Source organism: Amphiura filiformis, chromosome 2 (assembly GCF_039555335.1).
Source record: "Amphiura filiformis chromosome 2, Afil_fr2py, whole genome shotgun sequence".
Classification (NCBI taxonomy): domain Eukaryota; kingdom Metazoa; phylum Echinodermata; class Ophiuroidea; order Amphilepidida; family Amphiuridae; genus Amphiura; species Amphiura filiformis.
This window is the reverse complement of record NC_092629.1, coordinates 18,755,445-18,899,623: the sequence shown is the minus strand read 5'-3', so window position 1 is coordinate 18,899,623 and position 144,179 is coordinate 18,755,445. Positions and strand designations below refer to the sequence as shown.

Sequence of the window (144,179 nt, the reverse complement as noted above, 5' to 3'; positions counted from 1 at the left end):
AGCCGGTGTTCATGGACGTACTGATCATTATGTATGATTTAAACTCATAGGTGTTGTGCGTTAAGTTTGGCAATTTGGGAGGGGGTGGGTTCAAAATGACCCTATAGGATTATACGGGGGTAAAAATTTCAAATTGCTCAAATACCCCTTTCAAATAATATCAAATTATTTAAATAAATAAATAAATAATTTAAATAAATAAATAAATAAATAAATAAATAAATAAATAAATAAATAAATAAATAAATAAATAAATAAATAAACGAAAAAAAATTGAACAAATTGTAGCGTAGCATTAAAATCATAATAACCATTGCGTTCGAACCAACGATATTGACATTACCAGTCTGATGCTCTAACACTGAGCTATGCCATCATCTAGTAATGAGGGTTGAGTTTTTAGTGTATGTCTGTTAGTGTTTGTCTGTGATAATGCCGCCTCGTGAAATAAATAAATATAAAATCTCAATTTTTAATTTAAATTTATTTGATAATTTTCTAACCTATATTTTCTTTAGAGCAGGGACAAATATTTCCCCTTTTATCCAAGTTGGCCGCTAAATAAGAATCTACTTCTTTTATTACTGATTTAATTCCGCGATTTGTTCCATTAACAGTCCAAGAGAACGCCAAATATGGATCAGGAGTATTACATAATAATACCCTGCTATGACAATAGCTGCACTAGGTTAATCGTATAATCTCCTTATGTGGTTAGCATGGCTGGGCCGGGAAATCCACAAGGTCAGCCAATGTATGTACATGTATTCGGTACATGTGCCATATCTTTTACAATGGGTGATAAATTTCTGGTTTGTTTTATTTCAAAACGCAACATTCGATATTCTAAAGCTTGGTCCAAATCCAAGAGAAGAACCAACTCTAGTAATTTATGTGGTTTCAAATTATATCAGACGTTGCCTTTTTGATAGAAATGGTGTTTGTTGATGTGCACAGTTTCCCATTAGATCATAACATGCTGTTGTACATCCAAGGTCAAAGGTCTTTTAATCCATATTTGGCGATTAAGCAATATCAAAGATTAATGTCAAGCATCTCACAACAGATATTTAGTTGGCTTAGTGGTTTTGCACAGTGCTTTTTAACCGGGAGGTACCGAGATCGATTCCCACCTCTGCCTGCAATTTTTTTTCAAGACTGGGAAATAATAACCTGACATTCGCCGCTGACATTCGTACTGCAGAAGCGGAGTTATAACTTGTTGAAAAAGGGTACATTATGTCGGCACTACATTATTTCTTTTTTTCCACATTGCTGGTATTAAATATCAAATGGTCATAATTGGCGGTCACTTCAAATCATCCCCAACTGAACGAGGTTCAGGAATGTCCTCTCATTGTTAATTGTTGGTTAACCCACCACTTGAACAGGATTTAGCCAAACAAAGACTTAAGCTTTTTACTAATGCTATACATAAGTATAAGCTTATTATCCTCTTCAATAATAGGATTAAAGATTGGTGCTTGACTGGAATTACGTGCTAGTGTCATTGGTTATTGTTAAAAGGCAATAAGGTGTGTAATTGCAATATTTCATCTGAATAGGAAAGACTCTCTACATCGAACCATGGATGCTAGTGGTTCGAATTAAGCCCGATCCTGACTCCACTTCGTAGCGCGATGCGATGCTGCGATGCTTTTCAAACATCTCAGCATCGCGCGATGAAATTTAAATGTACAGGTGGAGTCAGTATCGGGCTTTAGGAGAAGGTATCTTCCAAACCCAATTCGAAATGCGGCGCGGTCCGGTAACTAAGTCTTTATTGGGCGTTTTATCGTAGGTCACCGAGTAATGATGCTCATAACAAAACATGTAGTGTAGTCAAAAACCTCAATTCCGTGCCATTCTCTGGCGAGTAAGGTTTGATGATTGATTTGACTTCTATGGACTATTTAGAAAATAAATTAGCCCCCATGTCCCTTGCGAAAATCCCGGCATTTTTCGCTAGAAGCCAAAATCCAAAATGGCCGCCGCCACCATTTTTGAAAAATTAAGTTTTGAACTAGAGCACCTATAATCATGTAGAAAGACACTTTTTCGGGTATGTCGAGCACAAGGATTCCGATTCTGACATTAGTTTGACACACGGCATCATTTTCGCCCAGAAATCCAAGATGGTGGCCGGCACCATCTTGAAAAATTTAGTTTTGATCCAGAGGACTTAAAATCGTGTACAAAGACACTTTTTTGGATAAATCGACCACAAAGATTTCAAATCTGACATTACTTTGACATTACGACCTCATTTTTACCCAGAAATCCAAGATAGCGGCCGCCAGTACCATCTTGAAAAAATAAGTTTTGAACCAGAGTACCTAAAATCGTGTACAAAGACACTTTTTCGGGTATGTCGACCCCAAGAAGTCCGAATCTGACACTAATGGGGTCTTTGCAGCAGGGGCAGCGATGGTGAAAAGTGGGTTTTAACGGCCCTACATACGCGTCACCTCCAAAATGGGAGTGCTACCCGGGTCCCTGCAATGTTAATAGCTGTTTGCAAAACTATGCAATAGTTATATAAAGAAACAAAGGAGTTTAGCCTAATAATTGTAGGTTAATGGGAGAGAAATTGGTCGAGAAAGGTCTTAGACAAAATAATGCACGTGCGCTGATATTGATGCGTCCAATGCACGAGCCCCGAAGGCAAGTTCATTATTTTGTGTTATTTCTAGAGCAATAAGTAATACAAGTTTATTAATCTATTTCATACGGGGGAAGAAGTTTTTACTTTTTTTATATAACAAATTATCACTAAAAATGTTGGAAAACAGAACCAAATGCATCAACCCGCTCGAAAAATGAATCAATCCTACGCGACGCAAACGCGTACGAAACACTACGCGTATCACTCTTAAATTGTTTTACACAATAAATACAAATCAGCACGGTTCACAGGGACCAACAAAATTGTGTGGGTAAACTTTACACAATTTTGAAAAGGTAAAACTTTACCCCATTATTGAGTACAATTTTACACAATTAGTATTTTTGGGTAAACTGTAAACATTTCAAGAGTGGTAACCATTTTACTCAAGAATTGTGTAAAATTTTAACACAGAAATGGGGTCAAATATTTTACACAATTATGGCATTGGACGTATTTTACCACTAAGTTGTGTAATGCACTTGACACATGACATTGTGTGTAAAATGTGTGTCATGCTGAAATGCAGAACATCAACCTGCACACAATTCAGTGATACAGGGTGAAACAATTACATTTCGACGCACATTGCGAGAGTTGCGGTAAAATGGGGCGTGAACGCACCTTGGATCGTCCCCTACCCCCAGTTCGATATTATCTAGAAATACAATATGCATGTTTTCACTCCAATGAATGTGACGGCTCCGACCATGAAATCCGTCACATGATCATAATGATATGAGATTTGGTTAAGCTTAAGGGAAGTTGTATGAACGTTTGGACAGTATTTTATTGTGGGACATTTGAGCACATCTGGTATATCGAATTGCATTCTGAATACGAAGAATGTTCTTCTGATATCAAATGAAATGATATTCGCAATGTAATACACATTTTTTGGCAAATCATTAAAAATTGATATGTTTGATATTTAACAGTACTTGAAGTAAACTTTATAAATCTGATGATTTATACTTAAAGTGTATGTAGGTGGGATGAAAAGCCGACGATCAATTGAAAATGTTGACCTTTCGTATTGAAGATATGGATTTTTTTCCAAAACACCAAAAAAAAAGGTCTTTTTGGAAAAAAAATCCATATCTTCAATATAAAAGGTCAAAATTTTCAATCGATTGTCGGCTTTTCCTCCCAGCTACATACACTTTAAGAATATATCATTAGATTTATAAAATTTATTTCAAAGACTGTTATCAAAATTTGAAAAATATTAAATTTTAATAATTTGTCATAAAATTTGTATTATATCGTGAATTTCAAAAAATGAAAATTATTTGATATCAGAAAGACATACTTCGTATTCAGAATGCAATTCCATACGTCTGAGGTGCTCTCGTGTCCCACAAAAAATACTGTCGAAACGCCATAAACGCTCATTCTAGATCCCTTAACCATGTTAATGCTATGGCTATAATTCATGGCTATAGGTCCCGGGCTATATGTTTAAACTTCGCTCTTAAATAATAAATACAACAAAAAATGGCACAACACAATACACAGGCTTCTTTCTTTTCTTACCTTTAAATGTTTCAAACAAGTGGCATAAGCCACTTGCTTGCAACAAGTTTCGGACCTGATCATATTTGCGAGTGTCCTCCATCATGGCGGAAGTTTTATGCATGCATCGGGATGATGTTTTTACACCGCACATTGGTAAACTTTTCTGTGCTTAACACACCGATGTGGTAACTTTTTCTGGGCTTACACATTTGATGTGGTATTTTTTTAACACATCACACATTGCTTACCTTAACCGATGTGTCATGTGTAAAGATTATTTTTATTTTACACACTTTACCGCTCAAAAAATTGCAAAAGTTCTGTAAAAAAAATTAAGAGTATAGCGGGGTGCACAATATACACAATCAATGCATGTTTCGTACTTTTCTAACAGCTTTTCTGATTGGCTGCTTTGATATAGGAGCGTATGAACAGGCTATCTAATTTGATTCACACATAATATTCACAAGTACAAATGGATCTACAATCAAGGAAAAAATAGTTGGCACACTTGCACTAAACAATTGAACATGTTGAAATGCGTGCCCTATCGAAGTTGGAGAGGCGAGTGAAACAGACATGCAGTATGTGAAGCACAGACTACCCCCTATATCTCACCCTTCCCCACTCCCCATCTTTCAATGCTGGAGGGTCTCACGGACCTGTTGACAACATTGCTTAGTCCAACATAGACTACTCGATAGTACACTTGCCCATTGTGCATACTCTGGATATTGTATTTAAGCTTGAAACTCTGATTTAATTAATGTGTGCACAATTGATAGATTTTCACAACTGATCTTTTCAGTCACCGTACTCCCTCTGTTTGTTAGCTTCCATTTTTAACTCGGACTTTCGCGATTAATAAACTGGTAGATTCTAAAACCAGAATTGTTCACAATTGAAATGCTAATATAATTATGACATTATGATATGTTGCATTCAATAAGCCTACGTATACTTTACTTTTACTGTCACTAATATAATTATATAAACTTTCTCATAACAATTTTATACTAGTATTCTGATGCAATAAATATCATATCAGTATAATTTCGAGTTCAACTGAATGCTTCATCATGATTAATAACATATTTTATTTATCAAAAATCGACTATGGCATAGTCTAAGTCCAACATTGAATTGGGGGAGCGGGGGCAGAGATATACCAAAAGACAGGCAAAGTATGCCAACAATTTTTCCTGGATTGTCCGAGCCAAATCCTAAATATCGCATCTGTTTTCCGTTTTTACTCAATAACTCTGGAACGGAATGTTGTCTTAACTTCATATTTCACACAAAAACATGATGAGTAAAAAATAGCCAAAATTATTTATTTAGGGAGTGGTCATTAAAACATCCCTAATGCGTGATTTTGCTGAGAATTTTGGCACAAAAAAAAAAAGAATAATTTTTAAATGCAGTATCACATCGAATTGCTTCTAATGTAAACGATAAATAAAAAGAACTGAATGGGCAAATTTCAACCAGCTATTATTATTTCAAGTTCGGGTAATTGCACCCGTATATTTAGGCCTATGTTGCGTATGTCTACATCAAAAACAAAAACAACATAAAACAATCACCGTCAGTTCGGCAATTATGGGGATATTTGTAGAGTGCCGTAAAACAAATATAAAAATACAGAAAAAAAAGTACGGAGATTTGCAAAAATCAATAGATTGACAAAAAATAATATGATGAAGGATATTGTAAAATACGAATAAAAAAGAAAATAAAAAGAAATGTAAATATATTTAGGGGCTCGAACCCGTGTTTTACTGCGCCTGTCAGACGCCGTATCCGCTCGTCACAGAACCGTGTAACTTCAACAGGCTTAAACTATAATATAATGCTATTCAAGATGCATGTGAATATAAATATACGCTCTACAGTGCAACAGAGCATCAATGCCCAAAATTTAAAAGCTATATAATTTATGAACAATATACACTACACATAAAAAAATAATACTACAAGGGGTTTTCAACATATAAGAATCCTAACAATCAAGTACCAGCATGCACAGCTTGATCGGAAGATCGCTGTGTAGGGAAAGATGTTATCAAACCTCTATTGTGATTGGCAGCTGCAAAAGGCATCTCTTTGATAGCTGATAATGCCCAGCCATTCAGCAAGTTGCTACTAACTGACCTTTATAGGCTTGAGTGAGCACTGTAATCTGCTACAAAACCATCACACTCAAGGACCTGGTCACTCAATAATGCTGCAGGGAACACAGTACTTTGACAATAGAATGAAAGACTCATTATTGATTAGGCGCGGATTTTAAAAGAACAGCTCCTGTGCGTGTATAGCAAAAAATTGGAATAGAATGTTTGGAATTTTGTAACTAAAATACCAAATGCATTTTGCAAAATGTGCTCTGACAAATCTATAAAGCATTTCATTAGCTTTAATTTGACATATTGCTTGACATGTTTGGAATTATGGCAAATCATAAAAATCATTTATTATCGCAAATTAATTAATCAATATTATGTCCATTAATTAAAAAAATCAATACAAATATGCAAATTTTCTCTGACAGAATTGTAGGATTTGACAAGAGTCAATCTTTCTTGTAAGTTTTATTTTTTATAACATATTTTACTTTTGACGAAAAAAAATAAATTCATTTTTTTCATACATTTCTTTTTATTATGTTAATTATATGAAAATGAACGAAAACGTGTCAAATTTTGAAACATTATTAAAGATCAGAGGTTGATCAAAAAATGTTGTAAGTGACATCTTTCAATTCAATCTAGATTTTAAAGTATGTGTCAATCTGTACAAAAGTCACTTTTGGGCATTTATGCTCTGTTGCACTGTACAGACGATATACAGTTAAAGAAAAACAAATTTAAAGGCACCTGTTTCATTAACTGTGTATTTATCATTATACCAGGGTTTTGCTAACATTTTGCTCCACAATCAGTTTTTGGCAGGGATAAAAGACTTTGGGGCAAATTCGAACGATATACACGTCTTTGAAGTAAATAATTTTAACTTTCTTTACTTTTATACACGTGTATATCGTTCGATATCGTTTGTCCCGAAGGCATTTATCCCGGCCAAAAACTGTACTAAATGTCGAGCACAATGTCGGCCAACACCTGCTATATAATAAATATACAGTCAATGATACAAATGCTGTAAAAAAATCCATATTTTTGACTGTATAACGTCTGTAGAGCGTATATTTACATTTACATTCATCTTGAATAGCATTATAATTTTATTTTTAAGCCTGTTGAATTTTAAAAAAAATATTTGGCCGAGCGGTTAAAGCATCTGGTACAGGCGTAGTAAATCACGGGTTCGAGCCCCTGTATATATTTACATTTCGTTTTCTTTGTTACTATTATTTTAAAATACCCTTCATCGTATTATTTTTGTCATTCTACTAATGTTTGCCAATGCCCGTCTTTTTTTTTTTGTATTTCTACATGTACCTTTATTTAAAGGCAATGTACAGAGATAATCATATTTTCAAATTACTGCAGAAATCCAGTTTTAAGCGACGATCAGAACAGTAACGAAACAATCACAACGCCTTAGACCGCTCGGCCACAGAAGCACACGGCCTACTCGATGCCAAAGAAATATATTAACCTCTAATATTACGCATTCATACACTCTTATATCAAAGCAGCCAATCAGAAAAGCTGTTAGAAAAGTACGAAACATGCACTGATTGTGTATATTGTGCACTCCGCGTACTACGCACAGTGTTTCGCGCGCGTTCGCGTCGCGTAGGATTGATTCATTTTTCGGGCGGGTTGATGCATTTAGATTTGGTTCTGTTTTCCAACATTTTTAGTGATAATTTGTTATATAAAAAAGTAAAAATCACGTGTTTTTTTCTTCTCGTGTATGAAATAGATTTAAACTTGTATTACTTATTGCTCGAGAATTAGACAAAATAATGCACTTGTGCTGATGTTGATGCGTCTAATGCACTCCGCCCTTCGGGGCTCGTGCATTAGACGCATCAACATCAGCACGCGTGCATTATTTTGTCTAATTTCTCGAGCAATAAGTAATACGCGTTCATTAACCTATAAATATTGGCACATGGCATAGGCACATGTCTGTGGGTAAAGATCCTACATAGTAGAAAAGCTCGAGAGGCGCACACAGGGTGTATCCCTTAACTCATACTGACCAAATAATATAATTATAAAGGTTATTAAAGCAGTCAAGTTAGCTCAATCGATAAGGCGTTCGACTATGGTGCGAGAGGTTGCGGGTTCGAACCCTGACGGTGCCTAGTTTGCTCTCGTGGAAAAATTGAGTTTATTTCTAGCTTGAAATTCCCCTGGACAAGGAACTCACTGCTTATTGTCTCGTTGTAACCCGTACGAAACTCGGGGAGCTGATCCTGGTTGCGAAGGTTTTTTGTGGAATGTCTAGGGTGTGCGCTCTTGAAGCTGCAAAGTCTCCGAGTTGTTGTTAAATGGTTTATGGAATGATGTGGGGCCGTAGTGGTCAGCGACAACCTGTAAAGTGTGCTGAGGCTTGTGGATCAACGTCTAGGCGTTGTGTCTATGCGTAGCGTACTATAAATCACTACGCTTTTTTTTGTGTCAAATTTCGGAAAAAAACGCCCCAAAATTTAAAACAAACTTGAACCTTCCAAAATAAATGTACATTTGCACTCGGTGACCCGGTCATTACCTGGCGCTGTGATTTGTGATTCCTCGTCGCCTTCTCTCTCCAGTTACCAGTACTTTTAGTTTGCCCTTACCCCAGCCCTTAATACATCCTGATGTGCAATCGATCAGCAAGAGCATTCATCTTATTTAAATGAAGCGGCTAAAGTCAGGTGGGTGATAAAGATGATAACATCGGCAGCTAAAGCCTCCTTTATAGACTTCAGACCCACACAAGCACACATTTAGGATACGTGAGAACAATTGTACCACTTTACACATGACTGTATTGTGGTCACTTATTGATACTCTCCTGTTGTGTAGAGCGTCAATATGATGCCGGATCAGTGACCAATTTAATGGCGGAACCCCTTTGTTCGAAACAATGGTATCACTTTTATGAATAGCCTGTCGCAAAATCTAATCGGCATCAAACGAACAAAGCATTAGGTAATCTATTGCCACTCTATGTTTATTAAAAGCTCTTTGCGTATAAATTTATTAGGTTTTTAATGCAATCTCCTCGATCCATAAGCAGCGATTAGTGCATAATATGAAAGTACTTGCAATAGCAGTCCGGTAAACTCAATGAACGACGCCCTGAAACATGGAATTTTGGCTCTCCATACACAGATGAACAAACACATTAGAAGAAGATCAACACATTTGACCTGCAATAGATTATCATGAGCCGCACTGTTATTTAAATAGCGTATTGTTATTCAAATTTGCTCTTATAGCGGGCGGTAGTCATAACATGCAGAGTGAGCATGGCTAGTGTGCAGGTATGGCAAAGTTGTTGGGTGAATGGAATGCGTATATCACCTTTCTGTACAGTATTGAAGCTGGTATATTTCGTGTACCATTTCGTTATTTAAAAAAATAGTCTCATATTTAATGTTTTAAAGTCCCGACTTTGAAGTGCAGAGCTCTGAAATCTAGCTAAGTAGGATGGTGTGAAATTCTGCTGTGTGACCCCCTCTGCGTATTAGAATTATATTCAAACACTGAAAGCCAAACTGAAGTCACTGTGACTCTAAAAGCAGAGTCCAACCACTCTGCGACTCTATATCTTAGATCACTCCATATTAGGAGTCATCTAACTCCCTTGAAGAGTCATAAATTTCTTGACTCCGCTACTTGAAGAGTTATAAATTTCTTGACTCCGCGGAAGAGTCACCGTTGCTGACTCTACACAGGAGTTATTTGACTCCGATTATGTAGTCATTTTAGACATAGAGTCGCGTAGTGGCTGGACAATATAAGAAAATAAAATCTCTTTACCACAGAAATGTTATATCAATTACAAAATATAATAAATGTCTGATTTACACAACACAATTTTAACTTGGCATTTCTTCAAACCCGATTTTCTCAAAGTTGTTTATTCGCGGTGCCCCACTATACGCCACTATGGAATACAGCCGACGAACACATTTTACAACATTGTTTTAAAGTATTTATTGCCTGTTCTTATTTCCACGGACTCCAGTTGCTGTAGCTTCCTACTTGTGCAAAACGTCCAGTAGGCTTATCGCGACATGAATGGAAATACTTTGATTCTGATACTTTTTGTTTAGTTTTTGGAGTTTCAGAGCTTAGAAGTGGTATCATCTTGCAAAATACGTCTGGATTTAATGGTGGATAGTTGGTTTGTACGTGACCCTTTAACCTCCATTGAAAGAACTCGTTGTATTTATGATCATCTCTATCTAAAGCCAAAAGATATCGAGCAAGCTCTTCCGCAGTTGCAAAGTCCCCGACGTGAATGAAAGAATTAGGCGGCGCCAATTTTTCATACGCAGCCCTTCGACCTCCGTATACAACAGGTACAACATTATGCTTCATGCAATTCTCCCAAAATTTCTCAGTAATGTATTCGTCACACTCTGTATTTTCAAGAGCCAAATAAAACTTATATTTACTTAGCATATTGTTACATTCAGGAGACATTGGTGGTAAACAGGACAGGTTGCCACATTTTCCGTACATATCAATAGGTATGTAATTCAGTAAATCATGGACGAATTCGCTACGTGGCCAAAAAGTGTTCTCGCAATTACTCGCCATCCACGCTATCAGGTGAGTTTTGTCTTTTGTCCAGTCTTTTCCAGGAACAATGTCCATCGGCTTGGATGCGACAAAATGTCCGTAAGGAATTGACAAAGATGAGTGGGAATGATACGCTATTTCATTATGATACTGTATGTTAGCTATTTGAGCATCCCAGTAGGTGAACATTTGAGGGCTTTCCATCCCCCAAAAGAACCAGGTGACGTCATCACGAAGAATATTACTCAATTTCTTCATGGTATTATCTAACTTGTTTTTCAATAAATTTGGAGCTATGTTGATGACAACACCATTACTGTTACCCAAAAGGCGTTTGTCACTTAAGCTAGCACCTATTGTTAAATTACAACGTTGTACTGGACAGGATAACTCAAAGCTTGGAACATCATTTTGGATATTTAACGTGAACATATGTTGCAGCAGTTTATACTCTCTCCATGCCTTAAACGGTCCCATAGATGGTGTCAAAAGAGTAACTTGTTTTGTGCAGTTCCAGGTCGGCGGTTCATTGATGTCGTTGTCTCTTCTTAATTTCTTTACTTCATTAACATCCACTTGCGCTCTGTTATAATTGTGGTTATGTAAGAAGGTTAACAATAAACCAAAAACCAAGATGGCCGCTAGGAAAGCTGGAAGACTAAACCACCCACTACGTCGAAGCTTGGTTAATACGAGCACCATCTGTTGATTAAAAGTGTCAATTAAATATTGTTAATTCTCTTGGAAAGAAAGGCAGATAGATGTTATGAAATCTTAGTACCATTCCTGGTACTCATTTTATTTAACCATTTAACAATTACCCCGACATAAGAGTGTATAGTCTATGATATTGAGGCCAAACTTTATATTTAATGTTGATATTTAGATAAGATTTCCTTTCATTTTATCTGAATCAATACAAATCGCTCTGTAAATTCAGTGCTTATCATTTAAACACGTGGCAATGAATTAAGCATGTTTAATATCTACCCAAATTGTTACACGTTTCATGTTTAGATAAAATATAATCAACACGTAGATTGGTGATTTTTTGAAAACATATCCAGTAACATTTTGCTCACTTCCTGAGCTTTATATGACCGGTTATGCCATCTTGATCACATATTTCCAGGCTCACTGCACTTCCTGCCATGGGACTTGGTAGTCTCGACCATTCCCACAGGATCTTATTGTTTTAGCACCGAGCCATAGACGTGATCCAGAGAATACACCCCTATGTCTCGATTCATAGTTTTTGTCGCCCCTCCTCCTGATCCACATGGCTTAGCGAACTGATTTGAGTCTTTGTCTATTATCTTTGCCCCCTCCCAGTTGATGACGTGGTTTTCTTTTGCGATATGGTCTGTTATGGCGGATTTGTTTTGTTCTGTTTAAGATTCTTTTCCTTTGGCTATCTGGTGTAACTTTTGCTCTTTACTCTCTCTCTGGTGTTCCTTTAATATGGTTCCGAATGTTCTTTCCGTTTTACCGATATAAGTTTTGTCACATCCCTTGCACTCGTACTCCACGCTATATACAACTTCACATGTTTGGATGGACAAGTAGGTTTTTTAGAGTGTTATGAGGTCTCATAGCGGTGGCAATAATACACGGTGGTCCAGAAAATTCGTTGCAACTTTTCCGAAAGTTGTAAGGCGGTAATACCATACCATTCGACAGGTCATTGTCAGTTTTCTTGTCTTTGGTTTCCTTATTCGATTGCTTTGACATTTGATTCTTGAACAAATTCATCAGGACTGTTCCATAAAACTGTATATATTTTTTCATATACTTGTCCAGGTAAAACACACTTACGTGCAGACGTTTCGATAGCTACCCGCTATCTTTCTCAATGCTACTGTTGATGTGATGATCGTTGAACAGCTGTTGTTGATTGCTGCTTGGCAACGGAGTTGCCAGACGATTTTTCCATCAACAGGTCGTCAAAGATGTGACTTAGGTTGTACTGGCCCTCGTCTCGGTTCATTGTGGTGCCTTATTTTCTGATGGTGATGGCCTCCTTTATCCATCTTGTGTATTTATCACTCTCTTTACCAACGATCTTTGCCTCATCCCAATTGATGACATGATTATTGTCCACAACATGGTCAGTTATCGCTGATTTGTGGATGGTTGACTGCGATGCTTTCCTGTTGGCTCTAGTGCGGATGTTGGTAGCAACTTTCTCTGCCTCATTTCTGTGTTCGTCTAAGCGTTTACCGAATTTTCTGCCGGTTTCACCTATGTAAGTAAGATCACAGAATTTGCACGGAATTGAGTAAATGACGTCGGTAGAGTTGTGTGGTTCGCGCTTATCTTTAGGATGGACAAGAAGATTGCGTAATGTACTGTGGGGTTTCATTGCGGCATGAATGTTGTACGATTTCATGATTCTAGCGACACGCTCGGACATCCCTTCTACATACGGTAGCGGCACCAAACCTCTGGATTTTTCACTGTCGTCTGTACTAGATTTCTTTGCTTTTTGCTTGGGGTGGCCATTTTACTCTTGACTTTTTCCACACACCAGTCCGGGTACCCACACTGTTTTAGAGCACCTTTAATTATCTTCTCCTCCTTTTCCTTATCCTGATATTCCCTATGGTAGGGAACACAGTGCATCATGTTAAGAACTCAAGTCATCTTGCAGAAGAGCTTGTGGATATTCTCATAGATGAAGGGGACATACTTAATTTCCACGACGGGCAAAAATTATTTTGTAACGTCAAATTAATGTCAGCTTCGGATTTCTTGAGGACACGATTTTAGGTAATCTGGTTTGAAACTTATTTTTTTCAAGATGGCGCTGGCAGCCACCATCTTGGATTTCTGGGTAAATATGAGTTTGTAATGTCAAAGTAATGTCAAATTTGAAATCCTTGTGGTCGACTTATCCAAAAAAGTGTCTTTGTACACGATTTTAGGTCCTCTTGTTTAAAACTAGATTTTTCAAGATGGTGCCGGTCACCATCTTGGATTTCTGGGTGAAACTGATGCCGTAATGTCAAACTAATGTCAGAATCGGAATCTTTGTACTCGACATATCCGAAAAAGTGTCTTTGTGCATGATTATAGGTGCTCTGGTTCAAAACTTAAATTTTCAAAATGGTGGCGGCGGCCATTTTGGATTTTGGCCTCTAGCGAAAAATGCCGGGATTTTCGCGAGGGACATGGTGGCTATTTTTTTTCTAAATGGTCCATAGAAGTCGAATCAATCGTCAAACCTTACTAGCCAGAGAGTGGTCACCAAATTGAACTTTTTCGCCTAACTAGTGCGGCAGTTTCTACGAAAATTTGGCTTTGATCCCAGTGCAGGAGATATGATCTTTGGATCTTTGAATGAATATCAGATAAGATCCTGGGGAGGAAGTACATGTCCTTATTATTCGACGAGGGGCTAAATAGACCTATCCATGATATGGGGCCAACACCATCCCAATGTTGAGTCAAATGCAGTGTGTACGATAATTATAATGATATTATAACCAGTTCTGTTGTGATATGATGCGCGCGAATTGTAATTAATGATTATTATGTACAAAAGCAGTGTCCAGTCATCCTGTACTTGTGTTTTTAATTATATCATTGATTTTCCCAGTGTGTTAATTATGTATCTTTGAGTAAAACTAATTGGGTAAAAAAAATCGGCCTTATAGGTCTTCTTAGATCGTACATGTAACCCTACCAAGATCTACATGTATTCTTAATACCCATACTTTCCAATAAGCATACATGCTACACTGCAAAAACACATTCCTACCTTTACTTTGTAAATGTTTAGAGTTTTGATGGATACTGTTTAGCCATTGAACATTGATTTTTTAGGAATTTGATATTAATCATGTTAATTACAAAGTGAATAGTGTGTCCAATAGCTAAACACAGATTTCTTTAGTGCAATTGTCCATGGCGTCCTTAAGGTTACAAAAGTGTGGGGTTGGTAGGGGGTAGGGCATGAGTCTCTATTCTATTCCCATGACTGTTCTAAACATTTTTGGCTCGCCATGATAACTAATTCGCAAATTTATATATCTCACTCGACTGACTAACATGTCCTCGGCCACGTTTACGCACGTCATTAGCAATGGGTTATTCTACTTGAAATCCACACCTCCCCTTGTAGAAGATTTAGCTCAAGTCTACCACAGAGGGAGGATGAGTTTCAAATAAAATAGACAATTGTCTATATTTGAAATACTCACTCCACCTGTGGAAAATATCTATAAATGAAGCCGTAATACAGGGGGTATGGGTTTCAAAATGATAATCTTACCAATTACATTTGAAAAACATACTCCCTCTGTGGAAGATATTTCCAAATTCTTCCACAGAGGTAGTGTGGATTTCAACTGGACTGGCCAAATGTAATTGATTTTACTTACCTTTACCCTTTACATGAAGCCGATCAAGCGCCAAAATTTGCCCGCATCAGTTCGGAATAGAGCTTGTGATATCACACACTGTGTACTAAATGAGAAATATAGGTTAAATAGGTGTGGTTAGTAAGTTCTTTTCCATTTGAATGACAAGGATAAACTAAAAACTTAATTTGATATTTGTATATTCATGTTAATTTTCTTGTTCTATGTATGAACGCACCATCTCACATAATAATACTAGAATTGGTTCCAATTTTCTATAATACCCCTAGGCTCCTCACGAGGGGTCGAAGGGCATAATGGAACCGAAACCCAAAAATGTATCTCAAATCATATGACACCCCCCCACACACACCCCCCCACCCACACGCCAATCGACAAGTTCGGCACCCGGGAATTTTGAATATCGCGTGCTGAGAGACGGGTGTTTTTATTCGTTTTTATGGTCACTATGAGTTTGTTTTAAATAAAACCACGTGATTCGTGCTTGATAGTTATTGTTAAGTTAATGTATAATGTTGTGATTGCCGGAGACTTCCTTTAATACCCAAAATGTCCAATAAGCATATAATGCTACACTGCATGTAGACCCATTCCATGTCAACTCCAGGGATGTGCACCACAGCACCTCTTCAATTTTTTTCTTTTTCTGTATGGTGGTAGATATTGTTGAGAAAGTACAATCCCGAAAATTTGAGCTTCATACTCCATTTCGTTTTCCCGTGGCATCAATTTGAAATTTAGGGGGGTCGGTGTAAAAAATGTGTCGCAACGCGAAAGACGACGTTTGGAGGTCTATAAATGTATAAAGGGAACCCTTTACAACTTTAAAAAGTATGTATCCTGGGGTACTTATTTGTGTAGAATTCAAATCTGGCATCAGAAAACTTGTAACGCCTTTACTTTAAAAGATATAGGGCCCTCAAAATGCAACTTCGTCCATCCAGGACCAACTTTGGGGGGTCAGAACTCCAAATGTAAAAATAATTTTTTTGTCCATTTTTTTGCCAGTCAGAGCCCTTTGGTAGGACATTACTCTTATCCAATATTGAGCCTATTCGAATAATTTTAGCTGAGATATTACCCATGCAAAACCCCATTTTTGACATTTTGACCCCCCTGAAAACCAATGTCAGACATTTTGCCCCACCATCAACTTCAGGTATGTTGAAGATATGTCCTTGGACATCATTTCTGAGAGATATTGGCTTTGGGACTCGATGGCTTCAACACATCACTTAGGTTTGCCTACTCCATAGAGTTGTACACATTTTTGATTTCACATGTATAATGACCTATGTACAACTCTATGGAGAATGTAAACCTCACTGATGTGTTTAGCCAAATGTAATTGATTTTACTTACATTTACATGAAGCCGATCAAGCGCCACCATTTGCCCGCATCAGTTCAGAATAGAGCTTGTGATATCACACACTGTGTACTAATTGAGAAATATAGGTCAAACAGGTGTGGTTAGTTATTTGCCCTTTCAATTGCAGGGATAAACTAAAAACATATTATTTTATTATAATTAATTCAGAAGTTATAACATCGAATATGTCACAGATTATGTCAAAAATGCCATACACAGAGGTTAAATTTTAAATATGGTCCGATTTCATCAAAACTTCTTTAAGTTACTCCCCTTAACATAATAAATCTCAAACATATCGTACTTAGTTCACAATTGTGGTGCAATTTGTATAGGCATGTCAACGGAGACGAAGTCAAATAGGTAAATGTATAAGTTTGACTCATGATTCACCCGATTCCGAGGTTATACATTTCTCAAATTATTTTCCTACTTGGTTTGCCCAGGAGTAATTTCAGACAAGTTACGATTAAATCGGCGCTTATTTGAAAATTTGGCATCTGTGCATGTGATATTCGACATTCGACCTAATTTTCACTCTAACTCCCAAACTAAGCCCCCAAGTGCAATATGAGAATTATTTTTTATTTCATACTAATACAAGGACAATTTGAGGAATCACAACATGCTAGAACAAAATATCAAATTTGGGCCCTGTTGTAACATTCGAACCCTCGTAAGAAGCATAGGGTCATTATAAAAATGGACCCAATTCTAATTTTACTATTTGAGGGTAAGGGTGCCAACAATGGTTCTACCAAGATAGCAAGACTAATGCTAACTCAAATATCATTACTATTGTTACGAGAAGAAGGACTACTCCTACATGAATGTGTCTGACCCCGCACAGTCAACATAATTAAAAGTAGGTACGGTGCTCGACAACTATCATTTCCACAAAAAAAAATTGCACAGGATATAATTTATCCCAAAACAGGATTTAATTTCCCCAAAACAGGTTTTAATATTTCAGTCCTGATTTGTTTGCATATTAGGTTGACACATGTCCCAACTTTTACTTAATTAGATGATTCAGCTAAATTCGCCGTGCTTGCAGAAAAATAAAGCAAATTTGAATTATTGTTTTAATTATGATAATAATATCCTCAGAGATCCACGTTTCAACGTCAATTATTAAAGTGGTTTTCTTCAAGGGCTCGGATAGCAACGTTTGCATAGCATTTTTGAGAGCACATCAGAAGTAATTATCGAATTGCATTCTGGATACGAGGAATATCATTCCGAATTTTGAGTTTTTGAAATTTGCGATAATATAAAAACGTTATGGCAATTTATTCAAATTTGATATTTTTAATATTTTTAAAACATTCCTCGAAGTAAATTTCTAATGATATGCTTAAAGTGTATGTAGCAGGGATGAAAATTTTTCCCCCAAATACCTAAATTTTGTTGGTGTTTGCACAGAATTATAGAAGAAGAACCGGGACTCCCTATACCTCCACGTACAATCGCGCCGTCAGCTATGGCGAGAAAATTTGAGGTATTCGGCCCGGGGTATTCGGGTACTTGCTGACGGTGCGCGAGGACGAAGGAAAACAATTTTGCATCTCATCTGAAGCGTCTTGGTAATCGCGTGCAGGTCGCATCAAGTGTGTCTCTCAATTGCGCCTATCATCCATGTCGCGCTTGCGAGAAAATATATGAAAACGTCGCTATCCGAGCCCTTAATTTTGCCTCAATATTCCCGCTCCAAATGGACAGAAAACTTTCCTGACAGTAATTTTTATTACTATTATTATTTTATGAATATTTTTGGTAAAGAGTAACAAAATTAATATTTTGAATTTAAGCTGCTAGCTGTTCACGAGTGAGGTCGATCTACATAATTAATCAAACTTAGAATGTGTGCAGAACTGCAGAATCAGGTCGTCGTAGTAAGCCGTGCATAAAACAAAACAAAAAACTGGGTGGAACGAGGTCCAAACGTACCCTGCATCACGAATGACCCTCACTTCCTTTTCTTTGATTGCTTGCTCAATTTCATTTGATTGTTTGCTCAATTTGCTTTCATTGTTTGATAAATTTCATGGTATCCTAATTTGAATTATCATACAATTTTGCTGAAATTTGGTAAAGAATAAAATTTGCAATTACGTTTGAACGCTCACATACCAATTGTTTTTTACCTTTGTGTACAATTTTATTTTGACCTTTGTTTTTATGAATTCACATCGTAAATAAATTTCTGTGCACTACTTAAGCGTCCAAGGTCTGCACTCTAATGAACGCGTGTACCGCTATTAAATTTACAAGTCAAATGTATGTTCAAATAAATAAACATAATATTCAAACCTATGACAACCAAGAAGTGTAGAAACTTAGACTTAGAAACTGACAAAATATGCAGGCTCATTTATCCACTATAACTTTTGATAATTGTAAGTTTATTTGTAAAATTACTACACATCAAGATTTGTTTACTTCGTTGTGTTGAGTTTCATCATAATAATCCATATTAACTGTCTCGCATTTGTCTTAATTACACAATGATCATGGCAATAACAAAATAAATGTCAAACATGAATACAATAGGCTCGTCAACATGTTCAACTTGCCCCTTCCGAAAATCTGTCGATCTTGTATTTCATACACGATCAACCGTGATTTTTAATATTATTGCAACAAAATTTTAACTAAAATTTTAATACAAACAAATATAAATGCATTAACCCGCAAGAAAAATGAACATGAGCCGTGAAGGGGGAGTGCATTAGACGCATCAACATCGGCGCAATTACATTATTTTGTCTAATTGCTCGAGCAAGAAGTAATGCGCGTTCATTGACCTATTTCACACACGAGAAGAAAAAACACGTGATTTTTGTTGTTTTTATAACAAAATTATCACTAAAAATGTTGGAAAATAGAACCAAATATAAATGCATCAACCCGCCCGAAAAATTAATCTTACGCGACTGAACGCGGACGCGGAGTGCACATTATACACATTCAATGCACTACGCGTACTTTTCTAACCGCTTTTCTGATTGGCTGCTTCGATATAGGAGTGTATGAAACACAGTCAATTCATACATGTTCGTATTTTTCTGACGTTGTTCTGATTGGTTCTTGCTATCTAAGAGTGTATGAAAATGTTTTAATAAGTTTTCAACAGTGTACGACTGAGTTTTGGTGTCAAGTGTCCAAAATTTGGGTTGCCAGTCTAGCTGTTAAGTATCACAAAGTAAATTTTATTTGCCAAAGCTTTTCGCCATCAAGGCTTCTTCAGGGAAAAACTGAAACATGAAAAAAAGATACAGGCAAAAAATCAAGCAATGAAATGCTACGTATTATGCAGCATTTTCATTTTCCTGGAAAATTTAAGTTTGTATGCTTTTCTATGGGGTTGACCCATAATTTTCATGTCAAAAAGGGGGTCCTGAAAATGTTGAGGCCTGTAAAGGGGGGTTTGTGAACAATCCCTTAAAACGGTGATACTGTTGGGTGTTAAATCCCAACGCTGAGCAAAAAGGCGGATAGCATAACGGTGTTTTTCAAATTATCAGCATCCAAGGAAGGTTTCTTGAGCAGAGGGGAAACAAGGGCATTTTCAAAATGATTTGGAAATGTCCCACTTTCCAGAGAGAGATTCACAATATTAGTGATAACTGGTGCCAAGATGTCAATGTGATCTTTAAGCATCCATGTTGGAATCGGATCCAATGGGCACGATTTTGATGGTGAAGAAGTGACAAGTTTGTAAATCTCATCTACGGTGGCAGGCATGAAAGATGTTAGAGGTGTAAAATATGAGTTTCATAAGTCACAATTTGTGATGTAGATGAAAATGGTAGGTTAAAATCAAGATCCTGACGTATGTTATCAATCTTGGAGCCAAAATAGTCATTAAATCTTTGAGCCAATTCTTTCTGACATGTATGAGAGGGCAGCTTGGCATTGCCTTTCTGATGCAGAAGACTCTCAACAACTTTGAAAACTTCCTTTTGATCTTTACATTGCAGTATTTGGTTAATAAAATATCCGTCAAGTGGTTTAGTTTTAATGCCCTTCGGAAGAGAGCAGTCGACAAAATGAGTGATAGTCACTGAAAGTTGCATTCGATTTACACAGGGAATTTTGCAGGCCATGCCGTGCCCTTCCTTACTAAAACACAAAAGTACGATTATTTCCAAACATCTAAATGAGCTAATAATTTAGGATATGTTACAAAACTATATATTCTAGAATTTCAGAGAGTACACAAAATATTGGCTGGTTAACATGGCTCTAACATACACTGTTTGAAGAGGTCACATGTCAATGGTGAGAGCACTGTGTATTGTGTATATGAAAATGGACAATAACTGAAGTATGACAGGTCTTCTGATCAGTCAAGAAGATGGTGATGTCACAAACAAAGAACTACTCCACAACTGGAGGTCAGAGTAACATCAGTCCGCATTGTTTCAGTTCAACTATAACCCAATGTTTGTATAATGTATATTCATTAAATGACATATTTTTTTATGAATGCATGTGGTGTTACTATGCTATAGAACATTTGGCTCATATGAGGTCACAGCTAGGATATCAATTTAAGGTTAGCAACTATTTTAAACTGTTTCGATTTGGTAGTTCACAGCATCTTGCGAATGGTAGTGAGATTTGGCAAAAAATGCATTGAAAAAAGGCCCTGTGGTTCTTGAATTATGTCATAAAGAGGGCTGAAACATCAACACTTTTGTAAAATGTACATAACTCATTAACAACAATAAATCAGGCTAAAGTTTTATGAGTATATGATTTGTAGAGTGAACTTTTGCAAAACATCAAAGTGTTATTTTTCAATAATATATTGATTGTGATAAGAAAAAACATTTTTTTTAGCTGCTTTGATCAACAATACATCGTGTACCCTTAAAGTATATGATTTGGTACATGTAGATCAGTCAAAAATGTTATTTGAACTTGAGACGGCCAGGTTTAGCGACCTTCTCTGTCAAAAGATTATATTTTTGTGAGTGATATTGTTTCACTGGCAAATGCCTAATCAATGTTTAATGTGCAATTTTTGATTAAGTCTAAGTGGAATAACTTGCATGATGGGAGCAAAAGCATTTTAAAATTAATTAAGTTCACCAATTAGTAGCCATGGTAACTATTACCGATAATAATAGTGATCGCTTTTAAACTTCCAGACATTCACCTTTCATATTGCAACATCATCCCTAGGTCAACAAATAACTTTTCCATAGGCTACTGAACAGCTTAATGAATAACTGTCATGGGAAATGAGGTTACTATTTCATCAATTCTCTGGGTAAGGGAACAACCCAAAAGTTCGATGAAGCCCTATAAACGAAAGTCCTTTCGTTAGAAGGCTAACCCCCTCCCCCGCCCCTCTAACGTAAGTGTCAAATATCGAAAATTCCAACCCGTATTCATTGAGCACAGGGCACGGTCGATGGGGTTGTGGAGGGGTGCGACATTGCTAGGATAGTTGATCACGTTTAAGAAACAATAATTCTTTTATATATATTGAAATATTTTTCTTCATAAAAAATTAGGACTTGCTGGATTTTCAAATTAAAAAGAATCAAAGTGCGGTACATCTGCTGGTTGCGAGTACTGCACTCTATATATTTATTTGAAATCATTTTGAAGCAACCACTGTAAAATGTCAATATCGTACTTCAGAAAATACTAAAATTTTACAATTATATATTAAATCCTTAAAAAAGAACAACTTTGACCGATGTTTTAACTACTTCTTAACAAACGTAATCGGACTTTTTGACCCCCTCCCTCCCTAACGAAAGGACTTTCGTTTATAGGGCTTCATCGAACTTTTGGGTTGTTCCCTAAAGTCAAACACTACTGAAAAATTAATAGATGTAAAATAATTTTAATGACAACGAAGCCAATATATTTGCTTACTTCGTTTCAAAGTAGCCAATTTCGGTTCAAAGGGCAAGGACTTGGCTGAATGTAATATCACCCAGACGAGAGCACCATGGCTTCGTCACACTCAGTATTTTCAAGAGTCAAATAAAACATGTATTTACTTAGCATGTTGTTACATTCAGGAGACATTGGCGGTACACAGGACAAGTTTTTGTATTAGCAATGCAAACCTATGACGAATTTTGTTGGCTTGCTCTTAACAAAGTGAGGCAAGTTATCGATCGGTTATGATAATTCACATCAACTCTTACTCGGCCCATGTGGTTGAGTTCACCACATAATGTTGTCTTACGTTTAGTGAATCGAACCTGCTAAAGAGAGTAAAAACGCCCTCTATCAAGGTTAGACCGGGAAGAGGGTCAACTACTATGATCCCATCAAACAGCAGTGATTTGTTTGCCCAAGACAGTCTTCTATATTCCGCATACCTTTCATTTTCTGAAAATGTATACTTCTACATACTGATTCGAGGAAGATATATACAGTAAGCCAAAAAATTAAGGTACCAGTTATGTTCACCTCCTGTATATCCTAAACCAAGACAGATATGCCATAATTGGAACCAGCAGGCAATAGGTGCATCTTTTAGCTCGAATTTAAGACCTTATTCGTTGAAATTGTTCAAGAAATAAAGACACGGGGATCCCAAAACCTAAGGAGGATACCAATGTTGCAGTTTGCTGCATTAAATGCCCTATTGATTTGTACACAAAGCGTTCGCTAACAAGAGAACTAGCGCCGCGCTTCCATTGATTAGCATGGTAAAACCAGGGCCGTGCTTTCATTGATTAGAACACAAAAGTGCAACTTATGATTTTGTCTCTTCAGTAGGTTTTAGACCACCGTTTCTTTAATTCTCAACCAATTTTAACAAATAAGGTCTTGAATCAGAGCTAAAATGTTCAGGTGTTAGCTGCTTGTTTTAATTTTGACACATTTGTCTTATTTAGGATATACAGGGGTGAACACAACTGGTACCTTAATTTTTTGGCTTAATGTAGACTATAATTTGATACGGGAATGTCTTTTTGGTAAAGTAATATCGAAAGTAGGACTTACTGTCAACTATAACGCAATAACAATAATACATAATAATAAATCCTATTCAAAAAGGTAAATAAAGATATGATAGACATATACATACAATAAATGCTATATTTTTGCTTGTCCTTTTTAAAGAGAGACAACGACCTCTAAATTATCTACCTGTGTACCGTATAGAGGTTGTGAATATGACGTACCATACCATAAATATGGCGGACTACTCAAATGCATTCAACAAAAGCATGATTGCAATCTAAGGCGACAGTTCGTCTCACACACATAACGAATGCACTACGATCAAATAGGTTGATGACAACATTTATTTGAATGGATTGCACTGCACCATGGTTACGGTGAAGGACACCGGTTCAAATCCTTTGTTTGGAGCCAATCAGTAATTTCATGCACCACCTCTATTGATCGAAAATGGCTTTCCTTATTTAGCTATCATATCCATTGAACTTCTACCTTCGAAATATAATAATCGAACCGTCCAAATACGTTTTTGGTAAATGACACCCAACGTTTCACGCATCATTTTCAAATTTGCCGTGGGGTTGCTCAAATTTCAATATATAATAGATTTGTTGTTATAATGTTACCAAATATCTTTAGAACAATAATTTAATTTAGGAGGTCTGAAAGTCACTAACAACTTTTCTTTCATGACTTTTTTCGAAAGCATGTATATTTAAATAAATAATAAAACCGGGTCCCTAAGATAATTGGACAGACAGTAATCATAAATAATGGTATTTTGCTCCCAGCATGAATTATTGCTTTTATAAGTAGGTAAAGAAAATTACACAATAGTGACTACGGTGTTGGGTAAAGCACAAATGAACCCAAAATGTTTGAATGAGGTCACACTGAGTTTATAGTGACGTGCCTGGGATTGAAAAGCACGTGGGCCAGTAATTGCCATGTGTATACATGTATTCAATTGTTTATCTTGTTCAGTTAACATCTCTTTAAACTGCCGATAAATCGTGGTTTACTGGAGTTCATCCGTTAGAATTAAATATTTATTAATAGAATTCTATCATTCACCCGAGCTCTTCACGTCAGATGCTTAAAATTCACATACAAACTTGACGTTTACACACAATAAATTTAAAAAAAAACCATTTATTTTTTAACACAATGGTATACTATGGGTCGTTTTATCTTTTCAGTTTTGGGAGCCCTATTGTTCAGAAACGAAAACGCTACAGGTATCGCGTCGACTGCTTTAGAGGGTAGACCGAAATTTAAGCAAAAAGTATAGGGTGACATGGAAAAAAACCCTCAACACAGCGGGAAAAATCTGCTAAATCTGACAATCTCCAGGGGAAGAAAACCCGCAGAGGGAATCTTTCCCCTGTTACCCTACTGTTTTCGTATATGCACCAATGAAATTATATTGCGTCACTTAAAATAGATTTTATCTGAGAATATTATCAGGATTCTTAAGATGGAGATAGCATTTGTTTACAATGAATTCATACTATAAGTAAATGAGTAGGTCCTAAGGTAAGAATGAAATTGTAAATAGCGGATTTGGTTAAGGGCTGGGGTATGAACGTTTGGACAGTATTTATTGTGGGACATTAGAGCACATCAGACATATCGAATTGCATTCTGAATACGAAGAATGTCATTCTGATATCAAATAATTTTGATTTTTGAAATTCGCAATTTAATACACATTTTATGGCAAATCATTAAAAATTGATATTTTGATATTTAACAGTACTTGAAGTAAACTTTATAAATCTAATGATTTATACTTAAAGTGTATGCAGGTGGGATGAAAAGCCAACGATCAATTGAAAATTTTGACCTTTCGTATTGAAGATATGGATTTTTTTTCCCAAAACACCAAAAAAAAAATTAGGTCTTTTTGGGGAAAAAATCCATATCTTCAATATGAAAGGTCAAAATTTTCAATTGACCGTCGGCTTTTCCTCCCTGCTACATACACTTTAAAAATATGTCATTAGATTTATATAATTTACTTCGAGGACTGTTATATATCAAAAATTTGAAAAATATCAAATTTTTATAATTTGTCATAAAATTTGCATTATATTGTGATTTTCATAAAATGGAAATTATTTGATATCAGAAAGACATGCTTCGTATTCAGAATGCAATTCGATAGGTCTGAGGTGCTCTCATGTCCCACAAAAAAAAATACTGTCGAAACGCAATAAACGCTCATTTTAGATCCCTTAAAGGACCTGCCCAACCTCAAAATGTCCATCTTTTACTCTGTTTGCGAAATAAATCTGGTGGCATAGACTTGTGAGGCTGTTAGAAGACAGATGACTGCAGTTGAAGTAGCCAGAGTTGTTCAAATGGTTCAGCTTGGTCTGATTCAGAGGTAAGTGGCCAAAAGAATGGGAGTGACTCAAAGTGTGTCATTAACAGTGTTATACAAGAGGAATACTATAGCACAGTTGAACAAGGTCACCAAGAAGGGCCAAAATCCCTGCCAGGACCGTAACCAAAGAATTCTTACCCAGGGAGCTGGTACTATCGGTCCAACTGCGTGCTGCCTTCCACAATGTACATACAATGTCACAAGAGTGCACGTTGTGATAAGACCATTTGCACCTCTTCACAGTACTGGTCTAATGCCAGAAGACCAGAAATGGTACTTGCTCTGTCTGTAACACATCATTGAGCCGGACTTAACTTTTTCAATGCTTATGGGGACTGGCAGCTCAGACACAGGACACAGGTTTATTGTCTCGATTAATGATAGACATGTTCGGGTCTGGAGACAGAAAGGACAGCTTTTGGCGTTCCCAGCTCCCCCGATCGTACCCGGTGGACTGGAGAAAAGGTGCATTCTTGCCGCCTCCCCCCCCCTTCAACATCCTTTGGCGGTGACTCAGTAATGATGGGGAGGACGTATCTGCATGTCTTAGGTATATTTTCTCTCATTATATGACATTTTTGTTGTAATAGTACCAAAATTCATACGCACGGCTTCGGTTTTTAGTAAATATTCGCCCTACCATATTGTAACTTCCAGCTTCGAGGGCGCACTGCCATTTTAAGGTGTTTACGGTTCATTGCGTTAAAACAAGAAAAGTCTCAGGTCAACCTATGTTGAGTTTTTGATCATTTGGCATCTAAATCATATAGTTTCACCTGATATTAGTGGCATTTAACTGTGAGAGTTGTGAATATGAGAAAATTCCACATGAAATTAGCCATTTTTACATTGAAACCCGTGTAATACATAATTAGTGGTATTTAACCTATTAAACATCAGTGAGCCAAAAACTGAAGAGTATTTTAGTAGTCAAAGAATCTTAAAAAAAGAAAAAAAACACACACAAATATGAAATGTACGGTAATGGTCCACAGCTCAGACCGCGACACTATCGAGTTCTAGTTCTATCCCAGCCAACAATTTTACGTTGTTGACATCCTATAAAAGTAATCTACGTTATACTTGTTGTCATCTACGTCATCTACGTTGTAAATACGTGAATTTGTGTACTCGTATTCGTGTTGTGACAACGTTATTTTCGATGCTGATTTTTGGACGTTGAAATAACAACATTATGAGGTTGTTTCGACGTTTGAATAATACGTTCACAACTTAACGTCGAAACAACGTCATTACAACGTCATAATGACGAAAACCAACGTCAAATATAACGTGGTTACAACACGAATTATGAATTTACGTATATACAACGTAGATGACAACCTAAGTACAACGTCAGCGAACGTCATAAAAACGTAGTGTGTTGGCTGGGATAAACCAGCCCATACGAGTATAGTTACTATTGTATGGCATGATACAGCAAGAATAGTGCACTTTTACTAATAAAATATATTATTAAATGTTATCATGGTTATACATGATAGATATTATTAAATATAACGTATTTAAAATTGGACTCACCTGACATGCCTATGTGTACCATGTCTACATGGCTGACAATACATGCGTGATAGGAAGTATCTGCAATCAATGAAATAATGTTCAATAATCTCTAATAATGAATACCAAAATATGTGATTATTGTATTCTCCAGAATCAGTATTGCATATTTGGAGCACACTATATAAATACTGCCAAGATTTTCACATTAATTGCGGTGATTTTACTTTAATTTTTAACTAGTTTATAAACTCCCTACTGCATCGTTTAATAGACCACCTGCAAGAATTGTAACACTAGTGTTGCCAGAATTTACACCATCAAAGTCTCGACTAAAATGCCATACTATGTGCTGACACAGACACGGCGGCAAAAGATAATAATAAATACAATTAATCCACAATTCGTCTAAAAAGTTTTAGAGTAACTGTTGATAAAAACAGCCTAGAATAAACAAATAAAATGTTTTAGCGCGATTTTAATGTAATTTAGATATGTTACTTAACTCAACGCAGCTTAGATTCACTGCGGCCAGGTTGCAGGTTGTACATGTTTTCAACGGTGGCACTGTTGGGCGTTAAATCCAAACATCAGAAAAAGCGAAGTGGAAAGTGTTTTTTGGTGTGTTTTTTTCAAGTTCACTGCTTTACTATATATTGACATTTGTATAGTTATTGATCGCTTCGGGTCATGCACAATAAAGAAAGCTAGTTCAACTCGTCAGTCACAATACATAATAATAGGCCTAGTGGCGTAGAGTGATTTTTCCATATTTTCTGTTTCACATAGTGGGGTAAAGGTGTAGATTTAGCTATATCCTTTAGTAGTTATTCTCTTTTAACTGTTAAAGATACAGTTTAAAAGTTTGAACTATAAACATTAATTTCAAATGGAACGGGCAGTCTGCATCGCGTAGGAATGATTCATTTTCCTTGCGGGTTGATACATTATATTTGCTCGTATTTTCCAACATTTTTAGTGACAATTTTGTTATAAAATGATCTAAAAATACGGCTTTTTATCTCGTATATGAAATGGAGTCAGCATAAACCGCACGGGCTAGATATTAATTGGGGTATGTCAAAAGATTGTGTAAAAAAATTGTTTAATAGAAAATGTGTTTACATTATGTTGCTCATAATGTAGCGAATTTCCTTAAAATGGCGGATTTAGAGAGGCTGAATGTGAGGTTTGCAGGGGACACAATTTCGGACTTAATGCAACATGTTTCTGTTATTATCAAATTTATAGGGGTTTGAGGTGATATTTCTTGAACTTCGCCAGCAATTGGCATTCATCACAGCTGAAATACACTTGCAATGTATCAATTTTTTGAACATGTGAGGAGCCTAAAAATAGGGCTCTAAAAATTGGTACGTGCTCAGAAAGTTTGAATGGCCCCCTTGGGGTCAAATGTTATAAATGTTACGATACAAAAACAACTGCGCGGATTCCTGGTTGTCCAATGAACTCACTCTGATTCATTGTGTACAGTATAAAAACCATATTTTCTCCTCCCACTCTCAAAACTGGTAGATTACAAGTACATTTCCGTTCTGACGAACACTAATTGGTATTAAGGTTCAGTAAATATCGCCTCAAACCTCAATAAATTTAAACATATCAGAATAATGTTCCTCAAATTCATAAATTCTACCCCCCCCCCCGCCAGAAAAATCCAATTCAGTCTCCTTAAACCGCCATTTTAGGCTAATTCACTATATTTAATATGAGCGCCATAATGTAAACTAATGGAAAGCACATATTCAGTCAAACAATTATTTTACACCATCTCCCGACACACCCCAATTAATATTTAGCCCGTGCGGTTTATGCAGACCCCTTCCAGACCAGTCTTGGAATTTTGCGAAGAAATATTCCATATTAAATGTCAAGTCTGTATAATACAATGGAATCTATACTTTAATACATTCAACTAATATTGACACGTCTGAAATTTTTAAAAGTTCTGAAAAGTAACATCTTAGGTAAGACATAGTTATATTTCATGAATAAGAACATTATCAAAAGGCATGGTTGGCCCACATGTGTGGTGCTGTTTACAAAGAAAGTTTGTTTTTCAGCCACTTGTGAACTTGACCTACGAGTCCGAGCCCCGGGTCCGAGCAGCTCAGGTTGTGTGATATTAGGAAAAAGAACGGTGAACTGTGAAAGCAACGCCCTAAATACGTGATTCGTACAAAGCAATAGAAATTCTGTTTTATTTGCTTACCAATACTAAAATGATTATTGCAAGTATATAAAATCAAATTGCAAGTACAACAAGGTCAATTAATTTGCCGATGAACCTCAGTCGTGAACTCATGCAAGGTTATGCATGCTCCAGTAAACATGTTCTTAATACGTTTATTCTTTAATAATATTTGAAGATCATGAATTCGTTTTTAAAACGTTATTGTAAAATATGTTAAGCAAATATTTTTAAAATAACATTATGTTAGAATGTTTTGCATCATGTTTTCAAAAAATGTTTTATAAATGTTATTAAAACGTTTTTATATCCTTTATATATCCCGACATTTAAACCAACCGTTCTGTGTTTGCTAGGACACCATGCGTAATAAGAGAAAACACATTATTCTAATGCGTGATTTTTTGTGAATACCACATTCGTGTATAAATAAATTTTATAAACCTAAACATATTCGACTTTACATACCTTTGCAGAGTATTTTTTGTGGAGCCTGAGAGCACATCAGACATATCAAATTGCATTCTGAATACGAAGAAAAATGAAAAATAACAATGCTATACAGTGTGTTTTATTATATCACCAATTTCACAAAATCAAAATTACTTGATAGCAAAAGGTCATTCCTCGTATGCTCGTATTCTGAATGCAATTCGATTTGTCTGTTTGTCATGTTTGAACAATGTTGTTTAAATTAAATTTAACTGTGTTCTTCACGTTTTGAACAGCACTTGTTTAACAACATTAATCTCTTTTCAAACAACTGATGTTCCAGAAAGTGTACCAATTTTATGCAGCATTTTTTTTAAAATAATAATATTAACCAAACCTAGTCAGAACAATCGAACATGTCCAGTAACCTAATTACACCACACACACAACATTAATCACCCCTTTACACATAGGTCCCACCTCTCTAAATACTACTAGTACTACCCAAGTTTCCTGGACTATAGGCTATACCACACCTCCTTACTCCTCTCGACCTCATAAAACTCACCTCATGTCTACACCTTCTACATTCCTCTAAATCAATCACAAAATTACTGCCCAATTATTACTATTCCAACCAGATATCACTTCCGATAATACTAAACGTTTACTTTACTGGTTAAAGTTGTAGCTTGTTCATCCATGCTTACCAATGTTACACGCAACCCCGGGCACACATCCGGGCACTTTTTTTACTTCAGCAGTGTGTTTAGCAACACTTTCTACTTCAGTAGTGTGTTTAGCAACAGAATTTCGTCTACTTGTGGTAAGACGACTGATCAGGAAAACAATATCGCAAGAGAGGACGGTTCTTGCTCACATTGTAAATAAACTTGGTCTCGCTCGAAAGACAAGAACGTTATCTGAGAGTCCTGAACTTGATCACTACGCCCGCAGAAACTTTCTCATGCTCTGGTGTTAATATGAAATATTACCAACCATGGAGGAAGTGCATGTACATAAGGCTATCAACATTATTAAGGTGGTACTACACCCCTTGATAAATTTGTGACTATTTTTGCATTTTTATTTTTAAAAAAATAACACCCTGGTAACAAAGTTATGTATAATTTATTATAGGGACAAGGAATCCAGTTACAACACTGGAATTTCAGTGACTCAAGACAAGCGGTACGTTATTTATGATAAGCAAGAGGTACCTCTAGAATGTTTCTTAACATACATAATGAACTACTTAATCAATGAAATGTCAGTGAAGTAATTGGATTCCTTGCCCTTATAATGTACATAGCTTTTGTTACCAGTATGTAATTATTTTTTGAGTAAAATGCAAAATTAGTCACAAAATTTATCAGTGGGTGTAGTACCACCTTAAGGCTAGCAACTAATTAAAAATGTTGCGATTTGGTAGTTCAGAGCATCTTACGAATGGCAGTGAGCTTTGGCAAAAATTGCATTGATCATTTCATAGCGAGTGTGTAGAAGAATTCAGATATACTTGTGAAGTTACTTTGTGACGAAGGTTCAACAACACTTTTGTAAAACTCACAGTTTTCAAGTTTTCACAGTATATGATTTGTAGAATGATGTTTTTTCAATAATATATTGATTTAGATAATGAAAATCGATGCTGCTTCGACCAACAATACATCTTGTACCCTTAAGTTGAAATAGAGTGTGATATATAGATGATATCTTCGGCTTAAAATTGTTATTGATCTCGATTCCCAACAAACACAAACAATATTTTCAGATTTCTTCGTAACATTTCAAGGGATGGGGTATGACCGTTTGGACAGTATTTATTTAGCCTCCCTATATCCACAATTTTACGTAAATTTACTACACTAGGCGGTTACCCGTATTTGGCGGTTCTCGGCTGTCGCGATTACCTGGCTGATGGTGACTGTACTCACCAAGTTTTATGCCAATATGACAGTTTTTACTAATTTGACCTCAGATGACCCCTTGTGACCTCGAAATGACCTTCCAAAATTTGGCTCTAAATGTTGACTGTACCCACCACGTTTCATGCCCATATGACAGTTTTTAGTAATTTGACCTTGGATGACCCCAAAATGACCTTCCAAAATTTGACTCTAAAAGGTGACTGTACCCACCAAGTTTCATGTGCATACAACATTTTTTACTAATTTGACCTCAGATGACCCCTGGGTGACCCCGGATGGCCCCAGAATGACCTTCCAAAAATTTGACTCACCAAGTTTCATGCCCATACGATAGTTTTTACTAATTTGACCTCAGATGACCCCTGGATGACCTCGGGTGATCTTGGCCCACTAATTAATACAAACTTGTTCTGTCTTATGTCAAGATGCACCTACCCACCAAGTTTCATGCCCATATGACAGTTTTTTTACTAATTTGACAACTAGATGACCTTTGGTGACCTTGACCCACTAACCAATACAAACTTGTTCTGTCCCGGGTCAAGACGCACCCACCTGTCAAGTGCGACCCCCAGTCTCCGAGAAAAGACAGATGTACAGATTCTGGTGAATTATAGTAAGATTATGAACAAAGGGAGCACGAATCTTCGGCGACGGGCTTATGAGGCCGGTCGAGTGCAGATCCGTCGGAACACGCTTTTCAATACGGAATAAATGACATCATCCGAACAGTTCATTTCCCATTGAAAATGTCATTATTCGACGGCTCTGCAGTCGACCATTCTGCATAGCCTCTGCTTTCCCCATGTCAATATCTTACTAAAAATATTTAACAAAGATATACCTTTGTAATTTCCTGGATCAGATGTAGAACCTTTTTTGTGCAATGGAATAATCATACCAGTGGACCATGCTTTTGGGAAATAGCCAAAAGGTAGGATTGAATTGAATACTCTGGTTATGACAACTAACAACCATTATACTTAAGGGATCTGGAATGAGCGTTTTGAGCGTTTCGACCGTATTTTTTGTGCAACATGAGAGCACATCAGACATATTGAATTGCATTCTGAATACGAAGAATGTCTTTCTGATATCAAATAATTTTCATTTTTTGAAATTTACGATATAATACAAATTATATGACAAATTATTAAAATGTGATATTTTTCACATTTTTGATATATAACAGTCCTCGAAGTAAATTTTATAAATCTAATGATATATTCTTAAAGTGTATGTAGCTGGGAGGAAAAGCCGACGATCAATTGAAAATTTTGACCTTTCATATTGAAGATATGGTTTTTTTCTCAAAAAGACCTAATTTATTTTGATGTTTTGGGAAAAAAATCCATATCTTCAATACGAAAGGTCAAAATTTTCAATTGATCGTCGGCTTTAATCTCACCTACATACACTGTAAGTATAAATCATCTGATTTATAAATTTTACTTCGAGTACTGTTAAATATCAAAAATATCAATTTTAATGATTTGCCATAAAATGTGTATTACATTGCGAATTTCAAAAAATCAAAATTATTTGATATCAGAAGGACATTCTTCGTATTCAGAATGCAATTCGATATGTCTGATGTACTCTAATGTCCCACAATAAATACTGTCCAAACGTTCATACCCCACCCCTTAACCCTATCCTCTGTTATATCGTTGTTTAGTATATCACAACTAAGACCTTGTTCAGAAACATCAATATCTTTAAATAATTCAGTTACATTATCAGGCTGAGAACATGTTCATATCAACATTACCTTGAAATGCACTTTTAAAATAATCATACCATCTTTGCATAGAAATCATTAGGAAACGGATTTGGAGAAAACCTTCTGTTAATAAAATACTATGCTGAGCCACCAGCCTGGGTGGCTCACGCTCCAGTAATTTCAAATGATTGAGCTCAGTAATACATCAAAGAATGTCTTCCAATTCATGAAAACAAATAGATAATCAGCTTATCGGATTAAAAGCTTAGAAGGAATGTCTTGCTGCTCAACGAGTGTTTGCAATATTATCAGAAGGTTTTCTCCAAATTCATTCTCTAATGTACACGGCTCAGAACGGTCGTCCTTTCTCAGATATTTCACAACAGCCCAAAATAATTTTTGATCTTTGCAATCATTAATAAGTTTAATTCTAAGAGCCTTTTGGTACTGATTTCATATTTTACACATCTGTTTAAATGATTTCTTGCAATTAATGTACAAATTTAATGTACGAATTTCGGAATTGAAGCAGAGCCATAATCTTTTTGACTTTAGAAGTTTTACAATCGCTGAAACCAAGGTTGTTGCACTTTTGTATTTAGGCGCTTGTTATTGTTGACAGTCATAGCATTAGGCCTACCAGCATTTTGTAGTATTTCAACCACTTGATCACTGGTATAGATGAATTGACTTCTGACGTCAATGCCTGGCAGTATGCGCACGCATCATCATAATTTCCATTGCTTTTTGCCAGGCAGTATGCGCGCGCATCATATTTTGTTCAGGGCTCGTGATTTTAAAACTCCCGCCACATTGCAATAAGGCTATTGAACAGTGTAATGATTACACGGGGTTCACTCAAGCATGTTGATTAGACTATGCCATAGTCGATTTTTGGTAAATAAAAATACGTTATTAATCATGATGAACGCATTCAGTTAAACTCGAAATTATACTGATATTTTTTTCATCAAAATACTAGTATAAAATGGTTATGAAAAAATGTATATAATTATATTTGTGACAGTAAAAGTAAAATATACGTAGGCTTATATTATTGAATGCAACATATCATAATGGCATAACTATAATGGCACTTTAATACTGAACAATACTGACTATGGACTTTCACTTTTAAGCAGAACTTTACCCAGGAACTTCGTTCTCTAAAACACACTGTCAATCATACTTGTTTATCAATCAAATCTAACCACAAGACTAAGCATGGTGGTACAATACGCGCTAGATGCATACGTTCATCCACCAACTTTCGCGCCAGCACAAAAGCGCCTCATTCCAAATAGATAGATGTGTACAATGTATAGTTAATGGTATTAATGGTACGTGTCGGGAGGATTTAGACAATAACGAGATCTGGGCGACCAATCACAAGCCAGATTCATTTAAGGGTACATGCCCATGAGTTTCAATCAGGGGCGTGTTTGTAAAACGGCACAGCGCATTAGTAAAAAGAATAAAAAATACTAAAATTTTCACCGGGGTTCGAACCACTGCCAATTTCACTGAATGCTAAAGATGCCTATGCTGTGCCACGGTGACTGTGGTTAACATTCGGCGATTTTCAAAGATATACATATCAATACGTTTCTAGCGTATTGAAAATCATTTTGATTTTGATTTTGGTAGGAATACGGTCATAGAAAGACATATGACTCTACTTGTCTGTTTGTTTTTCATTTAATACAAATTAATTTTGATGAATTGAACTGGTACAACTCTTAGCACTCGTGATAAACGACGATTAATTTAGTAATAATAAAATGAAAACGCTGGGTCATTCACAACGTCATTTGTAATTTATGTCAAAACCTGGGAGGACCACACACATCCGTGCTGCATGTATACGTGCTCAATCGATACTCAATGATCCAGACAATAGCGTTTGAATATACCGCCCTGCTTGACACATCTTGTCACTTGCGGGAAGATATACTATAGGCCTACCCTAATAGCTTACAATAGATACCCCACCGTAAATAGCTCTGTTCGTTATCTCGCTGTGCTAGTTTATACACGCCGCGTTCGGACTTTTGAACCATATTTTGTTCAAAAATGATAGGAAGGACTGTTTTCAGCTAAAATGTTGGTTATCAGCAGATGCTTAATGATACCGGGAAGTGTTGCAGAAAGGTAAGCGTACTCTTTATTTATTCAAAATATGTATATCAATAAATTTAAATTTGAAATCCAAAAAGTAAATGTCAGGTCAAAATTCTCACCTTAGAATTATTGTGAAATAAAATCAAACCAAATTTAGGCTCCGCAAACAACGTCCAATTATTCCCATTGGTGTTTGCTACACGTGCATATAATAAATTATGATTTGGGGCTAATTTGAGAAGAGTTAATGCCTCGAGTTTCAAAATACACCGAGTGATGTTTTTTGATCAAAAACATCGACAATTCAAGACTCTGTAAAAACAAATCCAGAATTTTCTGGGATAATTGCAACTAAGTGCAATGAAAGTTATGATCTAAGCTACCAGATGCATCATTAATTTCCTGACTATGATATTTAGTTGTGGGAAAAGATTACTTTAATGTTTTGGCCAAAAAGAGCATGTAGCCTTAAAGATGCATTACATCATGACCAATTTTAGTTAGGCCCGAAATTGGCCTAACTCTCCATTGAGTCCCATGTTAAAAATGTTAACCGCAATCCAAAGTCAGTAGTCAACTTGGGAAGCTAACATACAGAGGGAGTATGGTGACTGAAAAGATGATCAGTTGTGAAAATCTATCAATTGTGCACATATTAATTAAATTGGAGTTTTAAGCTTAAATGCAATATCCAGAGTATGCACAATCATGACAATGGGCAAGTGGACTACGGAGCAGTCTAGCATGTTGATATACCAGCCCCTTGCCTTTGTTGATAAACATTGAGGTCAACTCATCTATTGTTAATTTAGGGATTCAATCATGTTTCACCGTTGTTCATCACCGTTTAACAACGATGCGGCCGCGTCGTCTGCGTGGTTTACTCCTTCAGATCTCACAAATTTCAGGCCCCCCCCCCCCTTTTTTTGACATGAAAAATATGGGTCAACCCCATAGAAAAGCATATTAACTCGATTTTCCCGGTTAAATTTGTGGTCAATATTATCAGCCCCCCTCCCTTAGGAGGGTCAAAACTTTAAGGGCCCCCCTTTTTGCATCAGGCCATCCTAACAAGTGTTTGTGAAAGGTCCCTTACGTTCTGTGATGTATAGTCTAAATGAAAGTGTAAGCATGCTCATTGATCCATTTGAATCGCTTCACTGACTGAAGGCCGGTTCAAAGTGTATTCGAAGGCGAATATTCGGCTTCGAATACTTTTTGGTCGTCAAAATATATGCGGCTTCGATTTTAAAACTATGAACCGGAGAAAGATATATTTCTACAATTCACTGTGTTACCCACTGTTAACAAGTATTGCCCGTTGACCAAGGTAAGCAAAATTTAGAGAATTTCTTTAACGAAGTTAATAAAATCATAATACTAAAACTCAATTGAGCTATTGCCTTGATTTAATTTCTGTAATGGGTAGTAAATAGGAGTCAAACAGATTTGCTTTTCGGGGCATTTACGACGACCTGCCTGTAACCGGCGCGGAGGTTGACCCATACCTTCGTGCAGGTTTCAACTACAAAGCAAAGCAAGAAATGAATGCGTCAATAGATAATAAGTAAATAAAAAATAAATAAATAAGTCAATAAATAAGTCAATAAAATAATACATAAGTAATAACTTTATTAAATAAATAAATAAATAAATAAATAAATAAATAAATAAATAAATAAATAAATAAATAAATAAATAAATAAATAAATAAATAAATAAATAAATAAATAAATAAATAAATAACATAAGACATGATTGAAGCGACGACAAATATGACAGCCCTCAGAAGTGTTATATATGAGACCACCCACGTTGATCCACCAAATATCTATCTATTTGGGCTCCTTTTCTACTCAAAGGTCTCAAAGATGGTAATTTCATTGATGTTTGTGATAAATTAATTTCTGAAGCGGACCTTCACATTAAAATGTGTAAGCTCATTTTAGGAGTACATCGTAAGGCTACAAATAATGCTGTAAGAGCCGAACTTGGTAGTTATCCACTATTGATATTTATGCTTTCTTTGCCTTTAAAATATTGGTGGAAGTTAAATAATGACTGTATTCTTGGTTCTACATCTCTTGCTGTACAATCATTAATCGATAACAGAATGTTACTTACTAATACATTTAGTTGGAGTAATGGCATCAAAAATGTTTGTAATTTAATTGGTAATGATGAAATTTGGCACAAGCCTAATATCCTTCATAAAGCATCTATTATTACAGAGGCTAGTTCATGCTTACAATAACGATTGGAATTCACGTGTAACCAATGTTCAATTAAAGTTAAGAACCTATTGTTTATTTAAAACATCCTTTGAATGTGAAAACTATGTTCCCTTACTCAGTCGTAGTAAAAGATCTATATAACTTCTGTAAACTTCGTATAAGTGCCCACAATCTTATGATTGAAACGGGTCGCCATTCTACACCTCGTATTCCACCTGAAAATAGGATTTGTACTAAATGTGATCTTGATGAACCCGAGGATGAATATCATTTTATTATGAAATGTAAAGCTTATGATACTGTCTGATATTAAGTCTATTTTGAATACCACAAACCTAAATAACTATATGATATTTTTATTGCTATTATGGGTGCTAAAGATAATGATATTTTACAAATTGTGTGTGCTTATATTAATGCAGCTTTTACTGTTCGTTCAGGTATATTACATGTTAATGTTTATACATTCATACTGTTTTGACTATACCTATCCTCGTTTCATCTTTTCTGTTTCGGGAGCTCTATTGTTCAGAAACGAAAACGCAAGGGATTAAGTAGGATGGTGTGTAAGTTGACTTCATTGTTACGTTTGGGGCATCATGCTTCTCATTTGAAGAGGTAATAATAGGTGCTGTCAATCACACTTATGTCTGTCAATAAAGGTTGGATAAGTCGATTAGGGGGCTTATATGCAACACTGGCGTCTCAAGTGGGCAATCTTACTCATGTCATAGGCCTACATCAGGTCCGAACGCAAATTTGGTGTCATTATGGTCCATATTACTATGACATTTAAAAAAAGGACCCCTGCCTCTTTTCCTCTCTTTTTCTTCTCTTTCTATTCTGTCTGTCTCTCCCCCCCCCCCCTCCCCAACTCTCACCTGTGCCATCTTTTGAATTATGTGGATATGTGAATTATATTGGATGTTGTATTTCATTTACCCTTCTCCCCCTCCCCTCCCCTCCCCTCTCCTCTCCTCTCCTCTCCTCTCCTCTCCTCTCCTCTCCTCTCCTCTCCTCTCCTCTCCTCTCCTCTCCTCTCCTTTAATCGCTACGTAATCATAATATGACCGATTTTTGCGCGATTGCACGAACAAGTATACGTATTCTTGGCAACAATGATTACTATTGATGAATTTATATTATTCATGTTAATGTATATTTCTACGCTGGGCTATTTTCACGAGCCTACTCCCGCTTACACTTCTTTTGTCTAGATTAGCATCAACCCTCTCATATCACGTTTTTCATGTCAGAAATTAACATAACTCCCGAAACCGAAACAGAAGTTATCTTCGTTCAACTTTTCTGTAGTCAACAAAAGACTAGAATAAAAGGATTGTTCACACGTACCATGCTGACACTTCAAAATAACAATGAGATCCGAAACCGAAACCGAAACAGAAACAGAAAAGATAAAACGACCCTACCGTCGTTTTATCTTTTCAGTTCTGTTTCATAACTCATATCCGTTTTGTAAGTCATTGTTATTCTGAAGTGGTAGTCTCCAGGTGTGACCAATATTTTATTCTAGCCTTTTGTTAGTTACTGAAAATTTGAAGCTCGTGAATTTCAGTTTTCGTTTTGGTAAGTTATATTGATTTTTTACATAAAACCTTGAGATGTGCGGTTGAGTGCTAATCTAAACAAAAGAAGAGTCTAAATTTTACGGTCCTAAATTCGCGATAAATTGTACGGCTTCAATTGACTTGTGTTTGGTGTATATGCACTTACGCCTAGACGTAAGTGGCTCGTAAAAATTGTCTTGCATTGAAATATATACTAACCATGTTGCCAAGTTATAAGTAAAGGTCTTTCTTATTGGCGATGAAACGAGCGTCTGAAATAGTCAAATATCTCCCAATGAGGCGCGTACAAGTGGTGATTTGGTAATCATGTTTTATATTGAAATGCAATACAAAAGAATTGCATTGGAGCAAAGATAATATATTCTATTCATTCGTACCAATGGCAAGCTAATCTGATAATTGGTTGGGCCTATACGCTGGCGAAGTTACGTAATTAATCGTATTAACTACCATAGCAATAGGTGAAAACAATTTTGAACATATCGCGCTGCACTACAAGCAGGTTGAACTAATCACCTGTGTATGTCTGCAATCATAGATTGAATACAATACCGGTCTTTTCAAAGACACTAATCTTACAGGTGCAATTGATCACCACGATGCGGTTCAATGCAGAGGTACCGAGTGAACGTATCAGTGCAGCGCGGTATATTCAAAAATTGTTTTCACCTATTGCTATGGTAGTTAATCCGATTATTACGTAACTTCGCCAGCGTATATGCATGACTCGGGTTTATTTTAAATGTTTATTTTTGCAGAGCTTATTTTTAGTCATGGATCATACCAGAGAAGATGTAATAAAGAGGAGGGTCAACAGAATTATATCCTTGAGATAATCCCGTAGGTAATCCTGTCGCATCTATTCATAGTCCTTTATTCTCAAGTAGTTAAACATCCACTTGAAATATCCTATGATGTTATGTGTGTGACCGCCCATGGTTGACCGATTTTCACTTCAGAATTGGAAATATTTCCAATGTTTCTATAGAGAATTTGTTGAAAAGTATGAAACGCGTGTGTTAAGGACCTGCTGCTTGGATGGAATACCACATGTGGATAATACAAGAAAGAAATCGAGTGCTGTAAAATTTCCCCAAATCCGCCCTTTTTTTGTAAATATATACATTTCTAAAGAAGAAATTTTTAGGAGTTTTTAGAGAGGTGACGATTGTTGATCATTTCTATTTTATTATTTTATGTATTTTCCTGTCATTTCCTGCAAACCTAATAAAGATATTCTGATAATTGAAAACGTTCTTTATCATAAATAATAGAGGCTGAAAGTGGCAACAAGCAGCAAAAATTATAATTTGCCATGGAACTTCAGTCATATTTTATCCGAAATCTGACAAGATGACAGGGTCTGCATGCATGGTGTGCATGGCATGATGACATGCACACACTGACCTATCCCTAAAAGCAGTTAGCTGCAACTTGTGTATCACACCCATCCCGGTTCAAACCCCATTGTGGTATTCTATTGTAAAGCAGCTAAATAGGGTGATTCATCATTTACTTTGAATGAGCGGTCTCACACATATTTTGTTTGAGGATAGCTTGTTCAACCTCCTCTTTATTACATCTTCTCTGATCATACTGATAAATTTCGCAAGGGAGGGGGAGGGAGGGAGGGAGGGAGATACTTGAGACTGAACAAGTGAGAGTGGGAGGGCGTGAGAAAGAAAGAGAGGAGAGGGAGAGACGGAAAGGCTAGAAAGAGAAAGCTCGAGAGGAGAGAGTAGGGACCGGGGAGGGAGTGGGGAGCCTGATCATGGGGGCGGGGGGCAGGAGGAAGCAAAATAGGGAGATAGACATTGATACGAGGGAAGGGCGACACTGTGGCCCTGCACAAGTGCAATGGGGCGCGACAGGCTCATAAGCGGACCTTTTGTGATTGAAGGGCTTATTTGCAACGTTTTTACAGAAGAAAATTGCACATTATCATTCGGATTGGCATGCATTTTGTCAAATTAATATAGATCAATTTAGCAATGCAAAGACGAGAGGGCGCTAGACCATTAAAAACATCGGTCTTGTCTCTCCCGCTTTTATTGACATAGGCATCTGACTCATCTGCCTCTATTGAAATAAGCTGATTGGTACTTCAAAGTTAACAATGAAGTCAGATTACAGTAAACTTACTGAATCACTTGCGTTTTCGTATCTGAACAATAGACTTACGGAAACTGAAAAGATAAAAAGACCCAATGTGTAAGGACCAACGCCTGACGGCGTTGATTATGGTGCTAAATATTCCGTTGGTCCTGTATGGACTAACCTGGGTCCACCAAAGGGTTTGCGACCTTTTCACAAATTGAGTAGGACGGTCCATTCTCAACTTGGGGCATGTACCCTATCGAATTTAGCAAAATAATCTGCGATTATGTTTTATGAATTTAATGTATTCTTTATTACTTTTTCCTAAACAATGACATTACAATTGTGAATTTCGTTCTAATCATTATGACATTATGACATTCGTCCCCATTGTACTAAATGGATTGATTCAAAAAGGTTTATCACGGGAAAAAGGTCCAAATTTAAGTGAAATGGGGTTTCAACTAAACTTTGGAATTTGAGAAGTGTAAATCAAGTTGGGTCTAAGGCTGTGCGGGGGTAACGCACCGCCTTAACTCCCCCTTGTCGGCGGTACTGAAACTAGTTTCTCAATGCTTCATACCTAATTGTTTTCACCGTATTTTTCATTGCTTCGTGCATGTAACTACTCCCCATTCCAGAAAAATACAGATCTATTTTTTTTGGATTAAAAATATAAGGCCTATCCTGTTTAGCCAAATGAAATAGCTAAATCCTAATCCTTTAGTTATAAGTTAGTCCTGACTGGCAATAAAAGTAAAATTTTAATATATTTGCAATTTGAGGGCAAATGGTTCAAAAACATGCAATTTTGCATGTTTTCTAACAATAGTCACAAAATTGTAAGACTTGGCATTCAAAATCTTGAGCATAGGGTAAGAGTTAGCTCATTATTTTAATATTATATGTTATTTTTGCTAAAGATTGGGAAATGTGTTTTCCAAAAATAAGAATGCATAACTTGAAATGAGACGCTGTTCAATTCTTTGGGCTTGATTCTCACAGAACACGAAAAAGGTCGAAAAACGCCATAAAAATGCATGTTTTTGGCCCTTATTTCCAAAAGTTGACCAAATATTAAAATTTTACTTTCACTGCCAGTTGGGAATAACTAAAGGATTAGGATTTAGCTATGTTTCATGTGGCAAAACAAGGTAATATTTTTTAAATCCAAATTAGTTCTGTATTTTTCCGGAATGGGGAGTAGGCCTATTATATAGGCCTAATTGTATTATCAATTTATCTACAGTTGTGCGATCTTTAAAAAAATATTAAAGATGCTGATAGATTCAAATAGATCAGACGCACGTGCATGTGCAGATGCGCTATTTAGATAATTATATCATATGGTTTTGATATGGTGAATGAACAAAGTATTTTCTGTTCTTACATCCTTCAGGCAATCACTAGTCTTAGGCCTATGCAATGGCTCAAAATTAGCTGGAGCCAGGAGCCGACTTCAGTCTGTGATATTAAGCTTATCAACCAAAATACAAAATATTTTTAATAAACGTGATGATCGGAACTAATATTATTGCAAACTACAAATGCTGAAGCTGGGGCTGAAAAGTTGGCCGAGGTGAAAAAAAAATCTCATCAATGGGTATGAAATTTTGTTTTTATTATTGAGGGGTATTTAAAAAATCGCTCATCGATATGTAGGCCTATAACAATGTCGTGACCAAAGTGACTACACACTCGTAAAACATAGACCTGGACATTTTTTTTTCATGGTCTATGCTTAAAACGATATCATTTTTGAATAGAAAGTTAAACTTGTCAAATTTGATCAGGGAAACTTATTCAGATGGGGACATACCATATTTCTCTTTAAAATGAACATTAATATTTCTCTTCAAAATGAATCGGATAATCAAAATGACAAGAAACTCAAAATTCATATCAAATTTGATAAGGTTGCTTTGTCATTTAAAACAATGAACAGGTTCTTGTCAAAAATGAATAGATTCATAATTATCAAAAATTACACAAAAAGGAAAGAAATTTGAATCGTGAGACTTTGTCCAAAAATGAGTTATATATTTTGTCAATTTGAATAGTTATTAAAATGAAACGGAAACTAGGCTATTCATTTTGATACGATTGTCGTTTCGCTTTACATTTAAACAAATTGAACAGTATTATTGCATCAATTCGAATAGTTACGGGAAAAAATAAATAAGTAGGGATTCTATTAAAAAATAAATAGTACGAAATTAGTAGTACCTACCTACCTCTTATAAGGGACCGTTCACACCAATAGAGTTTTAAGGGGGTAAATCCGAATTTCTAAATGGAGAAATAAGAGAAACTGGCAAAGGGAATCCGAAAAAAAATGAGCGGACGCGGGGGCGATTTTGTGTCGATTTTTTTTGTAACTCCCACCCTCCCCCTTGTCTAACGTTCCCTACTCGGGCGTCCCTTATACCCAATATAGTTTCCAGTGATTAGGCTATATGTCATATTTAGTTGGACTCAACACCGTCACAAGGCATAGGCCATAAATCCAAATAAGTAAAATTAGGTACTCACTAGAAATATTTTGATTCCTATCAGGAATCTTGTTCACTCTGGTTCATAAATTCTGTTCATTTGTATGATTGTAAATTGGAGGAAGCAGGCTTTGAAATCACTATCACATGCCAGCCTACATAAATTCAGCAAGAACCTGCAGAGTTACCCGGCAGAATGTCATGAATGTGCATGTTACAGGATTCGATCGTTTTTTAAATAATCATGATAATATGATAGATTGCGTAAAAAGAAATCCTTACCTTTCTTTGTTGCCATTTCCATAATTGATATCCACGCAAAATAGACTCTACAGTGCTAGCGAAATTTGATCGTTTGTCGTTGACGAATTTTTGGGTTTCGCGCGAAATGATTTTCACCATTTAGGCCTAGTATTTCTAAAATTCCACAGTTTTATACGCATAGATTAAATAATGACAGACAATATTTATGATCATTGTCATTTAGTTATAGTATTGCATGTGTCATGTTTTCTCTCTATGGCCTAAATATATATTAAGTTTGCAAGTTACACCAATTAAAACATACTATATTTAGGAATAATTTTTGTAAGTAAAAACTAGCTATGATATGTATGCACTGACAATAATACTCTTTTGGTGTTCAGTTCATGCATTTTAAGAAGAATTAAGATGGTTGACTGATCTTGCTGGATGTACCAAAGTTTGTTTTTCATATTATTGCTATTGTATTATTTGGTGTTCCCTCAATAGGATGAATAGCACGCATCATTAGCATTATAGTAGACTCTTAGCTGAACACTAAACAAAGCTCTAGTAAAAACCTACAGGTTTTACCAATATCTATTATTAGAGAGCTTGCGAAACCACCTTGGTTTTGAATACATAATCCTCTATAATCCTCTAGACGTTAAAGTTAAAGTTAACGTAACGTCATTTCGCAAGCTCTCTATTGTCATCAGACATGTAAAGAAGTGTGTATAGGCCTACCATACGCCCAGTAATTGATATTAATGTACATTGTAATAACAACTTCACCGTGACGATGTGTTTGATTTTGTTTGGTAGGTACCTATAGGCCTTATGAACAAAGATCCTATATTTTTAGGATCTTTGTATGAACTAAATTTACAAGATAATGATCTTACTTAGCATGCTTAGTCTGGGATGATTCATTAGCTAAAATGTTGGAAGTCGGTGAACAGGCCCATAAACCAGGATTTGTTTTGTTTTTTGGAGGGGGTGCTGATTTTGGGGACGGATTTTGAAAAAGTGGATTTTTTTTCAAAATATAGGCCTAGACCTTTTTTGACCAAAAAAACAACAAACCCAAACACCCCTTTATATTTCTGATCGCTACGTTCGTAAATGGGACTTTTTGGGTGAAGCACGCCATAGCCCCCGGAGTTCGACCAGCGCGGGGGCTACTGGGTTAGTGTACCGGAATCACCGGGCCATGGGACAAGCCGCCCCCCGCGGGGGGACAAGCAAGGTAAATCGTCCACCTGATCAGGTACCACTATGACTTGACAAAATGTGCGCGAAGCACGTAATAACAGGAAAGTTGAGACATTATTTTTCTGGTAATAATTAGCAATTTTAATGCCAAAATCATGGACCAAAACGAGAAAGTTTCGGGCCTACCTTGAAAATATGCCGTATGAGGGGAGGGGTGGCGATGTGTCCATCCGTGACTATCTACGGCCATGATTTTACCGGCATAACTGGGGAAGCATAACCCTTACCATTATCATATTCATATCAAGTGGGAAGATATAGCCTGACAATAAAGGTTAAATACGGAAATTCTTACAAGATTACCCTGTAGTATATTACAGGCTCATTAACTGAAAAGTTTTTTAGATGAAAACGGACAGTTGGCATGGGAATAGGCCTATATCCCATAGTTGTTTTCGCAGCCTTGCATTTCGTCGAGTTTGGAAGTCTGTTTGGCAGGCAATCATTCAAGTATATTAAATGATTTTTTTAGATATCGTGTAATAATTAGGCTGAGTTCACATAGAAGTATACGGTATACGGTATTCGCTATACGAAATACGCTCATTCGTTCAGGCTGAGTTCATATAGGAGTATACTATGTGAACTCAGCCTGATCGAATGAGCGTATTTCGTATAGCGAATAGCGAGTATGTCAGTTTACCCATTTTCTTCGTCTTATCAAATGCTTGTAACTTAAACTTCTTGAGGTCACATTGCATTCAATGAGGTGTCATAATGTGCAGAATTAGATAGTGCATCTATTAAAAAAATGAATTTGCCCACATATGGTTTAGGTTTTTAAAATTTGGACGGTATACGCTGCACTAAAATCGAACACGCGCGATTCCCACTATACTATACTATACGCAGGTATACGGCCTTTTCGAATAGCTCTTATGTGACCCGGTACTATGAAATTACCTTGCTCGATTTAATCTATACGCGTGCACCTGCAAAACGTGCATCGTATACCCGAATAGTATACTTCTATGCGATCGTAGCCTTATGTGACCCGGTACTATAAATTGCCTTGCTCGATTTAACTATATACGCGTGTAGCCTACCTGCAAAACGTGCACCGTATACCCGAATAGTATACTTCTATGTGAACGCAGCCTAAGGCACAATTTTTCCCTGGACATTATTTATTTCCGAAACTCTCTATAAATGATGACATCATGCCGGTCGAAACCATGCTCCATTAGATTTGACCAGGGATATGATTTGACCAAATATCCCCTGTATAAAGGTATACGTGTTGGCAGTCAAAAGAGGGCGATAATCACGATAACATGAATATGAGGTTAACGCTTGGTCGATTCCGCTATTGTGTCAGGTTGTCCTGGCCTCAACTCTTTTGTGCAAAGGTGGGTGAACAACGGAGTTTCTTTGTGTCAGGTTGTCGGTATTCAAACCTACCTTGACAGGGCATTGTAAAATGCCAATCTGACCACCTTTGTAATTAGCATATTTCGCTGTTGTACTTAACACGGATTTGGAGATTTGTTTGTTTATTTGATCACATAGAGTTTAAGTGACTTTCGACACATTATGATAAAATGCATGTATGTGTATTTCAAATGAAACTTTTGAGTCGGTTTTGGACTGCATTATTTCTTTTGGCTGTGTGTATATGCATAATATTTTACTACGTGAATTATACGTGGATAGGGATGCGTCAACACATAACCCATGTACATGGCACTGTGGACCAATCTACTACTAGAGGCGGCGAAATTCGGGACAGTAATGTTCCAAATGCAGGTAAACTATAGTAAACTAAATCATTGTTTAAATGTCAAGCCGCGTTTACTTTGTATGTGGGGCAGTAAGTACTAGAAATATTTCGGGGGGGGGGGCAAGGGGTTAGACCTACATTTCAGACCTGCTTTGATAGTTTTATGTGTGTTTGTGAAGAAAATCTTGTTAGCATTTGTTGTTGTTTTTATATTTCATTTGTTGAATATCCAGTAAAAAGTTATTTTCCTGCACATTTTTGAAGCAAAATAAATTCAATACAAATCAATTATCGAAACTTCAAAGCAACGATCATGCGTTAATATTTACAAAATGGCGAATGATGTAGCCTAGGTCGAACAATTGCGTGCCGTAGTTACCGACATTGTTCCTATGCACTTTCACCCTCCTGATACAAGGCTGACAGCCCCATTCAAAATAGACGGTTACAGTCACCTACCTGGACAACCGATTCTTTAGAAATGCTTAGTCGCGCTAAAAGTCGATCGATACATGTTAAAATCAGCACAATTCAGAGATACACCTTTTTGCTATAAAATTAATTTTCTCGGTCAAATATAAAGCAATATTTTTTTTTTTCTTCTGTAATGTCAGTTAAAAACTTGGTGCTTGGATATACATTTTTTTTAAATCCTGGTGTTAAAATTAAGCATCAAATTGTATCTTTTAGTGTGATATTTTTGATTTTTATAGGCCTTGAGTTCGCCTGCGAGCTTTTTACGGAATTGATTTTTTAGCGTCTCAAACTAATATAGTTTGCTAAACAGTACGACAGCAACTTCGTGACCTCTTTTGTTCGACAGAAAATTTATACGGGTTGGTGAACACGGGTTACGTAACACAATGTTGAAATTTTAGCCGGCAAACGCTTTTTATCAAAATAGCTCCAGAAATGGAAGACACGGGTCGTATATTGCTCCATTCATGTACCCTGACCACAGATAAGACATCAAACATTTGTGTAAAGCAACAAATAACGTGTAAAAGTTGAATTAAATGGAAAAAAAAAGAAGCTTGAACATGTCCAAAGTAGCTCGGAAAATGAGAAAAATTGCATGTCACGAACACAAAAATGTTCATATCATCAAGCAAGAAAATGCGCCGGAATCAAAAATGGGTGTCATGTTATAGAATAACTTAAGTTAGCTTGCCTGAAAATTTCGTGAATTTTGGTTGGGGTATATTGTCAGTCGTATATTGAACATGTTGAAATGTTTATCTTTGTGCGTGACTACTGTCACGCCATATATTGTACGGCCGATGTTTTTCCTGCAAAGAACTTCCATTGTCAATTGTCCATTGTTGGTTATTTAACTTGAAAATAATACTCCCAACGTTCAAACAATTTTAAAAGTCAGCATAAAGGTTTCTGTTACATTATTTGGACGGTGTTAATTCATTCCAGAAATAGAATGCACGAGTGAGCCACTGATTGGGAATAACATTGCTATTATTGTCACCGAATTAATCATATCTCTGGTATGGCTTAGTGGTAAATACATGTATTTGGAAGTTCGATCTTGGTTCGAACCCCGCAAGCACCTCTCTTTGATTTTTGATTTGATTTTAACTCATATTTTTAAATCCTAGTTTTCATATTTTATTAAAGCCATAATATACGATTTCGGGCAAATTTGAAGTTTTGTTATTCCAAAAATTATAACAATATTTATAATATTAGTAAATAACTGTCAGGAAGGTTTTCACGTTACATTTGAAGCAGAAGTAGCGAGATAAAAATGAAAGAAAACACTTAATATCTTGACCGCTTAACTGTGGTGTTCTATGGGGATTAGTCTTAATAAGACATCAAAGTTATAGTTGCTCTATCTAGACAACGAACTTGGCTGATTCAATTAGGTGTAATCCGAGGTGTAAGTTGGACATTGTGTAAAAATTACAAATATGCCAAAATATTAGGTTTGAAATTCGTGCATCTCATGATTTGATATGTATGCATAAAAGCTCATAAAATATGTTGCCGATAGGGGAGGGGTCTAGTCCAATTCAAAAATCGTGAAAATCTGTGTTGACGTTCCTTTATTTGATAGGCCTAGGCCTATATATATATTCTTGAACTTTTAAAAATTACTTAAGTTTGACATGCTTTATTTGATTATTTCATATTGAAAGCTACTGAACTTAAATGCATTTTTTTAAAAAGATATGAACTCGAATGTATGATTAGGCTTAAACATGAACAAGAACTAAATCCTGAAAAAAGTGGGCCTTCAAGCTGACATTCATTAGGCCTAATTATTAAAGACAAAAGGGAGAGGAAAAAAGAAAAGAAAAACGAACTGAAAAATTCCACATAATCGATTAGATAACATGGGAATCGAACTCTCAACCTTCCGCACTGCATACCTTCGCTCTGTCCACTAAGCCATCGCAACTTGTTCGAGCGAAGGGTATTCTTTTGCTATGTTATTTTTCGTTCAACATGTTCAAGGATCTCACTCAACAACAATCTTTTCAAAACTGCTTGTACTTCAGTTAAATGAGATGATACTACCTTCTTTGACGACTACAATATTTTGTTACATTGCATTTATAAAATATATAACAATAGACGTTTTTAATTGCTATATTAATCAACATAACATGTATAATAGGCAGCGCCGGCTGGCATCCATTTCGTGAAGCATCGTGACACTTGCAACGTGCGCTCACGACACGAGGAATCAAAGAACGCAACTTTTCAACCTACGACTACAATCAAGTGCAAATTTCCCTGGGACACTTGTTCATATTTCGCGCCCTCTGTTCAATAAAACCGGTCATATGAAGTTCACCATGTGATATTTTATTTGTATAGTTTCCAACATATTTCGAATCCCCTCCCTACCCCACCAACCAATGTTGGAGCAAAAATATAGGCGATGTAAGAAATGAGGCGTTTGGTATACAACATTGAATAAGGGGTGCGGGGAGGGTCATTGAACTATGAAAGTGTCCCAGCAAATTTGCACTTGATTGTACATGTATAGGGGATGCGAAAAAATAATCTATTAATATCAATAAAATCGCCATAACTCTCGAACGCGTTGCTCGATTTTCATAATTTTTCAGTGATGTCAAGATAATTTCATTATGCATTACATGATTAGCCAATTTTTAAAAACATTTATTGAAATAAACATTTTTTTGAATATCTAACCCTGCAATGCATGCATTTTTCAAGGAATATTTGACACATTGATTGCTTATATTAGAGTGGACATATAAATTCTCCTTTGGTAGAATTTACAAACATAATAAAAGCAAAGCAAATAAGAAATTAAGAAAATATAGAAATAAATAGAACAGAATCATGATGTTTGTCTCATCATTGATCTTTCAAACTCATTACCCTATTTCAAATGCTATTATCGGAATGCACGTTAAACTCTTTAATATAGACCTTCAACTACCCATCACAGACACGCTAATTCAACGTAACAATGCCATGCCAAAAAGTGTATATACAATTATATACAATTACACATTTTAAATGTGCTTATTATTGGTATTCAAAAATTTAAAAAAGAGATAAAGAGCAGGATTTAAAAGTAAACATATCGGCGACAATGAGCTTCGAACCGTAGCCCTCATGATCAAAAGGCAGTAAGCAAACCACTACACTATGGTTGAGCTGTTGTTATTCATGCGAAGTTATTTATAACAAGGATAACAAGAATTAATGACGCATTAACGGTCTACCAGAATAATATAACTTAAAAAGTAATATATATTTATTTAACATTATGGTAGACCGTGCTCATTTGGCTTAAATGGAGGAATAATTACCAATAAACATATCAAAGTTAGGAAGGTATGTATAATGTGACCGTGTATATTCAAAATATACGTTAGATAAATGCTGAATACGACCAAAACATGAGTTTTAATGAATGATTTCATTGGATCGAAGCTCGATAACACAATACAGTAGCATTGCAATGATAGGATTAAATACGCTGAAATCGAGTGCAATTGTCATCAGTCTCCCGGTGGCATATAGTTACTGGCTTTGCTTCTCGCCCCCGAGATCTCGAGTTCGAATCCATGTAATGCTGTTTTTCTTTCTTTCTTTTTTATTCTTTTTGTCTTTCTTTCTTTTTTCTTTCTTTTTTCTTTCTTTCTTTCTTTCTTTCTTTCTTTTTTTTTTTTTTGCCAATTTACATTTACATTTTCCTATTAACTATTGGGAAACAATTGTTTTGTTTTATGATTTTTTTGTTATTTCAGTAGGTATTTTTAACTGATTGTACTCTATATTTCCAATATGATTTAATTTTGATTAGTTTTAAATTGTTTTAAAAGTGAATTTTGAGATAATGCGCTTATAATAGCAATCATGTGTCAAATATGCCTTAAATAATGCATATATTACAACGTTTTGATACCAAAAAATGACAATTAAAGTAACCAAAATATGCGCAATGTTATTTGTTTTAAATTAGTGAAAAAATCATGTCAATCGAGCAACGCGTTTGCGAGTTATGGTAATTTTACTGATTGTAGGTTGTTCCACCACTCATTTTCGCTGAAATTTTAATACAAGCTGTGATTAATTAATGTTTATCACAACAGAAAAGCATTAGACCGGCGTTTCCTCAAAGCTGTAGATATAACCATTTTAGTGATCGTGACATGCATTTTCTCTCATTTTTAAGGCTACTTCGCGAAACCAAAAGCATTCATTTTTTCCACAATAATTCAACTTTTACACGTTATTTTTTGCCTTATACTCATGTTTCATATCTTATCTATGGGCTCAATATGGAAATGAAGGGAGAAACGACTCGTGTATTCCATTTGATGTTTTCTGAAAAACCGTATTTGCCACCTGATTTTCAATATTGCGTTACGTAACAGCAGAGGTCACGCCGGTAAAAATTACCGGAAGTGAGCTAAGTTGCTGTCGTACTGTAAAGAAAGATATTTCCCACCTCTGTAAAGCACATCGTGTGGGTCTATATATTATAGTTTTGTCAGAATTTCCGTTTTTATTTTCCCTTTTTCCCTTCATGCTCTGAAAATGTCAAACTCGGTGCTTTTATCTCGTGCGCAACCAGCAGAAATAGTCGATATTTTCATTGTTGTCATCCAGGGCAATTTTCCATTGAAAAGCAAAGATCATGAAGATTGCCCGACTAGCGATTTGGTAGCCCAAATCCCCAATTGGGTTGAATGAGGTGAATTTTAAAAATTTGCTCCCGTGATAGCCTGCAATTTCAATTTATATGGATTCCATGATTATGAAAACCATTTTGTCTGTCTGTGTGTTTGTTTACCTAGGTTAGTCCGTATTAAGAGACGCACGCTTGAGGTTCATGAAAATCCACGGTCCAAACCTAGACAAATTAGCGTGTTATTATAGGGGATTTTAATCTTCTGTCCCTCCTATCTCCATGTGAATTTTGTATGACCTACCCCCCCCCATCTCGGGTTGCCATTTTCATTACACCCTTCAGACTTGTGTTCGGGTTTCTGTAGAGATTCATCAGTGTTCGGGTTTGTTTTTAATTTGACATGTAGGCCTATATATAGGCCTAACCATATTTGTCATAATTAAGCGCTATACCTAAATGTATAGCTATGCTATATATTATTATGTAATATCATGTACATGTAGGCCTATAGGGTGGGGTGGGTGCAGAGGTGTGTGAGGTGGGTAGTGGGGGTGTATGTAGGGAAACTTTGGTGTGGTAATCAACACACTTTAACCATGACTTTCAATGCAAGGCTTATTGTTGCCACAAATGGTTTTTTTTCCCCTTAAGGTTATTTAATAAGTTTTTATAAACTTCCATGTTTAACCTGGTATTGTTTTGGCTGCTTCATTAGGGCCTATGACTTTCGGTGGGGTTCCAAAAGCAGTTTCAAACAAACACGCAAACAAAAGGCACCATACCCAGTCACCTTCATGACAATTGAAACACTATAAGTATTAACATCCAAGTTATTCTGTTTTTAGGCAAGCAATTTTAAATAATTGCTTGAACAGGTTTTTGTTTAAAAACAAAAACCTGTTTAAGTTAACAATGAAAATGAATGGTTCTTATAAGGCACAATCTCTGATGAGGAACTCAAAGCGCGTAAAGCACGAAATTTACAAACAAACATAAAAACAATCAATTTATAAAGATGTTTAAAACAAAACCTGTTTAAGTTAACAATGATAATGAACGGTTCTTATAAGCCACAATCTCTGATGGTTCTTATAAGGACAATCTATTTCTGGCGTTTAAATAACGAAAGTCTGGGGCGTTACGCCGGGGCGTTACGAAGGTTATTTCTTTGGAAGTGTGTTCCAAACAGTTTGCTTGATCATAAAACATACAGCGTAATATAATGTTTTGTAAAAGAAAGTTTTGTTTAAAATATTGCCCAATTGCATGTAAGCCTTCGGGCAAAGTTGTTTTAAGGAGAAGAAAATTTCAACACATTGGTCCGAATCACTCACGTGATGATGAAATATCCTCATCGTACTATAAACATGATCAGTATAGGAGCGCTATTAGGCCTGGGAATTTCGTTGCTATATTGAAGTTCTGGCAACACTGTATCATGCCGGTATTTCTATCAAACCCAGGGATATCGTTCCACAATGCTAGTATTATTAGCCTTACATTTCACGCGTTGATTTTGAAAAAATTTCAGCCGGTGAAAAAATGGTGAAATCAAAACGTAAATTCTGACAAAACTATGATATATCGCTCACGGTGATGTGCGTTAGAAAGTTGGGAAAAATCCTTCATTAGCGAACTATATTACTTTGAAAAGCTAAAAGGTTGATCCAAGAAAAGGCTCGCGGGCAGAGTTTAAGCCTATCAAAATCGAAAATCTTACACGAAATGACTGAATTTCACGCCTAAGTTTAACACTAGGATTTGAAAAAAAAAATAAGTATCAAGCACTACAATTTGACCTGACATTTACTGAAAAAATGAAATTGATTGCATTTCATTTGGCCGAGAAAATTAATTTTACATTGAAAAGGTGTAACTCAAAATTTAGCTCGTTTCAACACCAAATTCGATCGTTTGTATTGCCACATTAAATGACTGAGTGAGCCTTGCATAACAAAAGAATATGTTGTCCAGGTTGCTAACTGGTTAGCAGTTATAAACTGAAAAACAACATACTTACAGTGTCGTACCCCAACGGTTTAGAGTAAGATAATTTATGTACACCAATGTCCATTACAATGGTGCAAAAAGTAGAAATTTGAAAATAAAATGAGGGCGTTGATGTGGAGCATATCACACATTACAGGTGGTGGCGGATGCGATATCGCCATTTTATTTGGGCAAACGTTATTTAACACCACATATTTTATATTTTCAAGCAAATGCATAGAATTTTCTGCCCGTTTATCTTTAAGACCGTACTTCTAAGGGAAGGTGATCTTTTGTGCGTAATTATAGAGCGCCAGGGGATTCACTCTATCCTTATAAAAGTATTTGAAGAAATCAAAGAGCCCTAGGAATAAAAATGTAGAATAATTCACGCCGGACACAATTTCTTTTAATGAACAAATGAATTTTTGTAAATGTTCAAAAACCAAACGTTTTATACCAATTTTGAATTTAACCTGAATCCGTAAATATGGCACCTCTCGCCCTTTTTAGGTTAAGGCTTTTTTTACCATTATGCAGTGAACCATTGCTTAAGCTATTTCACATACATGTTCACAACACTCTAGTGAAAGAATGTGACCATGTACTGCTGAAATATCTTTTGTTGATTTTGAATGATTGATAATGTCATGACGTCGTAAATTTTAAGGTCAAATTCCTTATGCAATTTCATCATCATATCAGTGTCTTTATTACTTGTTTGAGACCTTTTCTAAACGTTCGTGCTATTTATGCATACAACGGCCAATCTATCTTTACAAAATGCGTCATTTTTATGTAAACAAAATACGAAAGATAGTATTATAAGATTTAGCTTTTATTATTACACTCTTCTGTTCATCTGCCTCCGTGGCCGAGCGCTAAAGATCGGGACTGATAATCAACATCGCTTGGAATCGTTGGTTCGCTTTTTTGTTGTTGTTTATTTCGGATGGTTTTCCCGAACCACGACAGCTCTCCATATCCACCTGTCCTGCATCGCTGTTCCCAAGTCAGATGCTTCCAGTCCGGTATCTTGCTTGAGTACATCAACATTTGTGAGGGGTGGTCTACCAGGGTTTCTTGTTCCATGTTTGGATGCCCAGTTTATCAGGTTGGTGACAGGTTCACACTAAGCAGTGGCCAGCGAAGCGTGTTCTCCTTTCTCTGATCTTCTCTGAGAGCCTTGAGAGGTCTCCATACAGCTCTTTGTTGCTTATGTGCTGCTTCCAATGGATGTTGTACATTGCCCTAAGCATACGGGTGTAACAGCAATCCAGTTCTTTAGATAGTTTGGGAGTAAAGGGCTAGGCTTCACATCCATACGTTAACATAGACTCAACTGTTGCACTGAAGACCCGCAGTTTGAAATTCTTTGGTAGAGCAGACTTCCAGATCTTATTTAGGCTGTAGCATGCTCTCCAAGCGGCTGCCTTGTGTGTTTTGACATCATGCTCTGTGCTAGCTATCCATGCTCCGAGATATTTGAGGTCTTTCACTTTATCTAGCTTTGTACCATTAGTGGTGCTGATGTTAACTTGCTGATCTTGGTTAAAAGACATGAACTTTGTCTTGGTAGCATTCATCTTTAAGCCGACTCTTCCGACTGATGCTGTTATGAAGTTGAAGGGTGTATAGTTAGTAGTTAGTGATTTAGCAGACACATAGACGCACTGTATTATAATTATGTAAAATATCCATCAGTTCTTTTCTTAGTATTAAAGAATCCACAGTTGATACAATGTCTAGTCTACAATCATATTAATGAGAAGCATGTTCTCCTTCCAACACCCAAACTCCAATTCATCTCTCTCTCTTTTCATTCTCCTCCTCTGGCCACATCCAAACATCACACCACTCCTCACCTGTTCCTCTCACTCACCCTAATCCTCCATTCATGGTCAAGCTAACTTTCTACCAATCACAGGCTCCCACACTTCCTTCCTGTTGACCACCTGTCTCTCATGCAGGTCACATGCAAACGACATTGAACATTTCCACAATGGTCAGCAATTTTGTAATTTCGCAACTTATACACTAATTTCACAATCTCACATACACACATTAATAATACAGCTTCATGACATGCCCCTTCTTTTAAAAGAGACTGTGTCAGTCTCAAACAAAATTATTTAAAAGTTCATAGTTGTTCAGCAAATGTTCATTAAAAATCATTAACTTAAAAGTTTGAAACAAAAGTCCTTTTGTTAAAATGAGCTAATGTTCAGGTATATAATAATCGAATAAGCACTCATGTTATCCACAGCTGAACTCGCGAAATGTAGAAGTTCAAACATCAATATCACATTGTCATAATATCATTTATACGCTGAAGTTCAAAAATGCTGTCCCAAATAAGTCATATTATTCAGGCCATTTTGCGATATCCATTAGGATATTAACTTTATGAAGTCACAGCTTCATTGTTGTGGTTTCATCCACCATGTCTGCATATTAGGAAATTTCATACCATCAAAGGTAGAACAGCATGTTCTTGTAGCTAACATGTACAAATGACACTATATTCTTCCAGCCAGTTCCATACAACTGACAAGCAAGGAAACGATGGTGCAAAACCATGTGCAACCGACATGTTCCACCTTATATAAAGTTTATCAGTTCAAGTTCATCTGCATCACTTGTGGTAGTTGCCTGACATACTGGTATTCAGCAGCGTAGAATATCACAAGTAGAAATTCACAAGTTCCTCGTAAAGAGTTGCTGACTTCAAATAAAACACATTGGTTAGTCGCGATGAGTGCATAATAGGAATAAACATTAGCAAAAATTTTGCCCGGTATTCAGGCTGTGTTGGCTTGCTTTACTCTATTTACAATCATTATAATGGCATGCATAACTAATTCTACTGAGATACAAGTAAAAATTACAAAAAAATGAAAACAACTTTTGTATGCTGTAAGCATTAATTTTGTTTGTTTGTTTAGACTCTGCTAAGGGCATCAGCATTTCCATTGATATTGCCCTTTCTATACATAATTTGAAACTCATAGGGCTGCAGGGCCAGAAACCATCTCATGAGGCGGTTATTTGACGATTTGAATCTGTCTAGCCACTGCAGGGACTTATGGTCGGTCATGACAATGAATTGCCTCCCAAACAAATAATACTGCAGTTTGTTTATGGCCCACACTATGGCCAGGCATTCTTTTTCAGCCACAGAGTAGTTTTCCTCCCTTGGGAGCATCTTTCTGCTCAAGTAGACAATGGGGTGTTCTGAGTCACCATGAAATTGTGTTAAGACAGCTCCCAAGCCAAATTGGGATGCGTCAGTTTGCAGGTAAAATACCTTCTCAAAATCGGGGACCCGCAAAATGGGTTCACTAATAAGACAATCTTTGAGTTTGTCAAATGCCTCCTGACATGCCTCTGACCATATCACAGTATTGGACATACTTTTACGTGTCAAGTTAGTAAGAGGGTAGGCAATTGTAGCATAATTGGGGACAAATTTCCTATAGTACCCAGTGAGTCCCAAAAATGCCCGCACTTGTTTCTTGGTCATGGGAATAGGTAGATCCTTGACTGCCTGAATTTTGTCCTGTTTTGGGGACACTTGACCATCACCAATTATATGTCCTAGATAGGATACGTGAGTTCGCCCAAATTTACACTTTTTCGGTTTGACCGTGAGGCCAGCACCCTCAAGTCGGTCAAGTATAGTCTGAACATGAGTCAGGTGGTCTTGCCATGTGTCGGAAAATATACATATATCGTCAATATAGGCTTTCGCAAATTGTTCACAACCTTGTAGGACCTTATCCATGAGGCGTTGGAAGGTGCTACTGCTATTTTGTAAACCAATAACAAAACTGGCCGAAAGAGCACACAAACGCTGACTTTGCCTGGGACGCAGGGGACAGAGGTACCTGATAAAATCCCTTAGTTAAGTCCAAAGTAGAGATAAATTTGGCATTTGCAACTTCGTCCAAAATCTCATCTATCCGAGGCATCCTGTATGGGTCAAAATCGCAAGATTTGTTCAAAGTCCGAAAATCTGTCGTTAGCCTAATATCACCACCAGGTTTGGCAACAACTACAATAGGCGATGCATACGCACTAGTGGTTGGCTCTATGATGCCGAGCTTGAGCATATTGTTTATCTCAGCTCTGACTTTATCCTTCAGCGCATGCGGCGTACGATATGCGCGCTGCCTGACAGGGATATCGCTTGTTGTCTTAATTTCATGTTCGACCAGGTGCGTTTTACCTGGCACATCAGAAAACACAGTAGTGTGCGCTTCCAAAATATCGCTAAGTTTTTGGCGCTGTTCATTTGTTAAATCATCAGCCATGTGCACATCATGCCAGGACTGTGTTTGTCTATAAATAGGTCCTATATCATCATGCTGCCCATTACCAAAAATATCCTCATCATGCCCCTCATCATCAATGGTGCTGCCAATATCATGGACCACCCCTGTGACGTACATACATTGAGATATCCGCTTGGCATCAGCACGATCAAAGTATTTTTTACATAAGTTGATATGAAATACTCTAGTGGACTTACCTTTGTCTGGTAGTTCTACCTCATAGTTAACTTTGTCTAGTTTTTGTGTCACCATATATGGGCCTTGCCATTTGTTGTCTAGCTTGCTTGGACCTTCAGGCAAGAAGACGAGAATCTTGTCCCCAGGGCTAAATTCTCTTTCGTAAGCATTTTTGTCATAATTTAGTTTCATTTGTCTCTGATTGGTTCTTGTATTCTCATTTGCCTCATAAATCAGATTATTTATGCGTTTACGCATTTCGAGGAGATCTGAGACCACTTCATTTTCCTCCAAATTAGGAGATATCCAATTTTGTTTAAGAATGCTAAGGGGCCCTCTGATGGGTCGACCGTATAGCAATTCAAATGGAGAGTACCCCGTGGTTTGGCAGGGCACTTCCCTATACGCAAAAAGGAAGTACGGTATGTATTCATCCCAGTATTTCTGTTGCTCTGTAGTCAATGATTTGAGCATATTCTTTAAAGTACCATGAAATCTCTCAGTCATCCCATTGGTCTGCTGATGACGGACTGAAGCCTTGAGCTGTGTTATGCATAACTTTGTACAAAGGGATACCATGACTTTGGACATGAAGTTTGTGCCCTGGTCATGTACAATTTCGTGAGGTATACCCACCCTAGCAAAAACAGTTATCAACGCATCCACAACGGTCTCCGCCCTAATATTTGTGAGAGGGACTGCTTCAGGGTACCTAGTAGTATAATCACAGATAGTCAAAAGATACATATTCCTCTTTCGTGATCTCTCAAATGGACCAACAATGTCAATACCAATCCGCTTAAACGGGACATCAATCACTGGCATAGGCAACAGGGGAGCTTTTCGTGTTTGCTTACCTTTATCCAGTCTCTGACACACATCACATGTTCTACAATACCTTTGAATGTCCTGGAAAACACCAGGCCAGTAGAAATGAGCAAGTACTCTATCCTTAGTCTTTTGAACACCCATATGCCCAGCATTGTCATGTGCCATCTCCATGATTTTTACCCGATACTGTTTAGGGACAACTACTTGCTCTACCCGCTGCCGTCGGACTGCCCTACGCTTGTCGGTCTGAGCACGCTCCCACTTTCTCATCAATAACCCATCCTTATAAAAAAAACATACTCTCTGTTTTTCCATATCCAAAATTGGCAGCACCTGCTGCCTGACACTTTCCAAAGTAGTATCCTCAGCTTGCTGCTGACACAAAGTGTCCCTCCCGACAGACAAACCGTTACCTGAGGACACCTGAGACATATCCGATCCATCCCTCTTACCTGGGACCACCTGCATCACCTGATCAGCCAGGTGTGCCTGCAACTCTAACTCACCTTGGACAAAATCGTCCAGTTCCTGTTTGGCCTGGGCCCTTGTCACAACACACACACACTTCGTTTTAATACCTCACCACAAGTTGGGTCCAGGTCATGACCTAATAATACATCTTTATCTAGGTCCTCAACTACACCAATTGGAACAATCCCTGAAAGTACACAACACTCTATGTGGACCATAGCCACAGGAAGCTCCACTTCACCCCCAATACCGCTTACCTTTGTAGTTATACCATCTAAATAACAGTCTTGGGTAATTAGGGCAGCATTTACCACTGATTGGGTGCATGCCGAATCTCGAAGTATACGCACAGCTTTCCCTTGTAGAAAACCATCAACTTTACACTTTTCCAGTCTGGCTTCTAGTTCTTTATCACTAACATGACTAACTAAGTCACTTACCTTTACTCCAGGGAGAACTTGGCAGTTATACGCTTTCTTCACGTTTGGACCACCCTTACTTTTACTCCCATTTAAACTTGAACTATGCCCATCCACACGCCCCTCCTTTTTTGGACAATGTGGTGCTATGTGGCCCACCTGTCCACATGCATAACATGTTTTCGTTTCACTATGAAACATATTTTCTTTTTGTTTACATTCCCGACCGATGTGCCCAGGCTGTTGGCACCTGAAACATACCTTATCGGTCTTTCCATCTTGCCCTGACGGTGCACGAAATGGGCTGCTCTTGGCACTGCTGTGCTGAACCCGCCCTTAAAGTCATTTTTCCGCTTCCAGTACTCCGTACCACCACGGTGGAGCACATACGCATCCGCTTCGCGAGCTAACGCAGCACTTTCTTTCAAATTGCGATCGCGCAAGTAGACAGCCATGTCGCGCGGCAATTTGCCGAGCACTTGTTCAATAAGTAATAAGTCTTGGATATCTCTAGCGCTTGCATCACCATCGCCTTTCATCGAAATGTCCGAATATTGGAGCCATTTTTCTAAGAAATATTTAACATCATTCATAAACTCGGTTACTGTCTGATTTGGCTTACGTTCTGTGCTACGGAATTTGACTCTGTACGTTTCCGCGCTGATTTGATATTTAGCGAGAATCGCTGCTTTAAGTGCGTCATAGTTGCGCGAGTCGGTGATTGACATATTTGCATAGGCTTCTTTGGCCTTACCTGAAAGAGCAGGCACCAGAAAAGTGGCCCACTTACTTTTGTCCCACCCATTAGCCTCGGCCAATAACTCATACGCACGTAAATACACATCAATGTCCTCGTTGTCTTTTAAACGAGGTACACGGATTTTATCAGGCAATACTTTGTCCGCTGATACAGGAGCAGGGGTTTGCAGCTTTTGAAGCGCAACATCTTTTTCCCATTGCAAACGCGCAAGCTCAATTTCCTTGTGAGATTCAACCTTTTTTAAATCGATTAAGTATGACACCCACATGTCTTTGGGGAGACCTGGGGGTATACCAGGGGGATATGTAATGTCAGAGTGATTGTCATTGCTAGCCCCAGTGTCAGAAGCATTATCTGTATTTGTATCGGCACTATTTTGGGAAGCCATACTGGAATCGGCTGACCCTTATTTTTACTTTTTTGTTAGGCATGATATTTAAAAGAAAAACCCACAAAAAAGTACAGGGACACTTTAAAAAAAAGGCAAACTCACTATCCTATCATCAGTCAGTCACTCGCAACCATTTGACTGCAAACATTTTGCATCACACTTACATCAGCATATAATCACTGTACACACTGATACACCCACATACACAAACAATTGGGGAAATTGAACTAAATAAAAACAAGATGTCCAACTTCCTGAACCCCAAATATTTAAAAAGAAATTAATAATGATTTTGGTATGCAGGCCAAATTTTCAAGAAAGCTCCATACTCTTATGTCCAAACTTTGGATCTCAAACATTAACAAATTGATAGAATTTATCTGAATCAACCTGCCCAAAGATTTGATAAAATACTATACTTTTGGACCTTACAAATGAAAAATTGAATAGAGATTGATGCCTTAATTACCATGCACAAACATTTTATAAAATACTAAACTGTATCTCAAACATTAAAATTTAAGATAATAATTTCTATGATATATGCAAGCCAACACACAAACCTGATACATGCTGATTGTTGATTAAGTTCTTTGCAAATTCAAATCCATGAAGAAAACATTGGTTCAGTGTCATCCTTCTTAAAACATCCAGACAAAAAATGTATAATTTATGTTCAATGTGCTGGCTGCTCACAAAAGTTAATTCATTGTTGAAATCAGTTGCCATACATTTTGTACCACTGCACAAAGTTGAGTTCTGTATCTTCTGCATATGAGATGCTATGATCATCCGAATCACGTTTACACAGTTATTGATTCATATCTGCAGTTCAAAACACACACCTATGGCGTTCCATTTTCCATCTAAAAAAAATTTCCGCTGCCACCATGTTATGAAGTTGAAGGGTGTATAGTTAGTAGTTAGTGATTTAGCAGACACATAGACGCACTGTATTATAATTATGTAAAATATCCATCAGTTCTTTTCTTAGTATTAAAGAATCCACAGTTGATACAATGTCTAGTCTACAATCATATTAATGAGAAGCATGTTCTCCTTCCAACACCCAAACTCCAATTCATCTCTCTCTCTTTTCATTCTCCTCCTCTGGCCACATCCAAACATCACACCACTCCTCACACCTGTTCCTCTCACTCACCCTAATCCTCCATTCATGGTCAAGCTAACTTTCTACCAATCACAGGCTCCCACACTTCCTTCCTGTTGACCACCTGTCTCTCATGCAGGTCACATGCAAACGACATTGAACATTTCCACAATGGTCAGCAATTTTGTAATTTCGCAACTTATACACTAATTTCACAATCTCACATACACACATTAATAATACAGCTTCATGACAGATGCTTCTACCCTTTGTAACAGTTCCTGAGCTTGTTTAATTACTTCTGACAGCAGGGCGATATCATCAGCGAAGTCTAGGTCTGTTACCACTTCTAGCCCAACTCTTCTGCTCTTTCTCCTTTCTAGCTGGAATCCTAGTGCTTCTTCCTTGCCATCTATAGCCATTCTCAAGGCATAGTCGAGCACTATCACAAACAGATACGGGATAAGGGTATCTCCTTGTAGAACACCGGCTACGATGTGATGTAAAAGAGCTCAGTTTCTCCATCAGGGGAGATCACTTTGGCTCTGATTTTCTTGTATGTCCTTCCAATAGCATCCACTAGTTGTTTTGGCATCCCATAGGCTCTGCGGATTTGTAGCATCTTGCCTCGGTGAATAGTTTCGATGGCTTTTCGGAAGTCAATGAATGTTATAATGGCTGGTAGATTTTTGGCCTTCACTCCTTATATTATCCTCCTATATAAGAGCCAGTATGTGGCTAACAGTAGTTCTTCCCACTCTGAAGCCATTCTGGTTGTTTCTCAGAAGTCCATCACTTTGGGTCTTATCCTGTTAAGTATCAACCTATTGAAGGTTTTGGCCACTATTGAGGATAGGCTGATGCCACGGTAATTACCTCCTTGACTTAGGTCTCCTGACTTTGGTATTGGGATTATGTTAAGAATAGACCACTGATCAGACATTCTTTCTTTCAGCAATGCATCGTTGCAAAAACCTAGCACCAGGTCATCCAGGTCACACCTCTTTAAGACTTCTGGTGGGATGCCGTCTTCTTTCTGCTATTGCTGTCTTTGCCTTTGTATATTCTTCATGGCTAAAATAACCAAACTCAATCGTGAGATCATATGTGATGGGTTCTATTATATCATCTTCTCCCTCTATATCTGGGGAACTTCCTAATAGGTCTTTGAAATGATGATACCAGTTGTTAACCCTTTCCATCTGAGTGTCTCCTTTCAGATGGAACCTCATTGACAATTTTTTCCTGTAATGGCATTAAAGGGGGAGTCCGGCAATCATAACATTATGCCTTATATGTTAGAAACATAATTATCAAGCACGAATCACATTGTTTTATTTAAAACAAAATCATATTAACCATAAAAACGAATAAAACAGTCGAGCTCTCAACACGCGATATTCAAAATTCCCGCGCCGAAATTGTCTAAGTGCAATGACGTAATGGTTATTTGTGTTCAATTGTCGTCAGCCTTCATTGTATTACTGGGACGTCATTGCACTCGGCGCCCGGGAATTTTGAATATCGCGTGTTGAGAAACGGAAGTTTTTATTCGTTTTTATGGTCACTATGAGTTTGTTTGAAATAAAACCATGTGATTCGTGCTTGATAATTATTTTTCTAACATATAAGGAATAATGTTGTGATTGCCGGAGACTTCCTTTAATCAGTCTCCAACTCTGACTGTGTTTACAGTCATGAGCCATTTCAACTTCTCTCAGCTTGTTTATTTATTTATTTATTTATTTATTTATTTATTAGACTTCATCACAGGTACTGGTACATATATAATTATTGCACATCAAATATTTGACAAATATAAATATAAAAGCTTTTTTTTAAAAAACATGTTAAAAGACCAGTGAATAGGCTGGGATAAACAGGTGTATATAAAGACCAAAAAGCAAAGGTCCCAAGATCGAACCTTGAGGGATACCTGAAATGACAGGGAGCCAGTCAGAGTTTACCCCATCAACAACCACTCTCTGATCCCGTCCAGTAAGGTACGCACTAAACCAATTTAGAAGGTTGGAATGCATACCAAAAGATTGTATTTTGTGTAAAAGAAGTTTGTGGGAGACGCTGTCGAAAGCTTTTGAAAAATCAAGATTAATCATATCGACGTGCCCAGCGTTGTCCATAGCAGCACTGACCTCATGAAAAACGGTAAGGAGTTGAGTAGTAGTTGACCGTCCCTTAATAAAACCATGCTGAAGATGATGTAACTTGGACTTTATTTCAGGGAAGATAACATTATAAATGGCTCTTTCCATTACCTTGCCGCATATACATAAAAGTGAAACTGGACGATAATTACCAACTTTTTGCTTATCAGCTTTTTTATAGACTGGAATTACATTGGCCTTCAACCAATCACTGGGTAAATTACCTGAATCAATTGACATATTAAAAATATGACAAAGGGGAGATGCAATTTGGTTAGCCCAATAACATATTGACATAGGCCAGCATACGGCAATATCCTTCCCGACAAACACAAAAACGTTTTAAGAACGTTTTAAATAAGTTATATTTTGGCTTTTGGTTTAGGTAAAAACGTTTTAATAACATTAAAATTTCGGGTTATATAAAGGTCATGATAACGTTTTAAGACGTTTTTTTATGAAAACACACTACAACAATACTTTGAAATGTTTTCAAAAAATGTTATTGTAATCTATTTTTGCAAACATTTTTTCCCAAATATTGTATCAATACTTAAATAACATTAAGTTGAAATATTTGAACCCAACAAACACAGAAATGCTCTTAAAATATTTTTTTCAAAACCTTTTAATAACATTTAAATGTCGGGTTATATAAAGGTCATGAAAACGTTTTTAAAACGTTAAAATACAAAATATTTTTTCAACCCCATTCTGTTTAGAAAGTTTTGCATCAAGTTTTCAAGAATGTTTTTTGGAATGTTATTAAAACGTTTTAATTCCATTTATATGTTCCGACATTTAAACGTTTTCTGTAAAAAAAAAACATTTTTATTTGCTGAGCAGTCGATTATCAAAAAATGTTTTTTAAGGTTATTAAAACGTTTTATACTCTTAATATACCCTTTATATAACCAGACATTTAAACGTTTTCTGACAACCTTTTATAACCTTTTGCGAATGATGTCGAAAACGTTTTGTGTTTGCTGGGTAGCCAAGTCCGTAAAAGATATTATTCTTGTGATCCACACACTATGTACACATATACATTTGGCCACATTTTATTATACGATAAATACGAATTTATTAAACATGGTAACACATATTCTCTAGCAAATCTGTTATATGATGGAACTGGTAGGCATATCATAAATTCGGGATATTAAATATCTTCCTGACCAGCCAGAATAAGGTATGTGTGGTTGAACGTGGATGGCTGGCTTATTTATGCATGATGCAGTCATTTCTACAGTAGAATTCAACTCGACCTTTGCAGGACTTAAACACCATTAAAAGCTATTAAACCAAGATAACACTCATTGAAAACAGCTCAACTGATTAAATCATATCTTCTCTGGTTAAATGCACACAACATATGTTTCTGCATTACACGTACAGTGGAGCAATGAACTGGGATTATACTTTCAGTTGGGTGAACGATTATAAAGCGAGCGCTATTGTTTACGAAATGAGACAATGCGTGCTTATTGTTAACCAGCGTTCTTGAAAATGAGAAACATGGTGGTTTGCAGACTTAACACGGTTTGGAAATAATTTCTTCATATTTTTTGGTGTTATCTGTCGTTTACATATCCTTCCTAAAACACCAAAGTACGCCTATTTCCAAACATCTAAATTAGCTAAAAATTTAGGACATGTTACAAAACTATATTTTCTAGAACTTTAGAAGAGTACTTTTAATATTGGCCGGTTATTTTTCACACAGCGACATTAACTAGTCATATCCAGAGCACTGTGTATTGTGTATAGGAAAACGGACAGTAACTGCAGTATGGATGACGCTATCTGCGAATGCACAAAGATGATTCCTCACTAGCCACAGACCGTCCGCTGGAATTAGTTTATAGTACAGGAACCATTCGTTATAATGAACAGAATAGCTGTTGGTGGTACCTCATGTTTTCAACATACTCAATATTTGAGCAAGAAATTGCTAAACAATGTTTTACTCGAATTGTGTCAAAACATGTACTCGTTAGTTGAGTAAAAGTTGGCTCAAATCATGAGCAATGTTTTACTCAACATGAGCTGAGTAAGATTCTACCCAAATGCTGAGTAAAAAGAGAACCGCTCAACAATCAAGGTTAAGTAAAGGTTAAGTAAGGATTTAGTCTTTTATTGAGTAATATTTTATTCAATACATGGGTAGATTACAAGTTGAGTAAATTTGCTCAAAAAATTAGCGGTTACCTTTTTCCACCATGGTGGGATAATTCTGAATTGACACTTAATTTGGGTGCACTTTGTCTTGTGTCCAATCTCTATCATGGAAAGTTTGCTATATCTTTCTAAATATATGATTGTTTGTTCTAGATTTGGGTTTTAGCGTTTCATATTTGAAAGAACTAATGTTTAATTGCAACATTTCGAAACCACAAACCAAAACTGGGTGCTATGATGTACAAGATTGGGCTACGAGTATGCATTTTACCAAGTTAGCAATAGGTAATTGCTTCATTTTGCATATGCATGACTTTCTTTATTATACTCAAAATCGGATTTTATTATACATGTTATTTTAGTTGTTTACATGCATTAGGCTCCTTCACAGCCGGTTTCTGTCGTGTATGTTTGCGAGTGACCACAAGCAAACTGGGTTGCCAGGGACTACAGGACAAAATACATGTTTCTGACTATAACTATTACGTTTGGCACCCTACAGCTATACTGATAATGGTTAATTGGAAATCTGAAAATAAACACTTATTTTGTAAACAGATGATACTCTGTGATTATTTATGGATGGAAATTTAGGAAATGGCTGTTAATGGAATAATTGATATATTAAACATACATTTTGTTTTGTCGACGATAAAAATCCATTAACAAATAAGATTTTTAGGAGCTATTTGACATTAAATATTTTGAACAATTGCTCTATGAAAAATGATATAAATGCACCCCTGCTGATCCAGGCTACTGATATGCTGTCAACAAGTGACCACTAATTCAACAATTATAATGAGCAATTATCTGACCAGACAGGAACCAAGCTGGGTATAAGGTGCCCAGGTACCTGCACTGATAACCATGTTAACTAGGGTTAGTTTATACCATCACTAAGTGATATTGGGAGTGACACTAGTGGGGGGGATACCAGTAATTGGGGTAGATAGTTGCTTTGGTTTTATACATTTTGGTAGAGCAACTGGGCAGTTAGTAGGCCTAGTAACAAATATAATCAACACATTCAGAAAATAAAGATTGAATTGAGTCAGGGAACCCCTGGGATTGAATAATCAGTCTTTTGATTATAATTGTTAAAGGTCATCTGAGCCTGAGGTGGAATAAGTATATATTGTTGGATTGTCAGAATGTTCAAAGTCATGTCATAAAACGTAATCACAATGTCGTCTGAATATAGATTGTTGGATTGATGCGAAACTCTGTGGATGTGATTTTCTATTGATCCCTTTGTACAAGTATAAATTAAGTATAAATTAAATGTAGACCTATTTAACACATATTTGTCAATTTAGCTTATGGTATGTCATTAGTGGTATTCGTGGTAAGAACATTTCCAACCCGGTTAGTTGTGCATGTGCTACACACAAAAAATTACTAGCATTCCAAGTACTTGTCAATGTAAAATATTATTATGAAAAATTAATTTCATCCATGGTGTTGTCTTTTTAAAGACATATCTTGTTACTACTGAAAAGAGTAAAATTTTAACAGTAAAATTCAACATTGAGCATTTTTTATTTAGAGTGTATCCATTGAAGAAAATCTGTTCAGCTCTCATTGGATCATGGAAGAAAGAGATAAGAAGGAACCACAACGAACGCATTCACTTTGTCCACTCCCTTTACCGACATTTAATTGACACAAGCTGTGTTCACACATGCACTTATTACCGGTAATATTTTATCTAGGCTTATGTCCGATCGAATTAAATATTTCCGCTAATCCCTCAGCGCGTCCACATTTGTCGGCAATAGCGCTATACGCTGTCGAAGTTACGTAATAATCGGATTAACTACCATAGCAATAGGTGATTACTTGCACCTGTAAGATTAGTATCTTTGAAAAGACCAGTATTGTATTCAATATAAATGTTCAAAATTGTTTTCACCTATTGCTATGGTAATTAATCCGATAAATTGCGTAACTTCGCCAGCGTATGTCCGACGTGTTATGTCCGATAAGCCTATTACCGGTCATAAATCCCTCCTTTCTACATGAGCATCATCAGAAAATTTAACCCGATTTTAATTCACTTTCAATAAACGCCCCTCTTTAGAAAAAATTACAGACAATTAGGTAGGTACGTCATGTAAGAAAAATGCAAATTCAAAAGTGTTCACACAGTCGGACTTAAATCACTTATTACCGGTCTTAAATTACGTCGGTAATAGTATCGGATATAAGTGGCAGTGTGCATTAGCGTCGGATAAAACTATATCCGACGTAATGTGCTTTAAATCCGACAATTTGTTCACACGGTCGGACTTAAATTACGTCGGTAATAGTATCGGATATAAGTGGCAGTGTGAATGAGCGTCGGATATAAAAAAATTACTATATCCGACGTAATGTGCTTTAAATCCGAAAATTTAAGGCTGAAGATGACCGGGGTTAAGAGCTGTTAAGACCGATCGAAACGTTACGTCCGGTAAGAGTAATTAGAGAGTTTGCGGAATGAAGTTACTGGAACTTTAACGGCAACTTCAAAAATATCGATTCGATTTCTTGCTCAAATTCACTTCAACGCGAACGTCAGATTGGTTTCTGTACCAACAGCGTCTTGTTGCTTAAACTCGGGACATGTGTATCAATGTGCGTTCAAAAGAAGGGCATGTGTAAGAGCTTATTACCAACTACATCCAAATGTCTCTCTTTTGTTTAGTCAAGTGGTTATTAGTCCCACTTCAAGACAAAAGACTCTACCTTAAGAGCTTCGTTTGAGTAAACATGAATGAACTCGCGATACCACTCAACATGGATTATGTCGGGACCCAGCGTTAATCTCCTTATCATATTATTTTGAAACTAGCTAGGCCCTATACGTTTCAATTAATATTCTTACGATAGTTATAGGCCTATATATATATATATAATAAAGGCTCGTCAGCTTTGTCAATTCCATATTCCAATTTACTTCGCAAAGCCTAATGAAATACATATTCTTTATTTCTTTCCCTCCTTCTGAATCTCTCTCCCCTTCCCTCCTGTTTCCCCTTCCCTACATTCTCCTTATTTTCCCTCCTTCTCCCCTCTATCTGTACTCGCTCTCTCAAACTTGACCCTCCTATAATTACCCACTCGCACTCCTGTTTCCCCCTCCCCAGTGATTTTGTCAGGGTTTTTCTGTTAGGAGGGCGTGGGCCGATTCTCAAAGGGAAACGTTTTTACAAAAATGGGCTTAAAATGGCAGAAAAAGGCCTAAAAGCGTAAAATATCACGGCGGCCCGCATCCAAAAGGGAAGGGTCAAGAAGGAAGAGAAGATGTCCCACGGGGAGCCCCCCCTGGCTACCAGCAAAACACCTCCTGTCCACTTCCAATGCCCTCCCTCTCCTCCTCCCTACCCCTCTCTCTCTCTCTCTCTCTCTTACCAGACACAACCTATGACATGTTATATATAAAATGTTATGCACCTGCTTTACTCTTCCAGAAGTATCGTACACTGCTGGCTCAAGTAAAACCAGACCATTTTACGGGAACTTAGTCCCCTTGGCGTTGAAGTCAAGCCAAAAACTTGGTTCCGCAAGCTGATTTGGTGTACGTCATGAGCACACACAAAATTATATATCAAGTGTGACGTTTGGAACAAAATTTATTTTGATTGAATTCAATCAGTAATTTTCATCAACATGTAGCATGTTTTTTACCCAAACCAAATTAGATTTCAAATAATTGGTCTATTAACTAGATAATACATAAGTGGTAATTATGTAGTCTATGAGGAAATAGGCAAACTATTGTTCTAAAGTATGACGTATTTCATCATAATTTACGGCACACTATAGATTCTCGCGTTAACTTTAACTTCAAGCGGCTTTAATGGCAGAGTGGTTTTGAATACATAATCCTCTATAATCCTCTAGACGTTAAAGTTAAAGTTAAAGTAACTTCATTCCGCAAGCTCTCTATTACGTGTGGACATGGGGCTGTCGGATATAACTGTGAGTATATCACTCGCGCAAAATTTTTAGCAGAGTCATAGGCGTAGATCCCGGGGGGCGGGGGGTCCCCCCCAATATTTTGCCAGGGGGGGATGGTCCATACAATCACCCCCCAATGTTGACGCCTGATAATGGGTTTCTGACCAAATTAACCTCATATTTGCCCATTTTTTGCCCCAAATATTCATATAAATAAACGCAATAGAGGGGTCAAATGGAATGACAAGGGAACATTGGCTATCCTCAAAATTTGGGAGAGACACGGAAAGTATCTCTGGGATAAAAAAAAGCTTTGGGAGGAGATAGCCACGCTATTACATGACAAGGGGGGATTCCCCATACGGTCGGGGGAGCAGATACATGCTAAGATAAAGGCACTGAAAACTCTCCATCGCACCCTCCATGATCGGGTAAAAAGTTCAGGCGCAGGAGCAATTGACCATCCTTATTGGGATGACCTACACGAGTTTCTAGGGGGGTAGCAAATGTAAACCCTCCAGAGGGCTCAGTGGGGGGGGCAGTATGGCCCTGGAAGTAGATGGAGATGACATTTATTAAGCCATAAGCATGATAACAGAAAGGCATGTAATTGGATTTTATAAGATGATTAGGGGGGTCCCAAACGGAAGAAAAATAGAGGGTGTCATAAAATATTTTTGATGACCAAAATGTTGGGAGTCACAACACAACATGACTACAGATAGTGTGGTTATTTTATTCCAAAAGACTGATGCCTGTGGGGGAGGGGGATGTTGCAAACGGGGTCATACAATTTTTGCTGACGAAATAGGGGAGGTCGCAATTTTATTGAAGCCGACTTTTTTGTAAACTTGGGACCCCCAAGAAAAAAATAGCATGATGATGGGAGTCATTGGTGTTTTTTTTTTGTCATTTTTTTCAAAGTGAAGATGTCCACCATGTAGGGCCTACATGTATAAAATGCGATATATGATATCTGTAAAATGGGACTACTTTGTCAAACTAAAATAATAATAATTACAATAACAATAACAATAACAATAATAATAATAATAATAATAATAATAATAATAGAACCTACATAAATACAAAATTGGTCTGAATTTTGGAACCTTTGAATTTGCATTTTTCTTACATGACATACCTACCGCATTGTCTGTACAATTACAATAGTGGCCCCTTTTGTAATGTCGAATGCAAATATTTCGATGGTCTATATTTTTTCACAGGTGAATTAGCCTAGGCTTATTCGGTTTTGTAAACCACGTCTTTCAATGTAGATTACCATGCTCGATTTCTCTCCTCGTGAATATTGCACTGCGAAATTGAAACATTTCTTTTGTATACTTAGAGTAGGTAACTTCAAATCAAATAATTTTACGACTCACACCACTTATAAGAAACTGAAACCAAAACCGAAACTGACTGACACAAATGTTCAGTTTTTAACAATAGGTAGAAACAATGAGTTCGATATCTTATGATTCAAGTGGTTAGGCAGGACAATAGGAAACCACGTGACCAAAACCAAAACTAAAACTAAACATTTGAAATGAGGCAGCGTATAGCGCTATTGCCGACAAATGTGGACGCGCTAAGGGATTAGCGGAAATATTTAATTCGATCGGACATAAACTGTGTTCACACATGCACTTATTACCGGTAATATTTTATCTAGGCTTATGTCCGATCGAATTAAATATTTCCGCTAATCCCTTAGCGCGTCCACATTTGTCGGCAATAGCGCTACACGCTGTCGAAGTTACGTAATAATCGGATTAACTACCATAGCAATAGGTGAATCATGATGATTACTTGCACCTGTAAGATTAGTATCTTTGAAAAGACCAGTATTGTATTCAGTCTATATGTTCAAAATTGTTTTCACCTATTGCTATGGTAATTAATCCGATAAATTGCGTAACTTCGCCAGCGTATGTCCGACGTGCTATGTCCGATAAGCCTATTACCGGTCATAAATCCCTCCTTTCTACATGAGCATCATCAGAAAATTTAACCCGATTTTAAATTTTTTCATTATTATTATTATTTGTTCGGATTTTGATAACCCTGGATAACCCAAGAAAGCCTCTATTGAAGCTTATTTCCATTGGGGTCCATTTGAACACCGGGCGGGTTAGGAACAGTCAGGGGTTAACACCCTATTCTTTTCGAAACTGGCTGCGAAATACATGTACAGGTATGTCTCTCTGCACACGGGACCGACGGCTTAACGTCCCCTCCGAAGGACGGAGTACTTTCATGATTCATTTATCCAATTCTAAATGAACCATGGGGAGAGCGGAAGTCTGAATTTAATCTACAGATGTTGCCAATTAATTTCAGACTTTTTTTCCAAGTCAATATCCCAGCAAATCGCCACCGCCGGGAATTGAACCCGGGACCTCATGCACTAAAGGCAAGTACCCTAACCATTGCGCCACGCTCTCCCGCTGAAAATTCACTGAAAATTCACTTTCAATAAACGCCCCTCTTTAGAAAAAATTACAGACAGTGCGGTAGGTATGTCATGTAAGAAAAATTCAGACCAATTTTGTATTTATGTAGGTTCTATTATTATTATTATTATTATTATTATTATTATTATTATTATTATTATTATTGTTATTATTATTATTTTAGTTTGACAAAGTAGTCCCATTTTAAAGTAGACTTAGCTCTATATCGCATTTAATACATGTAGGCCCTACATGGTGGAGATCTTTGAAAAAATTACAAAAATAAAAAATAACAATGACTCCCATCATCATGCTATTTTTTTTTTTTTTTTTGGGTCCCAAATTTACAAAAAGTCGGCTTCAATAAAATTGCGACCTCCCCTATTTCGGCAGCAAAGATTTTATGACCCCCCCCACCGTTTGCACCCCCCAACACGCATCAGTCTTTTGGAATAAAATAAACACACTATCTGTAGTCATGTTGTGTTGTGACTCCCTACATTTTGGTCATCAAAAATATTTTATGACACCCCTATTTTTCTTTCCGTATATTTGGGACCCCCCTAATCATCTTATAAAATCCAATTACATGTCTTTCTATTATCATGCTTATGGCTTAATAAATGTCATCTCCATCTACTTTGTGCTATTTTGCTATTTTGAGGGGGCAAAATGGGCAAGTATGAAGTTAATTTGGTCAGAAACCCATTATCAGGCGCCAACATGGGGGGGGTGATTGTGTGGACCATCCCCCGGCAAAATATTGGGGTTTAATCCCCCCGGATCTACGCCTATGACTCTGCTTAACATTTTGCTCGAGTGATATAGTCAGTTATATCCGACAGCCCAATAGTGCTGCATGTCCACACGTAATTAGAGTCACGCGGTAGCCGTGACCAGCAAGTTTAAAAAAAAAAGACTGATAAAGGAGACTAATAACAGATGCTCCCGCGAGACTATATTTACACCCAATTAGAGTCACGCGGTAGCCGTGACCAGCAAGTTTTAAAAAAAAGACTGATAAAGGAGACTAATAACAGATGCTCCCGCGAGACTATATTTACACCTAACATTAAAACACTTCGTCGGTCGCAACACATAGTGGCGTACGTGAAGGACAAAATACGTTTCTGGTCAAAACGATTTTGAAGGAAAAGCTACTAGTAACGGAGTCGATACTCCTCCACTGTTATCTCTCAGTGACCCGATTTCATTTGTAATTGCAGTTTAAGGTTCAAACCATTTAACTATATCTTTAATAGTTAACGAGGAATAAATATTATAGGACAATAGCTAGCTCTAAACCTATACGCCACTATGTGAAACGGAACATTTTGAAAATCACTCTACGCCACTATGTGTTGCGACTGACGACTTGACTTCTATTGTTCGATGTTATTTTTAGTTGGGTACAAAATGTATCTAAAACCATGCTAAATGTGATTTACAGTCCCAGGTGTAATATCCTGACAACTCATTAATTCAAAAAGGGCCACCAATCCTACAGTCAATCATTGTTTGATAATAAACAAATGTTTTTGCTTCCATTTCACGCGGTATTTCATAGCGAAAATTAGTGGCAAATCATACTGATCCAGATTTTTGGACACTTCTACAGGTCTACCTGGTTATCACCTTCACACTACTTTTTCAGATTCACTTCCAATTATACCCTAGCAATTTCTGAAATACCGTACATACAAATTCTGAACCCCATTCGCCAAAAATCAAGTTTTTCACAATTCTTTTGTTCTTTTCGGACGACACATCAATTCATATAATAAATATTGTACATCGACACGCTATTTCACAGCCGACTCCCGTGGTCTAATGGTTAAGGCATTTGACTCCTATACCGGGGACTCGAGTTCGAAATCCGATTATAACTTCTTTTTTTTTACAATCTTTTATTAAACAATTAATTTTCGTTCATCAAGGATAACATAATTTTAAACATCCGGTGCTATGGTGATATTATTTTTTTTTTATCAAAGCAAGATGTTTTATTCTCAGGGAAATTGTTTATTATATTAAGAACCTATTTAAAAAAAACACACCACTGCACAGTGTCATACAAAATCATCAATGATAGAGACCAGTTCTATGTATCCATGTACTGTAGCCGTGACCAGCAAGTTTAAAAAAAAAAGACTGATAAAGAAGACTAATAAACAGATGCTCCCGCGAGACTATATTTGGCCGTGTGTTTTGAACTCGCCACCCTTAGCGTTACATCACAAATATTATGAATTTGTACACCAATCAAGTTTCAAATTAGAATATCTACACAACTATCAACCCTAAACTAGCAAAAGTATACATTTTTGAAAAGCTGAAGGCATAAGCAATTCAAAAAATACACATTTCAACTCATTGTACAGGGTGACTTTGAAGTTATACAGGGTGGAATAAAAAATTCCAAATAAAAAATGGGTCACTTAATGCATTGCTTATTACTAACTTGCAGTTATAAACTGAAAGTAAACAACATTGATTTGGTTAGAGGTTAGGGGGATCCTACTGACTGGGGAAGAAAAAAAATCACAGCTGTTTGGTAATCTCAGAATACAGGGTGTCCCAAAATGGGGACTGCTCTATAATCCGAAGCTTCTATAATCCGAAGGTTCTTTAGTCCGAGGGTTCGCTAGTCCGAACATGTGTTCGTAGCATTCGCTAGTCCGAATTTTAAAAGAGGTTCTTTAGTCCGAAAAAAAATTAAAAAGAGGTTCTTTATTCCGACGCTTCTTTATTTCGAAGGTTCTATAGTCCGAATTTTAAAAAGGTTCCCTAATCCGAATATTAAAAGAGGTCCTTTAATCCGAATTTTAAAAACGGTTCTCTATTTCGAATATGAAAATAGGCTCTATAGTCCGAATTTTAAAAAGGGTTCTATAGTCCGAATATGGAAATAGGCTCTATAGTCCGAATTTTAAAAAAGCTTCTGTAGTCCGAAATTGCAAAACGGTTCTATAGTCCGAAACGGATACCGTGTTCTTTAGTCCGAATTGGTAAACGGGTTCTATAGTCCGAATTTTATTTTCATCATTTGTTTCAGTGTCAAATCATCAATTGTTAAATACATATCCGATTAAGTTCAACATGGTTGCTTTTTCTGGATATTTTCCGTAGCATACATTGACGTTTATCTTTATTCTGATGGTATTTTCATCATTTTTATCTGTTATTCATTCCGTTATAATATTATGTACTAGTAAAAAAATTAAGAGACTCAACACTCTACGGTGTATTTGAGCTCTAGTTTTAATAGCGCTAATCTGCGATACATGTAAATACTGCGGCTTTTGCCTAAAACAAATTAGTTTACAGAATAGTATGATTTTATCTTGCGATTTGAAGGGGGTGTAAAATATCCTGGCTGCCTTTTATCAAGGATGCGAGCGGGTAACATGCATGCATGCAATTGGCAGTGATTGCGGCTGGCCCTGGGATTGCTTGTCCATTTTTGTGTTCGTTTTCATTCTGTCTTTCATTGTTTTTTCTTTCTTTCGTATACCTATTTCCGAATGTTCTTCTTTTGTTCGTCGTTTAGTTTGTTCTTTATTTCATTTCTTCATTGTTTCATTCTTCATTTCGTTCGATATTTTTTCATTTCCTTTCCCATTTTGTTTGTTTGTTCTGTATTCAAAATGTAGTATACGTTAATATTATAAAAATTCGGACTATAGAACCTTTTTACCAATTCGGACTAAAGAACACGGTATCCGTTTCGGACTACAGAACCGTTTTGCAATTTCGGACTATAGAACCCTTTTTTAAAATTCGGACTATAGATCTTATTTTCATATTCGGACTATAGAACCATTTTTAAAATTCGGACTATAGAGCCTATTTTCATATTCGGACTAGAGAACGGTTTTTAAAATTCGGATTAAAGAACCTCTTTTAATATTCGGATTAGGGAACCTTTTTTAAAATTCGGACTATAGAACCTTCGAAATAAAGAAGCGTCGGAATAAAGAACCTTCGTAATAAAGAACCGTCGGATTAAAGAACCTTCGGACTAAAGAACCGTCGGAATAAAGAACCTTCGGACTATAGAGCTTCCACCCCCAAAATATGTTCAAATTTTTTTACAATTCAACATATTTTGAACTGAAACATTTTACCCCTAACCCATACAGAAAAAGTAAGCCCATATTTAGATTCCTCATCAAATTTCCTCTCAGAAAATGTATACTTTGACTATGATAGGATAAGTAATTAAATATTTACAGCAACTTTTAGATTTTGAAGACATCCGCATTGCTTACAGTGTTTAATATGAAAACGGGTAGTTTTGTACGTAAAAGTTTGTATTTTATAGACTAAACCAATCATAAAGACTTCAAAATGATTAAAAACAATTAGCATAATTAATAACCTTTCACAAGAGCTCTTAACCATGCCTGTAGCCCATATGGATGCAAAGATATGATCAGTTGATTCAACGTGCACACACAAAATCTATATTTCTCATAGACTTTGTACATACCGCCACCGCCACAACCGCCACCGCCACAACAACCACCTCGGCCATTCTGAACTAAAAAAATTATAACTTCACTATCTTAGCTGATAAACAATTCTCCTTTGGAGGTCTGTTAGGTCACTCATTTAGCTACAAAATGACACCAAACACACTACAATACCTTTTGTTTAAGCAGAGATATAACAATTTGAACGAGTTTCGATTTGGAAAAGCGTAACAAAACCACCATTTTTGGGTGGCGAGTTCAAAACGCGTGGCAATTTACACCTAACATTAAAACACTATTCTATTGTTCTATGATATTTTTCGCTGGGTACAAAGTGTATCTTAAACCATGTTTAATTTAGAGTCACAAAATATAATATCTTGACAACTCATTAATTCAAACAGGGACACCAATCCTACAGTCAATCATTGTTTGATTATACAAACATTTATGCTTCAACCAAATATGGAAGGCCATTGAAGTCATACGTAAAGATAAATTAGCAAAGCGGCAAAAATACCCAAATGCCTATTGAAAAGAGGGACTGTCCAAACCACAGACATACGGAACCCCCGATAGAGAGCAGGGCTTGAAGAATGAGGGAAAACCGCCAAACCGCCAACAACCGCCGCTCAATAGGGATGTCAAACTAGATTGCCCCACATGGTTACAATGAACCACAAACCGCAAATTTTGGATATCCACCTAAATTGCCCTGCGGGGCTACAAAGAAGTATGGTTATCCAACAAGCTTAAGCTATAAATTACCCCCCACCCCCTAGAGATCAGAGCTTGAAGAATGAGGGAAATTAAAAACCACATATCGCGAAAGACCGCCGACAACCGCCGCTCAATAGGGATGTCAAACAAAATTGCCCCGCAGGGCTACAAAGAACCACAAACCGCGAAATATGGATATCTAACCAGTTTAAAAGACAAATTAGTCACCGATAGAGGCCAGGGCCTGAAAAATTAGATAAATTAAAACCACAAACCGCGAAAGAACGCCAAAAACCGCCGCTCACTAGGGATATCCAACTAGATTGGCCCGCAGAGCTACAAAGAATCACAAACTGCGAAATTTGGATATCCACCAAATTAAAACCACAAACTGCGAAGGACCAACAACAACCGCCGCTCAATAGGGATGTCAAACTAGATTGCCCCGCAGGGCTACAAAGAACCACAAACCGGGAAATATGGATATCCAACCAGTTTAAAAGACAAATTAGCCACCGATAGAGGCCAGGGCCTGAAAAATTAGAGGAATTAAAACCACAAACCGCGAAAGAATGTCAAAAACCGCCGCTCACTAGGGATATCCAACTAGATTGGCCCGCAGGGCTACAAAGAACCACAAACCGCGAAATTTGGATATCCAACAAATTATAACCACAAACTGCGAAAGACCACCAACAACCGCCGCTCAATAGAGACATTCAGGTAGATTACCCCGCAGGGCTTCAAAAACCACCGCGAAGTTTGCCGTAAAACCCCGTCTACAAGCATATACATGTATAGTGTTTTTTTATGAAAGCTAAATTAATTCGAAGCAAGCGTAAATATACCGATACAATAGATTGGTCTTAAAATAATACTTGTTTGCATATGCTTGGATCCGTAATTTATTTGTTGGAACTCCATAATGGTGCCTGGATTAATGTAGCTTTCATAAGAAGCACTCTATATGCTTGTAGACGGGGTTTTACGGTAGTTATCCAACAAGTTTAAACTATAAATTAACCCCCGATAGAGGGTAGGGCATGAAGAATGAGGGGAATCAAAACCACAAACCGCGAAAGACCGCCAACAACCGCCGCTTAATAGGGAAATCAACCGCGAAATATGGATATCCAACTAGATTGCCTCGCAGGGCTACAAAGAACCACACACCGCTAAGTATAGCTATCCAATAACCCCCGATAGAGGGTAGGGCATGAAGAATGAGTGAAATTAAAACTACAAACCGCGAGAGACCGCCAACAACCGCCGCTTAATAGGGAAATCCAACTATATTGCCCCGCAGGGCTACAAAGAAATATCAACCGCGAAATGTGGATATCCAACTAGATCCAACCCCGCAAGGCTACAAAAACCGCAATCATTAAAACATAATTATCTTGCTAAGTCGTGGCAAGTCGTGGAAAGTCGTGGAAAGACCGCCAACAACCGCCGCTTAATAGGGAAATCCAACTAGATCTATAAATCTAAAATAACTATCAACCGCGAAATTTGGATATCCAACTAGATTGCCCTGCTGGGCTACAAAGGGCTAAGTCGTGGAAAGACCGCCAATAACTGCCGCTTAATAGGGAAATCCAACTAGATCTATAAATCTAAATAACTATCAACCGCAAAATTTGGATATCCAACTAGATTGCCCCGCAGGGCTACAAAGAACCACACACCGCGAAGTATAGTTATCCAACAAGCTTAAACTATAAATTAACCCCGATAGAGGGTAGGGCATGAAGAATGAGTGAAATTAAAACCACAAACCGCGAAAGAACGCCAACAAGCGCCGCTTAATAGAGTAATCCAACTAGATTGCCCCGCAGAGCTACAAAGAACTATCAACCGCGAAATTTGGATATCCAACTAGATTGCCCCGCAGGGCTACAAAAACCACAATCATTAAAACATAATAATCTTGCTATGTCGTGGCACTTAGACGCTTCCGTAGTATAAGCCTTGGTACATATACGCACATTTCTCAGTTTCAATTTGAATTAAATCGGACTGACTCTGTATCTCGCTGGCATCGTCAACATTGGGTATGTGTTGTTCATATTTACATTTTCTTAGTTGCCTTGAATAATTAAAGCATATTAAAATGTATATGTATCCCTATTAACATTACAGTCACGCGGTAGCTGTAACCAGCCAGTTTTAAAAGTAAACGGCTGATAAAGTTTTATTAAATTATTTACTGTCATAAAAATTAATCAATGATAACATAATTTCAAACATCTATTTTTCGTTTTATTCGTTTTATGGAGTACTTCGTAACCCGATGACTTTCCAAGCTTAGAGCTGCTTGGCTACATTCATCAAAAGAAAGAAAATCCACCAAAAAACGTTGACAACGTAAAGAAAGCAGCAAGTTTAAAAAGCCCCCACCTCGGCTCACTTTTTGAAACTTGGTCCCATTTTGAATATCAACAGCAAATCGGTGTTTTTAACGTTTAAACGATAGCATCATTGCCATTAACATGCCTACTTGTTATTCGTTTAATTCAATCATTGACCATGAACCTTATAATTATTATAAAACAAAACATAATAGGATGTTGGCCAAGAACAACATAATAACCTTTCTGATCGTTCCAGAATGCTAACAACTTAATATATATCGCATCGGCACATTAAAGATACATCCATAACACTTCTGGAAATGTTTTAAGTTGATAATTATGACAAAGTTTAAATCAGTATCTTTTACAAATGGGACCAAGTTTCAAAAAGTGAGCCGAGGTGGGGGCTTTTTAAACTTGCTGCTTTCTTTACGTTGTCAACGTTTTTTTGGTGTTACTATTACCGGACGTAACGTTTCGATCGGTCTTAACAGCTCTAAACCCTGGTCATCTTCAGCCTTAAATTTTCGGATTTAGAGCACATTACGTCGGATATAGTAATTTTTTATATCCGACGCTCATTCACACTGCCACTTATATCCGATACTATTACCGACGTAATTTAAGTCCGACTGTGTGAACAAATTGTCGGATTTAAAGTACATTACGTCGGATATAGTTATATCCGACGCTAATTCACACTGCCACTTATATCCGATACTATTACCGACGTAATTTAAGACCGGTAATAAGTGATTTAAGTCCGACTGTGTGAACACGACTTCTGTAATGGGCCTTGCAATGGAAATTGCCTCGTGTACGCCCACCTTTAGAGAATTACAGCAAGAGGCTTTGAGGATGCCGTAATCCTCTTGACAATCAACCAATCAAAGAGACATATTTCAGAAATATTTTCGTGTAGTTGAAACACTTTAAACTCTGAAATATTATATTTCAAGTAATCTCGTTTCTCATTTAGCAGCACTTTGGCTTGCAATAAAGCCACGAAGGGGCGGCAATGCTAATATACGATTTCAGTCAAATATTGGTGCAAATATACGATTCGGTCACCTATTTGGCTATTCTTTGTCCGAAATTATGAAATGTTTATTAGTAACAACAACTCTTTAGGAGGGTTTTCGAGTAATTTTAGCGAAATAATGAGGTAAAATAAAAGAAAACCCACTTACAATTTTGGACGCTTAGCTGTGGTGTTCTAGGGGAATTAAAATATCACAATTAACATGTTTAATTCAAAATAGTTGTCCTACAAGCACATGTTAAATGGCTCGATTCATATTAGGTATAAGTTGGGACATTGTCAGATTGTGTGAACATTACAAATACAAACAATAAGGTTGAAAAAAATAGCCATTTAAAAATGATTTTAAAAGATCGTCTATTTTGTAGCTTTATGACACTGAATAGACCAAATATCTGCCTCTGACGAAAAAAAAGGTTTTCCATGCTGATTTGTTTTTGTAACAAGTACCGTATGTCATTTCAAAAAGAAAGAAAAAAAGGCGGATATTACTTCTTAAAAAAACTCAACGCATTACTATTAATACGCCTATAAATCTATAAATAAATAAATAAAAGAACTGAATGTGTCATTTATATTATTATTCCAATTTTAATATTATTAATATTAGTATTAATATTATTAACTTTCAAAAGGTTCCCATTGATTATATAATAATTCAAGTACAGTTCATCATTCCGTGCACGAACACTCACTATATTTATCACTCTTAGAAAATTGGCAACTCCGTATCAATTAAGCAACCAATGATTGTAGCAAAATATATTTTTTCCCGGTACATACTATTTATTGCACGTGTAATACTTTTTGACGTCACGAAAAAATAAATAGTATGTACAATATTGTACGTACAATACGGAGTCTGCAGCGCGCTTTACATGTCATAAAGTGCTGTACTTCATTGTTTGCATAAATCTGACAATAGTAAAAGTATATATATTTTCGGATAGCTTATAATACAGGGATAATAACTTTTGGGTTTCAAATTGATATACAGGGTTGCCCAAAATATATGCAGGGTGAAACAAAAAGATAAGTGCTTGAAAACTTGTCTATGTAATTTACCTATTTATTTTTCACTAGAATGATTTTAGGAATAATAGTGATATATTTGAATAGTATATTGATGACGCTTTCACAAAATAAACCTGTGCCAAAAACCTGTAGCAAATTTATATAAAAAATTTAGATAACTGTTTACGTACACATTATTTGGCCATGTGTTAACAAATGAATACCCAAATATACTCCAGAATTATGCCATACAAAATTATACAGGGTGTCATTAAATAGTAACACAACATAATTTCTGCTTTAAAATATACAGGGTGTCATTAAATAGTAACGCAACATAATTTCTGCTATTTTTAATGTACGACATACTAATATGCTGTGAAAAAAAACCCCACAGGTTTAAAACATGAACATGTTTCCTACATGTACATCATCCCATGAAGCAATCCCTTATTCGGAATGGAAATTGGCCCTGTTTATACGGTTCATCATACATGTATAGGGTGTAACATAAAATTCCATGATTTGATATTTTCGTAGCATCACAACTGTAAGTGATCGTTAACATACCTTGTCCCTTACAAAATGTTTCATACAATGTAATTCCAGTGTACTTTGTAATACAATGCTTTTAAAGCATATCAATAACTAGGCATAATAATTGAAATGTGTACAATTTACCCAATAAACATAGGCCAATTGGAATTTGGAAATTTAAAAAAAAAATGAAAAGATTAGGGCATATTTTGTGATATATTATACGATTTATACATGTAATTCTACATTCCTAGAGTCAGCAGCTTTCCAAAAATGTATACTCTTACTATGCTAGGGTGAATGGCTCAAAACATTTTTAACAAATGTGTATGCAATGAAATCGCGCAACTTCACACTTCGAATTACTGACTCTTGCATAACGACAACAGGGTGGTCACGTGACATGCATTTTCTTTAAAAAATACAATAAATAAAATACAAATTCCGATGTTTATATAGCGCATTTCCCCAGATCTCAGAGGTTTGTAATTTTGCTGCCAAGGTGAATCATCACAATCAGATCGCAAACCTATCCGCACTTAGATCCACCAATTATCTGTGCAACTCCCCAAATTCCATTGGAGGAAGGAAGTGTTGTATATCAACCAAAGAAAAACCTGCGAGAACGAGCATGGAATCGGGATAATCCAAGTGCACGGCCACGATTTGATTCATATTCCTCCTCCTCATCACTCATTTCCATCTCTTCAAAGTCCGATTCACCGCTGTCATTATCCCCAGACACTGAAATGACGAAAACACATACGCCAAAATTTGGGCCTCTGGTCAGCCATTCAGAAAGAACGCATAATTTATTCAAGCAATGTTTTTAGAAAATTCCTGGAATCAGCCAAATAATAATGATTTCTGGACAACTTTTTCGAACGGAGTAAATACCCGACCGAGCCTCCCAACAATTACTGGGAAGCTTGTTGCGCCTATAACCCAAGAGTTCCCCTTAACACTCTGGGAACTATTTTGCTAGGCACTCATCTAGCGATCAACTCCTTATCGAGGAGGAAAAGCTCCATATACCAATGGACAAATATTTCGCTAGGCAATCCTCTACACGATATCTCCTCGGAGGAGGAAATAAAAAGCTCCATAATACCAATGGAGAGAATATAAAATGCCGCGGACTTACATGAATTCGCTAGGCAGTCATCTAGCGCGTCAAAAGAAATTAAATGGCTGATACCTTTCTCATTTTCCTATTATATTCATATTCAGATTACATAGTGGACATCGGTAAATATACCCATGCCAAATACCCAGTAGGTAGATACCTCCGGATATTGGAACTACTAAATCGAATTTATTAATGTAGTACATGTATAATTCTGTACATTAAATCGATCATTTTAGAAAAATGATCCAAAACTGCCACAAGGACTACTTGTTAACATCCGTACCCTGTACCATGGAATAAGCTATTTCTGATCCCCTCATTTCCTTTGCTAGTAAATTCATTCATTCATATTTCATTTTCATCAATCATCAACATCAATATACAAGTGATACTAATAGCTCAACAAAGTAATAAAATTAAATGTAAACAAGAGTGATTGGTATATAAATAAATCTCAATACATTTAGGCAGTAACAATTAAATCAATATAATTAAATTAGAATAACATTACTATGTATGATTGACCAAAATGCACTTTAAATGCATAATGATATTGCGAGCGTGCTTGTAGTGGTTTATCACGGAAATACCACACTGCACTGGCAAATGATCTTGAAGTACTTCTACGGTGATAAGCGCCTAACTGATAAGCTGGCTCTCTACAAACACGCTCAGTGAATAATACATACATACATAATAAATACCGCAAGATCCACGTTTGCGATTATTTGAAGAGCCTCTGAATTTTACGGTCGAGGCCTCTTCACCACAGTGGACCATTAACCCGATTTTTTGTTTGAACATGTTGAAGGAGTTAATTGCAAAACCCATTATTTTTCGCTGCCAACGCCAAGCAAACACAGTGCCATGCTCTGCACATTTATGAATTCGAATACATAACTAGGATATCATGTCTAATACAAAAGGCAGCCTTTAACAGAAATTAACGCGATAACCAGCCGGCTGCGCAACCTCATAAAAACTTGAACCCAATATTTCATTTTATTTATACTTTGATGAACAAGAAAAATCTGAGGGCATAGTACTTGGCCCCTGTCTAGCTATCCCATGCCAACCTGGTGTTAATTCCTTCCTTCCTGCTATAAATAAAATTACTCGACCTAAGACTGAAGGGCATTACCACCTAAGACTGAAAGTGGTACCAATTGTATCGATTTTGTTAATGCTTCTGAAGACACACTAGAGTGAACACACATATACAAATAGAATTTCAGAAAATACAACTGCGCAACAGAATAGAATGTGTTGCTGAGATAGAAATTGAACCTAAAGTGATCTACCCACGCACACTCTCACACCCGTATACAATAGTCATACTCCTATGTAACTCAAAAACCTCAATGTAATTAGAATATTATTCAAATTCAAAGAACTCTCAATCGAATATATTTTCCTTTCTCTTTCGTATTTCATCTCATTCCTCATTACCTTTTAATTTGAAGACCGACACTTTATATGTACTTGTCTCACTACTGCGAGACTCAAATTTTATGACACACTATCAAACTCTTGAAATCAATTTTAAACAGATATCAATTATGACATATGGGGAGTGGTGGGTGGGATAAAAAATTTCTGCATCCGTTCTTGCTGAAAAACTGACAGAGAATGGCCTTAGCTAACAAAATGGCCACCGACGGCTCTAAGCAAGGCTGCCTGTGATTGGCCCGTCTGATACCAAACAAGGCACCCAATTGGCTTCCCATGGAAACATCGCGTGACATCACGAGGGCGATTCCATTTCAGCAGCAGGGATAATTTTTTGTTTCATTTGATATGTACAAATTAAACTGCATTATCCCCAGACACTGAAATGACGAAAACACATACGCCAAAATTTGGGCCTCTGGTCAGCCATTCAGAAAGAACGCATAATTTATTCAAGCAATGTTTTTAGAAAATTCCTGGAATCAGCCAAATAATAATGATTTCTGGACAACTTTTTCGAACGGAGTAAATACCCGACCGAGCCTCCCAACAATTACTGGGAAGCTTGTTGCGCCTATAACCCAAGAGTTCCCCTTAACACACTGGGAACTATTTTGCTGAGGCACTCATCTAGCGATCAACTCCTTATCGAGGAGGAAAAGCTCCATATACCAATGGACAAATATTTCGCTAGGCAATCCTCTACACGATATCTCCTCGGAGGAGGAAATAAAAAGCTCCATAATACCAATGGAGAGAATATAAAATGCCGCGGACTTACATGAATTCGCTAGGCAGTCATCTAGCGCGTCAAAAGAAATTAAATGGCTGATACCTTTCTCATTTTCCTATTATATTCATATTCAGATTACATAGTGGACATCGGTAAATATACCCATGCCAAATACCCAGTAGGTAGATACCTCCGGATATTGGAACTACTAAATCGAATTTATTAATGTAGTACATGTATAATTCTGTACATTAAATCGATCATTTTAGAAAAATGATCCAAAAACTACCACCCAAGTTCCTTGTCATCACATGCAAGGAAATTGCCAAACCACCCCCCCCCCCTCGAGATTTTTATGCTTTACAAATAAGGCGAGCTCTTGGCTGTCGTTCCTTCCTTGTTTGTGATCTCCATTATAGTGTTCTTAAAATAGTTTGTCCCAACTTATAAACCTGCCATTGTTGGTGGTGACGAATGTTGGTGCTAAAAAGTTTAGGATTTAACTTGACTGATTGGATCAACAGTCCTACCTAGTGAGCATTCTTATGCAGTACTAGTGGAAAAGAATGCCTGCCAATGCTTTGTTTTGGCCATCTGGTACATTCACGTACGAGAAAACCCCGAAAAGAAAAACAACAAAACCCACTGACTATTATAACTTCAAAAGGATTGTTTTGAATTATTTGAATTTCCTTCCTTCTGAATTTTTAATTAATTATGTTATATGAAATTCTTTTTGCTTCTTTAAATGACTACCCCTGGTCTATCAGTGAATATCTACTGGGACAAAAGGTGTTTAATTTAACTGCAATTTTAAAGGTTAATTTGCCGTAATTGGAACGAAGAAATAATAATAATAATAATAATACATGGGATTTATAAAGCGCCCCACGATGTAAAAAACATCCTCAAGGCGCGGCGCTGCACAGAATCTTAAAATAGGGCCTACATGCTGAACAAAAATAGTATACATAAAAATACGCATGATAGAACTCATATACACACCTTAATATACTAGAACCATGAAAACATAATAATAATGTACAAGAGTTCTGGACTTCGTTTGATAGATACGAATAGGAAATCATTTACCATGAATTTGTTTTTATAATTTCATAATAATCACTCTACTCAATGTAGCCATTAACTATATGTAATATGTTATATGCATATCCTTATGCCTCTGTTAGTAACTACCTACAGTCTATAAGCGAAACTTACGAGGCGGTGAAATTATAAGTATGCTATAATAGATGATACTGTAATTCAATTAATGACAAATTATTCTCTTTGTTTGATAGATACAATTATTACAACATTTAATCAACACACATGTTTAACTTGATGATAATGAAGATCCAGTCTTTGTTTGATAGATACAGAAAAATTATTTGCCTTATACAATGCAGGTTTGTTTTACCAAATTTGGCAATAACCGCTCGACTAGCCATTAACAATAGGTAATATATTATATGCATTTCCTTCTGCCTATGTTAACAGACTACCCCCAACATGTGTCGGAGAATAGTTAGGTGACAAAACGTATAGTGTAAAAGGTAATTTGATTGAAAACATTGCCAATTTGCAATAATTTAATTGATGAATAATTTTTCCCCCAGTAAATAAATTTTATTCGGACTCTGCACCTGCGCACCCCTACCTGCAAATACACAAATTTCCCTTGATTTATTAATATGACCATCTATAAAAGTTTGATATGATGACCGATATTTCACTTCAATTTGAATTCTACCCCATAGAATTTGGGGTTATTTCTCCAACTAGCAAAAGTTTGCCGTTATTTCTCCAACTAGCAAAAGTCAAGTTGTCGGATGTGCTATGACACCTAAAAGATAATTCATGCAGCAACGAGTTTGGTTAATTAGCTCCTCCGAGATAAATCCACTCAATTGCCTTCAGATCGCTTCAGCATTTAATGTATGACATTTTATCACTAAAATGATCCATTGATGACACCAAGATAATTCTGCAGTTTCCTGCAACCGCTTCCTTCATCTGTTTCTTGTATTATTTGACATGGACATATTGCCCAAGACTAATATATGCCCAATCAGTGGTACAAAATAAATTTTGACATTTCCATCAAGCTATGGAATGATCTTCCTCTTTATTGCAGCTCCATTCGTAGAAGCATTTTTGACATTTTATCACTAAAATGGTCCATTGATGACACCAAGATAATTCTGCAGTTTCCTGCAACCGCTTCCTTCATCTGTTTCTTCTATTATTTGACATGGACATATTGCCCAAGAATAATATAAGCCCAATCAGTGGTACAAAATAAATTTTGGCATTTCCATCAAGCTATGGAATGATCTTCCTCTATCCTTTCTTGCTACCGCTTCCTTCATCTGTTTCTTGTATTATTTGACATGGACATATTGCCCAAGAATAATATAAGCCCAATCAGTGGTACAAAATAAATATTGGCATTTCCATCAAGCTATGGAATGATCTTCTTCTATCCTTTATTGCAGCTCCATTCGTAGAAGCATTTTTGACATGGACTTGTTAGCATACAGCTTCCATAATTGCTTATGCTATTTTTTACTCGCGTGAAGAACTGTATAATATATAATCTTCCCGTTCACAACTAGCATTTTGGTTCGCCTCCTCGCCATATTGAGGTGCAACAATACTCCATTTGAAGGATACAATGTATCTAATGTAGATGAAGATTCTTCATTATCTGTACATGCTCTAAATGTAGTTAGCCGTTATACACAATAAAAATTTTCACCATTAGAGAAGTTACCGTTTCCATCATGCTTGTGCTCTAACAAAGATCGTTCCTCCCCATAGAGCCAGGTTACAATTCAAAATATACTCCATCCACTGTCATAGGCATGGTAATTACGGGCTTTCTGTTGCAGATCCCGCAAGATGTCCCCCTTCTACCACCTGTCTCGAAGTAACCACATGACCTGCAGTGAATTAAAAGACAGAAAAAAGGGAAGCAAATTCTGCCAGCAAAAGCCCTTTTACTTTGTGTATAATTCATGCCTGTCTATAAATGACATCCAATATATTCCACAATTCAACTCCTTTATTAATCTATTTGAACTCCGACAACCTTGGATTGAACTTGTAATAAAGGTCAAAAACACATATTTAAACCCATTTGTTATTCATATTTTAAAATTTATTTATTTATCTATTTATTTTTAAAGGCCATTTTGTTTTTCATAGACGACATAGACGATAGCGTTGAAGTTACTCTTTTTTGTTGTGATTCGTTTTATCCAAATAGAAAACCCGGATGGCTTCCAAAATTAGAGCATCATGTGTCCACGTCATGATGCTTGCGTATAAAAGTTTGAAATTGACAATTAAATTCACTCACATGGCTTTTATATACCAAGAGAGAGAATCACGCGTCTACGGGCATGATGATGATTGCGATAAATTGACCATAAAATTCACTCATATTATGACTATTATTATAATTTTACCCAGAGAGAGCATCACGTGTCTACGCCCATCATGATTGCGCTAAACGGATTGAAATTAAAATCACTCATATGGTTATTATTATACAAAGACACTGATTTTCCAATTCAGAACAAAATGTTTGAACCATGTTGCCAAAATATTGAAATTGACAATTAAATTCACTCATATGACTAGGCCTATTATAATTTTACCAACAAAGCATCACGTGTCCATCCCATGATGATAACATGTGCTAAATTCACTCATATGGCTATTAAATACCAAGAGAGATTTTCCAATTCAGAACAAAAATTTTGAACCGTGTTGTTATACAACTTTCAATTTCAAACCAGAACAGAAATAGATTGTGTTCCTTCAGACTGCCTAATATAATTATGATGAACATAGAAATGGTTCGACTTTGCTTTCCCTTAATTTCAAGCATTTTCCATTCTCCTACCTGCATGATTTATAATTATTTATGAGGTCAAAAACCCCTGATAACCCAGTGACCCCCCCCCCCCCCCGCTATATACTGCCGTGATTCAGTAGCCTATGTTAGTAATGTACATACATGTAGGCCTATACATGTAGACGACCATGTTTGACAATTTTGAAAGCAAATTTCTCACCGTGTTATTCACTGTTGACGCAAAATACAATACTCTATTTGGACATCGGCTGTTGCCACCGCTTACAAGCATAGGATAAATAAAGTCTCTCTTCTGACAAATGCAATAGCGCTAAGATATCGCCTACAATATTTCCACACATTAGAATTATTCCATACCACCAGTCCGGCAATCCCAATCAATAGTACTCGTACATGCATGACTTCCTCAGATCACTGTTTAGACAATCGACCACGAAAGTTTTATCGAGTTATACATGTTATACAAACAACTCCAGACTGTTCATTGTACCGTCACAATTCATTTCATGTGATGTGATGTGGTGTAAACTGTAAGCTTACTTGCTTTTTTTCTTTCCAGTTGTTCATATTCGAGGTATCCTTGATGTGTTTTGTGTCCACATCCGTTGGCTTCACCACTACCCACTTTTTTGTAAGCTGTGACGGCCTATTCATTGTCTTATAGTTGAATACAAAATTTCTGCATCCGTTCTTGCTGAAAAACTGACAGAGAATGGCCTTAGCTAACAAAATGGCCACCGACGGCTCTAAGCAAGGCTGCCTGTGATTGGCCCGTCTGATACCAAACAAGGCACCCAATTGGCTTCCCATGGAAACATCGCGTGACATCACGAGGGCGATTCCATTTCAGCAGCAGGGATAATTTTTTGTTTCATTTGATATGTACAAATTAAACTGCATTATCAGCTTGAATTTCTTGCAGAGCATCTTCCACAGAAAAATGCTTTCGCTTACTCATTGTCAGATTCGGATGTATCAAATTTAGTAGTAATTTGCAGAAATAAATTAAATGATATCCCGAAGAATTGCACAAGCTGAAATACGCGCCACAACAGTTTTGACCTAGAAAGATCATTGGCATTTCATCGATTCACAATCCCTAAATCGAGTGTAAAATTCCTCTTTTCAGCAACCATGCGGTGCACTCATCGTTACGTAATCACCCATGACCATGCTTTTTCGCACTAGAAGTCCGATTTGGAAAATAACAATTTTATTCCAATTTTTGAAGGTATTTTGTAATGTAAAGTAAGTCGGATTTTTTGATGATTAGAAAACACATATTCCAAAGTTGACCTCACCAGCGTTTCTAGACATAGATACATCAACTTCCTGTCAAAAATACGGATTCTATGTAGGGTCAATCTGTCGGCGACTAAAGTCGCCAGCCGTTATATACTGTGCAGTGCCGTCGGCGACTCAAGTCGCCAGCCGGTTCGTAAGGGTTAAGTTCTTGTGCAGCGCCGGGGCTTGAACCCGAGTCCTCAGTGGTGCAAGGCGAGAGAACAACCGATGCTCTCTCTAGGGGTCTTGTTAGAATAAAATCAATTTAATAATATCTAACTGCAACATTTTCCCTTTCAAATGAGACTAAATATTAATATTTCCATTAAGGTTTGCTAACAAAAATTAACAAAATTAAAAATGATATAGTGAAAAAGTATGATTCTGCGTAGACTTTATACAGTCCATCCCCCTAATCCTCTTAAAGCCATATTATAACATTTTCAAACAAAATAGATTAGCATTTCTTTGCCATAAAATGTTAGCTTTTACTGTCAGATATATCCCTTTTATTTTTGAGCCGAACAACTACGGCAAAGCAAAGAAAATTGGAATTTACTACCAGCGCACATGTCGCGCCCATACGTACCACTCCTTCGGTCATGTTGTGGTACGACCCTTTGTTGTGTATATCACCGTACTGCACGCCGTGTACGTACTGTGTGTTATGAACATCGTGTATGCGTTCGACGAATAATTCCATCGTAATAATAAAGCGCCGAATCCGGCGTTTTATTCAAAATCCCGGATTTTGAGAAAACTACAGCACCTACAGTCTTGATTTTTGCAGGGTATATTGGTTTAATAAAGTGCAATTTAATCTTGTAAAAAAAGGAATTTTAAAAATTCAGTGAGGGCGTCTTCCTCAGCAAATGTTATAATATGGCTCTAATTCCCCCTAATCCTCAGCCACCCTTGGCACATTTCATTTAAAATGTTATGAACAAATAATGAAAGTTGATTTTAAAACAGCACTTTACATGAGTAATAAAGAATAAATTACCTTAAATTTAAGACCTTAAGAGGTACTACACCCCTGGCCAATTTTTACATATTTTTGCAATTTTCTCAAAAAATATAGCACATTGGTGACAAGTAAGATATGTATATTATAGGGGCAAGGACTACAACTACTGTATTGAAAATTCAGCAACTCAAAGCAAGTAGTTATTGATTTATTGATCAAATATTGGTTTTCCCTCAATTTTGACTGTAACTCCACAACTGTTGTCTGTGCTGAAATAAAATTTCCAGTGCAGTAGTTGTAGTCCTTGTCCCTATAGTATGCATATCTTACTTGTCCCCAATGGGCTATAATTTTTGAGAAAAATGCTAAAATAGGCACAAAATTGGGCAGGGGTGTAGTACCCCCTTAATGAGCCTTCTAGGTAAAGAAATACTCAGGAGACAATGTTTCGTAATCCACACTACACATGAAAATGTAACAAAACCAACTTTTTGGGTACCCCAGTATATGGCACAGGATCAGAATAAAGTTACTTAAGATCTACAGCAACTTACAAAGGAAGTGGACACTTAGACCCTAGATGAGAGTGTGAGAACCAAGAACAAATGATAATAAATGACGGGGTACAGCAACTGGGTGCGGCACGATAAATATGAACTGAACCACACATGTGCAGTGGCAGAAGCACCCAAATTTTTATGTGTACTGAGCAATATGCCGTGAATGACGGTGTCGAATGCTTTGCGCAAATCTATGAACGAAACACCGATCATTTTACCAGAATGTATACTATTTAACAAACATATTTCAGGAGAATGAAAAGGCCTAAAACCTGATTGATTTTCTGAATCAGCTTGTTTTCATTGAAATAATCATACAAATGTTTATGAACAGCCTTTTCTATGATTTTGCTCACAACAGGAAGGATGGCAATTGGCCTGAAGTTGTTAATTGACATATCACCACCTTTGTGAAGAGGAACTACTTCAGCTTCTTTCCATACATAGGGAAACACACCTGTTCTCAAAGACAAATTCATAATATACACAAGGCTACTTAAAATAGCAGGTTTGGAGAACTTTAAAATTTTGCTACCGATGTCATCAAGACCAGTGGCCTTTTTCTCAATCAAGAGGTCAATTTCTCTACAAATAAATTTACTTGAAATATATGGTAAATCTGGTGGCTGTGTCTGTTACAGGCACACTCCCTCTTGAATCCAAACCAGGTTCCCGCCCATTATACATCCTTTAAGCTGATTGGAACTTCAAACCGATTGTTTTTACATACTATGTGATAGAGGCACATATCCTGCCAACAAAATTGTACGTTGCACATTAATCTTGGAAGACATGCGCAATTTTTTTTTCTAACAAAACATTATTTTATTGTTGAATTCTAGACCTGGACAATACCAACAGCTATCATACTAATATGCACATAATATAATTATGATTTATCTGTTTTAAACATAGATTGTCATTCTATATCAAATTATTCACATTTTTCTGCTTTTTTGTGGTAATTCTTATTCTAAAACTGTACATTTATGTTCAAATTTAAATTTTAAATTAGCCAAATAATATGAGTTATTCCACACATTTCATAATAGAAATGTTTCTGAAAGTTTCCTTGGCATTTGTTAGTCTTCTTTCTGATGTTCTAACACCATTATACAAGTGTCTACCCTCTACAAACAAGATGCAAACAAAAATTAAGGTAAATAGCGCCATCGTTGTTCAACTTTACTTTAAAATGACTACAGATTTACATGCCATCGAACAACTGTGGCAAAGAGAAGCCTTAAAATTTACACCTTACATCTTTCTTCCAAACACAGTTTCATCCCCCAAGACTGTTAAGAAAGGTTTATTATTAGATGATGCCAGCAGCTTATCACCTACACAGACAGAAAAATCGAACAATAATTCCAGCAGAGCGAAATATGGTGTTAAGGTCAATGGAAAGGTTAGAAGCATTTGCATTGTTTTGTTAATGTGTTTGATTGATTTTGTTTATATGAATCATTTATTTGTTAAGGATGTTTTTGTTGTTATATGATTGAATTTATGTTATTAAAGGGGCAATACCCTGATCGACAACCTTAGGGATTTCTGATCATAATGTTTCTCAAATTAAATCCCAGAAAACAGTAAGGAGGCCAGCCCCATGACATGTTCGCGTTGTTGGACAGATGTTTCAAATGGACAAATTGTAAAAACTTCATGAGAATACACGAAACATGGATATTTAAAGTGGGGCGACCCTTGGTTTAGGACATGGATTGCCTTCACACGCGCATACAATTTTAAATATCGTTATGTATCTATGTTAGAAAACGAGAACATTTTCAGCGTAAATGTGAATAATTAGCATAATAAGCAAACCAATAAGTTGGTACGCGTGAACTTTGCCGTATTCCCGTCAAGGGCATTTTAACCAAATCCTAACTTTTAGCAATTTGGTGCATTACAATGTCAAGCATCATTATATCCTCGAGAATTTTTTAATTTAAAAAATCAAAGAATTTAAAAATTAAATTTGTTTTTGTTTAATTCGAAAATCAAAGAATTTAACAATTCTTTTCTAGTTTATATTAATTCAACTGAACAGAATCAAACATTACATTATATCTCATTTGGACACTTGTTATAACTAAGATATATTTTTGCTCATGCAGAGACACCTTATTGTTTACAACCGGGTTCCTAAATGCGGAAGCAGAACAATGGTTTCTTTACTTAAAGAACAATTTACAACAACGACTGGTACTTGGATAATGCAAAATAAAATATCACAACGAAACGGGGATCTTTCAGATGATAAGGTATGTCCAACTCTTAACCAATATAAGATGGCATTCTGACCAATTTAGGGGCGCACCATTAGATTTCCTGGGGGGGGCATGGGAGTTTTTGAAAAAAAACTTCGCCCACTAGTGAGACGAAAAAAAAACAAACTTTGCCCACTAGTGAGACGAAAAAAAAAAATGTTTGCCTCACTGATAAGTAAAAAAAAATTACCCCCACCCAACTTTGTATAAATATTTGGTGCTCTCGGAGGGGAAAAAAATCCGCAGCCTTCGGCGGCGAAATAAAAAATTCTGCCTGACCCAAACTCTCATGCCCCCCTAAGAATCTAATGGTGCGTCCCTTAGAGCTTTTGTGACATGATATAATGTTTCACTAATCAGAAACGTTCGACTTTTCGTTTCCATGCGATAACATGATGTGTATACGACCTTTGTTGGCTACATATCACTAATTGACCTGAATGATACATTGGCATTCTAATCGTCGGACGCATCACATACTGGTCTATCTCGAAAAACACGCATTTCGAGAAAATCGCAATTGAAAATCTTCGTATTAAGTTTATCTTTCTATAATATAATTAGATTATGGATATTCATGAAAGTGGTTTTAAATTAAAGCATAAAATTTATTTAAGTGGAATCTTGAATTATATTTACGTATGCAATATTGCTTAAAACTACACTGAAGTTGTACTTCTGTATGTGAAATAGTTAATTTCCCAAAATCGTATAAGTGGTCTATCTTGGGGGCTATCTCGATTTCGCGAACGGTGACGAGACTTTAGACGCATTACATACTGGTCTATCTCGAAGCTTATCGAGATAGACCAGTATGAAATGCACTTTAAAAACGATATCGGGAAATTAACTATTTCACATGCAGAACTACAACTTACGTGTAGTTTTAAGCAATATTGCATATGTAAATATAATGAAAGATTCCACATAAATAAATCTGTTAAGTATATATGCTTTAATTTAAAACCACTTTCATGACAATCCATAGTCGAATTAAATTATAGAAAGGTAAACTTAATACGAAGATGTTCAGTTGCGATTTCCTATAAATGCGTGTTTTTTCGAGATAGATCAGTATGTGAAATACGTACTTTGTAAATATCATAGATAGATAAAAATGTCATATTTTATAACTAATTATTTAGGAAAAATTGAGGTCTGTAATGTGTTGAACTAGAAGAGCTCCGTAAAAAAGAACTATATACCAATCTTCTCAGAAAAGTAAAAAATTCAAGAAAGACCAGTATGTGATGCACCCGACGAAATGAGAGACAATTTGAGTATATGTCATATAAAAAACCTGCTACAAAAGTACCGAATCTCTTCTAAATTTTAATTTTACCTCGCAGGGCTAGAAAGTTCCAATGTGCAATTTGGTTGTTTGATGGCATGTAAAACTGATTCATTATTAAGAAAACTTTAACTATGATGGCGCTATATATCTAAAATCTTGTGTGTATCTTTACAAGGGGTAGACACTTGTAAAATGGTATTAGAGTATCAGCAAACAGACTAACAAATGACAGGGGAATTTTCAAAAAACTTTTTATCATGAAATGTAAGGGACATGTAAAACTCATATTATTTGGATAATTAAGATTAAAATGTATGTAAATAGCGCCCTCAATTTGCACAGAAATGCACCGTTTATAAAATTAAAATAATCACAAAAAAGTTGAAAAGATGAATACTTTGATATAAAAACGAAAATCTGTGTTAACAATTGCTACAAAATGTATGTATATATACAGTTTATTAGTGTGCTGTTTGGTATTATTCAGGTCTAGAATTGAATTCAGGTCTAGAATTTGTTAGAAATATTAATAAATGATCACATCAAACAACCGTGATGCAGAACAATCAGTTTTCAGTGATTATGACTGCCACACGAAAAAGAAACGCAAGATTGACCTAATTTGTAGATAACGTTGTGAAAAGATGCAATCTCTAAATTGTTTCAATATGATTTAATGTTACATTGAGAGGCAGAAGGTTTGTCAGTAAACATGACAACTGATGATTTCCAAACTGAACAATATGTGTACGTCCATATCAAACGTTACATGGTTAAGGAATTCTAAAACCATGTGATTGGGATGATTTGAAGTGACCTCCATTTCAGAGATGAGTCTGGTATTTATTCCTAGCTATTATGTGAAATGAGACACATGTAGCAGCCGACAAGTGCATCGTTTTGATATGGACGTACACATATTGGGGTAAATTTGTTTTTTAATTGATGCACTATTTAATCCTGCATATTATGACACCACATTGAAACCAATGTGACTTCAAGAATCAAAGTTACAAGCATTTGATTAGACGAAGGTACAGTTTTAAAAGTGACAAACTGGCATATTCAAAACTCCACAGACTAGACATCTGGTTTGAGAGTGGTGAATGACTAATTTATACGTTTGGCTTTAATTTAAAACAAAAGGAACAAAAGAAAATTGAAACAAAAGAACTGACAAATAAAATGAAAGTACAGAGAAGTAAAAACTGAAATAAAAACTGCTTTAAATAACGCCTCATTGAAGAAACTGTGTTGTGTCTTTGTTGCGCTTGTTGGAATCTTTGTACGCCTTGTATAGGCCAGTTTGTCACTTTTAAAACTGGACCTTCGTCTATTCAATTGCTTGTAACTTTACTTCTTGAGGTCACATTGGATTCAATGTGGTGTCATAATGTGCAAGATTAGCTAGTGCATCTATTAAAAAAACAAATTTACCCCAATATTGTTCAGTTTTGAAATTGTGATTATTTTTCCTATTGTAAGGATACTTTATTGGCGCAGTATAGTGCACAGTACACACAATATGAATTGGGGACAAGCGGAAAGGTAATATGCTGGGCGGATTAAGATAATTCATCAAGTGAACGCTAATTGTGACCCAGGATTGTGACATCCATACTTTGTTCGGTGTTGCATGTTGTTCGTCTGGCAACACTGAAATTAGCTTTTCCCCAGAGGGACAAAAAGTGATAGATTACCCAAGAGGACATTTGCTTTATCATGCGAAAACAAAACATTGAAAAAAGAAACAAAAAACTATGATGACTTTCACCTCAGCAAAAACTTTTATAGTGCAGCTTTACTCTAAAGCTTCTAAGATACCCCGGAGTAAGATACGTTGCAACAAAAGGGTTTCATATCCCTGCTTTCTGGAAGTGTACTTTTTTATTTTTATTATAGAGGCTGATTCTTACTAAGGGAGGTATCCTACAGCTTGTCCAGAACACGAGTTCCCTACCTGCTGTTATCCACGGTCATTTTCGTTTTATGCCGATTGAACGGTAAGAACAACAGTTTTTCTCGTTTCGCATTTCAGGGCCAGCCAGCGGCTCTGTGAAGTATTCGGATGGGTTGATGAAAGGATTGGATGGGCTCAAAAACAATGTTGGAAGGTTAAAGACAGTGAAGAAAATGTGAAAGTGTTGAATCGAAATATACTTTAAAGATACATATTGGAGCCTACTCAGTCGTCTTAGGGCATTTAAATAAAGGCATTTAATTTAATGCCCACGTGACCAGATGGGCGCTGACATTACAGCGTCTAGACAGGATGTCTGGAAAAGTGACCTTTGCCACAGCGGGTGGTCTTCCTGTGTATTTCAATTGGAAACGCGGATACATGTCCAAATTTTCTAGCAAATTTGTCATTTTTTTGCAACTTTCTAGATTATTGTAAGAGTTTCCGTCGATAACTTTTTTTCCGTCAATCAAAACTTTCAAAACTTACTAAAAACAGAATCCCCCATGTATAATTATTTTGCATATTAAATTTTCAGCAATTTTGATGGCATTTGTCTGCAAAATTTCTATCTCTTAGCATTGTATCACATCTACTGATCACTTGTTTGTTGGTCTTGGTATGGCGGCGCCCATGGGTCACGTGGGCATTAAATTTAGTGCCTTTTATTTAATACCACATCCATCGCGTACACTACGCTAAAGCCATACATACCCAATGCATATTGCTTTTAATAAAGGGGCGTAATCACTTTTGGGGATTCTGCCAAACTTAAATAGAATAATTCTTGCACCTCCCTTTACAATGTATAACAAAATGTGTTTTTTTTTTTTTGGTGTTTTTTTCTTATTAGATCAAAACACCCAGTTTATATGAGTATTATACGAGATCCGCTGGCAAGAATGGTATCTACGTACTACTTTATACGATTTGGAGATGGGCAAATTCCTGACAGACATTTAAAGCAACTGAATGCTAGGATCCGCCCTGAACATTTTAATATGGTACGGCTGATATTTTGTCATTTAAACAGAGTTAATATTAAATTCTCGAAACATTCTGAGTATATACACAAATAAATAAATGCGATTTATTTATGTACAAATTAATTTTTTAATCACTGTTGCAAACCATTGCCGAGCGTTTGTTTGTTTGTTTGTTTATTTCTTCTTTATACTGGGTCCATATTCAGGGGAAAATTTAAGTATTCCCCTGTTCTTCCATATAGGCCCAGTTATTACATACTAAAAATACAAATAAATAATTACAAAACACTTAGAATAATTTACTATATTAACTTAAATTACATGAATTACCAAAATTATTTGGGTACAACAATAATATTAAAAGATAGGTAAAAATAATACATAGCACACACTATATTGCATTAATTAGACTACATTTTCAAATACATTGACAAAATTCATATTATTATTATTTCTTATTGCACTATGAGAATTTAAATTTTAAAATGATAAAACATCATGCCAGCATAATAATTTAAATCAGGATTTCAAAAACAACAAACTACATTCAAATAATCAAAGGAAATGGATAAAAACTTAGTGGCTACAAAATGAAGGATAGAACACAATAATCAAACAGCAAAAATTTAAACAAAAGAAATTTGGCAAAAGTTGATCCTGTAACAATCATTGCAATGCCTATTATTTAAAAATACTCAACAAAGAGCCTAAATTTTAAACCAATGTTTGGTGGCAAGAGAAATTTATAAACCTACTATTTTGGATAGAATCTTGATTTAAAAACACCAGTACTGGTTGGTAACGGAGAAATGATTGAATTGTGGAGTTGATTCCAAGCAAGAGCCCCCTATATTGAAATGAGCGCCTGCCATATTCAAGAAAAGGCCTAATGGGTCTAATTTTCCCTTGAGCACTCGAGCGAGTATTGAGAGTGTGTGAATTCCCTACAAGTGAAAAATGATTGCACAGAGCATTTGGGACCAGCCCAGAAAGACATTTAAAAACAGCAAGATTGAGATGGTAATTTCTGCGTGGCCCCTGATTGAAGGTGTTGTCGTCAAGCACAGGTCAATATTCAACAGGGTGATTCAAAAGATCTGTACACATATTTTTAACAAAATCATAAAAATACACAGAATTATAGAGGCTTAGAAATGCTTAAATTTAATAATATTGTAAGACAATCTGACTGGTACGAGGGACAGTCAATATGTTCCCGAAACTATTATTTATCTATATCTCCGCTCAAGCATGACTTTGATGACCTTTGTCTTTCAAAACATACAACAGTTATTAATTGAATATTTAAGGAACGTGTAATAAAAAGAAGCAGTAGTACCAAAGCAGTTTGCAAGAATTATTTTTTGGTATAAGGTAATCTGAGTATGTTCACTTGATAATTGTGAAAGAACAAATGTATCCATTAACAGATGTGGAAAGGAACAGTCTTTGAAATTCATCAAAAATAGATCTTAACGACAAGCATGCACAAATGGTGTGAAAATCGTGAGAGACGAGCACATAAGGTAGAAGCAAGAATCAAAATTATCTCCAAAATGAAACAAACAAAATATCATTATTTTGTTGATTCAGAATACGATGCGCCTCCAGCGGTAGCTGGGGAAAGGACAAAATACGCAGTGCATCATGGGAAAATATCGACATCCAAATCGCCCGCGTAATACGAATACAACACATCAACATGTCATTCACCCAATGGAATTTGGGAAGATGCACAGGTAATCGGTAGATGTTACAATCGAAGTGCGGATACGTCTGCACCAGGTTCGGCTGCAACTGGCCTAGTTGATGCAATCTGATTGTGATAATTCACCATGGCAGCGAAATTACAGCGTTTAAATGTCAATATAATTATGTTACAGTGTAACGTACACGCGAATGTACACTATTGATCACACGGAATCCTTCGTGGAGCTGTCTTCCGCATTATTATTATCACACTCGCGTAAAAATCCAATGGCGGCTAGGAAGACAATAATTATCGACCCTGAAGGTCAAAAATTAGACTAGCAAGAGCAACCGTTGGCGGCGCATTGTATTGTGAATCGCGAGAATTGGTATGAGAGGATCACAGTCAGGACAATAGAAATTGTTGCAATAAAAATAAAAATATGCGCAAGCGTTGATGGTATACATGATCAAAGTACCAAAAATGTGGGAAAAATAAAATTTAGGCAAAAAGCCCTATAATTATAACTAAATACAGTGTTGTGGAACAGTAACATGTGAGTGAGTTGCTGTACTAAATCGCATGCTAAAAGTTAACGAATTTTTTGAAATTCACATTTCTTATTCATTTCAGAGCCTCTCACTGTAACAAATTAAGTAAAGAGTTTGAAAAATCCGACCATTTGATCAAAATGCTATAGTTGATTGCTGAAAAAACATCTTGTCCTCCTACAAGTGTAAAATCACTTGCGTGTTACCATTAATAAGGACTCTGTGGCTACTTTGTGAGCCAAGTAAAAATCCAGTTGCGCAAAGTCAATTAACATCAAAGCACCATGAACATCACATGTATGTTCGCTTTATTTACAGTAATTGTCATTCTTAGTCTTTCACATGGCAGATTTCAGCCCTCCTCAACATGGCGTTTGCACCACGTATTATCAGAAGTCTGTCCTGCCTGAGGATATCAACTTTATGCACTTAAGTTATATGTCTCTGGATTTCATCAACGTCTGCTGGAGGACTTGTGAAAACCTTTGATTTCAGATAGCCCCACAAGCAGAAATCCAGAGGCGTACGATCAGGAGATCTTAAGGGACATTCCACTTGGTGCTTCAAAGCAATCAGACGATTCCAAAACAATTCTGCCAGGCATTTGGTCAATTACTGTAAAGGAAGTGGTGAAACATGTTATTTCATGTTATTTTAATTGACAACAACTGCATTTTTAGGCGGCTCGCAAAATAGCTACTGACAACCAACCAATTTTGTCTTAAGAATTATTGTCGTGTTTACAACAACTACCGCTTACAATTATATTTTCCATCCACTGAAACAGACTTTCGATGACTGCGTTTTACAAGAACTTAATGCATGTGTATCACCAGGGAAAGTTTCTACTCAAATTTCATATTTCTGCGGTATTCATCCAAATTGCAGGTACGTATGCTTTTCAGTGGAAACAATAATAGGCCTACTTTTAGTAACATGAAAAGGCGCGATGACATAATATTTTCTACATTAGAATAGGTAATCTTAACGTGTATACAAAACGTGTGGCCATAATCGCCAATCCGGCTTGAAAAGGGAGGGGGAAGGGTGGGGGTGGGGGTGGTCGGGGGCACAATCTGCCTAAATTGTCAAAAAGTGGCTGAAAAGAACAAACAATGGGTGATTTTGCCGAAAGGTGTGGGAACACGCCCCCCCCCCCGATTGACGCCTATGCGTGTGGCTACCTGCGTCAACCTGTTGTCATGAATCTTAAATAATCTGTAACCTTTGCACCTTTCTTATAGTCAACCATCAGAATGGTCATTGGAGCAAGCTAAGAAGCATATAGACAAAGAGTATTTACTTGTTGGTATCATGGAAGATTTTGAGTCTACAGTCATGATTTTAGAACGATTAGCTCCTGATTTGTTTCACGGGCTTGTGACAGAGTTTATGAATCCAACCACAGGTAAGCCAATAGGCATTCAAATATTCTTTGGGTGGTCGTTGGGTAGCCTATTTCTTTTTACAAACAAAAAAAAATCATAAAAGTAGCTTTGAATCCCCAAATGAATATATTATAATAACATTTTCCAATTGGTTACGAATAATAATATGGTTCAACATGTAAAATAGTCCGAGAAGGGCTATTTTGTCTTCGGACGTATTATTTTTCTAACCACCCGTCCGACGGACGCCCTGAAATGTTGTCACTATAACTAATTGCGGCGCACAGACCACCAAAATACCAGGACAAAATTAACCAAATTTGTGAGGTTTATCTTCTGTATAATTATCCCTTTTTTTTAGATCATCAAAATAGTCCACAGTTACCTTTATATACCTCATATAAAGATTCCTGTCATCTGATTGGTTGAAAGTGCAGTCATTGAATTAACTATGCCGGCAAAATGGTCACGTGCGTCACGATCAAACTGCGCGTTTTTCCCAGCGTAAATGATATTACGCACGCGTTAATGTTTTCACGCGCTATAAATACGCAGAAAGCGCAGATTGTAATATGTGTGCCGTTCGCATTGAAACTATTAATTTCTCTTCCCAAAATCGATGCTTTTAACCAAACAGATGACAAGAATCTTAAGATTTGGTATATAAAACAAATATTGACTGCTTTTTATTCGGGGCATGGTTAAAATTATAAGCCCGCGGTGATCTCAAACCATGACTATGCTCCTCGGCTACGCCTCGGGGCATAGTCATGGTTTTGAGATCACCTTGGGCCTATAATTTTAACCATGCCCCTCATAGCAGTCAATATTTGTATATCATTCCGGCCCATTTCAGGATTAAAAATTGCAGTTTCGCGCGCTCCGCGCGCAAACGTCCCGGTAAAGTAAAATAACTAGTGAGCGATGAGTAATTTCTTCTTTCTCCTGTATATTTATTATATTAAGAATAACGATTAAGCATCATTAATTTGATCTCGTGCGCTAGTCTGTAATGTAATGTTTATATGTTCCAATGTATGATGTGTAAGCCTCTTCCCTTGTTTGTAAATTAAGTACATAAAGGGTCAGTCCATGTCGAAACAGATTGAGTGTACACCCACCCTCTTGGATTTTGCTCTCCTTTGGCTCAGGGGTACCTTTCATGGATCCCTAGGTGAGGTCACAAGAAAAAAATTCAAATTCCATTTCGTTTGCGAATGGCGGGCAATCAAAGTTTGGCGACCTCAACCAAAATTGTGAATTTAAGGGGTCCAAATGACAAAGTGCTCTCTTTGAGGGCACTTTCTTTTTAATTGAATCAGTTGTGATCCTCTTTTTGAATGTGGTCACTCACTGGCTGTGTCTGAAATACCTAATGCCAAAAAAGATAGATTTCGGAATTTTGTTGGGATTTCAGAGGGGTCAAAATCAGCACTTCGTACTGTTCAATCAAATTATCTTGATTTTGAAGGACCCATGATAATGTCACAGTGCACTTATAGGTCCCAATTATGTTCAGAATGGATTAACCATATGCCAATGTCTATGAGCAATTAAAAAAAAGAGAAATTTCTAGACCCCTACAGAATTTTAGGCCACCCCTAAAGTGGTTCAGCCACAAATGGCACTTAAAGTCGGCAAATTTTGACCCCTAATAACTTTAGGTGTACACCAGATATGAATTTCTAGTCTTTTGCATCTGAAAGAATGTAGTTTAATGTTACTAGGAACATAAGATTTGTTTTGTATTTTTTGTGTTTTAGTATTAAGTTGACGCTTTCAAAAATAGCCATTTTTGCCTAACATACCATGCATACAGGATACGGTACAAAATGCCAATTTTAGTATGATATTTTTTTTTATTTTTGATCACTTTATAGCCATTTGTATTATTTATCCTGATATTTCAAGTTGCTCATGAGTCAAGTAATAAGAAAAAACTACTTTCTAATCCTCTGTATGGATTTTTAAGGGGGTCAAAAATGCACTTCCTGGCAACGATGCACATGCAAAGTACAGGTTATAGGGGTCAAATTTTCAGAATGCTCCCAATTATGTCAAGTAATATATCAAATTACTCGTATGGTCATGAGGATTCCAAAATGTATAGTTTGTTATGTGTCAGACCTTTCAGGAGGGCGCTATGACGAAAAATGTTCATAGGTCAACGACCTTTTTGAAAGTATCAAAACACAACAAATACAAAACAAATCTTATGTTCCTAGTAACATTAGACTACATTCTTTCAGATGCAAAAGACTAGAAATTCATATCTGGTGTACACCTAAAATTATTAGGTGTCAAAATTTGCCGATTTTAAGCGCCATTTTTGGCTGAACCACTTTAGAGTGGCCTAAAATTCTGTAGGGGGTCTAGAAATTTCTCTTTTTGAATTGCTCATAGACATTGGCACATGGTTAATCCATTCTGAACATAATTAGGACCTATAAGTGCACTGTGGCATTATCATGGGTCCTTCAAAATCAAAGATAATTTGATTGAACAGTATGAAGTGCTGATTTTGACCCCCTCTGAAATCCCAACGAAATTCCGAAATCAATCTTTTTTGGCATTAGGCATTTCAGACACAGCCAGTGAGTGACCACATTCAAAAAGAGGGTCACAACTGATTTAATTAAGAAGAAAATGCCTCTCAAAGAGAGCGCTTTGTCATTTGGACACCTTAAATTCCAAATTTTGGTCAAGGTCGCCAAACTTAGATGGCCCGCCATTCGGAAACGAAATTGAATTTGAATTTTTTTCTTGTGACCTCACCTAGGGGTCCATGAAAGGTACCCCTGAGCCAAAGGAGAGCATAATCCAAGAGGGTGGGTGTACACTCAGTCTGTTTTGACATGGACTGACCCTAAAGTGTATGAAACTGGAAGGAAAATCCGTCCATCCTTTGAAAATTTTGACCTTTCGTATTGAAGATATACATTAAATTTTCCCCAAAAGATCTACAAAGCACATAATTATCATTACATTTGTAAAGTTTACTTTGAGGACTGTTAAAATTAATATAAACATTCTAAAATATATAAAATTTTAATAGTTTGCCATAAAATGAGTATTATATCGCGATATTTAAAAAAAAATCAAAATTATTTATTATCAGAAGGCCGTTCATCGTATTAACCCTAACACCAGTAAAAACCACAAAATACCACGATGAAAAATTCATAACATGCATGCATCCCAGGGTCTGCGATGACGCAATCACCCGAAGTGTGATATGCTCACGGAATTGCTGGCCGGGCAGCAATAACCCGAGCAGCTACCGGTCCGCGATCGTTCGCTTGGCATGCGAGGGGTCATAGGTTCGAATCCCAGGGGTGCCAAGTCAAAATTCTTCTTCTTCTTGAAAAATTCGGATCTTCTCTGACTTCCGATACCAAAAAGCATGGGTCAGTGTTAGGGTTAATAATCCAATTTAATGTAGCTACTTGTTTACAATGACCCCACATTTGAAACGATCACCTTTTTCACGGCTGAGTACACGGCTTGTGAATGTAGTAGGGTCTCAAACAGTATGTGCCAAATTGACCATTATTCTGTGCTCAAACAACACAAGTCACTAAAGTCAATAGTGGGTGGATAAATCATACGCAGCCACACAGCCAGGTACATCCTGTTCATGCTGCTCACCAGCATTGCATACTTTTCTTCAGCAGGATTCGTCGTGGTTGGCTACTCCGGCACGCACAGCACGACCAAGCTCCCACAAGTGTTCAATTGGGCTGAGTTCGTGGCTGATGGCAGGCCATTCTATTGTCTCTACTCCCATATTCTGTAGGTAGTCGTTGACTACCCTCATGCGCGTATTTTTAGGGGGTCTTTGGGGGCGCCAGCCCCCGGGGTATAAAAAAGGGGGCGGAAAAAAGAAGAGAAATGAAAAGAAAAGAAAAGGAAACAAGAATTTGTCTTTAAAAAAGACAAGTTCACGGATCAAGTGTATAGTACATGTACTTTGAGCTACTTTGGTCTAACATTCAATATTTGTATCTAACTCTGCACTTATTCGACAATAAATAAGTGATTTGAGGCTTAATAATGATACCTGCGTCTTGACTCTGGAAAACAATACTTTTTAAAAACCTCATTTTGCATTTAGTTTTTTAAGCCACCTCGGGAGCCATCTACAGGATCTCGTTTTGCATTTAGGATTTTATTGCATCGCAAAGTAGCAAAACTTTCTTTATATAATGGCCCAATTCGAGCCTGGAAAAGGCTATCCCCTCTTACAACCTATCGAAAGGTCTGATTTCTATAATGAGGTGTCACCGGGTTTGCAAGAGATAACAATGCCAAATCTAAACACCATGAAATTTACCACATCACGACCAAGCTCACATTGGGCGCCCATTCCTTTTTAAAGGAATTTTACTAAGTCACCTACTCAGTAGGAAAGAAATTTGGAAAATTGTATCTTATCACAAGTAAACAAAGTAATTACACAGCTTGCTCTTGCTAGCTTTTGTCAGGGTCAGGGATATGTATGAACACCAATATGAAGTCAATAAACATTAGCTAACATTCAATTAACTATGATAGATAATGGACTTAGTTTTGAGCAGTGTAGTAATTTTCTGAAGTAAATCGCTTGCTACACAGTTTTCTATACAGAATGATGTTTACTTTGTAATCAGGCCAGGCCAGGATCCTGCTAGTTTTGATTAACCAATCAGTTATGTGTATTGTAAGCATGTGATGGCTATAAGCCAACTGAAAACATGTTTCTAAAAAAGGCTAAAAAATTCCTACTCCTGGTCAGACTCTTTTCTGGGTTAGGGCTAATTAGGAAGTTGTCAGTGTGGCAAGATTAGATATTAAGGCATACAAACTAGGGTATGAGATATTAGGAATTATTTCCTAGACTCTTATTGACAAGGCTGGTGTGTTACAATACCTATTCACGACACATGATATGTAAGGGATAAACTGTGCATATGAGATGTGGGGAAAGTGGCATCATTTCACTGCCGTGAAAAAAGAAGGAAAGAGAAAACAAGAAAAAGAAGGAAAGAAAAAATGAGAAAGAAGAAAGAAATTAAGCTTATCACCTATAAAGGGCGGGACATTTTAGCAGGATGGCGTGTAATCAGACAATAATAGGGGAGAGAGAGAGCATTATTAGGCCTAGAGGGTGGCACATACAAGGAGGGCGGGGAGCGCGTGTCAGTCACCCATAAATGGCGGCACATGGTAAACTTGTAACCAAGAAAAGAGGGGGTGGAAAGGTACAACAAAGGTTATAACTATAATATGCCTACAGGGTGACCTATCATAAAGAGGGCGGCTTGTTACGGGTGGCACATACAAGGAAGGCGGTTTGTACAAAAGGTTTGTAGGACAAAAGTAGAGGGAGGGGAGAAAAAAACGCTTGTTGGTCATCAATAAACATGATAAAGGGCGGCACATCGTGACTTGTATCCGGGCGAAAAGAGGGAGTGAAAAGGTAGATCATACTTTTAGACTACGGGCCTACACTACAAGGAGGGTGGCTTGTGGGGCAGCACACAGAGGTATGGGGCTGCTGGGGAGGCACATGCAAGGATCAAGGATAAATATCGCCTGGTTAATAATTACATTGTACAGCAGAGACACTAAAATGAATACAGTAGTTCAGATATTTCAGTTCTTAACCCATTTCCAGTAGTAATTGTAAACAAAAAACAAAACAAAAACACACTTTAGTTAGTAGATCACGAAACGGTCGCAAAGAACAGACTCTCGTGGCGAATGAGGTAAAAATACGCAGAACAAAATTTTCCATCTAATGACTGCTTTATTTGATAATCTGGGTTTAGTGTCTATAAGATATTTCTTTTGTTTTAAGTGTAGCGATACTTTTTGTGCTCAGTATAATTATGTTTATCTTTGTTTACATTGCTTTGCCAGATAACACAACAACTGTGACCAAATCTCACAAAGGACCACTCCCTTCTAAGAAAGTCCGTGCAATAATGATGACAAAATTGGACATGGAGTACCAATTGTATAACTTTGTTAAGAACAAACTTGAAAGACTAAAGAATACATTGGGAATTACAAAATAATCCTGATGTACTGAGGTACTTCAGTAAGAAGTAAGAAGTCATCGCTTTTATAATTATGTGACTGTACGAATGAGCCGTAAATGTCCTAAATTGTATTCTGAGTTACAGTGTAAAACGTGCATGAAGGTCGTATTCATCGGTACCTCAAGTAGCTCTGTTCAAGTGGTGGATTACAAAGCATTGTATTTTGTCTAGGTATGTATAACCAACAATTAACAATGAGAGGATAATGAACCTCGTTGACTTGGGGATGATTTGAAATGACCGCCAATTATGACTGTATGATATTTAAACCCAGCAATGTGGAAAAAGAGACACATGTAAAAACGAAAAAATGTACCGGTACCATCTTGTTGAAGGAGCACAGTTCAACAAACCATAACCCCGTTTCTGGATATCGTTTAAAGTCAAATGATATACCATTTTAAAGCTTATGATATATATTTACTAAACACGAAATAAAACAAAATTAACCGGGGGAGGAATTAACGGCTCATTCGTCGTGTACGGTCACATATGGGCCGTTCCGTCAAATTCAGGTAGTTCATACAGGACCAACGCAATGTTTAGCACTATAATCAACGCCGTCAGGCGTTGGTCCTTATAGATTCGTTCTCTACCCTCAGCAGTGCACTCTCATTATAATAAACAGTTACCAAACCAACCCAGTCAATGAGTTACGTTACGTCATGAATCCAAATATGGAAAATAGCCCCGCCCATCATTCGGGCCACCATTTAACCGCATATATTACATAACTGGTACTCTCAAGTCATCTCAATATATTACTGCTAGGTATCTCAATCGATTGATTTTGATAATGCAATCAAAGCAATACAAACTAGATTTGAGCAAACACGAATATCTATGCCCGTGTTTTCCACCCTAACAAACCTAAACCCACCATAACATCCATTAGTCAACACTAGCGCCCTTTCACTACCTAAAGCTACCCTGATACTTCTTAAACCACCATGATAACCCCGATCCACCATGACATCCCCTTAACGCAGCATAACACCCCCTACCCAATATCGATACACTTTGGGCAAGATTTTGACAATTTTTATGCTAATTAGCTAATTTGCATATAACTCAAAACAGAAGCGTCGAATGAAAAAATACATCGCCTGTATGTTGTTGCTCATGAAATTTGCCACATTTTGGTAACGATGACGATACACTCAAAACTCAAAATTTGAGCATTTTTATGAAAATTAATTTCGCTTTGAACGGGGGAAGGACCCGTACGAGCCCGAATTTTACCAACACAATTTCTCTTTTTTTTTCAGGAGAAATACGCATACAAAATTGCAACGAATGTCAACTTGTAATGTAATAATTATTCTCTTCGAATGGAGTTAAACTTGTTTTTGCAATAGACGTGCCCTTTAAATCATAATATCTCGGGCTTGCATCATTTATTTCCGATCCTCGCATATATTAATTGTGCCTCGGATTGTCTTATTCCCTGCTATTAAAAACGTCGCGTCGAGGTTTTGCCAAGTTTTAAAAATAACGGCTACTTAATGAAATAACGGTTAGTTCATGAAAAAGAAGAAGTGAAATTTAGCAAAACGCGACGAGGTATCCGCTATTGTATCCACTATTGTATTCTATTCATAAAAGCTACTGCAAGAATCGCGGCAATCCCTGATATCGCTGGTGTCTACCGCCGGCGTTTCGTATTTATTAGCGTTGTTGCGGCTCCCGTATGCGTATGTACCGTAGGTCTTGATGAATAGACCAGGGCTACGACACTTAGCTCATTTGCATGGCAAAATTACCCGTCTCCTCCGCAGCCAATTTGGTTTCGCTCCATCGAAATCAAGCTGGCCACGGAGGAGACTACCCTCCTTCGTGTTTGTTCATTTGCGTATGGAGAGTCATTATTGGAGTCTATAATGACTTAGGCTGCGCTCTCAGCTAGAGTCCGACACTGCATTGTACTAGAAATACCTTTTCTGTGAAATCGCTATAGAGCCAACCGGGAACACGTATTCGTTTTGAAAATATAGCATTAAAATTAGTATCACCCTTGTGGCCCCCGTGCAGTGTAAAACCTTAATTCTTTCATTAAAAAGAAATGAAAATTAAAAACAACACGGATCTACCTGTGCACCTATAAAATAGGCACAGCAATTTGTCTCAAATATGAGTGAATTTTAAGAAACATATGGGATATGATGAACATTGACCTGACGCCATGATAGCAGTATTACGCCGTATTGTCATAATACCAATATTTGTCATAATATATAATGAGTAATATTTAGCAACGTAAACGTGCAGTTCATATGCACAAACGAATACTGATCTTTATGATATTCAGGTTTTTGTACATCACATATAACATGTCACATAAGCTGTGTTCACACATGCACTTATTACCGGTAATATTTTATCTAGGCTATGTCCGATCGAATTAAATATCATCCGCTAATCCCTTAGCGCGTCCACATTTGTCGGCAATAGCGCTATACGCTGTCGAAGTTACGTAATAATCGGATCAACTACCATAGAAATAGGTGAATCATGATGATTACTTGCACCTGTAAGATTAGTATCTTTGAAAAGACCAGTATTGTATTCAATCTATATGTTCAAAATTGTTTTCACCTATTGCTATGGTAATTAATCCGATAAATTTTGTAATTTCGCCAGCGTATGTCCGACGTGTTATGTCCGATAAGCCTATTACCGGTCATAAATCCCTCCTTTCTACATGAGCATCATCAGAAAATTTAACCCGATTTTAAATTTTTTCACTGAAAATTCACTTTCAATAAACGCCCCTCTTTAGAAAAAAATTAGACAATGCGGTAGGTATGTCATGTAGGAAAAATGCAAATTCAAAAGTTCCAAAATTCAGACCAATTTTGTATTTATGTAGGTTCTATTATTATTATTATTATTATTATTATTATTATTATTATTATTATTATTATTGTTATTGTTATTATTATTATTATTTTAGTTTGACAAAGTAGTCCCATTTTAAAGTAGACTTAGCTCTATATCGCATTTTATACATGTAGGCCCTACATGGTGGACATCTTTGAAAAAATGACAAAAAAAAACCAAAATAACAATGACTCCCATCATCATGCTATTTTATGACACCCCCTTTTTTTCTTTCCGTTTATTTGGGACCCCCTAATCATCTTATAAAATCCAATTACATGCCTTTCTGTTATCATGCTTATGGCTTAATAAAGGTCATCTCCATCTACTTCCAGGGCCATACTGCCCCCCCACTGAGCCCTCTGGGGTTTACATTAATTTTGCTCCCCCCCCCCCCAGAAACTCGTGTAGGTCATCCCAATAAGGATGGTCAATTGCTTCTGCGCCTGAACTTTTACCCGATCATGGAGGGTGCGATGGAGAGTTTTCAGTGCCTTTATCTTAGCATGTATCTGCTCCCCCGACCGCATGGGGAATCCCCCTTGTCATGTAATAGCGTGGCTATCTCCTCCCAAAGCTTTTTTTGTCCCAGAAATACTTTCCGTGTCTCTCCAAATTTTGAGGATAGCCAATGTTCCCTTGTCATTCCAATTGACCCCTCTATTGTGTTTATTTATATTAATATAGGTTTTCCCGTCCAATTTCAAACTTTGGTCGTTCAGTTTAGTATAAGTGTCATTCCTTTTCGCGCGAAATTGAATGAACGCTTACATTCTCGATTTCAATTTAGCAAATGTGCAATCTATTTCATTTAATACGCATTTAAAATTCTAAGTAGTGCACCCAATTTCGCAAATTGGGCAGCCAAATTCACGTGGCCTTGAATTCAGAGCCTATTTGGATATTCAAATTCATATATGCGGAAACAAAATGGAAAAATGTTCAATCGAATTCGCAAAATCCAGAAGTTCTTAAGTATTTTACAATGGTTCAAATATAAAAATGCTATTTATCGTGTTTATATTGAACATTAGATACATGTATCGTCAACATTGTTCAAACAAGCACGTTGCTATATTAAATGTGAAGGGAAAACATATTTTTAAGTAGGCCTAATGTTTAAAACTGTCTAGTAAAAAAGAAAATGAATTATAACTAGTTATAATATATTTAAAAGCATTTTCCCCGGTTTAGTTCAGAAACCATAAAGTGATGTATGTCCCAAAGTTCAATCAAGCTCAGTCTAGTTAATCATATAAATTATAAAAATATAATGAAACTCTTCCTTTAAGTTAATGCTACTTCTTCTTATACGATAGGTCTTTTTTAAATCTTCGTATTTTAAATGGTATAATACATCGCATAAGAATAAAAACTGATTGAACACAGTCAAAACAACATCCAGAAATTAAATAGCTAAGCATATTTTGCAGTCGACTTATAAATATATCCTTCACATCACAACCTGTTTAATTAGACCCATTTCGTGTCCATTTCATTGTGTGAAAATCTGAACTATAGGCCTATTGTATAATATTTAATTGATTTTTTTTCGGGGGGGGGGCACCGACCATGAAGGGGAGACACCGGGTCTGATTGGAGGGCACAAGCCGTTTTTCGGCCATTTTCCTGTGGGATTTTTAAAAATTTCAGATCGTGCCCCTATGACGCTACGCCACTGGATTAACTGACATGTTATTTTATTAATTTTTATTCGGGGGCACCGACCATGATTGGGGCCACCGGTCTGATGGGGGGGGGGTCACAAGCCAATTTTCCTATGGGATTTAAAAATTTCAGATCAATTGGGGGCACGTACCCCCACCCCGCCCGTGCCCCTATGACGCTACGCCTACTGGATTAACTGACATGTTAAAGTGTTAATATTGCTAACACCGGAACGTGTTAAGCGACGTTTTAAACATATTTTAATGCGTTCATGTGTTTAAAACAATATTAACATGTTACATTCGTATTCGAATTTGCAATCATTAATGTGTTTGTAAATGAACACTGTCCTAAAGTATACTTCTCATTACAAGCATTACCCATTAAAACATTTGTGTGTTTATTCTGTGTTACATATAGGGCTAGGCCTACTCACTTTTTTCTGCTGCAACGTAGACGTAGGGCCTAGGCCTATTTCAGTATACTTGAAAATGCGCATAATTTCAAATTGAATTCCTTTTCGCTAATTAGATTGTCAATGCATGAAATTGAAAATAGGATTAACAGCGTTTCGCAGTCCCCCGTGCATCTTTGGCGAAATTGATTGCCTATTTCTTTAAATTAGACGTCTAATGGTGAAATTGAAACATTCGAGAACGAAATTGAATTCACAATAATGAATTGTTCTGATCATACATTAATTTGATTGAACTAAAATGAAATCGATTGCTCATAATGCGAAAAAGAAATCGGGATTCGTTGCGATCATTCAATCTTGCGCGAAAACGAATGACACTTTTATTAAATCGAACGCACAAGTTGCGAAATTGGCCAGGAAAACCTATATTTGCAGCTGCAGCCATGATGACATCACGCAGTAAATTACTCTGCTCAGTGGCGTTGATTTCTTTTTGACATGGAGGGGGTGGAGTCAAATCCAGCACCTTTTGGCGACAGAATAAGTTTTTGGTTCAATTGTGCGTGAAAAATTTCGCTATTTTGAAGCTAAACTGATGAAATAATGGTGTCAAAGTAGAATAGAAGCGCGCGAAGATTTGCACTTTTGGGGCAAAAAATGGGCAAATATGAGGTTAATTTGGTCAGAAACCCATTATCAGGCGTCAACATTGGGGGGTGATTGTATGGACCATCCCCGGGATCTACGCCTCACACCGTCATCATCCCTATATCTTCGTGTTAAAAATTGCCGTGGTAGTACGATGAATCCTCACGTTTTTCAACAACTACGCATGGTGATTTTGTTCGAGATAGGCCGTGCGACTCAGGCTATGCATACAATTTGAGATTTTGAGAGCCGGCCACACTGTTTCTATTCTATGTTTTACGATTTTCGCATGATCATTATATGGCTGGCCGTAACCGCCACAACGTGGAGCTGCTACGCGTAGCTTACTTTTCGCTTCGCGGAGCTAAATTGACCAATCATGTTAGATCTTTTCATTACGCGGAGCCAGTTGATGCATCATCGTTCCAGAGAGAGAAAACTCTTGCCAAAATTAATGTGTACTATGTGGATTTTAAATGAATCGAATGTAAATAAACCACAAACAGTTGTACAGGATCAATACCATTGTTTGATTAGTGTATAGTCAATGTTACCTTGCATGCATGTGCCATGTGTGTGGCGTGTTTGTTTGTTTGTCTACTGTGTCGGCCAGGATCACTGACACCCACGGTACTGATACTGTCATACTATCACGGTGATCATATTGTTGAATGTTGTTGACTTTAAAATAATCATGATGCAGTCATGTCTACAGTAGAATTCACCACGACCTTTGAAGGACTTAAACCCCATTAAAAGCTATTAAACCAAGATAACACTCAATGAAAACATCTCAACTATGTTACATCAGATCTTCTCTGGTTAAATACACACTGCACTTGTGTCTGTTTTACCTGTGCAATGAACAATGAGCTGGTATTATAGTTTCAGTTGGGTGAATGATTATAAAGCGAACGCAAGGTAACAATACTGTCTGGGCTTTTGTTTACGAAATGAGACAATAGTCTGCTTATTGTTAACCAGCGTTCTTGAAAATGAGAAGCATAATGGTTTGCAGACTTAACACAGTTTAGAAATAATTTGTTCATATTTTTTGGTGTTATCTGTCGTTTACATATCCTTCCTAAAACACAAAAGTACCAATATTTCCAAACACCTAAATTAGCTAAAAATTTAGGAAATGTTACAAAACTATATTTTCTAGAATTTCATAGAATACTTTAAATATTGGCTGGTTATTTTTTACACAGTGACGTCACATAGGCAATGGCATAATACTTCTAATATACACTAGGTCACGCGTCAATGGTGAGCGCACTGAGTATTGGGTATAGGAAAACGGGCAGTACCGTAACTACAGTATGTATGGCCTACTACTAATATATAAAGTAAATCCGAACTGGTTTGCTGAAGGTCGAATTCCGCAGGCCACGCCGCGCAAGATGTACAAATCAGCTCCCGGCGATACACTGCAGATCGCAGAATTGTGTGCATGGTTTACCACCACTCTGCCTAGCTATATAGTTGTGTACAATACTGTATGAGTTTCTTGTGAGTGCATGTCCATCTTAATAATAAGTCGGTTCGTACTTTTCATAAATTACTTTTTGAATCATAACTATCGTGACCGAGGATATCTTGCAACTACGTGAAGCTCGTCTGGCAAATTCTTAATGACTAAATTCGCTTCACGTAATGAGTAAGTCGTACTTGATTGGTCAGTTTTACCTCCGAGTAATGAAAAACTCTAACATGATTGGTCAATTTGGCTCCACGGAGCAAAAAGTCAGCTACGCGTAGCAGTTCCACGTTGTGGCGGTTGCGGCCTACCATATCAGTATCCCATATGATATTTCTATTGTAAGAAAATTTTATTTGTTGTCACGTAAATCACAGGTTTCGTTTAAATTAACTACCTGGAAATTAAATTAACTAATTAGTGAGGACCGGTATTTTGCTGTGGATATGTTTAACTGCAATTTTGATGTAAAACATTTGAAATCCGCTGTAAAAATTTTGATAATATTCAACTCTTTGAGAAAATTATTTTATAAAGGAATGCTGGTAAAACCAGGTGCAATACAATGTACATTATTGACACACTATCACTCTCTTTATCTTCGTCAATAATAGAATAATCGATTTCAATCGAATTGAATACATGAGTTTGTAGTTGACTACTGAGCGACCTAAGCGATCGATTGCTAGCCAATCAGATAGAACTCCTTTTCTTGCGTTCAGTGAAATACCACTCGCCTGTCGCTCACTACCACTCGCCCGTCGCTCACCAACGGAGTATTAAATTTATATTTATCGTATAGGACGTCGACACTGTGCGCCTATGACTCTGCTTAAAATTTTGCGCGAGTGATCACAGTTATATCCGACAGCCCAATAGTGCTGCATGTCCACACGTAATTACTATTACCGGACGTAACGTTTCGATCGGTCTTAACAGCTCTTAACCCTGGTCATCTTCAGCCTTAAATTTTCGGATTTAAAGCACATTACGTCGGATATAGTAATTTTTTTTTTTCCGACGCTCATTCACACTGCCACTTATATCCGATACTATTACCGACGTAATTTAAGTCCGACTGTGTGAACAAATTGTCGGATTTAAAGCACATTACGTCGGATATAGTTATATCCGACGCTAATTCACACTGCCACTTATATCCGATACTATTACCGACGTAATTTAAAACCGGTAATAAGTGATTTAAGTCCGACTGTGTGAACACGACTATAGGAGGTCATATGTGTTGACCTTCATCTATTGTATTTGTTTAACTGTGTATGGAGAGGAGAAACGCCATTAAAACTCTATCAGTATTAGGGCGTAGTTCAGTGAACTCACCGGATTGCTATTCCAAGTACTTTGATAATACAGATAATATGCATTAATGGGTCGAGGCGATTGCATTGAAAAACCTTATAAATTATTCATAACAGTTACGTAATCAATCGATAGTGCGGACACTTTTCATTTGCAAACCATCAAAATTCGTGATCTTTTAGCGTTGGAAAACAAACCACGTGAATAGAGTGCCCTCTCAAGAATAGGTTCTCTGTGAATAGACTTTCGGTTAGAAGTCAATCAGCCATAAAATTTGAAGTAGCTCCACGTGCGTGACGCACCACGAATGCAGGCTGATATCAATCAATAAATCCTACCGTGAAGTCTTTATTAATGTGACCCTGAAAGCTGTTATAGAGCTGGGTGGGTGCTGTCCAAGGAGTTTATATAGGAAGGAGAAGAAATAGATTATGTAACGCTTATTGTTCCTTTGTGCCAATTGGAGTTCCCGACACGCTATTCATCGAGAGGTACCTTTTGTTCGAGACAAAGGGCTTCCGCCATTAAATCGGTAACTGACCTGACCAGCGTATTAACGCTATAATAGGCAGGCTACTGTCAATAAGTGATGAAACGAAAGTCACGTAAAAGCGCCTATACGAACGAGAGGTACCTTTTGTACTAGTCCATCCCAAGGGTGTGCGTGAGTTGTCGTATGCACACAAAACAGAGGTTCACCTACAATACAAACCTATTGCAGCGCCCAAATTGGTTTGGGCGCTCATTTAATTATACTCAGTGAACATACTTTGCTCTACCATTTCGCTACGGACAATTCAGCAGCATAAGCAAAGTGTGCGCTCTGTGTGGCGGATATAAGAATCTACACAAGTAAGTTGTCTACATTGTTTGCCAATAGGTCTACATAAGGATTTGAAGTAATTATGATATCACTCCTACTGTAGTATTTTTAAGGACATTAGCCGCGGTCCACATCGTGTTTTATTATGTATAGGCCTACCATAGTATTTTACATGAGCATCGCGTATAGGAGTCTACCCTGGACCTCAAATGTGATATATTTGCTGATAACTCGAGAAGCATATACATGTAGCCATACTATTTCTGAATCAATCAATAAATCAAAGCAAATCATACTTGTAGGCCTATAATACTATATTAAATATAATTACGGACCAACTGATACAGCTCGATACGCCCAATGTATGAATAAAAGCACCTAACAATAAAGTCGCCCAATTGAACAGTTGTAGGCAAAGAGCTTTTAATAGAAATAGAGTCGCAATAGATTATATAATCTTTTGTTCGTTTGATGCCGATTAGAAGTTGCGACAGGCTATTCATAAAAGTGGTACCATTGTTTCGAATAAAGGGTTCCGCCATTAAATTGGTCACTGATCCGGCATCATATTAACGCTTTACACAACAGGCGAGTATCAATAAGTGACCACACTACAGTCATGTGTAAGGGCAGTCATGTGTAAAGTGGTACCATTGTACTCATGTATTCCAAATGTGTGCTTGTGTGGGTCTGAAGACTATAAGGAGGCTTTAGCTGTCGATGCAATCATCTTTACCACCCACCTGACGATAGGCGTTTCATTTAAATAAATTGAATGCTCTTGGTGATCGATTACACATTAGAATGTGTATGAAGGCTGCCATATCCAGTCCATATATCTATATTACACTATAATGGTAATCGCTATACGTATACATGTAAGTTTAAGTATAGGCCTATAATGGTTGTTTTTAAGAAATTTCCATTTAATTTTATTTTAAGAAGGAGATTGGTATAGAAATAGTGGCGTACACAAAGAGTGGAGGGGGTTGGGGAGAGGCAGATTCACCTCTGTGAGAAGTCTTGGGAGGGGAGGAGGGAGGAAGAGGAGAGGAGGGGATATGGAGAATGAGAGAGGGGGAATAAGAGAGGGAGGGTGAGAGGGGACAATGAGAGCGAGGGAGTGATAAAGTGTAGGCCTAGGAAAGAATAAGTACAGAGAATGGAAAAGAAAGGAATGATGAATACATTTAATAATAATTATTAGGCCTATATAATAACTAAACACATAACAGCACTGGGCAGCCATTCGACGATGTCAATGCCTTTATTCGTTACGTAATTAAAACGCCCAGTCAGATGTATTTCACACCTACCAAACACAACTCACCCAATTTCGCAAACTGGACGTTGAATGTACACTCTCATGAATATTGATTGGCAACATTTTCCAATATGTCAGCGCTCTAATCGGAAACAATAGAACAATAGACCCTGCAGAGCGTTGGTTGTAGGTGTCGATCGCACGACTTCATTAATATTGATTGGCAACATTTTCCAATATGTCAGCGCTCAAATCGGACACAATAGAACAATAGACTCTTCAGTGCGTTGGTGCTGTCCACTATATCTGTTAAGCGCGCTGCAGACTCCGTATGTTAAGGCCGGCTTACACGATGCAATTTTCCATGCAATTGCCTGTTGCACAGACCTTGGAAAAAGATTGCTCCGTGTAATTTGGATTTGCAAGGAATTAATCCCCCGTGCATCAGGCAAATTAATCCCCCAAGCAACAGGCAAAAAGGTAGAGACGTGCTCTACTTTCAAGGTTGTTGCATGCAATCTAACCTCCTTCAGCCAATCAGCTGAATGAACACCGTCTGGTCAATGCATTCATTTGGGAATGTGTAGGGACCAGCTTGATTCACCATCCACAACATGGTAAATGTGTGCACATGCTACATTATAATACACTTGTAGGTCTATGTTGTTGGTGGTGGTGGTGTTTAGCCCTTTTGATCTTAGTTTTCCTTAGCCTTTTCTTTATGGAAAATTGTATAGATATACAGGAGAGGATGGCAATCTTTTGCTTTCAGGACAACACATGAGCCATTTGGATATGATTACGAAAATCATTAGCCACTACTTATGTTTTGAGTATATCCCCAAACCTATGAGCACGCTCAAAGAATTGCAAGGCCACCCATTGCTCCGTGTATTTTGTTCAATTGCTTAGCTTCATGGTCAGTGAGCACATAATCTCACCCACTAAGTAATGGGCCTTGCAATGGAAATTTCATCGTGTAAGCCCACCTTTACGTACAATATTTCATGTACAATACTTTTCGTGACGTCAAAAAGTATTGCACGTCCAATAAATATACGTGCCACGACGAGTTGAATCAGATTAAATAACGCGCTATAACCCTGACGGTTCATTGTTTGCTAAATACAAGCGAGGTCACCCGAAAATATATGCAAGAGAAATTTCTACTGCTGCTGATGAAAAATCCTAGAGTGGGTTTGGAGGTTTTTTCTGCACTTTACCAGTAGGCCTAATAAATTCATTTAAAAAAAAATCAAATAAACATTTGGAGCGAATCTTTTTACTCACTGCTCATCTGATCCACTTTCCCAGGAAACTAAATACGGTACCGATACTCATTAGTTTTTTCCCTGACTTTCCAGACATAATTATGAGTAAACTACAAATTTAATGTTAATACAAAACAATCAAATATATATACATTCGTTTCCATTTTGTACATTAATATTAATATTAATAATGTACAAACATTAAAAATGTATGTCTATTTTTAATCATATACTAAGGGTCTTTTTATCTTTTCAGTTTCCGTAACTCTATTGTTCAGATACGAAAACGCAAGGGATTCAGTAAGTTTACTGTAATCTGACTTCATTGTTGACTCTGAAGTACCAATCAGCTTATTTCAATAGAGGTAATTGCCTGTGTCAATAAAGCCCATAAAGGCTGGAGATAAAATAGTATTGAACACCGGTGTCCGACCGCTGTTTTAATGGTCTAGCGCCCTCTCGTGTTTGACAGTGATAAATTGATTCACATTATTATGACAAAATGCAAATCCGAATGAAAAGGTCCACTTTTTTCTGTAAAACGTTGAAAATAAGCCCTTCAATCACAAAAGGTCCGCTTATGAGCCTGTCGCGCCCCATTGCACTTGTGCAGGGCCACAGTGTCGCCCTTCCCTCGTATCAATGTCTATCTCCCTATTTTGCTTCCTCCTGCCCCCCCCCATGATCAGGCTCCCCACTCCCTCCCCGATCCCTACTCTCTCCTCTCGAGCTTTCTCTTTCTAGCCTTTCCGTCTCTCCTCTCCTCTCTTTCTTCCTCACCTCCCACTTTCGCTTGTTCAGTCTCAACTTAAGTATCTCCCTCCCTCCCCTCGCGAAATTTATCAGTATGATCCATGACTGAAAATAAGCTCTGCAAAAATAAACATTTAAAATAAACCCGAGTCTTGCATATAGGCGCAACCAATTATCAGATTAGCTTGCCATGAATAGAATACATTATCTTTGCTCCAATGCAAATTCTTTTGTATTGCATTTCAATATAAAACATGATTACCAAATCACCACTTGTACGCGCCACATTGGGAGATATTTGACTATTTTAGACGCTCGTTTCATCGCCAATATGAAAGACTCATTGCTTATAACTTGGCAACATGGTCAGTATGTATTTCAATGCAAGACTTTTTTTACGATCCACTTACGTCTAGGCGTAAGTACATATACACCAAACACAAGTCAATTGAAGCCGTACAATTTACCGCGAATTTAGGACCGTAAAATTTAGACTCTTCTTTTGTCTAGATTGGCACCCAACCGCACATCTCAAGGTTTTATGTAAAAATCAATTTAACTTACCAAAACGAAAACTGAAATTCACGAGCTTCAAATTTTCAGTAACTAACAAAAGGCTAGAATAAAAGATTGGTCATACCTGGGAGACTACCACTTCAGAATAACAATGACTTACAAAAACTATTACGGATACGGAAACAGAAACTGAAAAGATAAAACGACGGATTGGGTCGCTACCCCCAGCAGTGCACCCTCATTATAATAAACAGTGACCAAAACCAAACCAGTCGATGAGTTACGTCATGAATCCAAATATGGAAAATAGCCCCGCCCACCATTCGGGCCATCATTCAACCGCATCTATTACATAACTGGGACTCTCAAGTCATCTCTAGTACTTGGTATCTCAATCGATTGATTTTGATAATGCAATAAAAGCAATACAAACTTTTGAGGTCGCTTACCAGTGCATAGTAGATATCTACTATTTCCATGACCAGTGTAAATCGGGCTAGTATGAATTAAATGAAAGTTTTTGTTGCTATATCAGTGCAGAGATAATGTAGGCATAATCAGTGTTAACAAAAAGTCATTTATATGATTCTAGGTTTGTTTTCTTTTTTATTTAAAATTGTCACATTTGTCGATAGGCCTAACCGTGATACAATTAAAAAAGCTAAAAGAACATTAATTCTACACACCGTTTATTTGGAACTGAACTTTGATTTATTAAAGTCAAAGTCATAATGTACGATCTTATATAAATATGAATTTGGTTATTTTTTTTCAAACCTGATTTTTTGGCATATTTGTAATGTATACACATGTCACAACTTCCACCTGAATGGAATCAGCCAAATTTGTTGTGTTTGTATGTAAACAGAGCAAAGTTTGACTTAAAGTCATAATTCAAGAATTATGACTTTATGTCCTCCTATAGAACTGCGTGTTAAACGGCCAAAATAACAAGCAGTGTTTACCTCGTTATTTCCGCTCAAAATGGACAGAAACCATTCCCGATAATTAGGGCCTATTACTGGTATTATTTCAGCATTTTGAATATATAATGACAAATTTAAAATTTGAAGGAAATCGTACATTAAGCCTTTAACACCTAACTGGAAATAATAGAGTAAGTAAAATAAAACAAAAGGCGATACAACTCGCAAGTACTGTTGATATTTCAAATGCATGTGAAGAAAAAAAGGAACGGAAAAATTACAGTATATTTCTTTAATCCCGAAGGCATGAAAGGGCCTGTGATTACTATTTGAATTTAGGGTTTTGATTTAAACTATTTTAATATCAACTCTTTAAAAAACAACATGGTCCTCTCGTTTTAACCGAGGGCATGGGATTCACCACTTTTAATTGATCAATCGAAAAATGAATTGATGATTTAATAAAATAATATAAATTTAATGTAAATAAATAAATATTTTCTTTCTATAAATAAATGGATAAATAAATCAACAAATAATTCGAATAAAATAAATGACAACCATAAGCCTGAAAAATGGCAATATATAAATCAATAAATGAATAGAAAATAAATAAATGAATAATAAAACAAATACTGATGAATAGAAATAAATATATATATTAACGAATAATTAATGAATACACATTAGGTTAATTCCTTTTCTTGAAAATAATAAGTTCAGCAAGTTCTTTCTTTCTTTCCTTCCTTCCTTTTTTCTTTCTTTCTTTCTTTCCTTCCTTCCTTCCTTCTTTCTTTCTTTCTTTCTTTCCTTCTTTCCTTCTTTCTTTCTTTCTTTCTTTCTTTTATGAGTGAAACCCAAAGTTTTTATGAAGCGTGTGTCCTCCAATTCTATATTTTTCTTAAACATGTTAAACGAATAGGCCAACTATCACAGTTAATAGAGGTTGTGCATATGACGTATCATATACCGTAAATATGGCGGACTACTCAAATCCATTCAACAAAAGCATGAGTGCAATCTACCGAGACAGTTCGTCTCACATACATAACAAATGCACTACGATCAAATAGGTTGATTACAACATTTGATTAAATGGACTGCACTGGCCCATGATTACGGTGAAGGACACCGGTTCAAATCCTTTGTTTGTAGCCAATCACTAATTTCAAGCACAATCTCTATACAAAAATAGTAACGAATCGTGGTTAACCAGGACAATATTAAATGTAGTGATGACAAACAAAAGGAATTGATTGTGTGCAACCTACAGGTCAGTGAACTGAGGGTAAGAAGAACACCGAGTATTATAATATCATTAACACATATCAACTGAAGAGGATTAATAATCAATTTCGTTACGCAATACTTGTGTCAATCCCAAGCTAGAAGCTAGTGTTCTGGTAGCAGGTAGGCAAGCCACACCTACTGACAGCTTATTGATGATATTCAGTCAATCGGATTGGCTGAATATCACTAGTAGCTGTCAGTAGGCGTGGTTAATCAGTTTGACATTTCCCCCGACTTTCCGGGAAGGATATGTCTAATGTAGAAGGACCCACGCCTGACGGCGTGGACTATCGTACTAAATGGAGCGTGGTCCTCCTTGAAGGACTAACCCAGGTAACTGCCTAAAATGAGGTAAATTGAAAAGAAATGGGATTTTAAATTGAACTCTGGAATTTGAAAAGTATAAATCAGCTTTGAGACCGTATTATTCCTTAGCAATTTGCAAAATTGCTAAGGTCTGTTTCTGTCAAGTTCTTTGTTTCTTTCTTTAAGGGTAGACGAGGTATTGTTGGTCGAAGCAACCTAAAATCGATTTCCATTATCTAGATCAATATATTATTGAAACTTAACACCTTGATGTTTTGCAAAAGTTCATTCTACAAATCGTATACTTTGTAAACTTGCTTAATTTATTGTTGTTAATGAGTTACGTATATTATACAAAAGTGTTGTTGTTTCAGCCCTCTTTACAACGTAACTCAAGAACCACAGCACCTATAAAGGTACATCTGTGATATTTTAATTCTTCTACACGCTGACTATGAATTGAGCAATGCAGTTTTTGCCAAAGCTCACTACCATTCGTAAGATGCTGTGAACTACCAAATCACAACAGTTTAAAATAATTAATAACCTTAAGTAGGCGTCCAGCCTAACTTATTTCTTTCTTGCCATTTCTTTCTTTCTTTCTTTCTCACAATTTGCTACTTCTTCCACATCCTTGATCGGATTTCGACCAAACTTAGTCACAAGCAGTATTGGGTGGCTGGCTACAAAAGTTATCGGTTGTTTAACGTCAGAGGTCATCCAGGGGTCACAGGGGTCAAAAAAGGTCATTTTTACCGAAAATGCTCCAATTGAGCTGATATTTAAATGCAATGATCCTTATGACATTCTAAACATGTTTAAAATATTTTAAAATTCACGTAAGGTCATTAAGGGGTCATAAAGGGGTCAAAGGTCAAGTTTTTTGAAAATGCTCCAATTGACCTGAAATTGAAATGCAATGATCCTTATGACATTCTAAACATGTTTAAAATATTTTGAAATTCATTTAAGGTCATTAAGGGGTCATAAAAGGGCCAAAGGTCAAGGTTTTTAAAATGATCCAATTGAGCTGAAATTTAAATGCAATGATCCTTATCACATTCTAAACATGTTTAAAAGATTTTAAAATTTATTCAAGGTCATTAAGAGGTCATAAAGGGGTCAAAGGTCAATTTTATCAAAATGCTCCAATTGAGCTGTAATTTAAACGCAATCCAGGGGTAGCGCTAGGCTGCATTTTGGGGTCCCGGACCCACCAAAATAGAGTTCGGACCCCCTGTTTTTATATTTTCTGTGAGTTCAGGGGCATGCGCGTATTTTGGGGGGCTTTGGGGCGCCAGCCCCGGGGTCAAAGTAGGGGCGGCAAAAACGAAGGGCGGCGGAAGAAGAAGGGCGGCAGAAACGAAGGGGGCGGCAAAACGAATTAGCAAAGAAAAAAGGGCGCAAAAAATTGGAAATGCATAAACAATTTTGGGAAAAGGTTGCTTTTAGGGCGCTCGCGCCTAAAATCCTTTTTTTTTTTTTTTTTTTTGCTCTTCACTTTTTCAAACGACCGTGAAAAAAATTGGGTCAACCTTTTCGGGCTGTTAAGGAAGGGGCGGCAAAATTGTTTCTTCTTCAGCCCCCCGGGGTTGGGGCGGCCACGGTACGCCACTGAGGGGTCCCTGCATGCTGCAGACCCCCAGTTTTTCAATCTAGCGCTAACGCAGACATACTATTTATGCTACATTTGTGCAACTCGGACTCACCAAACTCTACTTCGGACCCTCTACTTTTTAATTTTCTGCAAGTTCGGGGGTCCCTGCGGACTCTGGAATGTTTTGTTCTAGCGCTACCCCTGACGCAATCGATCCTTATGACATTCTAAACATGTTTAAACTATTTTAAAATTCATTTAAGGTCATTAAGGGGTCATAAAGGGCCAAAGGTCAATTTTATCAAAATGCTCCAATTGAGCTGAAATGATGATTTAAACGCAATGATCTATTTCATTATTTTGAATAAAATGTTGATTTCTAACAAACTTTAACATAGGCCTACCAATAAATAATTGTGTTTTAAATATATCATAAATCTCTTTCTGTTGATTTTCAGGGATTTTCTTTGAGCAGTAGGAGCATGGTATATGGTATTATGGGCGTAAATTGGGTGGGGGACAGGGGGACACGTCCCCCTCACTTTTTAAAGTGGGGGGGACACAATATCGAATGCCCCCCCACATTTTGGTCCCCACCCCCAAAAAAAAAGGGAAAAGAGAGAAGAGAAAAGGAGAAAGAGAGAGAGAGAGAGAGAGAGAAGGGAGAACTAGAAGGCTATATATTTGTACACAAATACGGCTATACCCGCATGTTATCGGTCTACCCAAACTTACAGTCCTTATTTGCTGAGGACTTAAAATAAAGAAATTGTAAAAAGTCGCCCAATTGGGCAGAAAATGTGTAAAAAGTGAAAGTCCAAGTCACAAGCTTTAATTGAATGTAGGTTGCACTATCGTAGCACTTAAAATAAAGAAATTGTAAAAAGTCCCCTTTTCCAGAGGGAGTATGTAAATTAGATGGAACAGCCAATTGGTAATAGTCTCTCTTACTCACAGTGAGGCTATGCAATATGATTCAGGGAAACTATTCCAGAGGGAGTATGTAAATTAAATGGAACAGCCATTTCAGAGGGAGTATGTAAATTATACGGAACAGCCTTTTTGGGGGCCATTTCAGAGGGAGTATGTAAATTAAATGGAACAGCCAATGGGTATGTAATTTAACTGGACGCTGGTATTTCCAATTATGATAATACGATCTGTCTGTTTAGTCCTACGTGTGGGGTGGATATATGATTCAGGGGAAACTATTCCAGAGGGAGTATGTAAATTAAATGGAACAGCCATTTCAGAGGGAGTATGTAAATTAAACGGAACAGCCTATTTTGGGGGCCATTTCAGAGGGAGTGTGTAAATTAAATGGAACAGCCAATGGGTATGTAATTTAACTGGAACAGCCTTAACGCTTCACGCTGGTATTTCCAATTATTATATTATAATACGGATATGTCTGTTTAGTCCTACGTGTGTGGGGTGGGTGGGTATGTGATAATTCTCAGGTGCTACTGTGTACAAATTCTGAGCCAGGAAGCTGCTTTATTTGATGAGAAACGGCCGGCCCTTTGTTATAACATTTGGGGCCCTGGGGCCCATAATATTTGACTTATGAGGCCCATGGACACATGTTGAAGTTTAATTCTCTAGTGCTATCAGTAGACTCAAGCTGGGCACTGTAGCTGCTTTATTTACTGAGTAACGGCCGGCCCTATGTTTTAGCGTTTGGGGCCCTGGGGCCCATATAATGTAATATATATGGGGCTCACATGTACATATAACAGTGTAATTTTCAGGTGCAATCTGTCTACAAACTCTGAGCCCTAAAGCTGCTTTATTTGATGAGAAACGGCCGGCCCTTTGTTTTAACATTTGGGGCCCTGGGGCCCATAATATTTGACTTATGAAGCTCACGTACATATGTTGAAGTATAATTCTCTAGTTCTATCAGTAGACTCAAGCTGGGCATTGTAGCTGCTTTATTTACAGAGTAACGGCCGGCCCTATGTTTTAGCGTTTGGGGCCCTGGGGCCCATATGATGTGACATATGGGGGTCATATATACATATGACAATATAATACTGAAGACCTATCTGTGTACCAAATCTGAGCACTGTAGCTACTTTATTTGCTGAGAAATGGCCGGCCCTTTGTTTTAACATTTGGGCCCCTGGGGCCCCTAGCATTGTACATCTGGGGCCAAAATGGGCAAAAGGCACATCTACAACTTAGGGCCCATACATATGCCACATATGAGCCCTAGTGATCTTGTGCTTTTAGAGCTAGGCTTGTCAATCTGTTGCACCATATTTTAACATTTGGGCCCCTAGGGCCCATAATATATAACATATGGGGCTCTTGTATATTTGTTATCATAGAGTACCCCTGGGACTATAAGTGTACCAACTCAGGTACCTGAGGCTGCTTCATTTGATGAGAAATGGCAAGCTTTGTATTTTCACATTTGGGCCCCTGGGGCCCGTGACCTTTGACCTCAGGGGCCAAGATGGGCAAAAGGCACTTCTACGGGGTAGGGCCCATAAGTGTACCACATATGGGCCCCAGGGCCTTTGTAGTTTTAGCGCTAGCCTTGACAGAATGATGTGTTTGATAGGAGAAGGAGGAGAAGGAGGAGAAGGAGGAGAAGGAGAAGGAGATGAAACCATAGGATAACAATATACCCGTCCATGCTTCGCATGCGGGTATAAAAAGAGAAGAGAAAAAGTTAAATAAAATGTAATAATTGAGTAGGCCCATCACTGCCCATACCTAAAAACCTGCACAGTCAGGTCATTTATAAGTATAGGCCTGTGGTTATTTTAGGCATTGCTTGAAGGCGGGTCCACGGCCCAAAAGCCTGTGAAAATTCCCGCGGGCCCGCCGATATCATAGGCGTAGATCCTGGGGGGATGGGGGGATTTATCCCCCCCCCCCAATATTTTGCCAGGGGGGGATGCTCCATACAATCATCCCCCCCAATGTTGACGCCTGAATATAGGTTTCTGACCAAATTTATCTCACATTTGCCCATTTTAGCCCCAAAAGTGCATATTTTCGCGCGCTTCGCGCGCATTTATTCAACTTTTGCACCATATTGCATCAGTTTAGCTTCAAAATAGCAAAATTGTAACATCAACTTATTCTGTCGCCAAAAGGTGCTGCATTCACTATTCTTCAAGAATTTTTTTCAACACCATCCCCCCCAATGTCAAAAAGAAATCTACGCCACTGGCCGATATGCAGGGCCCGTCACATTTTATTACACAAAAAAAGTCAGTATTAAGACGGACTCAATGCTGACCTCAACATCAATCCATGCATGCTTTAGTAATTGCGAATCTCAAATTTCAAGTAAAATTTCGCAAATTGAGTTTTGGGCCCTTTTTTTGTTTTGAAAATATTGTAAAAATGATGCACCAAATGACTTCAATTGGACCTTCATATTGCAAAATTTTCCAACATCTCAGGGGGGAACATCCCCCCTCAGACACCCCCCTCCATAGGCCTATATATAAACAAGTGCTCGCTTTCACTTCTGTTTGGGACACCCGAACAATTTCTGTTTTAAGCAATAACTTATTAATTTGGCCTATAAAACTGTATTATAATAGTCAATAATAGTCTACGAATGGCTTCAACTTTTTCTAACTAAAATTTTACACAATAATAGTGTCAAAATCGTACACGAAATGCCTTCAATTGGGTCTTCATTTTGCAAAATTTTCCAACCTCTCAGGGGGGAACAACCCACCTCAGACACTCCCCTGCGTAGGCCTATACATAAAGAAGTTGCCCTTTTTTATTCTGCTTTGGACTCCCGGCACTTGTGTTTTTATAGTGAAGACTTGTCCACTAATGGCTTCAATTAGGCTGTCATTTCACAAATTTTCGGCTTTTTCAAACTAAAATTGTACACAATAATAGTGCCAAAATGGTCCACCAAATGGCTTCAATTAGGTCTTCATTTTGCAAGTATTTTTTGCGGGTCCTGGGCACTGATGACGAACTCGCAAATAGTTCAAACTGCTAGCTTTTCACGATCAAGGTATGTTACAACGGCAATCAATCCAGCACAGTATTGCTGGGTGACCAGGTCATCAAAGTCATTCGCCTAACTTACCTCGTGCCCTTTGCAAGGGCACAATTGTCCTAGTTAAGTTAGGCGTCCAGCCTAACTTATTTCTTTCTTGCCATTTCTTTCTTTCTTTCTTTCTCACAATTTGCTACTTCTTCCACATCCTTGATCGGATTTCGACCAAACTTAGTCACAAGCAGTATTGGGTAGCTGGCTACAAAAGTTATTGGTTGTTTAACGTCAGAGGTCATCCAGGGGTCACAGGGGTCAAAAAAGGTCATTTTTACCGAAAATGCTCCAATTGAGCTGATATTTAAATGCAATGATCCTTATGACATTCTAAACATGTTTAAAATATTTTAAAATTCACGTAAGGTCATTAAGGGGTCATAAAGGGGTCAAAGGTCAAGTTTTTGAAAATGCTCCAATTGACCTGAAATTGAAATGCAATGATCCTTATGACATTCTAAACATGTTTAAAATATTTTGAAATTCATTTAAGGTCATTAAGGGGTCATAAAGGGGCCAAAGGTCAAGGTTTTTAAAATGATCCAATTGAGCTGAAATTTAAATGCAATGATCCTTATCACATTCTAAACATGTTTAAAAGATTTTAAAATTTATTCAAGGTCATTAAGAGGTCATAAAGGGGTCAAAGGTCAATTTTATCAAAATGCTCCAATTGAGCTGAAATTTAAACGCAATCCAGGGGTAGCGCTAGGCTGCATTTTGGGGTCCCGGACCCACCAAAATAGAGTTCGGACCCCCTGTTTTTATATTTTCTGTGAGTTCAGGGGTCCCTGCATGCTGCAGACCCCCAGTTTTGCAAGCTAGCGCTAACGCAGACATACTATTTATGCTACATTTGTGCAACTCGGACTCACCAAACTCTACTTCGGACCCTCTACTTTTTAATTTTCTGCAAGTTCGGGGTCCCTGCGGACTCTGGAATGTTTTGTTCTAGCGCTACCCCTGACGCAATCGATCCTTATGACATTCTAAACATGTTTAAACTATTTTAAAATTCATTTAAGGTCATTAAGGGGTCATATTGGGGCCAAAGGTCAATTTTATCAAAATGCTCCAATTGAGCTGAAATGATGATTTAAACGCAATGATCTATTTCATTATTTTGAATAAAATGTTGATTTCTAACAAACTTTAACATAGGCCTACCAATAAATAATTGTGTTTTAAATATATCATAAATCTCTTTCTGTTGATTTTCAGGGATTTTCTTTGAGCAGTTGTCATCAAAGTCATCCGCCTAACTTACCTCCTAGTTCTTTAGTCCAGCCGAGCAACGGCTGGACTCTTGCATTTCAGCGGTTTCTGCTTCTTCTTTCTGTCAACATTTGACATAATTGGTTCTAGCTCCCTAATTATTTGACCGATTTTAACCAAACTTAGGCAAAGGCTCCACTACCCCAGCCTTTACATTTGACGTAACCCATTTGGGGTCAAATGTCACGCATGAGTAATTTTGGCTAAAAATGCGATTTTGACCAAAAATGCTTCTTCTTTTACAGATTACATGGTAACGCAATGAGACTTTGTCATCGGCATCGACTATAGTTGGGGTCTATGGGGTAAACATAGATTTGGGGTCAAAGGTTATCAAGGGGATTTTTTCTGCACATAACCAAATACTTTCAAAATGCTTCTTTTCCTACAGATAACATAGTACAGAGATGAGATTGACACATTTGCACTGACATTAGCTGGTGTCTATAGGATAAACACGGATTTTGAGTTCAAGGTCATGAAGGGGTAAAATAGGGTTGATTACTGAAAATCACCTTAAAGTTCACTTTTTCCTGCATATTAAGTGCTGTGATCATCAGAATAATGCCAAAATGACTATATCTTTGGGTGCATATAGGGTTATAATCAGATTTGGCTTGGACATGGGGATGGGTCTCTTTTGGGGTCAAAAAGGGTAAAATTTTGAAATTTGCCCAATTCAATTGAAAATTAGTATATGTAATCACGGTAGGATTCAAAATATGATGGAGGTCATTTCAAGGTCATCAGAGGTCAACCAAAGGTCAAAATGGGTCAAATTCCAAAATTCGTCCAATTTAAATCTAAATTAGAATATGTAATATTGATATTATTTAAAACAAAATGGAGGTCATTTCAAGGTCACCAGAGGTCAACAAAGGTCAAATTATTTTATTAGATAGATTGTTATCAAACGTAATGCCAACATTTTTCACGAAAAGTCAATTGTGTTCCAAATCTTGTCAAGGTCATAAGAGGTCACAAGAGGTCACGGCTGGACTTCGCAGCCTTCTGAGGATGCAATATATCTAGTTACAAGCCGACGACGAACGTCGGCTTGTACTGTCTTCTTGGCGTTCTTCTTACAAGCCGACGACGAACGTCGGCTTGTACTGTCTTCTTGGCGTTCTTAAGTTAGGCGTGCAGCCTAACTTATTTCTTTCTCGCTATTTCTTTCTTCTTCTTTCTTCTCACAATTTGCTACTACTTCCACATCCTTGATCGGATTTCGACCAAACTCAGTCACAAGCAGTATTGGGTAACTGGCTACAAAAGTTTTGGGTTGTTTAAAGTCAGAGGTCATCCAAGGGGTCACAGGGGTCAATAAAAGGTCATTGTAACCAAAAAATACTCCAATTGAGCTGAAATTTATATGCAATGATCTTTATGACATTCTAAACATGTTTAAAATTTTTTTAAATTATTTAAGGTCATTAAGGGGTCATAAAGGGGTCAAAGGTCAAGTTTTTCAAAATGCTCCAATTGAGCTGAAATTTAAATGCAACGATCCTTATAACATTCTAAACATTTCAAAAATATTTTAAATTAATTTAAGGTCATTAAGGGGTCATAAAGGGGTCAAAGGTCAAGTTTTTAAAATGCTCCAATTGAGCTGAAATTTAAATGCAATGATCCTTATGACATTCTAAACATGTATAAAATATTTCAAAATTCATTTAAGGTCATTAAGGGGTCATAAAGGGGTCAAAGGTCAAGTTTTCAATTCAACTTCAATTGAGCTGAAATTTATATGCAATGATCCTTATGACATGCTTAAAATATTTTAATATTCATTTGAGGTCCTAAAGGGGTCAAAGGTCAAGTTTTTCAAAATGCTCCCAATTCAGCTGAAATTTAAATGCAATGATCCTTATGACATTCTCAACATGGTAAAGATGTTTTTAAATTCATTTAAGGTCATTATGGGGCCATAATGAGGTCAAAGGTCAAGTTTTCAAAATGCTTCAATTGAGTTGAAATTTAAATGAAATCATCCTTATGACATTCTTAACATGTTTTTAAATATTTTAAAATTCATTTAAGGTCATTAAGGGCCATACAGAGGTCAAAGATCAAGTTTTCAAAATGCCAGCTTTCCACGTTCAATGTATATTGAAATGGCAATTAATGAAACAGTCCTTATAAAATTATCCAGCACAGTATTGCTGCTTGATCAGATCGTCACAATCATCAGCCTAACTTACCTCGTGCCCTTGCAAAGGGCACAGTTGCTCTAGTTAAGTTAGGCGTGCAGCCTAACTTATTTCTTTCTTGTGCTTTCTTTCTTTCTTTCTTCTTTCTCACAATTTGCTTCTTCTGCCACATCCTTGATCGGATTTCGACCAAACTCGGTCACAAGCAGTATTGGGTAGCTGGCTACAAAAGTTATGTGTTGTTTAACGTCAGAGGTCATCCAAGGGGTCACAGGGGTCAAAAAAGGTCATTTTAACCGAAAATGCTCCGATTGAGCTGAAATTTAAATGCAATGATCCTTATGACATTCTAAACATGTTTCAAATATTTTAAAATTTATTTAATATCATTAAGTGGCCTATAAAGGGGTCAAAGGTCAAGTTTATCAAAATGCTCCAATTGAGCTGAAATTTAAATGCAATGATCCTTATGACATTTGAAACATTTAAAAAATATTTTAAAATTCATTTAAGGTCATTAAGGGGTCATAAAGGGGTCAAATGTCAAGTTTTTAAAAATGCTCCAATTGAGCTGAAATTTCAATGCAATGGTCCTTATGACATTCTCAACATTTTAAAAACATTTTAAAATTCATTTAAGGTCATTAAGGGGTCATAAAGGGGTCAAAGGTCAAGTGTTCCAAAATGCTCCAATGAGCTGAAATTTGAATGCAATGGTGAGGGGTAAGTAAAATGTTGAAATATGACCGCATTAAACCACAAAGGTCATGTGAGGTCAAAGGTCAGGTCAAATTTCAAGTTGCTCTGATTGGGCTGTAACTTGGGGAAAATGATCCCTGACACTTGGGGAGTATGAAACCACAAAGGTCATGTGAGGTCAAAGGTCAGGTCAAATTACAAGTTGCTCCGATTGGGCTGTAACATGGGGAAAATGATCCCTGACACTTAGGGAGTATAAAACCGCAAAGGTCAAGTGAGGTCAAAGGTCAGGTCAAATTTGAAGTTGCTCCAATTAGGCTGTAAGTCGGGGAAAATGATCCCTGACAATTTGGGAGTATAAAACCACAAAGGTCATGCGAGGTCAAAGGTCAGGTCAAATTTAAAGTTGCTCCAATTGGGCTGTAAGTCGGGGGAAATGATCCCTGACACCTGGGGAGTATAAAACCACAAAGGTCAAGTGAGGTCAAAGGTCAGGTCAAATTTGAAGTTGCTCCAATTAGGCTGTAAGTCGGGGAAAATGATCCCTGACACTTTGGGAGTATAAAACCACAAAGGTCATGTGAGGTCAAAGGTCAGGTCAAATTTGAAGTTGCTCCAATGAGGCTGTAACTCGGAGAAAATGATCCCTGACACTTAGGGAGCAGGGTTCGAAATTTTGGTTGTCCGGTTGCCCGGGACAACTAAAAAAGTCGCCGGACAATCAAAAATACTGATTCGGTTGTCCGCCGGACAACCATAAATCTAGCAAAAAGTCACATTTGTAGGCCTACGGACAACCAAAAACTTAGACGGACAACCAGAAATTGTAATCTGGTTGTCCGTGGGACAACCATTTATTTTTCCTAAATTCGATCACTGTTAGGGAGTATAAAACCACAAAGGTCAAGTGAGGTCAAAGGTCAGGTCAAATTTGAAGTTGCTCCAATTAGGCTGTAAGTCGGGGAAAATGATCCCTGACACTTTGGGAGTATAAAACCACAAAGGTCATGTGAGGTCAAAGGTCAGGTCAAATTTAAAGTTGCTCCAATTGGGCTGTAAGTCGGGGAAATGATCCCTGACACCTGGGGAGTATAAAACCACAAAGGTCAAGTGAGGTCAAAGGTCAGGTCAAATTTGAAGTTGCTCCAATTAGGCTGTAAGTCGGGGAAAATGATCCCTGACACTTTGGGAGTATAAAACCACAAAGGTCAAGTGAGGTCAAAGGTCAGGTCAAATTTGAAGTTGCTCCAATTAGGCTGTAAGTCGGGGAAAATGATCCCTCACACTTGGAGAGTATAAAACCACAAAGGGCATGTGAGGTCAAAGGTCAGGACAAATTTAAAGTTGCTCCAATTGGGCTGTAAGTCGGGGAAATGATCCCTGACACTTGGGGAGTATAAAACCACAAAGGTCAAGTGAGGTCAAAGGTCAGGTCAAATTTGAAGTTGCTCCAATTAGGCTGCAAGTCGGGGAAAATGATCTCTCACACTTGGGGAGTATAAAACCACAAAGGTCATGTGAGGTCAAAGGTCAGGTCAAATTTAAAGTTGCTCCAATTGGGCTGTAAGTCGGGGGAAATGATCCCTGACACTTGGGAAGTATTAAACCGCAAAGGTTATCCGATGTCAAAGGTCAGGTAAAATTTAAAGTTGCTCTGATTGGGCTGCAATTCGGGAAAGTAATCCCTGACACTTGAGAAGTATGAAACTGGAAAGGTCATCCAAGTTCAAAGGTCAGGTCAAATTTAAAGTTGCTCCGATCAGGCTGCAACTTGCGGCAAATGATCCCTAACACTTGGGGAGTGTAAAACCGAAAAGGTCATCCGAGGTCAAATTTAACGTTGCTCAGAATATGAAACCGAAAAGATCAACCGAAGACAAAGGTCGGGTCAAATTTAACGTTGCACAGTATTGCTGCGTGATGATGTCATCACAGTCATACGCCTAACTTACCTCGTGCCCTTGCAAAGGGCACAGTTGCTCTAGTTTCTTTCTTTGTTTCTTCTGTCGACCACATTCGTACGTATAACTCAGTCACGGGTTGACGTATTTTAACTAAACGTTGTCAGAAGGACCGTTGGCATTGCCCGCACATGTCATATGACTTTGACCTGCATCTGACCTTTGACCTAGCTACAATGGTCAAAAACGTGATTTTTTTGCTTTTTCTTAGCAAAACGTGACATTTTGCGTGATTTGCCACGTTTCGCCCTAGCTCTGCTATGCTTTGACCGATTTTGATCATACTTGGTCACAAACACCACTGACCATATCCCCACATGTTACATGACATTGAACTCCATTTGACCTTTGACCTGCTCACAATGGCTAAAATGCCATGTGATGGTGACATGCTTAGGTCATGTGACTTGACTTTGGTCGTTGTCTATAGGGTGTTCGCAGATAAGGGGTCAAAGGTCATTAAGGGGGTCATTTCCGGTCTGAAAGCTAAAAAATTCAAAAAATCACTGTCTTTACAAATTACATAGCAGAGAGTCGCCATTAGCACACATGCATTGCTACTAGCCAGGGTCTTTAGGATGAATACAGTTTGGGGTCAAAGGTCATTAAGGGGTCACTTCCGGTCAAAAACCAAAATTATCAAAAATGTTCAAAAAAATTTTATCTCAAAAGATAAACAGACCAGAATAATATAACCATCATACTTGAATCAGAGTTCCCTGATGTATGCATGATATTTTTATTTTGGGGGTCAAAGGTCATTAAGGGGTCACTTCCTGTTTTTAGCTGAATAACTTCAAGAATTTTCATCTCAAGAACTAAACACGCTAAAAATTTTTAATTAAAATTGGAACAATGCATTTTGTCGGTGTACGTAAGGTTTTTTTTCATTGAAGTCAAAGGTCATTAAGGGGGTCAAAAGGTCAATCAAAAATTTAAAAAAATCAAAATCCATGTATAAGTTCCGATTAAGCTGAAATTCACCAGGAATCTTTCTTATGACATCCTAAGCACAATGCAAGAGCAGTTGACCCCATCCGTGACCCAAGGGTCAAGTTATAGGGTCAAAGGTCAAATTTCGAAATTGGTCCAATCGAGCTCAAATTCAACAGGAATTATTCTTACGACATTCTAAACATGTTTAAAATATTCATGACCCCAAAGGTCAAAGTTTAGGGTCAAAGGTCAAATTTCTAAATTGCTCAAACTTGACCCATCAAAAGGTCGGCTTGTGTGTCATGTCTCGCATGACAATTTCTATATATTCTTCTTTCTTCTGTCGACCACATTCGTATGTATAACTCAGTCACGGGTTGACGTATTTTAACTAAACGTTGTCAGAAGGACCGTTGGCATTGCCCGCACATGTCATATGACTTTGAACTACGTGTGACCTTTGACCTAGATAAAGAGGTCAACAATGTGATTTTTCTTCAAAATGTATCTTCTCCTACAAACAACATGCGATGATGACACGGTTTGGTCACATGACTCGTCTATGGTCGGTGTATATAGGGTGTTCATTGATAAGGGTCGAAGGTCATTAAGGGGTCATTTCCGGTTACAGTCTGAAAAACTTGTAAATAATATTCAAAAAATCACTGTCTTTACAAATTACATAGCAGAGTGTCGCCATTAGCACACATGCATTGCTACTAGACGGGGTCTTTAGGATGCCTACAGTTTTGGGGTCAAAGGTCATTAAGGGGTTACTTCCGGTCAAAAACCAAAATTATCAAAAATTTTCAAAAAAATTTTATCTCAAAAGATAAACAGACCAGAATAATATAACCATCATACATGAGTCAGTGTTCCCTGATGTATGCATGGTATTTTTATTTTGGGGGTCAAAGGTCATTAAGGGGTCACTTCCTGTTTTTAGCTGAATAACTTCAAGAAGTTTTATCTCGAGAACTAAACATGTTAGAAATTTTTATTTAAAATTGGAACAATGCATTTTGTCGGTGTACATTAGGTTTTTTTTTCATTGAGGTCAAAGGTCATAAGGGGGTCAAAGGTCAATCAAAAATTTAAAAAAATCAAAATCCATGTATAAGTTCCGATTAAGCTGAAATTCACCAGGGATCTTTCTTATGACATCCTAAGCACAATGCAAGAGCAGTTGACCCCATCCGTGACCCAAGGGTCAAGTTATATTGGTCAAAGGTCAAATTTCGAAATTGGTCCAATCGAGCTCAAATTCAACAGGAATTATTCTTACGACATTCTAAACATGTTAAAAATATTCATGACCCCAAAGGTCAAAGTTTAGGGGTCAAAGGTCAAATTTCTAAATTGCTCAAACTTGACCCATCAAAAGGTCGGCTTGTGTGTCATGTCTCGCATGACAATTTCTATATAGCTCTTGTTCTTTCTGTCGACCACATTCGTACGTATAACTCAGTCACGGGTTGACGTATTTTAACTAAACGTTGTCAGAAGGACCGTTGGCATTGCCCGCACATGTCATATGACTTTGACTTGCATCTGACCTTTGACCTAGCTACAATGGTCAAAAACGTGATTTTTTGCTTTTCTTAGCAAAACGTGACATTTTGCGTGATTTGCCACGTTTTGCCCTAGTTCTGCTATTCTTTGACCGATTTTGATCCTACTTGGTCACAAACACCACTAACCATGTCCCCACATTTTACATGACATTGAACTCCATTTGACCTTTGACCTGCTCACAATGGCTAAAATGCGATTTTTACTATAAAATGTATCTTCTTCCACAAATAACATGTGATGGTGACATGCTTAGGTCATGTGACTTGACTTTGGTCGGTGTCTATAGGGTGTTCACAGATAAGGGGTCAAAGGTCATTAAGGGGGTCATTTCCGGTCTGAAAGCTAAAAATATTCAAAAAATCACTGTCTTTACAAATTACATAGCAGAGAGTCGCCATTAGCACACATGCATCGCTACTAGCCAGTGTCTTTAGGATGCTTACAGTTTTGGGGTCAAAGGTCATTAAGGGGTCACTTCCGGTCAAAAACCAAAATTATCAAAAATGTTCAAAAAAAATTTATCTCAAAAGATAAACAAACCAGAATAATATAATCATCATACATGAATCATTGTTCCCTGATGTATGTATGGTATTTTTATTTTTGGGGTCAAAGGTCAATAAGGGGTCACTTCCTGTTTTTAGCTGAATAACTTTAAGAATTTTTATCTCAAGAACTAAACATGCTAGAATTTTTTAATTAAAATTAAAACAATGCATTTTGTTGGTGTACTTAAGGTTTTTTTTCCATTGAAGTCAAAGGTCATTAAGGGGGTCAAAAGGTCAATCAAAAATTTAAAAAAAATCAAAATCCATGTATAAGTTCCGATTAAGCTGATATTCACCAGGAATCTTTCTTATGACATCCTAAGCACAATGCAAGAGCAGTTGACCCCCATCCGTGACCCAAGGGTCAAGTTATAGGGGTCAAAGGTCAAATTTCGAAATTGGTCCAATCGAGCTCAAATTCAACAGGAATTATTCTTACGACATTCTAAACATGTTAAAAATATTCACGACCCCAAAGGTCAAAGTTTAGGGGTCAAAGGTCAAATTTCTAAATTGCTCAAACTTGACCCATCAACAGGTCGGCTTGTGTGTCATGTCTCGCATGACAATTTCTATATAGCTCTTGTTCTTTCTTTCTTTCTGTCAATCTTATAATGAGCCACCGTAGCAATATGCTTTGAGCCATGTTGACCATAGTTGGTCATTAGGACCATTGGGTGGGGGGACAAATGAAACATGGTCAACTTCAGGTCAAAGGTCATCCACTTCCGGCCAATGGCCAAAAACGTGATTTCACTAAAAATGCTTCTCCTTCCACAAATTACACAGCACGATGATGGCACTTTGGTACATGCATCAGCTATACCCAGTGTCTAAAAGTTATTGTCCAGAATCGGGGTCAAAGGTCATTAAGGGGATACTTCCGGTATATGACCAAACCCTAAAATGCTGCTGCTGTCGCAAATATATATAGTACAACAATGTTACTTGGTCATCAGGACTAATAGCTGGTGGCCCAAATGTCACATGACCAACTCAAGGTCAAAGGTCATGGAAAGGTTATTATGGCCGAAAATGTTATTTCCTATTATTTTTACTAAAACTGCTACTCCTTACTAAATTACACAGCAAGATGACGTCACTTGACACATGCATTAGCTTTGAGGTCAAAGGTCATACGAAGATCATTATGGCTGATGTGATTTTCTGTTCTGTTACTAAAAATTCTAAGTCATTACACAAATTATAGCATGACATTACTTGCATACAACCATTGGGGTCAAAGGTCATGTAGGTATTACTTCCAGTATGTAGCAAATTACCTTAGGAAGTCGCACTATAATAGCGCATGACCAAAGTTGCACAGAAATATTTACATGAATATTGAATAATTTTTGGTTAGGCCAAATAAAAAATAATCATGTTTCGCGTCTTCTCCCGCTTCCTTTTTTGAGGTTTCTTCAATTATATTTTTATTTTTTGAAATTCAGTTATAACTTTTTTTTTAAATATGTCTTGGGAGTAAAGATGCTTTCTATAGCCTTGCCAATGTAAATTTTATATAGCATAGCTATACATTTAGGTATAGCGCTTAATTCTGACAAATATGGTTAGGCCTATTATAGGCCTACATGTCAAATTCAAAACAAACCCGAACACAAGTCTGAAGGGTGTAATGAAAATGCCAACCCGCGATGGGGGGCGGGGGGGGGTAGGTCATAAAAATTCACCTGGAGATAGGAGGGCAGAAGATTAAAATCCCTATAATAACACGCTAATTTTTCTAGGTTTGGACCGTGGATTTTCCCATGGACCTCAAGCGTGCGTCTCTTAATACGGACTAACCTAGGTAGGTAAACAAACAAACAGACAGACAAAATGGTTTTCATAATCATGGAATCCATATAAATTGAAATTGCAGGCTATCACGGGAGCAAATTTTAAAATTCACCTCATTTACCAGAACACCCAATTGGGGATTTGGGCTACCAAATCGCTGGTCGGGCAATATTGCTTTTCAATGGTATTTTAAATTGAACTGGATGACAACAATGGAAATATCGACTATTTCTGCTGGTTGCGCGAAAGATAAAAATACTGAGTTTGACATTTTCGGAGCATGAAGGGAAAAAGGGTAAAATAAAAACGGAAATTCTGACAAAACTATAATATATAGACCCACACGATGTGCCTTACAGAGGTGGGAAATATCTTTCATTAGCAAACTATATTAGTTTGAGACGATAAAAAATGAATTCCGTAAAAAGCTCGCGGGCGAACTCAAGGCCTATAAAAATCAAAAATATCACACTAAAAGACACAATTGAATACATGAATACAAAAGCCACCTAAGTCCATGCGAAGTTATTTTGAGAGAAAAACCCGTGTATCATTTTAATTCCTTCAGTTAGATTTACCTGGTCAATATGGTAAGTTTTACGTGCAAATGAGTGGATTAACCTGTATTAGGTATGACGATTAGCATTTCAGGGACTTCGTGGGGTTAATATTAAATTTTGGACTTAGGTGGTTTTTTGAATCATATACAAAGACAACAATGTTAGAATGAGATTACCACTAGTAAGATAATACAAAATAAAGCACACAGGTATGTATAATGCTGATAAGCATTCTGCCATGTAATATAAACCACACACTTTCCTTTATTAAACCCATTTTTTGTTCAAAAGTCATTCTCTAGCAATGAATGTGTTACAAGTGGACTTTTATACATACTGGATTTCAATCAATGTGTTTGCACATATCAAATGCAATCCCGGCCCCTGGGGACCCGGGGATGGCCGGGTCGTGGGCCGTGGATTTGGGGTTTTAAAGTGCAAGTCCCGGGTAAACACCTGGCCAATCCCGGACCCACCCGGGCAAAACTCTCAGCCACTCCCCGGCCCCCCGGGGCAAATATCCGATGCAAACCGATGCAAACCCCGGGTATTCCTCGGCCCAAGTTCACGGCCCTGAGCATCGGATATAGTCCTGGATCTGAATATGGTTTTAATATCGCGGCAATCTTGTCATCACACTGGTCATGCGGGCTCAAAATTTGGCATGTATGTCTTCAATGGACTGCCGAGCTCTGGATATGATGCTGGTGGATTCACATATAGGCCTACATGTGTGTTCCATTGCAAATACGTCAGTTACTCACCTTGTTGCGGAACATCTAAAAACGATAAACGAAATAAGGCTACCTAGATTCTCGTCACTAGCGCAGAGCAGCGTAATTCTTTCCTTCCCTTCCTATATAATATATTAGGTGTAGGCCTACTAGCTTTACTGTTTGAGTATCAATGCACGGGCTTCAACGTGCACAGTTTACCCATATGCCGATTATGAACACACGTATACATTGTAGTTAGTTAGAAGGAAACTAGATCCATGTTTCAGATTCGGACTACAATCATGATAATTATTGAAGTTAAGAGTGTGTCTAACATTCAGAAGTGAAATTTCCACTTTCGGACTGACTAACTGTCTATTATGCCTAGCGACCCTTTTTCGGACGAGCACACCGTCAAAGGAATTTTCAATGTCGGACCTCA

At 37.0% G+C, this 144,179-nt stretch overlaps 2 protein-coding genes across 3 annotated transcripts; one reads left to right on the top strand and one right to left on the bottom strand.

The window, feature by feature from the left end:
- Positions 1–8,161: 8,161 nt before the first annotated feature.
- On the bottom strand, positions 8,162–30,872 carry LOC140145958 (uncharacterized). 2 transcript variants are annotated; one of them, XM_072167694.1, is made up of 5 exons: positions 30,714–30,872; positions 27,523–27,582; positions 16,638–16,715; positions 15,276–15,360; positions 8,162–11,595 (listed from the first exon to the last, which is right to left on the bottom strand). In XM_072167694.1, the coding sequence occupies exon 5, from the start codon at positions 11,593–11,595 to the stop codon at positions 10,315–10,317; it is 1,281 nt and encodes a 426-aa protein (XP_072023795.1). In that variant the 5' UTR covers positions 15,276–15,360; positions 16,638–16,715; positions 27,523–27,582; positions 30,714–30,872; the 3' UTR covers positions 8,162–10,314. The 2 variants fall into 2 exon arrangements, with proteins under 2 accessions (XP_072023795.1, XP_072023796.1); XM_072167695.1 differs by lacking the exons at positions 15,276–15,360; positions 16,638–16,715; positions 27,523–27,582; positions 30,714–30,872 and adding an exon at positions 12,709–13,130.
- A 16,359-nt stretch (positions 30,873–47,231) lies between these two features.
- On the top strand, positions 47,232–112,434 carry LOC140145957 (uronyl 2-sulfotransferase-like). Its single transcript, XM_072167693.1, has 8 exons — positions 47,232–47,596; positions 95,371–95,498; positions 96,211–96,357; positions 99,560–99,660; positions 100,471–100,621; positions 103,632–103,732; positions 104,089–104,252; positions 110,134–112,434. Exons 1-8 carry the CDS (start codon positions 47,392–47,394, stop codon positions 110,289–110,291), a joined length of 1,155 nt encoding a protein of 384 aa, XP_072023794.1. The 5' UTR covers positions 47,232–47,391; the 3' UTR covers positions 110,292–112,434.
- The last annotated feature ends 31,745 nt before the right edge of the window (positions 112,435–144,179 follow it).

Bases quoted from the DNA above. Each gene is read 5' to 3' on its own strand.
- LOC140145958 (XM_072167694.1), bottom strand. From the start codon at position 11,595: ATGGTGCTCGTATTAACCAAGCTTCGACGTAGTGGGTGGTTTAGTCTT.
- LOC140145957 (XM_072167693.1), top strand. From the start codon at position 47,392: ATGCATGTATGTGTATTTCAAATGAAACTTTTGAGTCGGTTTTGGACT. The intron at 99,661-100,470 runs GTAAGAACAACA...TTTTCTTATTAG, and splicing joins CGTTTTATGCCGATTGAACG to ATCAAAACACCCAGTTTATA. The intron at 100,622-103,631 runs GTACGGCTGATA...CCACTGAAACAG, and splicing joins GCCCTGAACATTTTAATATG to ACTTTCGATGACTGCGTTTT.